We start from the raw sequence: 144,179 nt of genomic DNA, 5'->3' as shown, positions 1-144,179 counted from the left end.
CCGTTAGGGGTTTAGTATCATACCATCATAACATATATGAGAAGAACATAACCCGTGTCATGCCAACAACTGGTTTTTAAATAAATGTGTTTAGTTCCGATGCAAAGACCCTATAAGTGAATCAATATTAACGCCAAAATATGCAATCTTTAATGACCTGACAACAGTATCGTAACTATATCCCTTCTTAATAAGTCTATTTAAAGGTTTTGTTAGCTTCTGAGGTGAATACTGACATTTTTGTGCTTTATAAAGAATATTTCCATAAAAAATTGGATGTGAAATACCTGAACGTATAAGAAGTCTGCATGTTGAGCTAAATTTACGAATGATGTCCTTATACCGATGATAAAATTTAGTAAATGTTTTGACTAGTTTGTGATATCGAAAACCCTGGTGTAATAATTTTTCAGTAATACATAAATTTCTCTCGTTAAAATCTAAAACATTGTTACATACACGAGCGAATCGTACAAGTTGAGATATATAAACACCGTAAGATGGTGACAAGGGAACGTCACCATCTAAAAATGGATAATTAACGATAGGAAATGAAAAATCATCTCTTTTATCATAAATTTTAGTATTAAGCTTTCCGTTAATGATATAGATATCAAGATCGAGGAAAGGGCAGTGGTCATTGTTAATATTAGCTTTATTTAAAGTCAGTTCAACATGATAAATTTCTTTAGTATACATACTGAAGTCGTCATTATTGAGAGCCAAAATATCATCCAAATATCTAAAAGTATTATTAAATTTGTGTATCAGATGTTGTTTCGATGAGTCTTTGCTGATTTTTGTCATAAATTGTAACTCATAGCAATACAAAAACAGGTCCGCAATAAGTGGTGCACAGTTAGTCCCCATTGGAATTCCGATAACCTGACGATATACGGAATCTCCAAAGCGAACAAAAATGTTATCTAGTAAAAATTCAAGGGCAGATATAGTATCAAAGCATGTCCAATTGACATAGTTTTTTTGTTTATTGCTACTAAAAAATTACCTAAAAAAGTTTGAACATATATATTCACATTCTGACTTTTTAAATGCCCATTTAATTATGTGTGTAAATTTTTTCTTAATGAGAATGTGAGGCAATGTGGTATATAGGGTAGAAAAATCAAAACTTTGAACAGATTCAAAATCACCAATATAAGCATGCAATTTGTCAAGTACTTCCAACGAGTTCTTGACGCTCCAAAAGTAATTAATTCCACTATTTTCGAAGGCCTTATTTGAACAATTTATTATCAGGTTTTTGATTGTATCAAGTGTACTGGTAAGAAGAATAGACAATTTAGTAGTTGAACAATGGCTTGAAGACGAAATAAATCTATATTTGTAAGGTGTTTTGTGTAGCTTCGGAAGCCAATACATAGTTGGGACTTTCATTGTATTTGGTTCTGCTTGTAAAGCGGTAGCTAAAAGTTTGTGTTTGTTACAGATGTCGTTTTCTGAAAATGGAGTCAGTTGGAATGTTGGTGAATTGGTGATTTCTTTTTGCAGAATCTCAATGTAAAATTTACGTCAAACAATACTAATATTATTAGCAGCTTTATCGGCCGGGACAAAAACAAATTCCTTGGCTAATTCTTTTAGTTTATGTTTGATACGAGAAATAGGTTTATTATGGTTATTGTTAAGAGTAAAATGTTCTTTAAAATGTTGAATACGTATATCAACTATGTTCATTACTGAATTAAAAAAAAGAGTCCAAAGATTTTTTGTCAGCTTTTTCCCGTTTTATCCATTTCGAACAGTAAGTACGGAGTGAGTCGTGGATGCTACTACGACACTCATTCCAATTGATAATTGACGGGGGACGATATTTAGGTCCTTAACTGAGGAATGATTTTAACTCTCGGTCTTGAACGATGTTAAGATCTCCTGTTATAACATGGGAAATGGGTCCATAAATGTATTCGGAATTACTGCAATTACATGAAGTAGGTGTATTTTCACTGATATTAACATCTTTACACAATTGGCTATAATTAAACACAAATTTCCGGGTAGATTTCTTGTAAATATAACTAAATAAGAGGGAGCTCAGTATTATCAAAATATCCAGGAATTTGTTCTTTAACAGAATGGTCGTTAAAAATACCGGCAATATTTACAAAATCAAAACCTTTATTTACATAATTTATTTTAATGAAATGTTTTTTATGATCTTCAGGGCGATCAATTTTGGGAAACAGTTTAGAACAACGATATGCCATTATAATTTGAACGATTTCATACTTAGGACTGCTATATGAAATTGTGTTTCAATCCTCTAAACTTTATTTAACTTATTAACCGGTAATGAACACAGCTTTGTTAACAGATAATGTCTGCCGTTGTTTTTTGAAATAGAAATTAGGTCCGAAATATTGGTATGATTGGTCCGAAATTTTCTTTGATTGCGATTTTTTCTACGACCATGAGAACGGTTTTTACGAACAGGTTTAGAAACTATATCCAAAATGTTAACAGAATCGGTTCTTGATATATTACCAATTCCCATGATATTATCATTAAGACCGAGAGGGTAGACTGTCTGTAATTTTTTAATCCAATTTAATTCAATTATTTTCCGTGATCGTACAAACTTTGAATGAGATTCACCAGGCTGCTTATCTACAACTTCTAAAGGTTGACCTGCTAAATATTTGATAGGATGATTGTGCTTCTTAAGGTGTTGATAAATGATACTTTTGAATTTATTGGGTCTTTTAAAACGATACAGATGTTCTTGAGTGCGTTTTGATAAATATCGTCCAGTTTCACCTACGTACTGAATACCGCATCCCGGTTTGTTTCATGTGAGTAAATAAATAATACTGTTTGTTTTTCAAGTTATATCAGTTTCAATATTTAAAATACTTTTAAAAGAGGCTAGTTACAACCAAACTTTAATACTATGTATGTATGCAATACATGCATGACATGTATATGCAGTTGGGAATATAGAAGATTTCTTTCTGCAGAGGATGATGATTAATTCTGATTAAATGGTACATAATCACTTGACTATACATGTATTATTTATAATAAACAAATAATTTAAAAATTGTATGTTTTCGAATATCATAAATATAGTTGTGAAAATGAATAATCAGTCCCTTGCTTTAATGAAAATGAAAAATCTTGCTTTAATGAAAATGAAAAATCTTGCTTTAATAGTGCAGAAAATGAATAATCTGTCCTCTCAGTTTACAAAAATAAATAACCGATCATAAACAAATCCTCCTGCTCCCCCCCCCCCCCCCAATAGAATATCAAATGGTCGTCCCCTAACAGGTCGAACAACTTATGTTCTTAAACCCTGCTGACTGCCATTGCCGATTGCCAAATAAATGGATTACAAGATGTAACAAAGACATAAGTGGATCTTTATATACTAGTAAATAATTTAATACAAAATGGAAAACAATAAACTAGCGGCAAAGATGGTAAACCACAAACATGAGGAGCTAAAATTTGTACACCATATCCGGATTTCGACAACTTTTCACAATATGAATACCTGCGTTGATAGATATTTTAGCAGGAGTACAACTATATTTATTGTATGGAATGATTGTAACCTATAATCAAAGCAATGAAGTACTGAACATCGGATGACCGCAAGTTCTTGTGTATGGTCTGACAAGCACTTGTCTCAGAAAAAATATCACATCTCTATACCAGAATGTGAGGTTAATGTACAGATATATTTTTTTTTCTCAGACAAGTATGCGTGTGTATGATAAATTAATGACAGGGAATTCAACCTCACCATAATAACTATTATATTGTAGTGATACAAATCAGTATACTCAGGTTTTATGATTTCTGCGTATTTATCATGTTTATAGATCGGTTAAAAACTCAACACGAAAGTTACGTAATGGAAATCTAGGCGACAGCAATACACTGAAATGCCCTCACGGTCATCCGCTGTAAACATCACTGACTGAGACATTAATTGATCTCTTATCAATACAGAAGAGTTGTCAAATTGTCAATCATACCACGTCTTCTTTTTTGTAAATGGAATGATTGTAAGCTGCATGTATATATGTCTTTCTGGCAGCCAGCATATGATCTTGGCTTCATGTACAATGTTCAAATGTCAGTGTCAAGTTTCCGCAGTTCAGTCTTTTTCCAAGATACTATAAGCAACATGTCAACTTTACTATGTATACATATCTGTCTGGGAGGGTTAATCTCATTTTCAAGGTTGATTGGTCAATGTCGAGTATTCCTGGTTAAGTTTGTTTCTCAGATATTGTAAGCAATATGTTAACTACTTTTGATATATGGAATGACTGTAAGATGTACATTTATGTCAAGCAGATATTTTTTTACCCCGATCCCATCTTCATGCATGGTTCTTGGGCCGAAGTTAAGTTTGCATGGTCTGGTTAGTTTTCCCCCAATACTATAATTTTTTGGGTGTACATAAACTAATCATAGACGTGTACGTCTGAGATATCATTTGACCTTGACCTCATTTACATGGGTCATTGCAAATGTTTAGCGCATATGATTATTGTAGTAAAATCTTTCAACTTGTAACATAAAAACAACCACGACCAGTTAAGCAGGTAAAAGTTTTCAGCCTTTGCGCACTTGTTTTACACTTCATACATGTAGATTTAAAATGTCCATTCATATATATTGTTTACATTCAATCTTTAAAAACAGCTTTATTTACAATTCATTTGTCATAATAAACATTCAAGTGTGTGAATTCTTTTTAACTGTAAGCTATATGTTAACTACATATCTGTCTGGGAGGGTTAATCTGATCGTGACCTTATGTTCAAAGTTTATTGGTCAATGTCGAGTATTGTCAGTATTCCTGGTTAAGTCTGTTTCTCAGATATTGTAAGCAATATGTAAACTACTTTTGATATATCGAATGACTGTAAGATGTACATTTATGTCAAGCAGGTATTTTGTGACCTCGATCTAATGTTCATGCATTGTTCTTTGGCAAAAATTAAGTGTCAATGGTTGGGCTAGTGATTTCCCGATACTATTGTCAATAGGTCAACTACTTTTGATATATGGAATGACTGTAAGTTGTACATTTATGTCAAACAGGTATTTTGTGACCTCGGTCTAATGTTCATGCATTGTTCTTTGGCCAAAGTTAAGTTTAAATGGTTGGGCTAGTGATTTCTCAATATTATTATCAATAGGTCAACTACTTTTGGTATATGGAAAAACTGTAAGATGTACATTTATGTCTAGCAGGTATTTTCTTACCTCGATCTAATGTTCATGTATGGTTCTTTGGCTAAAATTAAGTTTGAATGGTTAGGCTAGTTATTCCCAATACTATTATCAATAGGTCAACTACTTTTGATATATGGTATAACTGTAAGATGTACATTTATGTCTAGCAAGTATTTTGTGACCTCGATCTAATGTTCATGCATTTTTCTTTGGCCAAAGTTAGGTTTCAATGGTTGGGCTAGTGATTTCCTCATACGGTTATCAATAGGTCAACTACTTTTGATATATGGAATGACTGTAAGATGTATATTTATGTCAAGCAGGTATTTTCTGACCTCGGTCTAATGTTCATGCAAGGTTCTTTGGCCAAAGTTCAGTTTGAATGGTTGGGCTAGTGATTTCCCAATACTGTTATCAATAGGTCAACTACTTTTGATATATGGAATGCCTGTAAGATGTTCATTTATGACCAGCAAGTATTTGCTGACTGCGATCTAAGGTTCATGCATGGTACCTTGGCCAAAGATAAGTTTTAATGGTTGGGCCTGTGGTTTCCCAATACTATAAGCAATTGGTCAACTATATAGTTAGGTAGCTATCATTTGATTTTGTAGGGAGGTTAGCTAGGAGGACATATTTTGTCCTGCTTTTTTTTTTAGTTGTTATCTCTGTTCTGCCTTTTTATTTTTTCCTCTATTCGGTCCTGCCTTGTTTACTTGTTTATCCTGACTTTTTTACCCAAATTGTCATCCTGACGTTTTTTTTTACTAAGTTGCTCATCCTGCTTTTGATTTAACTCAAACTCCTGTTCTTCTTTATTTTTCAAAATTCATACTTCAATTTTATTGTATGGAATGATTGTCGGATGGACATATCCGTCTGTAACATTGCTTTTGACCTTGACCTCATTTACATTGGGTCATTGCTAATGTTTAGTGTATGTGATTATTGTAGGTAAACATTTATCTTTCAACTTCCAACATAAAAACAACCATGGTCAATTAACCAGGTAAAAATTGTCAGTCTGTGCACTCTTGTTTTACACTTCAAACATGTAGATTTAAAATTTCCTTTCATATATATTATTTACATTAAATCTTACCATACAGCTTTATTTACATTTAATGTGTAACAACAAACATTCAAGTGTGTGAAAAGTTTTTTTTCTACTGAAAGCAATATGTGTACTACATATCTGTCTGGAAGGATTAATCTGACCTTGACCTCATTTTCAAGGTTTATTGGTCGATGTCGAGTATTCCATTGTTAAGTCTGTTTCTCAGATACTGAAAGCAATATGTTAACTACTTTTGGTATATGCAATGACTGTAAGATGTACATTTATGTCAAGCAGGTATTTTCTGACCTCGATCTAATGTTCATGCATGGTTCTTTGGCCAAAGTTAAGTTTGAATGGTTGGGCTAGTGATTTCCCGATACTATTATCAATAGGTCAACTACTTTTGATATATGGAATGACTATAAGATGTACATTTATGTCTAGCAGGTATTTTCTGACCTCGATCTAATGTTCATGCATGGTTCTTTGGCCAAAGTTAAGTGTCAATGGTTGGGCTAGTGATTTCCCAATACTATTATCAATAGGTCAACTACTTTTGATATATGGAATGACTGTAAAATGTGCATTTATGTCAAGCAGGTATTTTATGACCTCGATCAAATGTTCATGCAAGGTTTTTTGGCCAAATTTAAGTTTAAATGGTTGGACTAGCGGTTTCCAAATTAAATTATCTATAGGTCAACTATTTTTGATATATGGAATGACTGTTAGATGTACATTGTGTCTAGCAGGTATTTTCTGACCACGATCTAATGTTTATGCATAGTTCTTTGGCCAAAGTTAAGTTTGAATGGTTGGGGTAATGATTTCCAAATACTATTATCAATAAATCAACTACTTTTCATATATGGAATGACTGTAAGATGTTCATTGATGACAAGAAAATATTTGCTGACTGCGATCTAAGGTTCATGCATGGTACCTTGGCCAAAGATAAGTTTGAATGGTTGGGTTTGTGGTTTCTCAATACTATAAGCAATTGGTCAACTATATAGTTAGGTAGCTATCATTTGATTTTGTAGGGAGGTTAGCTAGGATGACATATTTGGCCTGCTTTTTTTTTAGTTGTTATCTCTGTTCTGCCTTTTCATCTTTTACTGTATTCGGATTTGCCATTTTTTACTTGTTTATCCTGACTTTTTGTTACCCAAATTGTCATCGTGACTTTTTTTAACAAGTTGCCCATCCTGCTTTTTTTTTACTCAAACTCCTGTTCTGCCTATTTGTTCCAAAATTCATTCTTCAATTTTATTGTATGGAATGATTGTCGGATGGATATGTCCATCTGTAACATTGCTTTTGACCTTGACCTCATTTACATTGGGTCAATGTTAATGTTTAGTGTATGTGATTATTTTAGGTAAGCATTTATCTTTCAACTTCGAACATAAAAACAACCATGGTCAGTTAACTAGGTAAAAATTGTCAGCCTGTGCACTCTTGTTTTACACTTCATACATGTAGATTTAAAATTCCTTTCATATATATTATATACATTAAATCTTTCCATACAGCTTTATTTACAATTCATGTGTAACAATAAACATTCAAGTGTGTGAACAGTTTTTTTTAACTGTAAGCAATATTTTTACTACATATCTGTCTGGGAGGGTTAATCTAACCTTGACCTCATTTTCAAGGTTTAATGCTCAATGTCGAGTATTCCTGGTTAAGTCTGTTTCGCAGATATTGTAAGCAATATGTTGGCTACTTTTGGTATATGGAATGACTGTAAGATGTACATTTATGTCAAGCAGGTATTTTCTGACCTCGATCTAAGATCAGCTAATGTTCATGCATGGTTATTTGGCTAAAGTTAAGTTTGAATGGTTGGGCTAGTGATTTCCCGATACTATTAACAATAGGTCAACTACTTTTGATATATGGAATGACTATAAGATGTACATTTATGTCTAGCAGGTATTTTCTGACCTCGATCTAATGTCTATGCATGGTTCTTTGGCCACAGTTAAGTTTAAATGGTTGGGCTAGTGGTTTCCAAATTACATTATCTATAGGTCAACTATTTTTGATATATGGAATGACTGTAAGATGTACATTATGTCTAGCAGGTATTTTCTGACCACGATCTAATGTTTATGCATAGTTCTTTGGCCAAAGTTAAGTTTGAATGGTTGGGGTAATGATTTCCAAATACTAATATCAATAAATCAACTACTTTTGATATATGGAATGACTGTACATTTATGTCAAGCAGGTATTTTCTGACTCCGATCTCATGTTCATGCATGGTTCTTTAACAAAAGTATAGTTTGAAAATTGGGCTAGCGATTTCCCAATACTATTATCAATAGGTCAACTACTTTTGATATATGGAATTAATATAAGATGCACATGTATGTCAAGCGGGTATTTTCAAACCTCGATCTAATGTTCATGCATGGTACCTTGGCCAAAGATAAGTTTGAATGGTTGGGCTAGTGGTTTCCCAATACTATAAGCAGTTGGTCAACTATATAGTTAGGTAGCTATCATTTGATTTTGTAGGGAGGTTAGCTAGGATGACATATTTGGCCTGCTTTTTTTTTTAGTTGTTATCTCTGTTCTGCCTTTTCATCTTTTACTGTATTCGGTCCTGCCATTTTTTACTTGTTTATCCTGACTTTTTGTTACCCAAATTGTCATCGTGACTTTTTTTAACAAGTTGCCCATCCTGCTTTTTTTTTACTCAAACTCCTGTTCTGCCTATTTTTTCCAAAATTCATTCTTCAATTTTATTGTATGGAATAATTGTCGGATGGATATGTCCGTCTGTAACATTGCTTTTGACCTTGACCTCATTTACATTGGGTCAATGTTAATGTTTAATGTATGTGATTATTTTAGGTAAGCATTTATCTTTCAACTTCGAACATAAAAACAACCATGGTCAGTTAACTAGGTAAAAATTGTCAGCCTGTGCACTCTTGTTTTACACTTCATACATATAGATTTAAAATTCCTTTCATATATATTGTTAACATTAAATCTTTCCATACAGCTTTATTTACAATTCATGTGTAACAATAAACATTCAAGTGTGTGAAAAGTTTTTTTGACTGTAAGCAATATTTTTACTACATATCTGTCTGGGAGGGTTAATCTAACCTTGACCTCATTTTCAAGGTTTAATGCTCAATGTCGAGTATTCTTGGTTAAGTCTGTTTCGCAGATATTGTAAGCAATATGTTGGCTACTTTTGGTATATGGAATGACTGTAAGATGTACATTTATGTCAAGCAGGTATTTTCTGACCTTGATCTAAGATCATCTAATGTTCATGCATGGTTCTTTGGCTAAAGTTAAGTTTGAATGGTTGGGCTAGTGAATTCCCGATACTATTATCAATAGGTCAACTACTTTTGATATATGGAATGACTATAAGATGTACATTTATGTCTAGCAGGTATTTTCTGACCTCGATCTAATGTCCATGCATGGTTCTTTGGCCACAGTTAAGTTTAAATGGTTGGGCTAGTGGTTTCCAAATTACATTATCTATAGGTCAACTGTTTTTGATATATGGAATGACTGTAAGATGTACATTATGTCTAGTAGGTATTTTCTGACCACGATCTAATGTTAATGCATAGTTCTTTGGCCAAAGTTAAGTTTGAATGGTTGGGGTAATGATTTCCAAATACTAATATCAATAAATCAACTACTTTTGATATATGGAATGACTGTACATTTATGTCAAGCAGGTATTTTCTGACTCCGATCTCATGTTCATGCATGGTTCTTTTACCAAAGTATAGTTTGAAAATTGGGCTAGTGATTTCCCAATACTATTATCAATAGGTCAACTACTTTTGATATATGGAATGACTATAAGATGCACATTTATGTCAAGCGGGTATTTTCAGACCTCGATCTAATGTTCATGCATGGTACCTTGGCCAAAGATAAGTTTGAATGGTTGGGCTAGTGGTTTCCCAATACTATAAGCAGTTGGTTAACTATATAGTTAGGGAGCTACTATTTGATTTGTAGGGGCTATCTAGGAATACAAATTTTGTCCTGCTTTTTATTTAGTTGTTATCTCTGTTCTACCTTTTTATTTTTTACTGTATTCGGTCTTGCCATTTTTTACTTGTTTATCCTGACTTTTTTTACATAAATTGTCATCGTGACTTTTTTTAACAAGTTGCCCATCCTGCTTTTTTTTTTACTCAAACTCCTGTTCTGTCTATTTTTTCCAAAATTTATTCTTCAATTTTATTGTATGGAATGATTGTCGGATGGATATGTCCGTCTGTAACATTGCTTTTGACCTTGACCTCATTTACATTGGGTCAATGTTAATGTTTAGTGTATGTGAATATTTTAGGTAAGCATTTATCTTTCAACTTCGAACATAAAAACAACCATGGTCAGTTAACTAGGTAACAATTGTCAGCCTGTGCACTCTTGTTTTACCCTTCATACATGTAGATTTAAAATTCCTTTCATATATATGTTAACATTAAATCTTTCCATACAGCTTTATTTACAAATCATGTGTAACAATTAGGGATGTCAACGATTACTCGAGTACTCGAGTATCGCTCGGTAGTACCGAGTATCGAATACCAAAATGATACTCGACTAATCGGTTTCTGTTAGAATGTTGTTGCTTTCTTATGAAAACTATTTTTATTAAGAGCGCTTCCCGGGAATTTAAATATTAATCAAAATTAATCAAAATAAATAAAAATAAAAATACGTTTCGAATGTTTGCGTTTAATTGTCATTTAAAATTCCCTCGAACAGAGGTAGGCTATGAGCAAGAGCATCTTTCTAAGGCTTACACTTTTAGCTAGTCGCGTCTTAGTCATTCCACCACCTCTTTACCGTCAGAGCAAATATTTTCATCAGCAGAACTGTTAGTTACGTTACAAAGTCGAGAAATCGACTCGTCCCAGAAAAAGTTGAAAAGATAATATTTCTAAATAAGAACAAATTCGTTGCACCCTGTGTCGACCGTTAGAGAATGGTTAAAGCCATCAATAAGTCCTAATCATTACCCCTTTGTTGATCACTAAATGTGTTTTTACACGATTCACAAATATTGTTGTTTGAGTTTACAGTTTTCTATAGATGTTTATTAATTAATTGATTAGATTATTGTCAGTTTAGATAATTAGTGCATGTAGTAAATGAGCTATTAATTATGGTATACAATTCCTCGGACTATTATCTAGTCCTATGTAATCATGTTGAGGGTTTTACGTCCTATATAAGAGAACGAACGACCCACAATAGGTAAAATGGGCATAATTTTGTGTTTCCATTTTGTAGATGTTTTACCGAGCGAGTACTCGAGTATCGCTCGGTAAATCTAACGAGTACTCGATTAGTAAATCTTCACCGAGTTGACATCCCTAGTAACAATAAACATTCAAGTGTGTGAAAAGTTTTTTTGACTGTAAGCAATATTTTAACTACATATCTGTCTGGGAGAGTTAATCTAACCTTGACCTCATTTTCAAGGTTTAATGCTCAATGTCGAGTATTCCTGGTTAAGTCTGTTTCGCAGATATTGTAAGCAATATGTTGGCTACTTTTGGTATATGGAATGACTGTAAGATGTACATTTATGTCAAGCAGGTATATTCTGACATCGATCTAAGATCATCTAATGTTCATGCATGGTTCTTTGATTAAAGTTAAGTTTGAATGGTTGGGCTAGTGATTTCCCGATACTGTTATCAATAGGTCAACTACTTTTGATATATGGAATTAATATAAGATGTACATTTATGTCTAGCAGGTATTTTCTGACCTCGATCTAATGTTCATGCATGGTACCTTGGCCAAAGATAAGTTTGAATGGTTGGGCTAGTGGTTTCCCAATACTATAAGCAGTTGGTCAACTATATAGTTAGGGAGCTACCATTTGATTTGTAGGGGGCTAGCTAGGATGACAAATTTTGTCCTGCTTTTTTTTTAGTTGTAATCTCTGTTCTGCCTTTTTATTTTTTACTGTATTCGGTCCTGCCATTTTTTACTTGTTTATCCTGACTTTTTTTACACAAATTATCATCGTGACTTTTTTTTAACAGGTTGCCCATCCTGCTTTTTTTTTACTCAAACTCCTGTTCTGCATATTTTTTTCCAAAATTCATTCTTCAATTTTAGTGTATGGAATGATTGTCGGATGGATATGTCCGTCTGTAACATTGCTTTTGACCTTGACCTCATTTACATTGGGTCAATGTTAATGTTTAGTGTATGTGATTATTTTAGGTAAACATTTATCTTTCAACTTCCAACATAAAAACAACCATGGTCAATTAACCAGGTGAAAATGGTCAGCCTGTGCGCTCTTGTTTTACATTTCAAACATGTAGATTTAAAATTTCCTTTCATATATATTATTTACATTAAATCTTTCCATACAGCTTTATTAACATTTTATGTGTAACAACAAACATTCAAGTGTGTGAAAAGTTTTATTTTACTGAATGCAATATTTTTGCTACAAATCTGTCTGGGAGGGTTAATCTAACCTTGACCTCATTTTCAAGGTTTATTGGTCGATGTCGAGTATTCTATTGCTGAGTCTGTTTCTCAGATACTGTAAGCAATATGTTAACTACTTTTGGTATATGCAATGATTGTAAGATGTACATTTATGTCAAGCAGGTATTTTCTGACCTCGATCTAATGTTCATGCATGGTTCTTTGGCCAAAGTTAAGTTTGAATGGTTGGGGTAATGATTTCCAAATACTAATATCAATAAATCAACTACTTTTGATATATGGAATGACTGTACATTTATGTCAAGCAGGTATTTTCTGACTCCGATCTCATGTTCATGCATGGTTCTTTAACAAAAGTATAGTTTGAAAATTGGGCTAGCGATTTCCCAATACTATTATCAATAGGTCAACTACTTTTGATATATGGAATAAATATAAGATGCACATGTATGTCAAGCGGGTATTTTCAAACCTCGATCTAATGTTCATGCATGGTACCTTGGCCAAAGATAAGTTTGAATGGTTGGGCTAGTGGTTTCCCAATACTATAAGCAGTTGGTCAACTATATAGTTAGGTAGCTATCATTTGATTTTGTAGGGAGGTTAGCTAGGATGACATATTTGGCCTGCTTTTTTTTTTAGTTGTTATCTCTGTTCTGCCTTTTCATCTTTTACTGTATTCGGATTTGCCATTTTTTACTTGTTTATCCTGACTTTTTGTTACCCAAATTGTCATCGTGACTTTTTTTAACAAGTTGCCCATCCTGCTTTTTTTTTACTCAAACTCCTGTTCTGCCTATTTTTTCAAAAATTCATTCTTCAATTTTATTGTATGGAATGATTGTCGGATGGATATGTTCGTCTGTAACATTGCTTTTGACCTTGACCTCATTTACATTGGGTCAATGTTAATGTTTAATGTATGTGATTATTTTAGGTAAGCATTTATCTTTCAACTTCGAACATAAAAACAACCATGGTCAGTTAACTAGGTAAAAATTGTCAGCCTGTGCACTCTTGTTTTACACTTCATACATATAGATTTAAAATTCCTTTCATATATATTGTTAACATTAAATCTTTCCATACAGCTTTATTTACAATTCATGTGTAACAATAAACATTCAAGTGTGTGAAAAGTTTTTTTGACTGTAAGCAATATTTTTACTACATATCTGTCTGGGAGGGTTAATCTAACCTTGACCTCATTTTCAAGGTTTAATGCTCAATGTCGAGTATTCTTGGTTAAGTCTGTTTCGCAGATATTGTAAGCAATATGTTGGCTACTTTTGTTATATGGAATGACTGTAAGATGTACATTTATGTCAAGCAGGTATTTTCTGACCTCGATCTAAGATCATCTAATGTTCATGCATGGTTCTTTGGCTAAAGTTAAGTTTGAATGGTTGGGCTAGTGAATTCCCGATACTATTATCAATAGGTCAACTACTTTTGATATATGGAATGACTATAAGATGTACATTTATGTCTAGCAGGTATTTTCTGACCTCGATCTAATGTCCATGCATGGTTCTTTGGCCACAGTTAAGTTTAAATGGTTGGGCTAGTGGTTTCCAAATTACATTATCTATAGGTCAACTGTTTTTGATATATGGAATGACTGTAAGATGTACATTATGTCTAGTAGGTATTTTCTGACCACGATCTAATGTTAATGCATAGTTCTTTGGCCAAAGTTAAGTTTGAATGGTTGGGGTAATGATTTCCAAATACTAATATCAATAAATCAACTACTTTTGATATATGGAATGACTGTACATTTATGTCAAGCAGGTATTTTCTGACTCCGATCTCATGTTCATGCATGGTTCTTTAACCAAAGTATAGTTTGAAAATTGGGCTAGTGATTTCCCAATACTATTATCAATAGGTCAACTACTTTTGATATATGGAATGACTATAAGATGCACATTTATGTCAAGCGGGTATTTTCAGACCTCGATCTAATGTTCATGCATGGTACCTTGGCCAAAGATAAGTTTGAATGGTTGGGCTAGTGGTTTCCCAATACTATAAGCAGTTGGTTAACTATATAGTTAGGGAGCTACTATTTGATTTGTAGGGGCTATCTAGGAATACAAATTTTGTCCTGCTTTTTATTTAGTTGTTATCTCTGTTCTACCTTTTTATTTTTTACTGTATTCGGTCTTGCCATTTTTTACTTGTTTATCCTGACTTTTTTTACATAAATTGTCATCGTGACTTTTTTTAACAAGTTGCCCATCCTGCTTTTTTTTTTACTCAAACTCCTGTTCTGTCTATTTTTTCCAAAATTTATTCTTCAATTTTATTGTATGGAATGATTGTCGGATGGATATGTCCGTCTGTAACATTGCTTTTGACCTTGACCTCATTTACATTGGGTCAATGTTAATGTTTAGTGTATGTGAATATTTTAGGTAAGCATTTATCTTTCAACTTCGAACATAAAAACAACCATGGTCAGTTAACTAGGTAACAATTGTCAGCCTGTGCACTCTTGTTTTACCCTTCATACATGTAGATTTAAAATTCCTTTCATATATATGTTAACATTAAATCTTTCCATACAGCTTTATTTACAAATCATGTGTAACAATTAGGGATGTCAACGATTACTCGAGTACTCGAGTATCGCTCGGTAGTACCGAGTATCGAATACCAAAATGATACTCGACTAATCGGTTTCTGTTAGAATGTTGTTGCTTTCTTATGAAAACTATTTTTATTAAGAGCGCTTCCCGGGAATTTAAATATTAATCAAAATTAATCAAAATAAATAAAAATAAAAATACGTTTCGAATGTTTGCGTTTAATTGTCATTTAAAATTCCCTCGAACAGAGGTAGGCTATGAGCAAGAGCATCTTTCTAAGGCTTACACTTTTAGCTAGTCGCGTCTTAGTCATTCCACCACCTCTTTACCGTCAGAGCAAATATTTTCATCAGCAGAACTGTTAGTTACGTTACAAAGTCGAGAAATCGACTCGTCCCAGAAAAAGTTGAAAAGATAATATTTCTAAATAAGAACAAATTCGTTGCACCCTGTGTCGACCGTTAGAGAATGGTTAAAGCCATCAATAAGTCCTAATCATTACCCCTTTGTTGATCACTAAATGTGTTTTTACACGATTCACAAATATTGTTGTTTGAGTTTACAGTTTTCTATAGATGTTTATTAATTAATTGATTAGATTATTGTCAGTTTAGATAATTAGTGCATGTAGTAAATGAGCTATTAATTATGGTATACAATTCCTCGGACTATTATCTAGTCCTATGTAATCATGTTGAGGGTTTTACGTCCTATATAAGAGAACGAACGACCCACAATAGGTAAAATGGGCATAATTTTGTGTTTCCATTTTGTAGATGTTTTACCGAGCGAGTACTCGAGTATCGCTCGGTAAATCTAACGAGTACTCGATTAGTAAATCTTCACCGAGTTGACATCCCTAGTAACAATAAACATTCAAGTGTGTGAAAAGTTTTTTTGACTGTAAGCAATATTTTTACTACATATCTGTCTGGGAGAGTTAATCTAACCTTGACCTCATTTTCAAGGTTTAATGCTCAATGTCGAGTATTCCTGGTTAAGTCTGTTTCGCAGATATTGTAAGCAATATGTTGGCTACTTTTGGTATATGGAATGACTGTAAGATGTACATTTATGTCAAGCAGGTATATTCTGACATCGATCTAAGATCATCTAATGTTCATGCATGGTTCTTTGATTAAAGTTAAGTTTGAATGGTTGGGCTAGTGATTTCCCGATACTGTTATCAATAGGTCAACTACTTTTGATATATGGAATTAATATAAGATGTACATTTATGTCTAGCAGGTATTTTCTGACCTCGATCTAATGTTCATGCATGGTACCTTGGCCAAAGATAAGTTTGAATGGTTGGGCTAGTGGTTTCCCAATACTATAAGCAGTTGGTCAACTATATAGTTAGGGAGCTACCATTTGATTTGTAGGGGGCTAGCTAGGATGACAAATTTTGTCCTGCTTTTTTTTTAGTTGTAATCTCTGTTCTGCCTTTTTATTTTTTACTGTATTCGGTCCTGCCATTTTTTACTTGTTTATCCTGACTTTTTTTACACAAATTATCATCGTGACTTTTTTTTAACAGGTTGCCCATCCTGCTTTTTTTTTACTCAAACTCCTGTTCTGCATATTTTTTTCCAAAATTCATTCTTCAATTTTAGTGTATGGAATGATTGTCGGATGGATATGTCCGTCTGTAACATTGCTTTTGACCTTGACCTCATTTACATTGGGTCAATGTTAATGTTTAGTGTATGTGATTATTTTAGGTAAACATTTATCTTTCAACTTCCAACATAAAAACAACCATGGTCAATTAACCAGGTGAAAATGGTCAGCCTGTGCGCTCTTGTTTTACATTTCAAACATGTAGATTTAAAATTCCTTTCATATATATTGTTAATATTAAATCTTTCCATACAGCTTTATTTATAATTCATGTGTAACAATAAACATTCAAGTGTGTGAAATTTTTTTTTTACTGTAAACAATATTTTTACTACATATCTGTCTGGGAGGGTTAATCTAAACTTGACCTCATTTTCAAGGTTTATTGGTCGATGTCGAGTATTCCATTGCTGAGTCTGTTTCTCAGATGGTGTAAGCAATATGTTAACTACTTTTAGTATATGCAATGACTGTAAGATGTACATTTATGTCAAGCAGGTATTTTCTGACCTCGATCTAATGTTCATGCATGGTTCTTTGACCAAAGTGAAGTTTGAATGGTTGGGCTAGTGATTTCTCGATACTATTATCAATAGGTCAACTACTTTTGATATATGGAATGACTATAAGATGTACATTTATGTCTAGAAGGTATTTTCTGACCTCGATCTAATGTTTATGCATGTTTCTTTGGCCAAAGTTAAGTTTGAATGGTTGGGCTAGTGACATCCCAATACTATTATCAATAGGTCAACTACTTTTGATATATGGAATGACTTTAAGATATACATTTATGTCAAGCAGGTATTTTATGACCTCGATCAAATGTTCATGCAAGGTTCTTTGGCATCCTTAAGTTTAAATGGTTGGACAAGTGGTTTGCACATTATATTATCTATAGGTCAACTATTTTTGATATATGAAATGAGTGTAAGATGTACATTATATTCTAGCAGGTATTTTCTGACCACAATCTAATGTTTATGCATAGTTCTTTGGCCAAAGTTAAGTTTGAATGGTTGGGGTAATGATTTCCAAATACTATTATCAATAAATCAACTACTTTTGATATATGGAATGACTGTAAGATGTTCATTTATGACCAGAAAGTATTTGCTGACTTCGATCTAAGGTTCATGCATGGTACCTTGGCCAAAGATAAGTTTTAATGGTTGGGCTAGTGGTTTCTCAATACAATAAGCAATTGGTCAACTATATAGTTAGGTAGCTATCATTTGATTTTGTAGGGAGGTTAGCTAGGATGACATATTTTGTCCTGCTTTATTTTTTAGTTGTAGTCTCTGTTCTGCCTTTTTATTTTTTACTCTATTCGGTCCTGCCTTTTTTTACTTGTTAATCCTGACTTTTTTACCCAAATTGTCATCCTGACTTTTTTTTACTAAGTTGCTCATCCTGCCTTTTTTTTTTACTCAAACTCCTGTTCTTCTTTATTTTTCAAAATTCATACTTCAATTTTATTGTATGGAATGATTGTCGGATGGACATATCCGTCTGTAACATTGCTTTTGACCTTGACCTCATTTACATTGGGTCATTGCTAATGTTTAGTGTATGTGATTATTGTAGGTAAACATTTATCTTTCAACTTCCAACATAAAAACAACCATGGTCAGTTAACCAGGTAAAAATTGTCAGCCTGTGCGCTCTTGTTTTACATTTCAAACATGTAGATTTAAAATTTCCTTTCATATATATTATTTACATTAAATCTTTCCATACAGCTTTATTAACATTTTATGTGTAACAACAAACATTCAAGTGTGTGAAAAGTTTTATTTTACTGAAAGCAATATTTTTACTACATATCTGTCTGGGAGGGTTAATCTAACCTTGACCTCGTTTTCAAGGTTTATTGGTCGATGTCGAGTATTCTATTGCTGAGTCTGTTTCTCAGATACTGTAAGCAATATGTTAACTACTTTTGGTATATGCAATGATTGTAAGATGTACATTTATGTCAAGCAGGTATTTTCTGACCTCGATCTAATGCTCATGCATGGTTCTTTGGCCAAAGTTAAGTTTGAATGGTTGGGCTAGTGATTTCCCGATACTATTATCAATAGGTCAACTACTTTTGATATATGGAATGACTATAAGATGTACATTTATGTCTAGCAGGTATTTCTTGACCTCGATCTAATGTTCATGCATAGTTCTTTTGCCAAAGTTAAGTTTAAATGGTTGGGCTAGTGATTTCCCAATACTATTATCAATAGGTCAACTACTTTTGATATATGGAATGACTGTAAAATGTACATTTATGTCAAACAGGTATTTTATGACCTCGATCAAATGTTCATGCAAGGTTCTTTGACCAAAGTTAAGTTTAAATGGTTGGACTAGTGGTTTCCAAATTAAATTATCTATAGGTCAACTATTTTTGATATATGGAATGACTGTAAGATGTACATTATATTCTAGCAGGTATTTTCTGACCACGATCTAATGATTATGCATAGTTCTTTGGCCAAAGTTAAGTTTGAATGGTTGGGGTAATGATTTCCAAATACTATTATCAATAGATCAACTACTTTTGATATATGGAATGACTGTAAGATGTTCATTTATGACCAGAAAGTATTTGCTGACTTCGATCCAAGGTTAATGCATGGTACCTTGGCCAAAGATAAGTTTTAATGGTTGGGCTTGTGGTTTCTCAATACTATAAGCAATTGGTCAACTATATAGTTAGGGAGCTACCATTTGATTGGTAGGGGGGATAGCTAGGATGACAAATTTTGTCCTGCTTTTTATTTAGTTGTTATCTCTGTTCTGCCTTTTTAATTTTTTACTGTATTCGGTCCTGCCAATTTTTACTTGTTTATCCTGACTTTTTTTACACAAATTTTCATCGTGACTTTTTTTAACAAGTTGCCTATCCTGCTTTTTTTTTTACTCAAAATCCTGTTCTGCCTATTTTTTCCAAAATTCATTCTTCAATTTTATTGTATGGAATGATTGTCGGATGGATATGTCCGTCTGTAACATTGCTTTTGACCTTGGCCTCATTTACATTGGGTCAATGTTAATGTTAAGTGTATGTGATTATTTTAGGTAAGCATTTAACTTTCAACTTCGAACATAAAAACAACAAGGTCAGTTAACTTGGTAAAAATTGTCAGCCTGTGCACTCTTGTTTTACACTTCATACATGTAGATTTAAAATTCCTTTCATATATATTGTTAATATTAAATCTTTCCATACAGCTTTATTTATAATTCATGTGTAACAATAAACATTCAAGTGTGTGAAATTTTTTTTTTTACTGTAAACAATATTTTTACTACATATCTGTCTGGGAGGGTTAATCTAACCTTGACCTCATTTTCAAGGTTTAATGCTCAATGTCGAATATTCCTGGTTAAGTCTGTTTCGCAGATATTGTAAGCAATATGTTGGCTACTTTTGGTATATGGAATGACTGTAAGATGTACATTTATGTCAAGCAGGTATTTTCTGACCTCGATCTAAGATCATCTAATGTTCATGCATGGTTCTTAGCCAAAGTTAAGTTTGAATGGTTGGGCTAGATATTTCCCGATACTATTATCAATAGGTCAACTACTTTTGATATTTGGAATGACTATAAGATGTACATTTATGTCTAGCAGGTATTTTCCGACCTCGATCTAATGTGCATGCATGGTTCTTTGGCCAAAGTTAAGTTTAAATGGTTGGACAAGTGGTTTTCAAATTAAATTATTTATAGGTCAACTATTTTTGATATATGGAATGACTGTAAGATGTACATTATGTCTAGCAGGTATTTTCTGACCACGATCTAATGTGTATGCATAGTTCTTTGGCCAGAGTTAAGTTTGAAAGGTTGGGGTAATGATTTCCAAATACTATTATCAATAAATCAACTACTTTTGATATATGGAATGACTGTAAGATGTTCATTTATGACCAGAAAGTATTTGCTGACTTCGATCTAAGGTTCATGCATGGTACCTTGGCCAAAGATAAGTTTTAATGGTTGGGCTTGTGGTTTCTCAATACTATAAGCAATTGGTCAACTATATAGTTAGGTAGCTATCATTTGATTTTGTAGGGAGGTTAGCTAGGATGACATATTTTGTCCTGCTTTTTTTTTTAGTTGTAATCTCTGTTCTGCCTTTTTATTTTTTACTGTATTCGGTCCTGCCTTTTTTTACTTGTTTATCCTGACTTTTTTACCCAAATTGTCATCCTGACATTTTTTTACTAAGTTGCTCATCCTGCCTTTTTTTTTACTCAAACTCCTGTTCTTCTTTATTTTTCAAAATAAATACTTCAATTTTATTGTATGGAATGATTGTCGGATGGACATATCCGTCTGTAACATTGCTTTTGACCTTGACCTCATTTACATTTGGTCATTGCTAATGTTTAGTGTATGTGATTATTGTAGGTAAACATTTATCTTTCAACTTCCAACATAAAAACAACCATGGTCAATTAACCAGGTAAAAATTGTCAGCCTGTGCGCTCTTGTTTTACATTTCAAACATGTAGATTTAAAATTTCCTTTCATATATATTATTTACATTAAATCTTTCCATACAGCTTTATTAACATTTTATGTGTAACAACAAACATTCAAGTGTGTGAAAAGTTTTATTTTACTGAAAGCAATATTTTTACTACATATCTGTCTGGGAGGGTTAATCTAACCTTGACCTCATTTTCAAGGTTTATTGGTCGATGTCGAGTATTCCATTGCTGAGTCTGTTTCTCAGATACTGTAAGCAATATGTTAACTACTTTTGGTATATGCAATGACTGTAAGATGTACATTTATGTCAAGCAGGTATTTTCTGACCTCAATCTAATGTTCATGCATGGTTCTTTGGCCAAAGTTAAGTTTGAATGGTTGGACTAGTGATTTCCCAATACTATTATCAATAGGTCAACTACTTTTGATATATGGAATGACTGTAAGATGTACATTTATGTGAAGCAGGTTTTTATGACCTCGATCAAATGTTCATGCAAGGTTCTTTGGCCAAAGTTAAGTTGAAATGGTTGGACTAGTGGTTTCCAAATTAAATTATCTATAGGTCAACTATTTTTGATATATGGAATGACTGTAAGATGTACATTATATTCTAGCAGGTATTTTCTGACCACGATCTAATGTGTATGCATAGTTCTTTGGCCAAAGTTAAGTTTGAATGGTTGGGGTAATGATTTCCAAATACTATTATCAATAGATCAGCTACTTTTGATATATGGAATGACTATAAGATGTACATTTATGTCTAGCAGGTATTTTCTTACCTCGATCTAATGTTCATGCATTGTACCTTGGCCAAAGATAAGTTGGAATGGTTGGGCTAGTGGTTTCCCAATACTATAAGCAGTTGGTCAACTATATAGTTAGGGAGCTACCATTTGATTGGTAGGGGGGATAGCTAGAATGACAAATTTTATCCTGCTTTTTATTTAGTTGTTATCTCTGTTCTGCCTTTTTTATTTTTTACTGTATTCGGTCCTGCCATTTTTTACTTGTTTATCCTGACTTTTTTTACACAAATTTTCATCGTGACTTTTTTTAACAAGTTGCCTATCCTGCTTTTTTTTTTTACTCAAAATCCTGTTCTGCCTATTTTTTCCAAAATTCATTCTTCAATTTTATTGTATGGAATGATTGTCGGATGGATATGTCCGTCTGTAACATTGCTTTTGACCTTGGCCTCATTTACATTGGGTCAATGTTAATGTTAAGTGTATGTGATTATTTTAGGTAAGCATTTAACTTTCAACTTCGAACATAAAAACAACAAGGTCAGTTAACTAATGTTCATGCATGGTTCTTAGCCAAAGTTAAGTTTGAATGGTTGGGCTAGATATTTCCCGATACTATTACCAATAGGTCAACTACTTTTGATATTTGGAATGACTATAAGATGTACATTTATGTCTAGCAGGTGTTTTCTGACCTCGATCTAATGTGCATGCATGGTTCTTTGGCCAAAGTTACGTTTAAATGGTTGTGCTAGTGGTTTCCCAATTAAATTATATATATAGGTCAACCACTTTTCATATATTGAATGACTGTAAGGTGTACATTTATGTCAAGCAGGTATTTTATGACCTCGATATAATGTTCATGCATGGTTCTTTGGCCAAAGTTAAGTTTGAATGTTTGGGCTAGTGATTTCCCAATACTATTTTCTATAGGTAAACTACTTTTGATATTTGGAACGACTGTAAGATGTACATTTATGTCAAGCAGGTATTTTCTTACCTCGATCAAATGTTCATGCAAGGTTCTTTGGCCAAAGTTAAGTTTAAATGGTTGGGCTAGTGGTTTCCCAATACCTATTATATATAGGTCGACCACTTTTCATCTATGGAATGACTGTAAGGTGTACATTTATGTCAAGCAGGTATTTTCTGACCTCGATCTAATGTCCATGCATGGTTCTTTGGGCAAAGTTAAATTTAAATGGTTGGACTAGTGGTTTCTCAATTAAATTATCTATAGGTCAACTACTTTTGATATATGGAATTACTGTAAGGTGTATATTTATGTCAAGCAGGTATTTTCTGACCTCGTTGCAATGTTCATGCATGTTTCTTAGGCCAAAGATTGAATGGTTGGGCTAGTAATTTTCCCATTACTATTATCAATAGGTCAACTCCTTTTGATATTTGGAGCGACTGTAAATAAAGGCAACAATAGTAGTATACCGCTGTTCGAAATTCATAAATCGATAGAGAAAAAACAAATCCGGGCCACAAACTAGAACCGAGGAAAACGTATCAAATATAAGAAAACTACGACACAACAGAAACACAACATTAAAATGTAACACACACAGAAACGAACTATAATATAACAATGGCCATTTTCCTGACTTGGTACAGTGCATTTTAAGAAATAAATGGTGGGTTGAACCTGGTTTTGTAGCATGCCAAACCTCCCGCTTTAATGACAATGTTAATTACAACATTAAAATGACAACATTACATGACAGGACTACAATACAAATAAATGGGAGAAAATATAGGACAGAGAAACAAACGAATAGTAGCCAACAAAAGGTACCAGGTTAAAAATTCAATATGCCAGACGCGCGCCACGTCCACACAAGACTTACCAGCGACGCTCAGATGAAAAAAGTTTGAAAGCCAAAACAAGTACAAAGCTGAAGACCACCGAGGACCAAAAGTTCCAAAAAGTTGTGACCAATACGTCCAGGGTGTACTGTTCATAAATGGTCCCTTGGCAAAATATAAGTTTGAATGGTTGGGCTAGTGCTTTACCAATACTATAAGCAATTGGTAAACTACATAGTTAGGCAGCTACCATTTGATTTTTAGGGGGGCTAGCTAGGATGAAAAATTTGGTCCTGCTTTTTTTAGTTGTTATCTCTGTTCTGCCTTTTTATTTTTTACTCTATTCGGTCCTGCCTTTTTTACTTGTTTATCCTGACTTTTTTTACACAAATTATCATCTTGACTTTTTTTTTTTTACCAAGTTGCTCATCCTGCTTTTTTTAACTCAAACTCGTGTTCTGCCTTTTATTTTTCAAAATTCATCCTTCAATTTTATTGTATGGAATGATTGTCGGATGTACATGTCCGTCTGTAACATTGCTTTTGACCTTGACCTCATTTACACTGAGTCATTGCTAATGTTTAGTGTATATGATTATTGTAGTAAAACCTTTATCTTTCAACTTGTAACATAAAATCAACCATGGTCAGTTAACCAGGTAAAAATTGTCAGCCTGTGCGCTCTTGTTTTACACTTCAAACATGTAGAATTAAAATTTCCTTTCATGTATATTGTTAACATTAAATCTTTCCATACAGTTTTATTTACAATTCATGTGTAACAATAAACATTCAAGTGTGTGAAAAGTTTTTTTTAACTTTTTTACTGTAAGTAATATTTTTACTACTTATCTGTCTGGAAGGGTTAATCTAACCTTGACATCATTTTCAAGGTTTATTGGCCAATGTCGAGTATTTTGAATGGTTGGGCTAGTGCTTTACTAATACTATAAGCAATTGGTCAACTATATAGTTAGGTAGCTATCATTTGATTTTGTAGGGAGGTTAGCTAGGATGACATATTTTGTCCTGCTTTTTTTTTAGTTGTAATCTCTGTTCTGCCTTTTTATTTTTTACTCTATTCGGTCCTGCCTTTTTTTAATTGTTTATCCTGACTTTTTTACCCAAATTGTCATCCTGACTTCAATCTAATCAAAATTAAATTTGTCACTCGCTCATTTTTCTATGCTTGGTTGCTGCGTGCCCAAGCATAAAAAATGAGCGAGTGAGAGATTTAATTTTAATTAGATTGATAGAACCTCGATAGAACCCCCTGATCTCCCTCCCCCAACTCAATCACTGGCTACAGTTGTATATGATATTTTATATATGATTTTACATGAGCGATATATATGTTTATATTTCTAATAACGAAGTAAGTCATAAAGGATAAGTTAACAAAGATCAACAAAGGTTAGATTTTTACATTTCCGGAAATTTTTACACATTGCTCGTTTCGAGAGTTTCATTTTTAGAAAATTAACTTCCGGTAATAATAGTTAGTGCACTATTGGTCAGTCTATTGTTTTTCAAAGTAGAAATTTTGCAAAACAATTAACTCAAGGAGACCTTTATATAAAACAAATAAGTATTATTCTTACGAAAGAGTCGGGAATTGTATTCAAGTGCATGCATGAGAATCTTCGGATCTCCTGTAGTTGGTGATCGCAATACTGGTATACCAGTATTGTCCATAATACTGGTATACAAATTTTGTACCAGTATTGTAACTTTTAAAAAAAAAACCAGCAATACTGGTACATTACTGATATACCAGTATTGTAGTTGTATTGTTCACTATACTTTAAGGTGTATAATGAAAAGATATTGAAGATCAAAGGGAGATTAAATGAACTCAAAAATATCATAGAGGATAATTGTGAAATCAATTAACAACCAGTTAAAAATAATTACTATACTTGTACAAATAAACAAAAGATTATTGTAATTAAATCATCTTATTCAAACAATTGTTAATTATATAAATAATTGCTAAATATTTTATCATATATCTATATTTTATTTAATTCAATTTAGATAAAATAAAATAAAAACTTTATTATCTGAGTTATTATTTAATAAATTCAAGCAAATTATTACACTATAACACTGTAAATTCAGCATTTACATGTACATGTATGCCATCGTATTTTTTACAGATATTTTAATACATGTATACTAAGATTCTAAACATTTGTTTGTCTTTTTGTTCTTATCAATCTTTCACAATAAACATGATAAAAGATATCAATATCCATTAAACATAAAAAGTTGCTTAATAGGGGAACCTGATTATAATCAAATTAACTACTTTTACTAGTTTGTCTACATGAATGTTAAGGGTAGTTAAAGCAGTTGATTCAGAACCATGGGCAATACAATTTGTAGCAGATATATCTACTGGTACAAATACTAATACTAGACAAGCACTCCTACAGTAAGAGAGCCGTACAGGTGCTATCTAAACAAGCTTGTAATCTAGTAAGCGTAAGAGAAAGTCCACAGACTGAATACATAAATATCAATATAGGAATTGAGGATTGCAGAAATGCCATCTGAAGAAGAAATAAACACTACCAATGCTGATGATACAGAAGCTATAACAGCATTAATGTCAATATAAAATTCACTAAAATATACTATTGAGACTTGGAAAGAGAGAGCTGGTAGAAAACATAGAAGAAAGTAAAGAGTTTGTTAAAATGCTGAGACAGTACGGTTCCCTCAAGAAAAAAACATCAGAAGATTTAAAACTTTCTTTGATTACAATCACAGTGTACCATCAATGGCATCATCAGTTAAACATACAATCATTCCATATAAAATTGTCATATCATATGTTAATATCATTATGCATATATATGTGACACCTTTAATAAAAGATTAATTACCTGTATGTATTGTTTATTTTAAAAAAAACACAATTCTGGTACAATACTGGAATACAATACTGGTACAAAATTTTTATACCAGTATTGTGCACAATACTCGTATACCAGTATTGCGATCACCAACTACAGGAGATCCGAATCTTCTATAGCAGAAAAGGATTTCAGTAATTCATTTTAATGGTGAAGGAGGCAGAGTCTGCATGAAGCAATTTGCTGATTTTGGCTAGTACAAATAATTATGACGTCTGGCAAGGCTTGTCACTAGGAAGGCGTCCCAGAAAAAAATTAAAATAGCCTTGTCAGACGTCATAATTATTTGGACTAGATTTTGGCATGCATTGATCTGATACTGCAGAGTGCAGACCCAAAATCCCCCAAAAGAACTTGGTATCAAAATTAAGAGTGTGAATAATTTCATCTTCTATCCAGATGATATTGGTTTATAAAGTTGGTCTGTTTCTAGAAAGAAAAAAAAATTCTTGTCATCACAAAAGAGTCATTTTCTTATCCCAGTAATAGATTACCTAAGCCGTATTTGGCACAACTTTTTGGAATTTGGGTCCTCCATGCTCTTCAACTTTGTACTTGTTTGGCTTTATAACTATTTTGATCTGAGCGTCACTGATGAGTCTTACATGTATGTAGACGAAACTCGGTCTGGCGTATTAAATTATAATCCTGGTACCTTTGATAAGGCCAAATAAAAATATATGTGTGGTTCCAGTTACCCGACCGACCCTAGTCTAAACCCCCCCGACCCTAGAACCTTTTTTTTCATTTCTAAAAAATAAATTTTCAAAACGATCAAATTTTGAGGATTGTGAATTTATATAATTAAATTCATAGATTTCTGTCATCCAGAATGCAACAAAATCAACTAAAACATGACATGACTGTTTATTTTACAACCAGACACATGTAAAAATGATGAACTTCCAGTAGGGGCGTGTATAATACTACAATCAATTTCGGTATACACACAATTCTTTTCCGAAATTTGGAAATCCAAAATAAAAATTGAAAAAAAAAAAAAAATTGTCGCCTTACCGACCCTTTTTTTTTAAAAGTATGTAACTGGAACCACACATATATTTTCACTTGGCCTAACTATTGTAACATGATTTAAATTGTCTCATTTTATTGCCAGTCAATAATTAAAATATCCCCTTGAGCCATCGGTATAAATGAACTAATCCAACATTTCACGAACTTTTATTCCCAATTGCATGGGCCCTGGCCGGGATATGGGCCCCTTCCCCTAAATACTAGGAAAATCACTGATTTTTTTATAAAAACTGGATTCATTATTATTCATTGGACAACAATTTCGTTGGTATATACTGCAGGTAAACCACGAAGTTAACTGATCAATGAAGAAGAAATTTTAAATTGGCATTTATACAGACTTTGTCAAAACAATGAAAACAAATATCAACAAAAATGCAATTTTAGCTCAATTCACGAAAAAATTGATATTCACGAAAATAAATGAATCCACTGTAAATGATCAATGAAAGAAAATAAAATTGCTACCAATAAACAAACATACACACATGATTTTAATGGTTCCTATCTCCTGGCCCAAGACCACAATAAATAACGAATATAGTTCCTTTTAATTAGAGTGTATTTTTTCTTAATTTTTTTTCTTTCCCTTCCTCACTCATTTCTTAGTTTTTTTTTGGTGGAAATAAAAGAAGAGAGGTGAAATAAACTTTTGGATGTTGTATTTTAACTGATTTTGATATGGAAAGAGTGATTAGGCCAGGTGCAAAAAGGTGATATTTACAGTTTTCGGAACATCTCTTGACTTGTCCATAGGGGTATGGATGTGTATTGGCTAAATTTGTAAGAGTGATTGGTTCAATCTTTCTGAATTTTGAATATATTTTTGGACTAGTACTATACATTACACACATAAAAGATTTGACAAAAATGCATGGTGCAATTTTTTTAATGAAACAAAACGTTATAAAGAACTGATAGGGGAATTTAATTGTGGTCTGTGGCCTCCTGGCAGAAAAAAGAGGTAATGGCAGGTAAAATCGTTTTATTTTTTAACACTATATAACATGTACAATTCATAGAGAATTTTGGGACTTAATCATTGTAAATTGTGCTCAAACAATAGAATGTTCATAATATCTGTTAGGGTCAGCATAAAAATTAAGGGAATTAGGGATAGCGAGGCAGATAATATAACTATATTTTGTTCAGGCCTTATCAGGATTTTAACCAGAAATGCAAAATGTATATCTTCTATGACTTGTAATAACTCAAGACTAGATGAATCTGATTTATTTATTAAAGTTATTTTCTACATTTTTAATTGCAGATAGACACAAAAGATAAGCTACAATGTAAATAATGGCTTAAAAGAACGGAATGGAGATGTTGATGTAAATGTTGACAAAGATACTGAAGATAGAGGACAATGGGGCTCCAAATGGGAGTTTATTCTGTCATGCATTAGACTTTCTGTAGGATTAGGAAATGTATGGCGTTTCCCTTACCTGGCCTATGAAAGTGGAGGAGGTATTACTGTTATTCATGTTTATAGCTGTTAAAGCTTACGTTAATTAAATGATAAATAGAACTATACCATTGAATGACACATTAATGCATGATTTAAATTAACATAGTTAAGTGAAATATATCTGAGCGCTTATTTTACAATACTAGTTGATAATCAATGATCTAGATAGTAAGATATTGCATGGCCACTAGGCTGACTAGCCCAATGTTCATTTTTACGAACAAGTTACCACAGTTGACTGAAGGTCAATCAGGGTAAATTGTCATTGTCAATTTGAAGAATCTACTCTTACCTAATAATTACAATCATTTTAACAGCTGAAATGTATGGGAAAAATTAATGAATGCAATAATAGTTTATCACTGCATGTATCTCATATACATGTAAGGACAAATTAAAGGGGTTGAATATTTTAAAGAATAAATGTACTGACAATAACTGGTATAACAGGTTTTGTTTGACTAAATCATTTAAGTTGATTGGTTTTTATGGCGTTGTTTTTTAAAAGACAATCATGTTTTACCCAAATATTTAAAATCTGATCGATCTTTACTGCTTCTTAACTGGGTGTATATTTGTACATTGTATAGTTATGACTCACTGAAAGAAATCTTTGGAAATGATTTGTAAATTGAAATGTAGACAACTTAATGACATGTCTTTCAAGTACATGTGTTACCAATGTGAAAACTGATTGAATTTAAACATGTATTAAAATTATTTCATATGTTATAATGTAAAGATTAATTTTAGTCTGAAATTTAGCATAATATTAAAGGATTTGACAAGAAAACAGTAAGAACATGTAGACTAGATACATGTATGTAAATTATGGTTAACACCTTCACACTGCAGGTTTTTCATTAAATTTCTAGCTTGTAACAGATACATAGACAGAATCAAGTTATTCTAACCAAAAGTCTGACTTCAAAGTTTTTATTGTTCTGAATTAGTAAATTGCAAATTTACATTGTCTGACATAACTCTTTTTAACCCTTTCACAAAGCCAAAATTTATAGAAGAAAAGATTTACTGTTAGTCTGCAGAGATGGGTCAGGGTTCGACATTAACTTTTATACCAACTTGTCCAGTTGGGCAAGTGCCCTATTACTTTTACATGTCCGAAAGTGAAATCTACATGCCCAAACTTTTACATGCCAGGGTTGATTGTTGTGCCATGATGGCAGCAACTAGACTTGACCACTGAGATACTGTGAGGCATATATGAGCCGAGGAGGGAGGGAAAAGATCGAGGAATATACAGGAATCGGATCATTTACATAGAGATACTTATTTCATAATAATTTATCTAAAAAATGCCATTTCAAAAAACCCTTCTTAATAAACTGACAAATTTGTTAAAGTTTAATTTCATTTTCTCTTTCAAGTTTTTATGTTTTCCATCTTCATGATCTGAGGGAAATACACATCTGATGTCAAATTCTAAAGTTAGAACATAAAAAATAGACCTCCGCTTTCCATTGATCAGTGGGAATAACATGTGCGTCGGAAAAGCCAGAGTGGTGTCCCGATTGATAACGATAATGACGAAGCAAAACCGCGGCCACCTGATTGGCCAATATTTTTAAACGTGATCTATTTTTGGTAAAATGGGGAATTCAGTGCGAACAAATGACGAAATATACGCATTGAAGGGGGGTTAAGACCACTTTACTCGACCGTGCGGTGTTATCACTGAGTAATCTATGAACAAAACAACAGACACTATTGATTTTGTGAAATTTTAATCATTTAACAGTTTTTTTTTCACTTGCCCGATCGGACAACCAAGATGATGTTTTTACTGGTCCGAATATGGCATTAACTTGCCCCGGGCAATCAGACAACCGTAAGTGTCGGACCCTGTGGGTCCGTACTTTCAATGTAATTGATTAAATTACAATTACTTTGTCATTTGTACGATTAAATTAAATTAATGATTACATCATTTCTGAAAGTGTCTGATTAAATTAATGATTACATTGGCAAAGTAATCATGATTACATCTGATTACAATGAATTTAAAAAAAAAACATTTTGAATGATGTGAATGAATTACCGTTTAATATATCAAGAGCATTTTAGAAAGGATTTTGTTTGATATATTATAAAATGATAACTTCAAACTTCATCTATTTAATAAACCACAAAAGTTCACTACATACATACATGAATATTGTGTCACTGGTTATGACCCATTACACTTTATCATCATTGATCTCTGAAACATTTTGACTTCAATTGAATATAGCTTTATAAAGAGTGTGCTGTTTACCTTCTGACCTCTTCCAGACTTTATATGTATTTCAAGGTGCTGTTTATGGAAGTTAAAATATGGATGAAATAAAGTTGCCAGATAAAAACTATGTAAAATGTTAATAGAATTGTTAATTCAAATTGTAAACATAAACAAGTACTAAAATCATTGAATTTTACATGTCCAGTCCAAATACATACAAAAATTTGCTTATTTTAAACAAAATATTTGTTCAACTTTTAATTTAGTTTGTGCTAATTAGATAAATTACCACCATGTCCACATGTCTGATTAATCTCTTATCATAATAATAATAAATTTTATTTTATTATTGTGTCACATACTGATTGAACATTATACAATGACATAATAAAAATATACATTAAAACAATCAGTACCCAGCCATAAGATTGGCTTATGCATGTTATGAGACACAGATCTACAAAACATTTCACATTTAAATATATGTAAATACATGTATAACATTTCCTAAAATTTGTTTTTTGTACAATTTCAAAAAGATTTATCATTTAAATAATTACAAATTCAATTAAAAATTCATTTAATAAATTAAATTATAAAGTATATAGATAAAAATTATTATTTATTTCATTTAAATATCACATGACTTTAAAAGTAGTAAAATTTAAAGGTTACTAAAACTATAAAAAAATAAGTATCTCAAACTAAAAATAACTTTCGTCTCATAAAAAAGTTATAAATACTCTTGCTTAAAAATGCTTGAATTTCAGGACAATTCATCATTTCAACTAATTTCTGATCATCGTCTAATATAGCAAAATTTTCAATATAATTTGAACATTCAGAAAATAAAAGCCATCTCAAGTCATCATAAAGAGAACAATCATATATATTGTCCTATAGCTATACTCAATTGGTAATTGCAATAAAAGCAAACCTTAATTGGTTTCCTACCTGTCAATTCAAAGTTGACAAAAATCACAATATTAACAAAAGATTATAATTCAGGGTTAAAGAAAAGTATACTTAAATATAACAGTTATTATCAAATATATATATAACAGCCTATTATTTAAAGTTGGAATTATTATTAATTATGGAATTTTATATAATTCCCAGTGCTGATCTTTTTCAATAAAAAGTATGCATCAAGCCTGTTCGTTACGGCATTATCATAGTTGTTTCATTTTTTTATATGCTTCTCTGACCATTTTAGTTGATCAAGCCAGTATTTTTTTTTCAGGTGGTGTTGTTGCTTATATGAATTGCCCAGCAGATTAATGTATTGTGATAATTCTGTGCTTTGAATAAGTCTTTTTGTTATGGAAAGTGTTGTGCGCAGCACAGAGTATTCCATTGAAAAATACTATTTAAAACAAAGATCATTTTCCAATGGACATTCTATTGACTTTTAAAAAAGATTATATTATTATAGAAAGTGTTGTGCGCGGCACAGAACATTCTATTGAAAAATACTTTTAAAACAAAGATCATTTTCCAATGGAATGTGTTGTGCGCGGCACAGAACATTCTATTGAAAAATACTATTTAAAACAAAGATCATTTTCCAATGGAATGTGTTGTGCGCGGCACAGAACATTCTATTGAAGAAAACAAATTATAATGGGAAGATTTGTGCACTGCATTTATTTGATGAAAAAAAAAAATAGATACTGTGCACTTTCCAAATATATGAATGTAAATGCTGAGTACTGAGTAGAGATGCTGTCGAAGGAAGCTGTTTGGCCATAATCAAGTTGGAAGCCATCAGGGATCAATTTAGGAATGTTGCAGAACATTTAGTTGTGTTTAGTTGATATTTATCAAAGACTTTCATTTGAATCTGCCTAACCTGTGTATTTTGTTTACTTCATCAAACAGGAAGATTCAAATAGAAGTCTTTCTCAATTTTTTTACTTTCATGTGATCTTTTATTAGCATGCTGTGTGTTGCACTAATCTTTGTTGTTAATGCTTTGCTAAATCTTTTGCATCATCACACTATACATTGCCCATGACTCATTAATTTTCCTCTGTTATAATGCTATGGTGTATATAACATAATAACAAGATAGGCAGTAGTTGTATATCTCTTGTGTAGATAGTTTTTTTTATATATTTGCATGCTTTTTCCACTATTTAAACTCATCACTCTTCACACGAGATATCCTGTGCACTATAACTGCTTTGAGTTGAGAAAAATTCAACTGACCTTTATATTTTGAATATGACCATTTTAATTGGAAAACACTTTTGATGCATATCAATGTCAGATGCTAGTGACCTATTTGCATCAGACAAAGATTTAAATAAATTACAAAAGATGCTGATAGGTCTATATGAAAATATGTTGAACTTTTCTCACAGTCATTTTCCATTAGCATGACTGCTTAACCATGCAACCCTAGTGCAAAGGGACATGGGGGCTCACCATAGTAGTGTGTAAAATTTTGAATATTCATATTTTGCATGTACTGTCTATTTATTTAAAAAAATATTCTAAACCTTCCTGAGTGTATGTTATCAGATTGTTAGGCAACTTAGGCAAAATTGAGCTTATTCAAACATTAAAATGACTACAAGACTATTGATTCTGTTTATTATTGTGTTTAATGCAATATCAACATACATAGCATATATATATGAAGTAATTACACATTCTAAAAAGTGAAAAGTTATATTACAATATTCATCTATTTTATAGTTGAGTAGCCCTCATATATTGAATTAAAATAAGTTGTGACTTTTTAAAAATTCAAACTGTATAGAATAAACCTTGCCACTTGAACATGAAAGACACACAATCTACCATAGGTTATTTTTTTTATAGTAGATATAATCAACTTTAACAATCATCAGATACCAGCATAAATTGTTTTTGAAAGGAATGCTAATTTTTGCTAATATTTTCAAATTTGTCAAAGATAAAAATACACTTTGTTCAAATTATGAACCAACATGTATTTACATTAAAAACTATAGTTAATCTGCCCTAAGTAGTCAATTTTTTACTTAAAATCTATCATAGGTTATTTTGGTATAAAGTTGAAGACATAACGCTTTGTCAGATGTACAACAATGAGGAAATGAATTTCTTCCAGCACATTTCTTTAAAAATAAAATGCTTCGCTGGGCGCAGCTTGATACGACCGCAGAGGTCGAACCCTGAACAGTTGGGGCAAGTATGGACACAACATTCAAGCTTGATACAGCTCTGAATTTGGATTGTGATTAAATATTTGACACAGCATAGGTTTCTGACACAGAAAGAATGTGGTCTAAGAACTTCAATTTTTTTAATTTACCTATTATGGTCCAATGTCCAAAATCAAAATACATGGTAAGTTTCAGCATATCAAAGAACCCCATATATTCAATTTTTGTTGAAATCAAACAAAGTTTAATTTTGGACCCCAACTTGGACAAACTTGAAAACTGGTCCCATAATCAAAAATCTAAACACATGTTTAGATTCAGCATATCAAAGTACCCGAAGAATTCAATTTTTGTTAAAATCAAACTAAGTTTAATTTTGGACCCTTTGGACCTTAATGTAGACAAATTTAAAAAACGGGACCCAAAATTAAAAATCTAAAAACACGGTTAGATTTCGCATATCAAAGAACCCCAATAATTCAATTTTTGATGAAATCAAACAAAGTTTAATGTTGGACCCTTTTGACCTCAATATGAACCAATTTGATAGCGGGCCCACAAATAAAAAATCTAAATACATGGTAAGATTCAGCATATCAAAGAACCCCATATATTCAATTTTTGTTGAAATCAAACAAAGTTTAATTTTGGACCCCAATTTGGACCAACTTGAAAACTGGGCCAAAAATCTAAAATCTAAATACATGTTTAGATTCAGCATATCAAAGAACCCCATATATTCAATTTTTGTTGAAATCAAACAAAGTTTAATTTTGGACCCCAACTTGGACCAACTTGAAAACTGGTCCCATAATCAAAAATCTAAACACATGTTTAGATTCAGCATATCAAAGAACCCCAAAAATTCAATTTTGGTTAAAATCAAACTAAGTTTAATTTTGGACCCTTTGGACCTTAATGTAGACCAATTTAAAAAACAGGACCCAAAATTAAAAATCTAAATACACGGTTAGATTTGGCATATCAAAGAACCCCAATAATTCAATTTTTGATGAAATCAAACAAAGTTTAATTGTGGACCCTTTTGACCTCAATATGAACCAATTTGATAGCGGGCCCACAAATAAAAAATCTAAATACATGGTAAGATTCAGCATATCAAAGAACCCCATATATTCATTTTTTGTTGAAATCAAACAAAGTTTAATTTTGGACCCCAATTTGGACCAACTTGAAAACTGGTCCAAAAATCTAAAATCTAAATACATGTTTAGATTCAGCATATCAAAGAACCCCATATATTCAATTTTTGTTGAAATCAAACAAAGTTTAATTTTGGACCCCAACTTGGACCAACTTGAAAACTGGGCCCATAATCAAAAATCTAAACACATGTTTAGATTCAGCATATCAAAGAACCCTAAGAATTCAATTTTTGTTAAAATCAAACTAAGTTTAATTTTGGACCCTTTGGACCTTAATGTAGACCAATTTAAAAAACGGGACCCAAAATTAAAAATCTAAATACACGGTTAGATTCGGCATATCAAAGAACCCCAATAATTCAATTTTTGATGAAATCAAACAAAATTAAATTTTGGACCCTTTGGACCTCAATGTGGACCAATTTAAAAACGGGGCCCAAAATCCAAAAACTTAATACACGGTTAGATTCAGCATATTAAAGAACCCCAAGAATTCAAGAATAAAACCCCATTGAAATTGATCAAGAAATAAGCAATTTATACGAAGTATCTTCTTTTGCACAATACTGTGCAATTGAATATTTCTTGCTATTGCGCAATACTGTACAATTGACAATTTCTTGCTATTGCGCAATATTGTGCTATTGGATATTTCTTGCTATTGCGCAATACTGTAAAATTGAAGATTTCTTGCTATTGCGCAATACTGTGCAATTGAAGATTTCTTGCTATTGTGCAATACTGTGCAATTGAAAATTTCTTGCTATTGCACAATACTTATTATATAATAATTTACACATCCTGTTTGGTGTGTATCTCCTACCATATCATTATTATTTGCTTTTAAATATAAATCAGAAATAACCAACTTAAAATGGAAAATTTTAAAAGAAAAAAAAAAGGAATAAAAAGAAAAAAAAAAAAAAAAAAAATCCCCCCCCCCCCCCCAATTTTTTGAACCCCCTTATGATTCATCACCCCCAAACTCAATCCCAGCCTTCCATTTGTGGTATGGTACCTTGCAGTACAATTTCAGAGAGATCCATACACTTGAGCACAAGTTATTGTCTGGAAACTAGAAAAATGCTTATTTTTGGCCCCTTTTTGGCCCCCAATTCCTAAACGTTTTGGGCAATTACCCCCAAACTCAATTCCAGCTTTCCCTTTGTGATATGGAACCTTGTAGTACAATTTCAGAAATATCCAAACACTTACACACAAGTTATTGTCATGAAACTAGAAAAATGCTTGTTTTTTGCCCCTTTTTTGGCCCCTAATTCCTAAAATTTTGAGGCAATTACCCCCAAAATCAATTACAGCCTTCCCTTTGTGATATGGAACCTTGTGGTACAATGTCAGAGAGATCCATACACTTACACACAAGTTATTGTCTGAAAGTTACAAAAATGCTTATTTTTGGCCCCTTTTTGGCCCCTAATTCCTTAACTGTTGGTACCATAACCCCCAAAATCAATCCCAACCTTCCTTTCGTGGTATTGAACCTTATGGTGAAATTTCATGGAGATCCATTCACTTAAACTAAAGTTAGAGTGCGAAAACCAATGTGTCTTCGGACGACGCCGGACGACGACGACGCCAACGTCATACCAATATACGACCAAAAAATTTTTAATTTTTGCGGTCGTATAAAAAATAAAGAACAGCTTTGAAATGTGGTTGTTGTTAAAACAAATGTTACTGATATTTTAACTTGTTCAATGGACATTCAAACTGAATAAAGTCCAAATTAATTCAGTATTTTAAAATAATAATAATTATAGAACAGCTTAATTAATATTGCTATGAAGATTGAGAATAACAATGGTAACTAACTCCTGCAAATGAAAATAATACTCAGTTATATCATAAGAGCCAATAACAAGCTATAATGATCAACATTATAATGTGAATTTGATAAATGTCATTTCTCTTTATTTCTATTGGACTTTGTCTTATATGTTATTGATATATTCATACATATATGCTGTTATAAGATTTAATGGCATTTTGTTTTAAAATTAATACAAATTGTCTCCCTTTGATATAAATATCCTGTGTAAACTATTTTCCTAATTTGATTTCTAGTCAAATGTATTGAAAAAGAGAATGATATTTTCTAGCACAGCTGCACTGTTTGTTAAAAACAAGGATATATTGTATAATTGCCAATGAGACAACTATATCCACTAGAGCCTAAAGCAAGTAGATTTTGGCATCTATAGGTCACATGTCTAAAGAGCAAAATCCAGACTCCATTGCAAGCGTTTCAACGACATGGAAAATATAAAAACAATTAAATATTGAAAACATTTGACCTGGTATATGTACAAAACAACAATAGAGCAAGAATGTGTCCATAGTACACAGTACACTAATTTGATTCATTCAGGTATAGTCACATGTTAAACTATATTTTCAAAGGTAGATAGAAAACTGCGCTAGAAAAAGTGATATTGCACGTTTATTTTAAGAATATCTAAAAACAGATATACTTTATGGCGTCATCTAATGAATTTCATGATATTGTTAGTAGATTTTAAAAAGTGTATATTTATGATCCATTATTTGAAGAAAAATCTTCAAAAACATCAGATCACAAAAATGAATAGAAAATATCAACTAAATCGTCGTTATTGTCAAAGTGACAGTAATGATATCTACACAATTCCAACAAAATTAAATGATAAAAAAAAGAGATTATAATGCACTGACGATTTAGATTAAAAAAAAATACAGTTGGAAATTGATATTATCGCTATTTTACGAATATTTCCTTTGATCTTGCTGACTGATAATTTCCTTTCTCAGCAGAGTCAACTGATATGAAAACAGAGTTGAATGATATGAAACTTATCACTAGAAACTAAGGGAACATGTGCCTTGGTCAAGGAAATTAACAACATCTTCAGGTAAAATAGTGATAAACAGATTATCATTGGTCATCTCAACTCGATTGTTTTTCTCACTTTCGCAGTACCCGCTCAATCTTGTTGAGATAACCATCGATAATCTATAAATATCACAATTATAATCTTTGTATGAGGTCAATACAGGATATATCGACCCAAAGAAGTATATTGACCTCAGACTTTGTCCTCAGTCAATATACTTCTTTCAGTTCAATATATCCTTGCATTGACCTCATGCAAAGGCTATAGTTATATAATATTATATTATTTTGTCAGAATGAATGCCAGATTATAAGTATGAAGATCCTTAAGTGCTTATCACTGTATAGCCTAACATATTTAGTTATATGTTAAAGTCAATGTTATTACATTTTTTTTACCGACATTTATATAATAAAGCAATATTCAAAAATCTTTTTCAGTTTTAAACTGATAACCTTTTAGCACAAGTTTTTTGGAAGAACAAATGCGTTAACATGGTCCAATCTAAATTTAAGGGCTGTATAGAAAAACACCATCACTTTGAAAATAATTATGCGATATAATGTTTGTAATAAGTTTTTTAAAGGTTCAACCCTTTTAAACCCCATTGTTGTATTTATAAAAGAAATTAGTTAGGGATTCAAATAATTTGTGGTAACTTAGTTCCCAATTTTTCAGCCTCATACATAAAAATTGATATTTTTCTGACATTGACCTAATATTGTATATATATATTAATTCCACCTTATGTAATAATGCTGTATTTTGATTGAATGAGAGACATGGTATTTTTCACCAATTTCTGTGTATTGAGATTTTCTTTTCTCTGCCGGGGTATTTGTCATTAGGGAATTCCATGTGTCGGGGTATTTGCTAGCAAATACCATGGCAGATGGGGAATACCATGTCTAAAAATAACCCAATGAATTATTTTTATTCTTATAGGACAAATTTATGGTCATTCTAAATATACGGTTCCAAATGAAATATTTAGGATAAAAACAACATTACTGAATTTGGTGTGAATGACGTAAAAATTCCATGAACCTGTAATTTTAATGACATCATAAATAAAACTCAACGGAAACGCATTGTCAACCGGTCATAAACATAAACTGGAATCCGCTTGTATTATGTTTCACTCAAACTGATGAACAAAGTATAGTAGTCAGCCGAGAATTAGCTTATCATAAACAGGGAGATATATATATACAGTCAGTGACTGCACATCAAAAATGATCAGAAATGATTATATGGCCAATGCAATTTGACTGCGCAAATAGCACAGCTGCAGTATATACAAAAATTATACATTCAAGTAGAAACTCCATACGATACCTGATTACAATAAGCTTTCTGAGGTCAAGATAGGTACAAAGAACATTCGGTAGAATTAAACAATTATATCATGCTTACAAGGGGTATTTGCCAAAAATACCGGTTTCGAGGTAATCAAATTTCCCTCGCCTAACAGCTCTGGAAATTGTACCTCTCAACCAGTATTTTTGGCAAATACCCCTTGTAAGCATTATATATATTTGTATAATATATATATAACAGATAACAAAATTTGTTAGTTGCTGTATCCTTACTAATTCTTAGATGACAAGAAAATTAATAATAACACTCAGTTCTACCTTCCAGGATTATCAAATGACCAATTTGATAGTGTTATAAAAAATACAAAAAGTAAAAGTACAAATTGTCTCCCTTTAATACAGTTTTCATAATTTGGAAGATTAATTTTAAATTAATGTGATCTATTCCAATGTATTAAATAGATAAAGAAAATAGATGTCATTCATGACAACTATTTACAACAAACTATGGAACAACTCTTATCTGCACATGTATTTGATTTGGTTTTGTATTGTTTCAGTATTTATAATACAAGATTTCTATTTGACAAGTCAAAATAAGTTGATAGTATAAATGTGTGTGTTCATAGCATTATTCCATGAATACAGCTTCAAAAAGGTAGATAGAAAACTGCGGATAGCAAAAGTGATATTGCATGGTTATTTTTTGAAAATCTTTAAACTGATATATTTTGTGACGTCATCTAGTTAATTTCAGGATATTGTTAAAAGTTTTAAAAAAATTATTTAAGATTTTTTTTTTTCAAAAACATGAGATGTACACAAAAAAAATACAACATTAAAAATGATTGAAAATAACAACTGATATGTTGTCGTTGTCAAAGTGACAATATGATATCTATAAAATTCCTACAAATTTAAATGATCAAAAAAAGAGAATTAATGATTTTAATGAAAATATGGTTGGAAATTAATTATATAATATTTTACAGTTTTGGGTTATGTTTTATATACAATTGTAGCCTTTGTATAAGGTCAATACAGGATAATATATCAATTCATCCTGCAATGGGGTGTCTTACTATACAGATATCGCTTTAAAGCTCCGCCCACTGCTGGACTACGTTTGTGTATTGCTCGAGGTGTATTGCTGTTGACGAGTGTTGTATGAACCTGCGTGACCTCAGAACGTATATTGCAGTCGCATTCCAATGACGTATTGTTTGACCTTATGCGAATTAACGATTACTTTTATATGTTCTGTTTGTTTTCAAACATTTCTTTAGAGCAATAAGAATTAAACCAATTTTCTGATAACAGACAAACATGAACAGCAGTATTTTCTACGACAACAATCATCCATTTCAAAACTTGAATGTGTATGATTGTGTAACAAAATAAACCATGTCAATTTCAGCATGCATGTTAAGTGAATGACAAGTTCAGTTCAAAATTCTGAAGCGTAGAACTCGTACACTTCTGTTTCAAATTGGACAATGTTTTGTTATTTGTTTTTACTGTTGAAATTAGTTGTTATGTTAAAATAGATAATTATTCACCTTAAGTGATGTATTATTGTTGACCATTCGAGATTCTTTTTTTGCGAACCCGTCTTCAGCTGAATGTGTGATTTTAATATTACTACGCGGGCCTCAAGGGATTTCAAATCGAAAATAAATGCAAAAAATGTGAGTTTTTGTGTCTTTCAAAGCACAAACAATATACAGAATTAATTGCAGGATAAAGACAATAAGTGTTTAGTGTCTTTAAATATCAGCTGTATTTGTACTCGGCTCGAAACAGGAGTAATAGCTTGCTAAAGCTCGCATTACACCTGTTTCTTAGCCTCGTACAAATACAGCTGATATTTAAAGACACTAACCAGTTATTGTCTATATACTTTTTTAAGGTCAATATACCCTTGTATCGACCTGATACAAAGGCTATAACTGTATAATATACATAACCCAAAACTGTCAAATTTCCTAAAAAATTACTTTTTCTCGACAGTAACACAACAATAAGTTGTCCAATTGGTGTGAAGATCACTTGACAGGAAAAAGTAAACCTGTTTAAAACTTTCACCTAGGTCAATTTTGCTCTTATTGCTTTATTTTGTGAGATGAATGCTAAAATCTTCTTTTGACCCCAATGTTATTTCTAGAAACTTGCCATGTTTTTAAATGGATTGAACCCCAGAATAGAATCTATAAACAAGATACCATAAGGAACATTCAATTAAAGTTTTTTGTATTTGGCCAAGTAGTTTCAGAGAATTTTTTCAAAAAAGTAATTAGATTTTCACTAAAAAAGTAAAAAACACAGTTTAAAGGACAATTACTCTTTAAGGGAATACAATATTAAAGAAAATTACCAAAAACATTTAATAAAAATAAACTTTTTCCAACAGTTACCGCAGAATGGGTTGTCCAACTTGTCTGAAAATTTCATAAAAGATAGACCATGGCTCATTTATCACTTTAACTCCCTTTCACTTTTGCTCCAACTGCTGTTTTTTTTAGATATAAGTCAAAAACTGCTTTTGTTCCCTATGTTCTATTTTTAGCCATGATGGCTATGTTTGTTGATGAATCAAAACTTCAAATATAATTTGTGAACTACATAGCCTTAGTTCCTTAGTTTGTTAAAGTTAATTCAGTTAAAGTTTGGAAGTATTTGGCCGAGTAGTTTCAGAGAAGAAGATTTTTGAAAAAGTAATAAATAGACTTGCATGAATAAATGTAAAAAAAACTCCTGAAGGAGTCCATTGACTATTTTGATCATATCAATTGATCATTTAAAAGAGGAGGAAACTCAAATAATTTTTTAAATTACAAAACTTTTTTTAAAAAAGATCCTCTCATATTTTGTGTAAAATCCTTATAAATAATTTTCATAACATGTAGCTAAAAAACAAGCTTTGTGACCTAGCATTTGTATCTTAATTTGAACATATACATTCTGGTATAGTTTGAAAAAAGTTTTCATTTTATGTTTATACCCCATACAATCTTAATATATATTTTGGCAGTAGTCAAATGCTAAATTTTGAAAGAAAATATTGTATTTTGTTATATGCTTCTATTAACATTTCTATTTACTCTTCAAATTGAATTTTTAATAGAGATTTCAAAATCAATGTTTTATGTAGGTCCAAAATATTTTTTACATTTGCATTTTCAACTACAGATACATCTTTATAGGAAATATTGATATCAATGTTAAAATCTTCTTCAAGGTCTTGCACATTGTCTGGGACAGGAACTTGTTGGGTATCTTGTTCTTGCTCTTCTTGTGGCCCAGTTTCAGTTGCCTCCTTCAGTTTTTGTTGACAAAAATTAATGAGTTCCTCAGGAACAAACTTCCTTTTACTTTTTTTATCTGAAGTAAAAAAAAGAGTATCCTTCAAATCCTTTAAAACTGATTCTTAGTTAGGCAGGAATACTGATGCCATGTTCATTTTATTCAAATATAATGATTGGGATTAAAAAAATTAATTTCACCACATTAGCTTCAAATTGCAGAATAAATATAATGTTTGTACATCGCAGGAAAATATATAGACAATAATAGTGTAATGACTTGACGATATAAGAATGAGGCTTAGAAACAGGGAAATGCGTGGGCCAAATTCATTTCAAAATATCAACAATAAGCATTAAACATAATGATTTATAGGTTTTGAACAAAAAATATTAACATGAGAAATATGTTTTTCCAACAACCGTAAAAGAAATAAGTTTGAGTTGTTCCACGCTTCATTGTTTACATTAGAAACAAAGACATTTTGAAGAGGTCATCATGAATAATTAATTGTTCTGGCAACTTCTATTTAAATATCATGATGAAAAGTGATATCGGGTCAGTGACTGTATATGACATAGAAATACATTGTAACACATTTTGACTGCTCAAATAGAACGAGTGCAGTATAAAGATGTATTTCAAGTTGTAACAGCTAGCCTCATGTTTTTTACAGATTATCGAAAAGTATTAGATTCTGATAAAAATGTTAAAATAAATAAGGAACGTGTCCATGGACACAGATGATGCTCCCACTTGCATATAATTTTAAAAAGGGACATATCTCAAGAACTGTAAAAGTGACGCTACCCAAATTTGTACTTGATCTGAGTTTTGTTTATAATTAAGTCTTGTATTATTTAGTTGAGGCAAACTAAAGTTAGAGAACGGAACCTGAAAATTCAACAATTTTTCCATTTCAAAAGAGCATATCTCTAGAACAGTCAAAGTGACTCCACCAAAACTTGAACTAGATCTGTTTTTTGTGAAAATATGCATTTTGCATGACTTTCATAACATTTGGATGAGGCAAACTGAAGTTTGAGAGCAGAAACAATTCTTTCAGCAATTTTCAGATTTGTAAAGGGACATAACTCTAGTACGGTAAAAGTGAAGCCTCCAAAATTTAAAATTGATCTGTGTTCTGTGGTTATAAGAATTATGCATCAGTTTCGTAAAATTTGGTTGAGGCCAACTAAAGTTAGAGAACAAAAACAAAGAATTCAGCTATTTTTCCATTTGTAAAGGGACACTACCAAAATTAAAACTTGATCTGTGTTTATGGTATTAATCATTGTGGATAACTTATATAATATTTGGTTTAGGCAGACTTAAGTTAGTGAACAGAAACCAATTTTTGGAGGGACAGATGTACAGACGGACAAGTGTTAAACTTAATGCCCCCACCGCTACAGGTATAGAACCACTAATTCAGGCCCGGTAGAAAGAACATACAAGAAAGTAGTACATATTTTAAACAAAATAGTTCCTAGGCATAGCTGTATCTTTGTCATTAGTGGGAATATTTGGCTAGTTTTAGTATCAAATGAAAGCTTGGGGACTTGGGATCACTGTAGAACCCTTGTTGAAAGTTTTATTTGAATAATAAAGAAGTATATGCAATTTTCATAGGAGGGCTCATTTGGCCTGTTGTTCAGATCAGAAGTTCCTGTTTTAGTACTATCAAACTTCCGGGAACCAGTATGCTCTAATATGCAATTAAAGGTACCCGGTATGTTGATTTTTTCAGCACAAGTCAGCATAAGGTACAGTTTTGACATGAAATAACTGCCTCTTTATTTGAACTTAAGACAAAGTAGCCATTTATACTTGAAATTGCAGAATTTATCATAGAAAGCAATGGGGCTATGAATTAGTGGTTTTATACCTATTACTGACAGGCATGTGAAATTCTATTTTTAGAAATCATACCCTTTACAGTGAAAATTGGTCACATTTGTTGTCAGAAATCATGTTACATCATTTTTTTTATGTAACAGTTATGTTAGTGTCAAATTACAGCCCTCAAATTGCTACAATAGGGTATTTTAGCATTTTTTTGTCAATTAGCATGCAAACAGTTAAGATTTTACCTGAAATTTAAATTTTTGGATTATCTAACACTGAAACCAATGAAACTTGTATATTATGACTAGTTTATAGTATATATAGAAAATTGGTGTATACTTATATAGGAATTCCAAAATCTCACTTGAAATGCATTTTATAACCATTTTAGCAAGTTGTCTAGCTTGGAGATACATAAATTGCTCTTGTTGATCCATGTTTATACATAAAAGTATGGTTTTTTTACCAAATCACTCTTCTTTTCCAACATGTAGAAAAAAGGGGGGACAAAATTATCAAATATATTTTATGTTTGGACCACTGTATTTATATTCAAGGAAGAATCTCTGATAAAAATAAGACATATAGGTAAGAACACTGTTATTTGAGTAGATATTAACAAATCAGAACTGGTAAAAATTGAAAAAGTGTCATATCTGTCACTATTTGTATCCATATGTAGTTTTCTTTGTTTAATGCATATGTTACTACCAGTCCAATTTGAGCTTGAATTCAGTGATATAGGGTTTTGACAAAAGCTTTATGTGTTTTTCTATGCTAGAAATAGATCATAGAAGGAAATTAAGTCAAGCAGAAGTCAATATAACAAGTTTGGTGCAGTTATAGGTATAGAACCACTAATTCAGGCCCGGTCGGAGAGAACATACAAGAAAGAAGTACATATTTTAAAAAAATAGTTCCTACGCATAGCTGTATCTTTGTCAATAGTGGGAATATTTGGACAGTTTTAGTATCAAATGAAAGCTTGAGGACTTGGGATCACTGTAGAACCCTTGTTGAAAGTTTTATTTGAATTATAAAGAAGTATATGCAATTTTCATAGGAGGGCTCATTTGGCCTGTTGTTCAGATCAGAAGTTCCTGTTTTAGTACTATCAAACTTCCGGGAACCAGTACACTCTAATATGCTATTAAAGGTATGTTGATTTTTTCAGCACAAGTCAGCATAAGGTACAGTTTTGACATGAAATAACTGCCACTTTATTTGAACTTAAGACAAAGTAGCCATTTATGCTTGAAATTGCAGAATTTAACATAGAAAGCAATGGGGCTATGAATTAGTGGTTTTATACCGCAGGGGCATAAATATAAACAGCTTTTAATTTGACAATTTGTAAATCTAAGAATTAGACATTGCTTGTTTGAGGTATTAGAATTGAAAACTACTGATGATCTCATTTGATTTTAAACATGAAGTACATGCTTTATGGAAAATTTCTTGGTCCTTGCGTAATTTCAAATAAAATTTCATAAAGCAAATTTCATTATTTATAAACAAAATTGTTCCAGGGTTGTTATCATGTTCTTGTTAAAGTTTTCATTTATTTTAGCTTACACAGTGTTGGAGTGTGAACACTGATTGATTGACTAGTGATTGCTTTATGCTGCCATGAATACTGATACTTACGAGAAAACTGTATTGTAATTTGTATTTTTAGCTTAAAGGGGCACTAGCTACGAGATATAAAAAAAATATAAAATATGATTTTTTTTGTTCAATCATTAATGAAAGTGGAATAGTGAAATAATAATTGGCTTTTAGCAGCCAGTATTGTCTAATTTTGTCAAAATAAGCAAATAAATATTGATGATGAATTATTCACTTGCAAGTGAATAGTTCAACCTCATTGAATCCATATTCATGTGAACTTCAATTTAACCCCTTAGATAGAGTTGGATAACGCATGAATTGTGTGCATGTTTGATTATTTAAAGGAAAAGAATGTCAACATATTTTTAATCTATAAATGAACTTAAATAGACCTAGAAGAATCCAATTGCACGAGTTGCGCTATCTATTTATATCTTTATTTATGTTTATATCCCTTATATGGGCATCGATGGTTTTCGGGAGGTCAACTCGACAGTTAATTAGATGGCATTTAGACTAAAATACACACAAAACGAAGCTACATATTATCAACCCTATGCCCTGTAAATTGTTTATTTTAGATTTTTTATAATTTGGATAAATGTTTTACATTGTTATATAACAAATATGAGAATTTGAGTCAAATCGGTGAACATGAATTTGACAGCTAGTGCCCCCTTAATTGGCATTTGTTAAATAGATATAGGAAGATATGGTATGAGTGCCAATGAGACAACTCTCCATCCAAGTTACAATTTATAAAAGTAAACCATTATAGGTCAAGGTACGGCCTTCAACACGGAGCATTGGCTCACACTGAACAGCAAGCTATAAAGGGCCCCAAAAAATTACTAGTGTAAAACCATTCAAACGGAAAAACCAACGGTCTTATCTATATAAAAACCAGAAACGAGAAACACGTATGAACTACATAAACAGGCGCCAACTACTGTAATCAGATTCCTGACTTAGGACAGGTGCAAACATTTGCAGGTTTTTTTGTCCCAAATTGAGTCCACCTTACAATACAAATTGATTACTCAAAACTTTGGATGTGTTCAATTATTATCAAATCTATGATTTTATTCTTACCGACAAATCTTTCCAGCTCTTCCCCTGCATCAGGATATTTCTTTATAATCTCTTCCCAACTAGCAATGGCTAAATTTTGTTGAAACACTTTTTTGATGCTTTCCCTGGCCCTAGCCTTCTCAACATGCATAGCTGTAATTTTCAAACCATCCTCCAATGCTTTGGAGAGGAACTCCAATTTGTTTGATTCACTGCATCCTTGCAACGCCCTGAATAGCTGAAATTGTTAATTATATAAATGATTTTGAAATGTCAATTATCACTCAAAATACATTGCAATATATACATTTCAATGTCAGATTAAAGATTATTGATGGTTTTTCAAGTAATATGAAGTTCCTCGCTACAGTGTCATACCAGAATGGCAGATTGAAGTCTTTTATAACTATAATATATTATTGATTTAAGTCATTGTTGAAGGCTGTTTGGTTTCTTATAGTTACTTGCATACACATGTGTTGGCCTGGTGGATAGTTGTTATATTGGCATTTATACCAAATCTTCAGTTTTGTAAGGTCAAGTCAATAGATTTTAAAAAACATATATAAAAAATTTAAAGTCATGAATGAGAGAGGGGGGCTTTATATTTCCCATGCATGATTAAATCAATAATTTTAATGCACTCATTATATAAATTACACATATAACCAATAGGATGAAAAAGCAGATTGTTACCCAGAGAAAACATTATCAACTGACCATAATTTTATGTTGCAAGTCCTACAGATGATCGAAGGTTTAACTACAAATTACACATAATCTTAACATTTTTAATACAGAGATATGTCTTGCTTTCTTGTAATTTTGATTATGCAAATGTTGAAATTGAAATAACAAATATTTTAAGTCAATAATCCATGACTGAAGGTACATGGCTAAAGAATCTCCATGGAAATGAGATGTGCCAATGCTTATACAACGGCATACCGAACACCATTGACTTATTATAAGTTGTTCCCTTTAAACACACTTAAACACAAGCATTAACTTGTAGACTATGTAAAAGTTTTAAAGTCAATGAACTATGAAGAGGGGGTGGGGCTGTATAATCTCCATGGAAATGATACTTTGCAAATGCCAATAAATTTGCATACCAAATATCATTGACTTGACATTAGCAGTTCATCTTAAACTGATCGAATCACAAAGTAATACATGTAACTGTTAACTAAGCAAAAGTTTCAAAGTCAATAGACCATAACTTAAGGAGCGGGCCAAATATTCTCCATTGAAATGAGATGTGCTATTGCTTATACAACTGAATACCAATTAACATTAGCCTACCATTAATGATTCCTCATGAACTGACCTAATCACAAACTAATACATGAAAACTAAGCAAAAGTTTCAAAGTCAATAGACCATGATTGAGAGGGCAGGGCCAAATAATCTCCATGGAAATGAGATGAGCCAATGCTATTACAACTGCAAACCAAATATCATTGACCTACCCAGGGGTCGAATTTAAGCTTTTTTGTGTACTAGCCAGCCGGACCACTGGACTGAAAAATCTACTGGTCCTGCAAACATGACATTTATTTGACAAACACTAATATAAATGATAGATGTTTACTTTTATCTCAGTAAACCCCTATTTGCATCAGCAGAATGAGCAGGAAGGGAAAGAATGAAATCCATAAGTCTTAGAATGTTCAAAAAGTCAGTGGCACCACCTTGGTTAAAATCAATCCATTTATTCCCATAGATCTTTTGTGCTGTTCTGATTGTTCATGAGCAAGTACAGATCGAATCTAACTTAACATTTGAAGATCCTGTTACAAAAATAAATTTCTTATCTAAGTCTATCACTGCAAATTTTTCACATGTTATACAATTCATTACATTGCGATCGACTATAATCTAAGCATTTGCGACCTTTCTGCCAGGATTATTGATATTTAAGTTTCCTTTTGTCAATTTCATAAACTATATTCCGATCTTCCTTTTGAATGTCACTTATTTTAATTTTTTTAGTCCGGCTCTTTAACACCTTCCCAAAATTTCCACACTTTGTGTTGTTGTGAAGGACCCTTGACCAATTGTAATACTTTGTACCCTCTAGTACCGTGTAATTGATTTCGAAGGTAACAAATTTTGTACACAAACTGAGATTGTGACGCAATCAGTAATTTTCATAAATAAATTTCTACTGGTCCGCCGGACCACCAGCCCGGGGGGTTACTTCCTATATTTTTAGTGGTACGAGTGTGCCGCAAAACAGGGTCACTTTTTCATGCCCTGCTGGTTAGAACAGGGTCCCTTTTTCATGTCCTGCTATTTAGTACAGGGTCGCTTTTTCATGCCCTGCTGGTGAGAACAGGGTCTTTTTTTAAACAAAGTATTTGTCTAGAAGAGGATCGCTTATTTAACTGTTTAAGTAGTCCAAATAATTATGACGTCTTGCAAGGCTATTTTATTTTTTTTCTGTGACGCCTTCCTAAACGTAGGAAGGCGTCACAGAAAAAAAAATAAAATAGCCTTGCAAGACGTCATAATTATTTGGACTACTGTTTAAGATACCGTCTAGAACCCGGTGTCTAGAACTGCATCTATTTTATACGATCTAGAACAGGATCATTCCCGGTGCATATTTCTGAGCGTGTCTAGAACAGGGTATGTTTTCAATATTTCTGTTTAGAACAGGGTACAGGGTATGTTTTTCAATGTTTTCTGATTAGAACAGGGTATGATTTGGCAAATGCTGTCGGCACAGTTATACCCGAAAGGATAGTCAGTAACCCCCCCCCGCTGGGCCACCAGCTGACAAAATCTACTGGTCCAACACAATCTCTACTGGTCTTGGACCACCAGACCAGTGCTAATTTCAACCCCTTGACCTTCCACTTGTGGTTCACCATAAACTAGAAGCCAAGGTCGGATGGTACACGACAGACAGACATGTACACATTACAATCAGTCCATACACCAAATATAGTTGACCTATTGATTATAGTACATGTACTTGAAAAAATGAACAAAAACACAAAACCTTAAAATTGAAAACAACACGTTTAATAATTTCATGCGTCCAAAGTGCTTTTCTGGATTCACCTTCATCAGGAACACTCAAAGCCAAACATTTGAAATCTGAGGGATGTATAAGTACCGAAAAACAGTTGAAGAGGTATATGACAAAAATACCTAAAACAAATAGCAAAATTTATCTAAGGTCAACTTTGCCTGAGGGAGCTGAAACCTTAGTTTCTTTATAATTTCAAAATTTATAAACGGACAATTTTAGAAAGGTTTGTTATAAATCATGTCAGTACCGAAGTACTGACTACTGAGCTGATAATACCCTCGGGGACTGATAGTCCACCAGCAGTGGTATAGAAACAGTGATGTATAAAACACGTTTAATAATTTCATGCGTCCGAAGCACTTTTCTGGATTCACCTTCATCAGGAACTTCATGACCAATGCAAATGAGTTTTAGGTCAGATAACATGTACCCATTACAATCTTTCCATACACCATATGTAGTTGGCCTACTGCTTATTGTATCTGAGAAATTTACTTAACATGTTACTTTATCCTTGATCACTGACCCATGAAATGAGATCGAAGTCAAGTGAACTGTGTCTCACAGACATACAGACATTGCAAGGAACCCATATACCAAACATATTTATCCTATTACTCATAATAAGTGAAAAAATTCACATGGAAAAAAACCTGTAATTTTTTTAAAGCTTTTGCTGAACCATGAAAAGAAAGTCAAGAAAAATGGACAAATAAATGACGGAAACAAAAGGTATCTGCATACAAGGTATGAAGCATCTGGGTCTTCTTCCTCCTGAACTGTAAAGCTTTATACAAATTATTAGGGACTTTCCTTTTTGAATTTTCCTGAGAGTTTAGTATTTTTGTGATTTTACTTTTTACATTGCCAGGATAGTAGTCCCTATCTCTCATACTTGGTGAAACAATAAAATCAAATCAAATACTTTAATACTGAACTAATAAAGATATAGATACCATGACTAAAGTTGATAAATTATTGATTACAGTACTACTTACCCTCTGTGAAATATTTTTATCGCAACCACTTTTCTGTTCATGAATTTTCACCAACTTTTGATATTTTAAGTATACTGTTTCAGTATATGTGGCAACCGATACAATGGTGCTGCAGCTGTCCTCGCTCAATTCCTGGAAAATAGAGATAACATGAAAACAAATTTATTGTAAAATACCTTAAACTGAAACTTGAACAAGTTAATTCATCACATTTTCATGATAACTTAACTTCTAAATCTTGGTCAAAACACTAACTTTGTATGTATTTCATAAGTTCAAATCATGACTTACACAACAAATAATTAAGTACTTAACAGACAAAAAGCAGGGGAGGGTTGGCACCTTCAAACTTGTTAAACCGGGCCACCAAATTGCTGTCCCAAGTCAGGAACCTATGGTTCAGTGGTTGTAATCTGTTTATGTCATGTGGATATTGTCTCACTGACAATCAAAAACCACATCTCCTTATTTTCATATTAGAAAAATTTTGATTAAATATTTACTTAAAATTCAGGTTAGGGGAGGGTTGGCATCTTAAAATGTGTTTAACTCTGCCACATTCTGTATGAGCCTATCTAAAGTCAGGAGCATGAAATTCAGTTGTTGTCAGTTGTTGCTGTGTAACATATTTGTTTTTCATTCATTATTTTATACATAAATTAGGCCATTACTTTGCTCCTTTGAATTGTTTTACATTTGACAATATGGTGCCTTTTAAAGCTGACTATGTGGTATGGGATTTGCTCATTGTTGTAGGCCTATAGTTTTTAATTTCCTTGTCAATTTGGTCTCCTGTGGAGAGTTGTCTCATTGGCAATCATACCCCCATCTTCTTTTTATATTCAAATGATACTTGAAGGGATACATATGAGACAACCTTAAGTAAAACATTAGAAAACAGTCCAAATTTATATAACCAACTGCATTCATTCATTTCCTGTATTTCAGTCACTAGCACTAGTAGGATATTTTGAAAATCAAATCAAGATGCAGGGGTGTTAGTTAAGCTTTGTGGACAGTTCTAGTTACTGCAACTGTGCCATTGACATAGTCGTAATGCAATTACATTATAAAAGTATAAACTTTGTGACATTTTTAATTTTAATTTGTTTTTGAAGAAACTATCACTTTGTGAAAGAAGGCTGGAATTGGGAAAATTGACTGCTTCACTTTAAATTGTAATTTTTTAACTTCTAAGAATTTTTTATTTGGAAATGTTAAATTGTAGAGTTGCAATATGCAGAGAAAATCCCTACGATCTCTCAAAACTAAATTGATTTTTGTGCTATTTTCACATTTCTTGATTGGTGTGAGAGAAATATTTCTATTTACTAGTGAGATATCTGTTCTTGGCAAATGATTGGTTGAATTTAATTATGACGTTGAATTTTCTTAGTTACTTCTGAATTTCCTGTTATGAAGTCATAAAAAAGGTGACCTTGCTTGATGAAGTCATATATAAAGAACACAACTTTCTGCAAATCTTTTAACAGGAAGGATAAACATAATTAAAGAAACACATTCCATCACTAGAACTTGTATATTACAATATTTCCCCACTCTCAACCGTTACATTTTAATTATTTAAAAAGCTTGGCAAGCCTCACGTAGCCCAGTAGTCAGCACTTCCATGTTGACATGAATATCAATTGTGTGTTCATTTTATAAATTTCCTGTTAACAAAAGTATGAATTTTTCAAAATACTAAGGATGTTCTTTTTCCAGGCATAGATTACCTTAGCCGTATTTGGCACAAATTTTTCGAATTTCATTAATGCTCTTCAACTTTGTACTTGTTTGGCTTAATTACTATTTTGATTTGAGCGTCACTGATGAGTCTTATGTAGACGAAACGCGCGTCTGGCGTATATAATCCTAGTACCTTTGATAACTATTCACAGTTAAAACATTAAAATCTAACTGTTGAAAGTGGAGAAATATCGTAACACGCTTGTTGCAGTGTTGTAATCTATATTTATTTAACAGTATAAATGATAAGCAAATCAATAAATTACATGAACTATATTTAGGAACAATGTAAAGAGTTATCATATATAATACCTTTGTCTCTTCTGTTTCTTGTATGATTTTTTTAATTTTTTTTACTAAATCACCCCCAGTTATTCCCTCTTTGTAGAATTTTCTTGTTTGCTCAACTTTTTGCTGTAAAATAAGGAATAAATGTTCATTTATTGTCAAAAAGTACAGTTTATTATCATATATACTTGTATAAAACATTAATTAAATTTTACAGTTCAATAACATTTAAAAACACTTTTTTGCTGACATAATTGGTGTTAACAGTTTATCTCTATCTATAACAAATTTCGATATGATAACCAAAAACAGCAAAATTTCCTGAAAATCATCAATTCAGGGGCAGCAACCAAACTACTAGTTGCCTGATTTGTCTGAATATTTCAGGTCAGATAGATCTTATTCTGATGAACATTTTAATCTCATGTCATATTTGCTGTAATGCTTTACTTTAAGAGAAATAAGTCAAAATCTGCATTTTAATCCTATGTCCTTATTTTAGCCATGTTGGCCATGTTGGTTAGCAGGTTGCGTCATCCAACTTATTTTTTAAACAAGATACCCTAATGATGACTGTGGCCAATTTTGGTTAAATTTGACTTAATAATTTCATGAGAAGATTTTTGTAAAAGATAATAAAAATTCTAAAAAAAATTGTTAAAAATGACTGTAAAGGCCAATAACTCCTTGATGAGTCAATTGACCCTTTTGGTCATGTTGACTTATTTGTGGATCTTACTTAGCTGTACATTATTGCTGTTTACAGTTTATCTCTATCTATAATTATAATATTGAAGATCATAACCAAAAACTGCAAAATTTCTTAAAACTACCAATTCATGGGCAGCAACCCAACAATGGGTTGTTTGATTTGTCTGAAAATTTCAGTACAGATTTGCTATAAATGCTTTTGTTTCAGAGATATTAGCCAAAACTACATTTTATCTCTATAATTATATTCCAGATGCCATCATAACCAAAAACTGCAAAATTTCCTTAAAATTATCAATTCAGGGGCAGCAACCTGATGACATTTTTGGTTGGATTTGTCTCAGTAGTTTCAGAAATATTTCATGCATAAAATATCAAGAAATAAATTGGGAAAGTGTATGAAAAAAATTACAAAATTAATATAAAATTGTTTAAAAAGACTATAAAGGGCAATAACTCCTTAAGGGATCAATTAGGCATGGCAGCCATCTTGGTTGGTGGTCCAGGTCATCAGACACATTTGTTTAAACTAATGATGATTGTGGCCAATTTTTGTTAAATTAAACAACGACCAACAAAGACGATGGATGCAAGGCGATGAGAAAAAGCTCACTTGGCCTTTTCGACCAAGTGAGCTAAAAACTCCCTTAGTGCTTCAACCAAAATGAATTGTAGATGTTTTCATGGTCTCAGGCAATGATGACCTTCAAATAGAGTAGCTCTCATGCATTCAAGTACTTATGTATTCCTGGGTTTCATTTTTTGGATATGAAAATTACTGATGGATGTAATTCCAGGAAATGCTTTAGATACATCCATTTTATAAATGTTAATTTGATTTAAGAAAGTAGACGAGACATATGTTTCTATGAAGCATGTACATGATCATGTTGGCCAGAAATTAACATGTGAGAGTGCTCACAATGCAAATTATTTATTTGACTAATATTAACCAGGGGAGTAAGCTCTTAGTAAATGTGAGTACTCTGAGATCTGTACTTTGTATTATTTTTTTGTAAGGGATATTAACCCTGCCACGTCCTGTCAGTGTTTTTGTTTGATGTTTTTCTTTGTATGGATCTGATGAGTTAAGCCCTTGTCAACTGTCAGATTTTTATAGTTTGTTTCATTTGGTGTGCTGTAACACTACTATGCCAGGTTAACATGTTTAACCTCGCCACATCTTAATGTGCCTGTTACAAGTCAGGAGCCTGTAGATCATTGGATATTGTTGGTTCATGTTTGTCATACTTGTTTTTCTTTAATTGTTTTGTGATGAATTATGCTGTTACATTGTTCGTCTTCTCATTTAAATTGTTTCATATTTTTCATGTCAGGCCTTTTATAGCCAACTTTATGGTATGGGTTTTTCTCATTGATGAAGAATGTACACTTGCCTATAATTGCTTACATCCACTTTATTTGAACTTTGGTGGATAGTTGACTCATTGGCAATCATACCACATCTCCTTAGTCATATATTGTTGAAGAAGTACTTACTTGAAAAGTTACTGGCAAAGTTGTCATCATAAAATTGTGTCTATTCCCAACACTTCTAGCCTCCTCAGGGGTTAGACCAGCATACAAATTAACGTTAATCTCACTGTAAAATTTGAAAGTAGTAATAACTTATTTAGTATTAAGATTTAAAGGCTATGTTTAATGAATACAGATGACTGTTTTACTTCTTTAATCTTCTTTTTCTTGCTTCAAGGTTTTTTTATAGCTTCCATGTGATTCATTTTTTAGGAAGATCTTGCAATGACCTCAGACATCTTGTAATTTTTTCTTAATGACTGCCCTAAATTGCCAACAGACTGAATTCAGACAAAATGTCCAGTTTCAGATTTAATATCAATAAATTGCATTGCTGAGTGCAGCTGGATACGATCGCTGAGGTCCAACCATGAACAGTTGGGGCAAAAATGGACACAATATTCGCGAAATCAATCCCAACCTTCCTTTTGTGGTTATAAACCTTGTGTTTAAATTTCATAGATTTGTAATTTATATTTACTAAATTAAGTTATTGTCCGGAAAGCAAATGTCTTTGGACAACACAGACAACAACAACGTGATACCAATATATGACAGCAGTCGTATAAAAATGCATCATTAAAACCATATAAAAAAAAGTATTATGTATCTTCTTAAAACCTTTAATTTTGCAATAAATAACAGCACATACCTTGAAATATTGATCCCTTCATCTTTAAGCTCTTTCATTGCCTGTATTAGGTGATTACCACCTAATAAGAACAGTTTATAGTCCCCTAATTGTGTGTCAGAGTTTTTAAATTCATCTGGAGACTTACACTGCAATATATTTCATGAATAGTTATGAGCATGGTTAGTTAGTCAAATAAGTTTCAAAACTGTAAGTCTTAGAAAAATAAATGAAAGTGTTTTAAAAGATAAAAAAAGTAGAAAGCCTAAATTATCATCTGCCTTGTGACATCAGTTTTAACATGCATCTTTTTTTATAAAGGAAATGTTCATTATTCAAAATATATTTTCAGTCCAGTCACAACAACTGCCTTTCTAGTGCCTAAGAATTACTTATGAGTATCTCAAAGAATTCAATGGTGATTCAAACAAGGGAGAGTTTCACGCCTACAATATCCTTTAGTTTGAAAAACCAAATTGTTAATCTGTTTATCTGTATTTTTATAGGCAAAGTTAATGACGTAGGCTTTTGAAGTCAACAATTCTGTTTCTCCCTGACTCAAAAAGTCCAATATCACTAGAGTATAATGAAACTAAAAAAGAAACCAAAAACAAATCAAATAAAAATTTGAGAGAATAGTGATATCAAATATTATTTTTCTTTTTTTTTGCAAAAATCTTATATCCTTTACAAAACTTTCTTGTTATAGTCCTTATTGGATATCATTGTCTAGTAAATATAACACAAACACCACACGTTTCTTAAACAGTATTTTGTTTAAAGACAATACATTTACTTGTAATGCAAATTCTTTGTTGAAGATTTTTGAATAGATGATGTCATTTAATATTCTTAAATGATAAAATCCAGAAATGTATATGCCTGTAAACCATCCTTTACTGATTTGAATTGATCATTTTGCAGTTTTTAAAAATAATTTGGTTGTTAAAAAGAGCAACAGTTACAATGTACCAAAGGTAATATCAAGTTTCAATGACAAAAGCAGTGGGATATCCAGTGAACGAAAACAAAAGAAAATTCACTCTTCTTATGATAGAGTGAAAAAAAGACAATAATAAAACAATGTCGGTGTCCATACTGATCAAAAGTTATTTCCAAATAATGATGGTGCATTTTGAAGAAATTATTTGTTAAACTGTGTTATTAGAAATATACATGCATTGAAGACCCATTGGTGGCCTTCGGCTGTTGTGTCTGCTCTTTATTGTCTCTTTGACATATTCCCCATTTCCATTCTCAATTTTAAATATACAATTTTTTATGTTCAGTATTTATCGAGATAATTGCTTTAGAAGCTTGAAAAACTGAAATTTAAAAACTGCTAATCTTTGCTGCATATTAATAAAAAAAAAATGAAAAAAATCATGTTCATACACAATCAAAGATCCTTTGAGTCACCAATTTTCTGTGTGTTCCAAAAAGTCATTAGCGTGTTACAATTTCCCAAAGTATGCTTATTTTTTACACCTTAGCTGTCGAGCACACCGGTCTACTTTTGTAACATGTACATTCAATAGGGAACTATTGATTGTCTTTTCATGAATATAAGCATTTCAAAGTCTGTATGTGCAGGTTAAAAACATAAAGATAACTAGTTTTATAAAGTATTATCTTCCTACTATTCTGTATGCAATTTTAAGCAAAGGTCGTCTTGAGTTTTGTAAAGGTATTTGCTGTCTTCTCGATCTATTCACATTCAATGTTAACATCAAGATAAGGTCTGTTTGATTTTGCTTAGTAACTTAATTTAAAAAGTGCCAATCTTTGCTGCATATCAATCGATTCCTTTGAATTTTTTCCCTGATTTTCTATGATCTAGCTGTATATATATATACGAAAAATTAGCACAGTAAAAAAATAAATTGAAGTTGGTACTCCAGGAATTCATTCGCATGGCAACATTTTAAACCAATTCTACACCAAGCTTCTATAGCCTGCTGTACTTTTTATTTTCTACTTAAGGAGGAAAATGAAAACATTGAGTGGAAGTTTTGTTTTTATTCAAATTTATTTCTATTTTACTATTTACCAGAATGTTTTTCGGTGAATCCATAATTGATAGCGTCCTTGTTAAGATGGGACAAATATTGAGAAGATTTAGTTTTGAATATTTACAGGGGAGGTAATATTTTGTCACTAGATTTCCCACTGAAAAGATAACCTGTTTGTTGATATCTTCCTTTGAGAATGTCTATTTTGTCTAATTTGTCACTTATAAAAAATTGATACTTCTGTGATTTAAAATACAAGCAAATAACTATATATTCAAATTACCTTAGTTGGGTCCATGAGAACAGGCAGGGTCAAACCTGATGGTGGAGATCTGCTTTGTCGAAGCCTCTTCTTTAGTGCTATGACCCACTCCTGACGAATGGTCCTGCATTCATATTGTTGTGGTGCCTGCTCCATATCATCAAGGTTCATTACATATTCTCCTGGATTATGAATATATAAAATTTAAATCAGAAGAGTTGTAATGACCAACTAATTTGCAGTAGTATATTCAAAATTCTACTTTCAACAGGGCATAACATTTAGAACAAAAATAAATCATAATTTCCTGTCAATATGCACATGATGATATAAAATATAAATAATTTATGATATTTTATTATTTATCATCCACTGTCAATCATATCCAATTTTTAAAGGGAAATAACTATAAAATTTTACAAGATTTACAATAATATATTTCATGGTATCTGTGAGGTGTTTGTATTATTGCTTGTTGACAAAAGCTCAATCCTACCTTACATTTATGTCCCATGACCAAAATATTTTCTTTAGACATAACAAATTCTGTCCAAGTTATAGTGCCTAGAAATCCTATCATGCTCAAGTCAATAACAAACAACACCATTAACTCTTAGATAAGAAATTTAAGTATAGCTTCATTAAGGTATATGTGGATTCCTATACTAAAAAGAAGGCATTCTGAAATTAAAGAAACGACTAACTTACCAACTAACTTCTCATTTTCTTGAGGTTCTATAGCTTTCTCTTGTGGCACTTCAAAAACCTCTGGCATCTGTTTGCGAACTTTACTCTGTCCCCCCTTTTTTGCTGCTTTAGATTCAATCTTATATTTTTTCACATCTTTCATTTGACCAGTGAATTGATTTTTTAACAATTTTACCCCCTTTTTCATTCCATCAAAATAAATCTGAAAAGCAGAAACAAACGGTATTTAGAAAGTTGAAATATAAGATCATCAAATTATTTTTAAACTTTTTTTTTACTATCTTATCTTTCTTACTTTTAGTGATACATGTAATACTAAATAAAATACTTGATGTTAACATAAAAAGTTGATACAATTTGCTAAATATGACAGACAGAATGTACTTGGTTGTTTTAAATGACATTATATGTTATTCAGGTCACATAGTGACGGGTGTTATGACGACGTTTTTGAGATAAAAATGTCAAATATACCCCAGCAGTTTCCTGCCTATATGCTGACATCTCTGTGTTATTATCCAATCACAAAACTCAACACATTTGTAACATGTAATATTGGGTAATATTTGGCCTGGTCTTTAGTTTTGTTCATGTATTAAAATTATACAAGGGAAATAAAAAAATTAGTATGCATTCTATAACGTTAATGTTTGTTTAATGCGTTGAAACTGCAAGTCAAAATTTAGCTAATCAAGTCAATACTTTTGACATGTAATCATGGATATTTATTGAAATTTGTCGTTTTTTTGTTCAGAAAAACATTTTTTTTTAAAGAAAACTTTCTGAATATTATATTATTTTACAGATACTGTACAAAGGAAAGTAACCATAAATTTTCCATAGATATAAAGATTTGGTTTTGAAGTTTGGTTGTACCTGTAGAAAACTTATTTTTCTCTGACTGTTTATGACATCTTTACACTAAATCCATTGGATGTTGGATGTGTACAGATTGATAATTTAGTCTTAGATGCATGATTTTTTTATTAGTTGTTAGTGGCTTTGAACTAGCTGTCAGTAACTGCGAGTACTCTCAGATCTGTACCTAATGTCTTTTTGTTGTTGGGATGTACAAGTACCGGCCACGTCCACGTCCACTTGTGTTTGTAGTATTTGTATTTTTATCCATCTTATGAGTTAAGCCTTTTTCATCTGATTTTTACAGTTCGTTCTTATGTTGTACTGTTATACCACTGTCCCAGGTTAGAGGAGGGTTGGGATCCCACTAACATGTTTAACCCCACCATATTCTGTTTGTATGTGCCTGTCCCAAGTCAGGAGCCTGTAATTTAGTGGTTGTTGTTTGTTTATGTGTTACATATTTGTTTTTCCTTCATTTTTAACTGGATTTTCGAAGGAAATATCGGTTATTAAAATGGGGATGTACGGCGGGCGACTGGGCAGGCGGACGGGCAGCTGCCAAACAGTGTCTCCACAATAACATGAAAACGCTTTAACAAATAATTTTTTTCAAATTTAAATATGTTGTTTCCTGGGACTTAATGCAGGTCTAGTTAATTTTTCAAGATTTTAGTATTTCTCCTTTTTGAGTTATCGCCATTTTTAATATCCAAAAGTGGAATTTTTAAATATTTATCTCTTGTTATCATGTTATGAATTGTCTTATCTCACAATAAAAATTGGAGTGACAGATTTATTTGAAAATTTTCTATTTCCTAAGTGGTGATGATTATAAGCTATATTATTAGACATTTTGAAGTTAATTACATTATTAATTATTAATTAGATTTGGGTTATATCTTAGCATATGATAATCATTGGAGTGACAGATTTATTTGAAAATTTTCTGTTCTGATAAGATCTGTAGGACTGTATATATAAAGTTTGAAATTTACTAGTAGGACTGTATAAATGATGTTTGAAATTTACTGTTCATTATTAGACATTTTGTAGATAATTAAGTCTCCCTAAACCATATATATTCTTACCCCCACCCTCCTTCAATTTGAGAATGTGCTTTTATCTTGTAAACGGTTGAGATCCCCACCCCTAAACCATATATATTCTTTTATGGGACTATAAAACAATCAAATGAAATATTGGGGGAGTTCACCCCCACCCCCTTCTTTTTGAAAACTTGTAAACTGTCAAGATCCCCACCCTGAAACCATATATATTCTTGTATGGGACAATAAAACAAATCAAATGAAATATAAGGCGAGTCCCCTGGGGTCACCCCCCACCCGTCTCCTGTTTGATAACTTGTAAACGGTCGAGATCCCCGCCCCTAAACCATATATATTCTTGTATGGGACAATAACACAAAAAAAATGAAATATAGGGGAAGTCCAGGGGGGTCACCCTCAACCCCCTTCTTTTTGAAAACTTGTAAATGGTCAAGATCCCCACCCGGAAACCATATATATTCTTGTATGGGACAATAAACAAATCAAATGAAATAAAAGGCGAGTCCCCTGGGGTCACCCCCACCCCCTCCTGTTTGAGAACATGTAAATGGTCGAGATCCCCACCCCTAAACCATTTATATTCTTGTATGGGACAATAAAACAAATCAAATGAAATATAGGGGAAGTCCATTGGGGTAACCCCACCCCCCTTCTTTTTGATAACTTGTAAATGGTCAAGATCCCCACCCGGAAACCATATATATTCTTGTATGGGACAATAAAACAAATCAAATGAAATATAGGGCGAGTCCCCTAGGGTCACCCTCACCCCCCTCCTGTTTAAGAACTTGGAAACAGTTGGGCTTTTCATTATTAATAAGATAATACCACATTGAGGTCCAAAGGGTCCTAAATTAAACTTTTGTTTAATTTCATAAAAAATTGAATTCTTTGGTTCTTTGATATGCTGATTCTAACAATGTTTGAGTGTTAAATCATATTTAATTTTAGAGAACTTAGTCATCACTGGTTGTTGCATCATATCTTATATTAGAGAACTATTTATCCAGTTTGAGTTATTTCCTTTTACACAGAAAATATTATGGAAAAATTAACCTGTGTTTCATTTCAACATAAATTAAATATATATAGGGTTCTTTCAAATGCTGAATCAAAACCTGTATTCAAATATTAGATTTTTGGGCCCAGTTTTCAAGTTGGTCCAAATCAGGGCCCAAAATTAAACTTTGTTTGATTCAACAAAAATTGAATTTATGGGGTTCTTTGAAATGCTGAATCTAATCATGTATTGAGAGATTTTGGATTGTGGGCTCCTTTATGAATTTGGTCCACATTGAGGTCCAAAGGGTCCTAAATTAAACTTTTGTCTGATTTCATCAAAAATTGAATTCTTGGGGTTCTTCGATATGCTGATTCTAATATGTACTTAGATTTTGGATATTGGACCATAATAGGTATTTAAATGTCCAATTTCAAATATTTCAGTTCTTGAACCACATATTCATTTTGTGTCACAAACCTATGCGGTGTCAAATATTCAATCACAATCCAAATTCAGAGCTGTTTTAAGCTTAAATGTAGTGTCCATACTTGCTCAACTGTTCAGGGTTCGACCTCCGCAGAAAAATCCGGTTTGCTGTCACTCTGACAGCCTCTTGTTTGTACATAAATTAGGCCGTTAGTTTTCTCGTATGAATTGTTTTACATTGTCATTTCAGGGCCTTTTATAGCAGACTATGTGGTATGGGCTTTGCTCATTGTTGAAGGCCGTAAGGTGACCTATAGTTGTTTATTTCTGTGTCATTTTATCTCTTGTGGAGAGTTGTCTCATTGGCAATCATACCACATCTTCTTTTTTTATACTTATAATATTAGATTATCATCTCCCCCATCAATATCATCTTACTCTTTGAAAGTGCCTCTATTGACTGTCTGTACATTATCTTAATCAGTTATATTTGATTTATTATCATTTTGTCTTAATACACCATTCTTTGATATTTAAAACCTGCAACAATGATTGGTTTATAAAGATTGCTGTATTACTCCCAACCCCCTGGTCTCCCATATGCTCAAACCTATAAATTTGCAGTTATTTAGATTAAAACATATGGTGATTTCACCAGACACCACTTCATTCCCCTCCAAAAATTCAATTAAACAAAAAATAGCACACGGAAATCTTTTGTTAAGTCAGGCATACAGTTGCAAGTATTTACGGGTACCATGCATGTTAGTCCAAATAATTATGATGACTTGCAAGGCTATTTTATTAGAAAGCGTCACAGAAAAATAAATAAATAACCTTGCAAGACGTCATAATTATTCAGACTACATGCATGTAGAATCGGGTGCTCATTTTTGCCATAATTTTCCATGTTTTCTGCAGTTTATGTTCAGGTCTTTATGTTTTTGAAGTATACTGATATTTTTATATGAAAATAATGTCAAAAGCAAAATATTCTTAGCTTGAAATCATGTTTCTTTGAAAAAATTCACCTGAAAAGTTAGATTAAAGGCTATTTGAAATTTCCTGATGTTTTGTCAAAGGGGGACACATATTCACCGTTTTTAAACATCTATTTAAACCAAATATCTGCAGCTTTAAACAACATTTATCAAATCAATCTCATTGAGGTGGGGTAGGACCTTTATCAGGACTCCGGGATCAGGTGTTTTTAAGCTCGGGATTTATGGATTGATCCTTTCGGGATCCGGGAATTCTTTTTTTGAAATGATGTCAGGATTTAAATTTTTTTTAAATTCAGGACCTCGGGATTCCATGTTTTTAAGCCCGGGATTTCGGGATCAGGACCCCTCCTACCCCCCCCCCCCCTCATTAAAGATGAATATCAGACATTTCAAAGGTGTAAAGAAGTGAAATTTAGGGCAATCAGTCAAAGAATTACTAAGAAATACTTCTTTGAAATCGTGTTTTTCATTCAGGAAATTGGCCGAAAATCGTTGTCCGTTTTTCGGTCCTTTGCGGTAAGTTCCGAAATTTTGTCTAAGTTTAAAAATAATTATATTTGTTATAAAAATATAATTTACCGGCATATTTCTTCCATTTCAGCCATCCTTTGAAGTGTTTACACCTCAAAATCATAAAACGGCGAAATTGTGTCCCCGGCAAATATATATATATATATATGCGCCCCGCTCTATCATTATTGTCATTAAATATTAACGCGGATGCTCAGTTGAGGGTTGCATATTCTACGCGTACGTAGAAAAGGTGTAGTTTATGGTTGTTTCCCTTAAAATCAAAAATTAAGTCTAGACTCGCTAAGAATCGATTACGATTAATTTTTATCAAGATGTGGTATTTCTCAAAAAATATTTAAATTTAGAATAGTTTTAGGGGAAAACCCTGGGTTATACTAATGACTGGATCAATGACAGGACTGACATGACCAAATGAATAATGCAAAATATATTTTTTTATTATTTCTCAAAGAATAATCTCAAATTTAAAACACAATAAGATAATTGTAAGGGGGAAACAATTAAAACATAAATCAAAAGCTTGCGAAAACATGACTTGACCAACGTTGCTCTGTCATCGGTCCAGTCATTAGTATAACCCGAAAACTCTTTGATAACCTACTTTCATTTTGTCTGAATCTTACCATATAAATAGATTTGTTTTCTTTTATCGATTTTATCTTTGGATATAATTTCTTTGTCTCTGCATTGATAGCTCTCTTGTCTTGAATAAATAAGCAGCCGTTTTTAATCTTCCAAGACATTTTTCTTTTCTGCAGACGACACATGGAACCGATTTGCAATTTGTCAACAACGGTGATTTACGCAAAATAGTACGTTCTCGCCCGTTAAATAAAGAACTTTTTTATTAGTAATTGGTCGGTATTTCATCTTATTATTGAGTAAAAATATAAAATATGAATATAACACTAGAATACTGTTCATCTTAAATGATATATTAAAGAAATTGTGATATTGTAAGCGTATTAATCGTAAACGGAGACAGAAGACAGTTAGCAACCACCGCAGAAGACAGTTAGCAACCACCGCAGAAGATCAGAGAAGATAAAAGAAAAATGGATTTTATGTGTAAGAAAATAAAACAGACATGCAAATATTCAAAAAAAAACATACTGATTTTTTTAAATGGTAGTGATTAACAAATATTTAAGTTGGCCGAAATTAAAACAACCTGAAAAAAGAGGACTCTGACCCGCAAGTTACTGTCAGTTGTAGAAAAACAAATTATACCACAGTTGACCCAATATTTTTTTTATTTAAAAAAAAGAATTTTGCTTAACTATCAATAAGGCTCAATTTGTTAGTCTAGCGGTAGAATTTTCCTTATAAGATAAATGAAAAAAACGGCACCGGCAAAATAGAAAATACGCTATTTTGCCGGCTCTGATAAAATATCTTAATTCAAGCCTTAGCCAGCAAAATAGTATATTTCTGTAGAAAATGGTGTTTTACCGGCGTTGGAAAAATAGAAAATGTGCTGGCTCTAGATAAACGTTAGCCAACTTAAAAACTATTTTGTTTACACATACGCATTTCAAATAAATGACTGTCCACCGCGTTTCAACGCGTTGCCGGGGAAATGGAAATACCGGGCGTCCGTGTGTCCGGGACATGGGGATACCGGGCGGCCGTCCGTCCGTCTGTGCGTCCCAGACATGGCAATACCGGCCGTCCTTCCGTCCGTCGGTTCGTCCGTCTGTTCGTCCGGTCTTGCTAGCTCAATTCTTGCCAGATTTTTTTATAAAACTTATACTATAGTTTTATATCAGCAAAATTTCAGGCAAGTTCTATAATGGTGGACGTTTTTTAAAACAGTTATCAGTGGCGGATACAGAACTTTTCAAAAAAGAGGGGGGGGGGGGGGGGGGGTTTCCTGCTCCAGTCATGCTTCAGTGATTCCCTATTTAATCAACCAAATTTTTTTCCACGAAAAGGGGGGTGGGGGTGCAGGTCCCCCAGCCCCCCTGGATCTGTCTATGGTTATACCCCTTGGAAATACTAAATTTATGGTAAATGGCCCAATGGGTGCTCTCACAGGATTATGCCCCTTGGAAATATTTATTTCATGGAAAATGGCCTGCTGGTAAGGGCTCTCATGGATACAATTCCTGCCAGATTTTTATGAAAAATTATACTAGAAGGTTAATATCAGCAATATCTCAAACAAGTTCTATAATCTGACTAGGATAGAAATGTTAAATAGATCAAGATCTATCAGCCCTCAAATTTTCCTAAGAAACGAACAACCAATTGTTGGGTTGCTGCCACTCAATTTGTAATTTTAAGGAAATTTGCAGTTTTTGGTTTTTATCTTGAATATTATTATAGATCGAGATAAACTGTAAACAGCAATAATGTTCAGCAAAGTAAGATCTACAAAAAAAGTTTTTGTACCCAAAACTGCCAATTGACTCCTTAAGGTGGCTGGGGCGTCTTATTTAAAATTGATAGAATTTTTTAATAATTTGTCATAATGAAGTTTTTATCATGCTTTTTCAAAATTATAATAAAAATTATGGGTCACCAGACTTTTTTTTACGCTACAGGTTGTGCAAAATTGTCAGATTTTGTATAGATTATGCATGGAAAATCAAATTGTGTGTGATAAAAAGAAAACTACATGATAGAATTTTAAGATAAAATGTGAGAAGATAGCTCTTATAACATGCTTTCAGATAAGTAAAAGAAAAAATGGGTCACCGAACTTGTTTTCTTGCTACAGATTAAAATAAGTAAATTCACAACACTTTCTATTATAAAAATTACTTTATCTGAGCTATCTCCCCTTATTTGGCAAAGTTGAAGAAAAAATAATCAAACACAAATAAGGTATTTTTTAGAAATTACAGCCTTAATTATGATAAAACACACATTTTCTATATTTACATCAAAAGTCTTACACATAAATTACATACTAATCTCAAATTTGCACATTTTATCAAAGATCTAGACCAACGGTATCTGCTATTTCAAAATCCAAAATGGAGGAAGACTCCCGAGCCACCTTAAGGAGTTATTGCCTTTTTAACACAATTTTACACAATTTGTTCATCCTATTTGCTAACATTTAAAGATATTCTCCTCTGAAACTACTGGGCCTAATACTTGTTAATCTAAACTGAATGTTACTTAAGAACTTAGAAGGTATCTAGTTTATAGATTGAGTCTGAAGTTTTGATCCACCAACAAACATGGCTGCCATGGCTAAAATTAGAACATAAGGGTCAAATGCAGATTTTGGCTTATATTTCAAAAACTAAAGCATTTAGAGCAAATCTGACATGGGTTGCAAATGTTCAATAGGTCAAGATCTATCAGCCCTGAAATTTTCAGACGAACCCAACAACCCATTATTGGGTTGCTGCCACTGAATTGGTAATTTTGAGGAAATTTTGCATTTTTCAGTGATTATCTTGAATATTATTGAAGATAAAGGTAAACCGTTAACAGCAAAAATGTTCAGCAAGAAAGATCTACAAAACAGCTTATATGACCAAAATTGTTAATTGAGATATTGGCCTTTAAAGACAATTTTTCACACTTTGTTCATCTAGATTGCTTGCCTTACTTTAAAAAATCTTCTGCTTTTAAACTGCTGATTTTTTTTTTAGCTAATCTTGGGTTGAAAGAGTTACAGAGTATCTAGTATAAATTTTGTATTTTATTTCCTTGCACCTCAAGAAACATAGCCACTATGGCTCTAATGGAACATAGGGGTAAATTGCATTTGTTTGCTGTTGAAGAAAATATGACAGATTCAAAGAACATTTAAATGTCATTTTTATACGCCTGTTTACGGGACGTATTATGGTATACCGTTGACTGTCTGTCCGTCTGTCTGTCTGTCCGTCCGTCGTCAACATGTCGGACATTAACTCAAAAACGCTTTAACCAATATGCATGAAACTTTAGTGAAATGTTTATATCTATTGACGTGAGCTCCCTTTCATTTTTTATAAATTTTAGACCATACGTTTCTGAATTATGGGGTTTTATTCATTACAAAAAGGGGGATTTTCCAGTTTTCGGACAATAACTCAAAAATCAGCATTTTTTATGAAACTTTGGTGAATTGTTTATATCTATTGTTATAAGCTCCCTTTTGATTTTTATGAATTTAAGATTTTACGTTTCCAAGTTATAAGATTTTATTCATAAAAAAAGGGTTGATTTTCAAGTTTTTGGACAATATCCTAAAAGTGCTTAGAGCAGTTTTCATTAAACTTTGATGACTGATTTATATCTATTAAGATAACCTCCCTTTAGTTTTTTTATAAATTTCTGATATAACATTGAGAAGTTATTGTTTGTTTATAGTCTGACAACAGATTTTCTAAGTATTGTGCAACAGCACAGTGTATTGCACAACAGCAAGAAATCTTTTAATTGAATATAAATTCAATTCACATAACCAATTTCAAGTTCTTTGACTACATTTATTCAGAAACCTATAATATGTCAAATATTTAATTACAATCCAAATTCAGACCTGTATCAAGCTTGAATATTGTGTCCATTTTTGCCCCAACTTTTCAGGGTTGGACCTCTGAGGGCGTATCCATCTGTGCTCAGCGAAGCAGTTTATTAAGCCATCTGTTAATAAATATTAAAAAGCAAAAATAATCATTGAAGAAAGATTTTCAGCAAAAAGTCTCTTGTTAAAAAGGGTTATGCCCCTTGGAAATATCAAATATGTGTAAAAAGGGGGACATTGGAACACTGTTCTTTTATTAATAGAGAAATGCCCCTTTGAAATATAAAATCTATGGAAATTGGCCTCATTAGTGCTCTCACAGGAGCAATTCTTGCCATATTTTCATAAAACTTACACTATAGTTTGATATTAGCAAGATCTCATTAGCTCTCGCACAGGTACAGTTCATGCCATATTTTTATAAAACTTATACTATAGGCTGCTGAATTTTTAAAGACAAGTTATGCCCCTTGGAAATATTAAATTTATTGAAAATAGTCATGTAAACACTCTTACGGGTACAATTCTTTCCAGATTTTAATAAAAATTATACTTTAGGAAAGTATCAGCAATATCTCATTAGTGGTATCAAAGGTAAATTTCTTGCCAGATTTTTATCAAACTTATACTATATAGGTTAATATCAGCAATATCTCGGAGAGGTTTTAATATGGTGAAAGATCCACTTTTTTTAAAAAGAGTTTTACCCCTTAAATATAATATTTATGCAAAATGGCCTTGTGAGCGCTCTTACAGGTACAATTCTTGTCAGATGTTTATAAAACTTATACTGATTTGAAATCTGTTTTTTTATAAATAGAGTTATGCCCCTTGGATATATTTCTATATATTAGCAATATCATGGAGAAGTTTTATATTGATGGAGGACAGATTTTTAAAAAAAAAATTATGTCCCCTCGGAAATATCAATTTTATGGGAAATGGCCTCGTAAGCACTCTCACAGGTACAATTCCAGCAAGATTTTTATAAAACATGTACTACAGGTTTATATCAGCAATATCTCGGACATGGTGGATGATTAACTTTTTTTTTAAAGAATTATGACCTTGGAAATTTTTAATTTATGGAAAATGGCCTTATTAGTGCTCTTACTGGTACAGTTCCTGCCAGATATTTATAAAATTTATACTATAGGCTAATATCAGCAATATCTAAGACAAGTTCTTTAATGGTGGACCATCAACTTTTTTAAAAAGAATTAAGCCCCTTGGAAATATCAAATATGTGCAACACAGGGGACATTGAAACACTGTTCTTTTATTAAAAGAGTTACAGGTAAATGTCCAATTTCAAATTTTTAATGTTTTAGACCTAATTCATTCTGTTTCAGAAACCTATGTCTATGGTGACAGATGTGCCAATTGTTCAGGGTTCAACCTGCAACCTGTTGAGCATTTTATTGAAAGAGTTATACCCTTTAAAATTGTATGAAACTTCAAATTAAAAAAGTTGAACTTGATTTAAGAGTTATTCCCCTTTGAAATTTTAAACATATCAGCAATTGCATTGCAGTTGCTCTCAAGCATTCATTTTTCTTAGATATTTATAAAGATTTGAATTTGCAAAAGTGTTTTTTTTTCATGTTATTGCCAGTGGACAGGTATAATATGTGTGTAGGTGTAATACCACCATTGCTTATGAAATTTTCCCCTATTAGTTTGTTAAATTTGCATTTTTCAAAAAATTGTGCAGAATTTATCTTTGGTTCAAACAAAGAAATACTTGGCATGAGTAAAGTTTTATCCTGTCCAGTACTACAGACAAAATTTCACATAACATTTCATTTTATTATACTTCACGTAAAAAATGCCATATTGTGATTGGCTAATACGAGGGTGTTAATTTACTCTATCACATGGCTGAGCGGGTGACAATTTTTTTGAATGTCACACTCTCGTCCAGACCAATCAAAAATCGACAATTCAAAGGACAATGAATTGAATTTACATCAAGAAATTGAAGACAATACTTAAGTTCTACCTTTTGGCTCAGATTTTATTATTTGACTGTCAAAATAAAAAAAATAAATCATTTTGCTTCCCTTCTGTTTTCTAATTGGTTGACAATGTTTTCTAGGGGTAACAATCTGCTATATCACTCTCTCAGCTATGTGTTATTTATATAGTATATATACTACAACTGTCAAATTCAATGGAATTTGGACCCTTTTTTGTATGCAACCAGATGTGACATACTATGATGAGTTGGCATTTCATCTAAAGAAGATTTTTTTGTTATATAAACTGAATGTGATTTTTTATTCTCTGTTATACTGGTTATATTTCAAGCATTAGTGTCAAGTTTTGTCATAATCAGTTCAATAGTTTGAGAAATATCTAGTATAATGTACTCGTCATCTATTTTAACATATAGATCAGTATAACGAAGAACTCTCAACTGTTTTTTTTGAAAATCGACATTAAAATTGATTTACATAATTTCTTTTGCTGGATTAAAAAAAAATATGGTAAAAATAAAATTCTACTGCCAGAAATTTTCTTGCTTAATATAAGAATTGAAACAAGAGATAACTTTCATTTGTGATGTTCAAGAGTTAGCAGCGGTGACTTTCAGGTTTTCAGGTTGAAAGTATTTTTTGGCATATCACTGCACTCACTCCATTATGATTACAAAAATAAGAAGTTGTGGTATGATTACCATCTACCCGATACCAAATGAAGTAAAAGTTAACAAATATAGCATAAGTAACCAAACAGTCATCAACACATCCTTAACGCTTATCAAAATTTATATATTTGTATTGTCCACATTCCTTCAACATGTTCAACCCCTCTGGTTTTAAATATTCATTTCTTTAATAATTAAAAAAAAAAGCTTTGAAACTTCTGTCTGCACAATAAATGAAGTTCACATGTTCTTTTTATTAATTTTTATTCTAGATTTGGCAGAAAAAATCTCTGATGAAAATGATCTAGAGAAGAACCATATCCATAGCAGCTTAGAAGGTGAAGTAGCACAAACACAATTGTTTTTCATTGATATGCCAAAAGAAAACAAAAACTGAAGAACAATTTCACTTTATCCCTTGAACTTTTAGGAAATATGTACAAGGTTGATGGACAAAATGAAGATCATACATGTACTAGACCAAATTACCATTTATACAGTAATGATATGTTTAAATTTCCTTGAGGACTAATATGAAGGTTATTTACTCATCTTATTGTTATACTGATTACAAAATGCAAATGTGGCAATTAAAAAAGTAAAATTGTAATATATAAACTTTTAATGCAAATTATTCAAAGTCAATGAATTAAATTATATAAGATAATTAAACCTAACAATCATTCAATACATATATTGCCATATTAAAATGAGTCATCTTTGTTGAAAATTCATAGTTATTTTTTATAGTTAATGATGTAGAGTCTAACTCTGAAGATGATGAAAATTTAAGAAAGGAAGATCTTTGGAATGAAGGTATAAAAACTTATATTTATATTCTATGGATTGAAAACTCAAACAGATTTAAAATGACCAGGCCTTCAACAATGAGCAAAACCCATACACATATTTCCATTCTCAATATTATATAACCTGTAATGAGTTGTATCACCACGTCAAGATAGAATTTGAAAGTTTTGCTTAATAAAAATAGTTCAAGATGAAAAACATAAACTTTTCGCATCACTTGGTGTTGTCCGTCATTGTCTGTTAACTTGTACAATAAATCTTCTCTGAAACTAATGGATAACTTATTATCGAAAGTAATAAGCGACTCAGCTGAGAAAGGAAATTATCAGTCAGCAAGATCAAAGGAAAATTTCATAAAATAGGGATAAGTGTATTGAGAAGCATTGTTTCTTATTAAAAAAACATGCACTGATAAAATGTTATTCTGAAAAAAAATGACATTAATGCTACAGTGGTTAATTATAATTGCAGTAGAGGAATCAGGTGATGAAGTAACTTTTATGGAGGAAGACATGTGGCATACAGGTACTGGTATGTTTTTTTTATTTATTGACTACAACATCAATTGTTGTGCATGTTATACCGTAGCAAAATAGGAAAGTACTACCAAATGAGTTCAAGAAATGGGGGCTACTCAGGCAGATTCTACTTTCCAAAAATTGCTTCCATTCCTAGTCCAAATAATTATGACGTCTTGAAAGGTTATTATATTTTTTTTCTTTGACGCCTTACAACGATGTAAGGCGTCAAAGAAAAAAAATATAATAGCCTTTCAAGACGTCATAATTATTTGGACTATTCCATTCCATATTATTTTTTACCCACCATATGAATAAGAAAAAAAATACTGGTAAGAAGTGCATATATATATTCTTTTTCAGCAACTGAATTATTAGGAAGTTTATTTAAACACAACCTCACTGTCATGACTACTCATTTCATTTGGCCATATATGTTTAACCAGAATAATGTAGTCCCTGTGTCCGTGATCACCTCTGAGAATGATTAATTTATATTTATTGACAAATGGATATATGTAATCGTATTCTTTTGTTTATTGTAGAATTTGGAGGTGTATTAAGTTTTGTTGAGGAGTTGGAAAATTCTCAAGATAATGTTGTTGATGATGAACAGATATTTAATACAGGTGAAGAATTTAGATAAAATAATTTGTTCAGGAATTGTACACAATATTTGTATAGGTTATTGATGTGTTAACCTGATGTATATATAACTCACAAACAAATTGATCAAATGACGCAGAAATGAACAACTGCAGGTCACCGTAAGGTCTTCAACAATGAGTCAAACCCATACCGCATAGTCAGCTGGTAAAGCCCCAGAAATGACAAATGTAAAACAATTCAAACAAGAAAACTAAAGGCCTTCTTTATGTACCATAAAATGAACGAAAACCAAATATCATATACAGAAGCAAATGACAACCACTGAATTACAGGATCCTGACTTGAGTATACTTTTAATAAAAGTTGCACAAAAGTATTTGGAACCAATTAAGTCATACATTGCGAATAAAAGGCATTATTTACTCGTATTTCTAAGACCCAATAAGGCTCCATCATCGAATTTGTTATTTGGTAGCAGAGTTTTAATGAAATCTTTTTAATAGATGATGTATTAGAATTTATTTTATTAAAGAATATGGAAAATTATAATCTCGTGACATCAAAGCAAATTTAGTTTTTATTATGATTCTTATTGCAGAGCTTGAAGAGGAATGTTATTCAGCAGAGGATTCAGAATTTTCCGAAGATGAGTTAGTTGAAGAAACATCAAATAGAGGTATACTGAACAATTCTTTAAACTTTTATATGTTATTCAGGTTTCAGACAAGGAATAAACCCTATGTCACCACATCCGAAATCTGAAGTACACCTAGATGAGATTACTCTTTCTAAATATATTTTCCAGTACTAGGTCTGTGTTTAACATTTACCATGCATGCATTTATATAGATATTCAATATATGCTTCTGTATATGTTATGTATCTTAATTAAATGTGTTGTTTTCATTTTGACAAATAGATTTTTTTTATGTTAAATATGTTTTTTCAATAAAGTATTAATATTTATACATGTAACCAAATCACAACTACTTAAAAAACAGCAATTTAAATGATGATGATAGATGTTTGTTTAAATTTTGAGTATCTATTCCAAAAAAGAAGTGCATTACACTATATGACATGCTAATTTCAGAGAAAATTTTTGTTATATTTGTATGTTACAGGTAAAAGAGGCAGGCCAGTTGGATCAACTAAACCTTATGAAAATTTACACCCTGGAGATGAAACTGATGAACTTCCAAGGAAGAAAAGTATGAGTGAAATAACATTACTATTGTGGTTATTATGGGTGATAGATTAGCTATTCTATAAAAATTCAAGCTTTTGGGGGTTTTTAATTGTAAAGTATGATTATAGTTTAAATAATTTGAAACATTATATGATACATGTAAATTATTGAGTCTTTATTGGATGTTTTATTTTTAGTTCTATACTGTGAACATGGTGAACGTATTTTATTCAAACAAATGTGATAATTATGAGGCAACTATGTTGTGTCTATGTTAATTAGGCATCAGTTCTTTTGCATCAGCATTATTATTTTTCAAAGTATCAATTGTGCCAATTTATACAATTCAATCAGACCAATGAACGTGTGCATTTATGTGTTTACAATACATAATAATCCTTAATAAGTTGTTGTTAAAAGAAAACATCTATTTAAAAAAGGGACTATTTGAACTGCAAAGATTGATAAGACCTAAAGATGTGAAGAGCTAGTAAGTAGCCTGCATGATCAAAAGTGATCTAAATCAGCCAAGTTTCACACACACTTAAATGAAGGTTTACTTTATCCAATCTGGCTTAAAAAAAGTTTTTGTATAAATCCCTAAGTTCAATAAAGAAGAAATTAATTCTGTTCATATTTACTTAAACCTTTTGTTTCAGAGAAATCAAATCTTGTAACCATGTGTAATCTTACATATACAATCTGCTGCACAATGTTATGTCTTTCGGGTATAGACTACATGACCTTAGAAACTGCCAGGAATAACTATCAAAGTCTAAGTCAAGCAGAGAAAAGTCAGTTTCTTTTAGACTGGCTTAACAGTCATTCAAGGTACTATATTATAAGATCACTGTTGATAAGAAATATTCTTGTCCTTTTTTGGCTAATTCTGCAAATAACATGAAACTTGATCAGACTACTGCAAGCAGTTGTCACTGAATCACTCATTCCTTAACTTCAGAGATAATGATAAAATAAGAAGATGTGGTCTGATTGCCGTTGAGACAACTGTCCACAAGAACCAAATGACACAGAAAATGAACAACTGCAGGTCCCTGTAAGGCCTTCAACAATGAGTCAAACCCATACTGCATAGTCAGCTGGTAAAGGCCCAGAAATGACAAATGTAAAACAATTCAAACGAGAAAATTAAAGGCTTTCTTTGTGCACCAAAAAATGAACGAAAACCAAATATAATATACAGCAAAAAACAACAACCACTGAATGACAGGATCCTGACTTGAGTATACTTTTAATAAAAGTTGCACAAAAATATTTGGAACCACTTAAGTCATACATTGCGAATAAAAGGCATTATTTACTTGTATTTCTAAGACCCAATAAGGCTCCATCAACGTAAAAAAAAATATTCAAATCTCTGTAAAAGCCTTTAAAAGAAGATATCATACACAAGTATGACTCAGAGAAAAAGTTATTATCTAAAATTGTTTACCATACAAGGTTATTTCCCTTATGGCTCATACAACTTCTCTAAGGGCCACACCTTTTGTATTAAACCAAACTAACAGTTGAGGGCCTTTTGAACCATTGAAAAAAAACTTGCATTAGTCATGAATGTCAAATCATGTTTATAGAAAAATAAGAATTTATCATTTATATTAGGGATGTAAACTCGGTGAACAATTACTAATCGAGTACTCGTTGGTTTTTTCCAGCAATACTCGAGCACTCGCTCGGGAATATATCTACAACACGGAAACACAAAAATATGTATTTTACAATCTGTGGTTTGTTGTTAAACGGACGAAAAACCATCTACATAAGTATCTGGGACAAGGAATATCACACCATAATTAATAGGTCATTATCTAAAAGTACTAATTTAGTAAACAAAAAAAAAAACAATACTGTAAATTCAGAAATTATTGCGATGTTTTTATTATTGCGATAAATGCGACAGGGTTATAATCGCAATAATTTAAACTCGCATTTTGAAATTTTTTATATGAATTAAACATGATTTTTCTCAATATCACAAAATTTAAGATCGCATTTTAGTCTAAAATGACAAAATCGCAATAATAAATGCACGCAATAATTTCTGAATTTACAGTAATCTAATCAATATAATTTAATGAACACCTATCTAAAAATTATAACAAGGAAAAACCATATCAAACAATAGTATTTGGTAATCACTAAGAAAACACATAAGGCGTAAGGATTAGAAGTTTGATTATTTACTGAGGGTCACCAGAGGATGCAACGAATTAATTTTATTTGGAAACATTTTCTTGTCAACTATTATTAGGGACAGTCAGTTTTGCAACTTTGTAAATTACAGTCTTGCAGACGAAAATATTTGCTCTGACGGTTCCGATGTGACGGAATGGCTAAGACATGTTTAGTTTAGAGTGTTAGCCTAGGTACAGCCCACATATTTTCTGAGGCATTTGAAATGGAAATTTAGCACACACATTCGAAACAAAATGTATTTCATTTACTAGTATGATTAATCAGTGATGCCTATTTAATTTTCCTAAAGAGGTTCTCAAGAAGATCAATTTTATATTAAGAAGGCAGCAATATTCTAACAGGAAACCGATTAGTTGAGTATCATTTTGGTATTCGATACTCAGTACTACCGAGCAATACTCGAATACTAGAGTACTCGTTGACATCCCTAATTTATACACCAGAGCAAGTCTCTTTCTGTTAAATATTTAATTGTAGTTTTACTTTTCAGAAAGATTTTTTCATCAATATTCTTCATGTCATTACAATGTATAACAAATATTTTACCTTGTATTTACATACTTTTATTATATATTTAGTAGTAAATACAGTAGTTTTGAATATTTGATTGCCTGCTGTTTAATCGCTATCACTCAACTTTGATGCAGACCCTTTATTACACCCCTTTATCGCATGTCTAACCTTTATCTCACCCCTACTCACATTCTTAATGTCCATGTTTTGATTAATTGAAGATTCTCATCCTTTCTGTATATAATTTAAATAAAATATTGACGATCAAATAATGAAATATTTTTCTTCAATGGGTCTCAAATGAAAAGGTCATTATGGCCTGACGTCATTTATGGATTGACAAAAAAATGACGCCATTGTTTGGCATGTGATGTCACAGATGTCAAGCTTTCATATTTTCTGGCACATGAAATGCAACCATAAAAAACTACCAGCAGCAATAGGGTTAAACTTTAAATTTTAATATTTCAAAAGTGCACATTTAATGTTGGTTTATTGTTACCCTTTTTTTTTTTTTAACAAGGAAAAAATAAATCTGAAGATTGCTTTGGATTAGTAAACAGTTCATATATACTCTCCTGTTATATATATGATTATTTTAGCGTATATGTCGTATCACCCTCGACTAATATCATCCCTCAAGCCTAAAGGTCCTCAGGCTGATATTGGTATCTTGGAATGATACGGTATGTGATATGGATTTTGCCATGTACTATTTTCTGTGTATTATATAATTAAAGCCTGAATGAATAAATTGCAGAATAAATGAAGAAACTGGAAAATTTGAATTTAGATTCGTGATTGGAACAGCTACAGTCTGCCTTTCTGCATTCCTTATGGTTCTTGGGATACCATCTTCAACCTACTATAATATAAGGAAAAGGTTTTATGGTAATGTATAGATTTGATTTGATTGAAAATTATTATGTATGAGGTGCTGTAAAAGCCACACAGGGCAGGGGTGGATCCAGCCATTATCAAAAAGGGGGTTCCCAACCCAGGATAAAGGGGGGGGGGGGTCCAACTAAATGTCCCATTTCAAATGCATTGATTCCCCCTGGATCCGCCACTGCAGTACACATGTTTGACATTTCAATTGAAATGTAAATGGCAGCAATATATTAAAGGGGCACTAGCTGTCAAATTCATGTTCACCAATTTGACACAAATTCTCATATTTGATTTATAACAATGTAAAACATTTATCCAAATTATAAAAAGTCTAAAAGATACAATTTACAGGGCATGGGGTTGATAAAATACAGCTTTGTTTCGTGTGATTTTTAGTCTAGAGGCCATCTAATTAACTATTGAGTTGACCTCCAATGGCCATATAAGTGATATGAACATAAATAAAGATGTATAGACAATAACTGTTAAGTGTCTTTAAATATCAGCTGTATTTGTACGAGGCTGAGAAATAGGTGTAATGTGAGCTTTAGCGAGAATAAGAATGATTTTTTGTGGATCGAAACAGTCAATCGAATGATTTACCTTTGTTTCACTTTCAATGTTGACATTCTTTTCCTTTAAATAACTGAACACGGACAGTGCATGTGTTATTTTTTTCTAGTGAAGTTAAATCAAAGTTCATATGAATATGGATTCAATGAGGTCGAATAATTCACTTGCAAGTGAAAAATTCATCATCAATGTTTCATATCTTATTTTAACAAAATTGAACCATACCAGCTGCTAAAAGCAAATGATTATTTCACTATTTTACTTTCATTGATTGAACCAAAAAAAAATCGTATTTTAGATTTTTTCTATATCTCGTAACTAATTATAATTGCTCTTACATTTAGATGGTGCATGTGTGATAGGTAATTCTGGAAATTGTATAGGAAGGATGAAAGCTGAAAGCCAAGTAGCAATCACTTGGCTACATATGTATGCCATTCAATTTGGAGAAAAATTGCCTGATCAACCCAAGATACATCTGCCTCCATGTATGACAAAATTTTCTGTTTACGAAGACCTATCTGAAAGCCTAAAGAACCAAGAGGAAGAAGTTATTTCATTATCACATTTTTATTACTTATGGCGGACATGTATGTGTCACATTGCAATACCAAAGGTAAATTGTTATCTATTTAGACTTTTTTACATTCAGTCTTATAAAAAAAAAGGTTTAAATTTTTGCCTGGGAGCATTGAAAATTTAAAAATAAATTGTGAAATGTGTCCATGGGACACAGATGATGCCCCCGCTTGCATATCATATAAAGTTATAAAGCGGCATACCTTAAGAACGATAAAAATGACGGTACCCAAGTTTGTACTTGATCTGTGTTTTGTGGTAAATTAGTATTGTGTACAAGTTTCATAACATTTGGTTGTGGCAAACATATATAAGTAAGAAAACAGATATGAAAAATTCAGCAATTTTTCTATTTATAAAGGGACATAACTCTAAAAGAGTAAGAGTGATGCCACCAAAATTCAAACTTTATCTGTGTTTTGTGAAAATAAGCATTGTGTATAAGTTTCATAATTTGGTTGAGGCAAACTAAAGTTGGAGAACGGAAACTAAAATTTAATCCATTTTTTTAATTTATAAAGGGGCATAACTCTATAACGATTAAAGTGACACCACCAAAATTCAAACTTGATCTGTGTTTCATGGTATTTAACATTGTGTATATGAGAACAGAAACTATTCAACTTTAATTAATTTTTCCATCCATAAAGGGGTATAACTCTAGAACGATTAAAGTGACAACACCAAAATTCTAATTTGTTCTGTGTTTTATGGTAATCTTGACTGTGTATAAGTTTTATAACATATGGTTGAGGCAAACTGAAGTTAGAGAACAGAAACTAAAAATTTAGCAATTTTTCCATTTATTAAGGGGTTTAACTCTAATACGGTTAAAGTGACGCCACCAAAATTCAAACTTGATCTGTGGTTTTGTGGTAATAAGTTTCATAGCAATTAGTTGAGGCAATTAAAAGTAGGGAAAGGAATCCAAATTTGGGACATACGACGATACGTATGTATGTACGTCTCAAAGTTGGTTTCCTTTTTATTACTTTAGTTTGCCTCAACTAAATGGACATACATATGTACAGACGGACAAGGATAAAACTTAATGCCCCCTCAGCTACAGTTGGGGCATAAAAATTGTCTAATATTTGGTCAGATATTCCGAAATACTTTCCAGACTGAACCAAATTTTGTCTTAATTGACTTACCCCATTATATATTAAAATGGATTAAAAAAAAAAAACATGCACATAAGTTGCCACATTTAAAAATTAGAAGATGTTATATAATTGCCAATGAGACAATTTATCCATGAGAGACCAAATTTATAAGTAAACAACAATATACCATTGTTCCTCCTTCGACAATGAGCAAAACCCATGCTGCATAGTGAGCTATAAAAGGCCCAAAAATAACAAATGTTAAACAATCAAACAAGGAATCTAACTGGCTGTTTAATGTGAATATAAATATAGTATACAGCAACAAACAGCAACCACTGAATTGAACATAAGAACAAAGTACAAATATTTTGTTCAAAAGTTGGAAAGTAAGACAAAGGGACCTAATTTATTCATGAACTACTATTAAAAGGATTTTCTTAGAAACTAGGTCCAAAATGCACAACTTTAAGAAATCAGGAAATTAAGTAGGTAAAATAGCAAAAAACAAAATACACTTCATATATCATAATTAACCGAAGAGGGTCTTGTTGAGGACTTATTGATATGCTTAACATACAAGTATGCAAGGCTTTACCTATGTAGTATATTCATTTCTTGTATCTTTAAACTAATTTTTTAGGCATCCCGATTTTCCAAGTGTAACAAGTGTACACATATAAAAACAAAATTAGCAGAAACAAGAAATAAAGTCGAAAGAGAAAAATTACTGAAGAAACGTGAAAAACATTTGAAACAGCAGAAGTAAGTAATTCTTTCCTGAATTGTAAGAATATAGATATAGCATTTATGAGTACCAGCAAAGTAAACTAATTTGACATTTGATGCATGAAAAATTAATAATGAAAATCCTGTCAATGTTGTTTACACTGAAATAAATGATTTGCTGTTTGAGAATACCAAATTTTAGCATATCGAGAAAATTGATAAATAAATTGATGTTTCCAAAAGTGTTATTTATTTTTTTAATAAAGGATTATCTTTATTGTCTTAATGTTTTCAGAAACATAATAAAAATGATAGGTTGCCAAGCTTGTTTTCAAGCTACAGTCATAATATGAGTAGAAGGTAAACTGAATGTTAGAATTCTGAAATATCATATCAGATGATAGCTCTTCAAAAACTACTCTAATAATATCAAAATAATAAATCAGATCTCTGTACATTTTTTTGATGTTATAACATAAAATATAAAAACAATTCTGAAGATTCCTTTATTAATAATACTTTTCCTGAGTAACCTCCTCTTAATATATGATAAGTTTGAAGAAAAACTTAATTCAACTAGAATTAGTCTTGGTTCGTAATTTAATAAGTGATTATAACCTTAGATCGCATTTATTTGTTCATTTAAAAGCAGTCTTTATTAGTAAGTTGCATTTCTGTCATGAAACTTGCTGACCTATATAGATTAATGGCATTTTGGTTTTTGATACTAACTTTATCAGCAAGAATATCAAGCAAGCCAAAAGTATATGCATCTTAACTGTATATTATTTGGATTGAGAATATGAAGTGAAATGAAATAGTTAGTAAAACTACTTAAGTGCCTATAAAACCTTGGGATAGTTGTTCGGTCATATGAATGAAGTTGCATGCATTTCATAGATAGAATGATGCGCACAGACTTGAGTATGTGATGTTGCTACACTGATATGGATGACATTATTGCCTAATATTTTCAAGTATCAAGTATGTCCATGATTCTAATAATATAGATTATCGTTGGTTATCTCAACGAGATTGATTTTCTCGCTTGAGACGGTACGGCGAAAGTGAGAAAAGCAATCAAGTTGAGGTAACCAATGATAATCTGTTTATTGCTATTTTACCTATGAAGACTTTGTTAATTTCCTTGACAACGGCACGAGTTCCCTTTGTTTCTAGCAAGAATTTTCATATCACTCGACTTCGTTTTCATATCACTGGACTCCACTGAGAAAGGATCAGAAAAGAAATTATCAGTCAGCAAGATCAAAAGGGAAAATGTTCAAATTGCCGATAAAATTAAAAATCTCCTCTAGACCTATTGTGTTCTGCTATTTTACAATCCAAAATGGAAGAAGAAACCCATACCTCCTTAATGTTCATACTCATCTGGCTAAAATGTATAATACTAGATGTATTTCTTTCTTTTTTTAGCGCAGAACGTAGAAAATACTACAAGCATGCACAGAAGGCAAAGAAAAGTCCAGATGCATATCTATCAATCATCATAGATGCGATGGACCAATCCAAAACCCAACTGCCACATTTCCTATATGCCAGCAAATTTACTAGTGCAATGTGGAAATTGAAGGTCCACTTGGTGGGATTGATAGTTCACGGTATAGGAATATATGGTTTTTTTGATGTTTTTGAATACCCTCATTCTGCCAATCTGACAATTTCCACATTGATCAACATTCTTGCCATGACAGAAGATCTACCCCCAACATTGTATCTTCAAATGGACAACTGTTACAGAGAAAACAAAAACAGGTAAGTTAACTAACCAAACCTTTTAACATTCAAATAAATATTAAAACGAATAACAGGAATCACCAGAAATATTAGACAATACAACAATGAACAAAACATCTTGACACTGTGAATTGGTGATATTTCATTATATAAAATCTACAAATTAATTCCTTTAAAACCTTTAATGTTCCCTATTACAGTCATAAATAACATATGGTCCTAAAATCAGATACAAAACAATTTTCTTTGAAATAATAAAAATGAAGACGTTGTTAATTTCTGCACGTGCGCCCTTAGTTTCTAGCGATAATTTCTCATATCACCAACGATAATCTATAATTATTACTGGCTTAAAAATGTTTCCCTATATAAAAAAATTTATGAGTTCATGATATTTGTCACAGGGCTTTAGCCCGAGGGGGCAAATTTTTGAAAAACAGGTATCACTTTAGTTACTTATATTTGGTTGTGTGTATTATTATTTACATAGTGTGCTAGTGACCTAAATAGGATATAAATGGGGTCAGTAAATTCATATGGGGTGAGAGCAAAGCTGGAATCCCAATATTGAATTTACTGACCCCATATATATCGTATTAGGTCACTAGCACACAATGTAATGAATTTAACTTACCAACTATCTTAACAGGTGTTATTTAGACTAGTGACCATTCCAAGTATTTAAGTCTACACTACCATTAGAAAAAAGAACCTACTTCCATTGGTCTATACAAAAACAAATGCCAATGGTAACAACTTGTTAGCTTTAAATGTGTTTTTATACGACCGCAAAAAAATTTTGCGGTCATATATTGGTACACAAATGTATTACTTTGGCGTCGTCGTCCGAAGACACATTGGTTTTCACACAATAACTTTAGTTTAAGTGAATGGATCTCTATGAAATTTTACCATAAGGTTAAATACCACAAAAGGAAGGTTGGGATTGATTTTGGGGGTTATGGTACCATCAGTTAAGGAAAAAGGGGCCAAAAATAAGCATTTTTGTAACTTCCAGACAATAACTTGTGTTTAAGTGTATGGATCTCTCTGAAATTATACCACAAGTTTCCATAACTCAAAGGGATGGTTAGGATTGGCTTTGGGGGTTATGGCTCAAACCGTTTAGGAATTAGGGGCAAAAAAGGGAAAAAAACAAGGGTTTCCTGGTTAATGGACAATTTAAAAGCAGTGTAAGGGAGGTAATCCAAAAACAAAATTGTACAATGTTGTACAATGTTGGATTACCTCCCTTATACTGCTTTTAAATTATCTATTAAGATTGGACCCCTGCGGTCGTTTCCAGCTGCCCTCAGCAAAGCATTTTATTTATGAATTTATTTCTATCATTCATCATCAATTTTTCTGTTTAAACCTTTAAGATATTTCCTCAACACTGCATTGTTTTTATAAAGGGACGTAACACCACTACTAACCGTGTATTGAAATAAGCCCCACCTAAAAACCTCAGGGGCCAGATTTGGAATATACACTGTCTCCAAGTGGTTGCTTTTAACCGATCATATTCCTAGAAATGTATGAGAGTTAAGATAATAGTGTTTATACCTACATCAAATATAAGCGAACAAGTGATGTTATCCTGAAATTGTTCAAATACATAAAGCTTGATTGTTGATACTTTAAACTTTTAATTTATTTGCAGATTTGTTCTTGGATTTATTACCCTGCTGGTTGAACTTGGTATTTTTACTAAAGTAAAGATGTCCTTCTTAATGGTTGGCCACACCCATGAAGATATTGACCAAGTATTCTCAAGGTACAAAAAATTATTTCTGTAGTTGCTTCTCTTTTAAGTACTTTAAACATAAGCAAAATTGAGAGGAAGACTTTTTATCCTTACCAAACACATTATTTTTACTCCAATCATCTCAGTAATAATTACTCTTATTTTAAATGCTAAGATGAAGAGCAAAAAAGTTTACAATACCAAATTTCAAGTTTTCACTTTGACTTAACCAAAAATCATACTCAACAGCTTATCACCATTGAGGCAAGCACTCTTGGTGTAATACAACTAAATCACAGTATGTCACATCCGGTTGCATACAAAAAACAGTAAAAAAAAGTATTTCCTTGAATTTGACAGTTGTAGGAAATTTATCCTACATTTCATAGCAGTAAAAAAATATTTGTCATAGACATATACCGTAGATGTTTCAAATCACCATTTTTTTTTATTTGGTGATTCTATAGAATATTTTGGAAACTTGAGGTCACATGATTACTAAAGCTTGTACACAGGAAGAAAAAGGGTGAAAATTTGATTGGCTAACTTCCAATGATGGTTATTTTCTTATATGCAATGAAACATTATGTGAATTTTTTTCAAAAGTAGATGAATGGATAAATCTTTACTCATGTCAAGTATTTCTTTATTTGAAACAAAGATAAATTTTCTACAATTTCTTGAAAAGTGCAAATTTAACAAAGACTAATAGGGGGAAATTAATGATGGTATTGCACCTCTTTTCACAAAGCAAACCAGGCTATTATTTGATTAAAGTATTTTTTAATTATTTTTGTATTCCTTAATTTTGTTTAAATTTGACAGTCCAGTCATAGTATTTAGTTACATTTTTTTAACAGATTTTCCTCCTGGTTGGGACGTAAAGCAATTCTCACACTTCCAAAACTAATGACTGGTTTTGAATGCTGCACAACACCATCACCAACTTCAGTGAGGACCTCACATGTATGGGATGTGGCAGGGTGGATAGGAAAATCCTTAAATAAGATTAGCAACCATTCTTATCCACATGTCTTCAAAGTAGAAAAGAGAGATGGACAGACCAAATTATTCTATAAAAAGTGGTCAACAGATAAAGTAAATTCTTAAGCAATCTCTATGTAACATTTTTTTGCATTGTCTAAAGATTTAAGTTACGTTTTAAAAACTGCAGTTGCAACTGTCCAATCCATCAAATGATAGCTACAACTCTTCCATTATAGTACTGATATCCCTTTAATATACATTCAGTATATAAGTTTGTGTTATAAACTCTTGAGTATATTAGCTTGTCTATTAATACAATCCAGAAATTACTATGTTACTCCAGCCATGCATAATATAACACTACATGCTTGGTATGTAAGTTACTATTTTTGGCTGTCATACAATTTTTGAAATATGTATGTTACTGTAACAGAGGTGATGGAATGACTAAGACATGATTAGCTAAAAGTGGAAGTCTTCCAAAAGGTGCTCTTATTCATAGCCTACTTCTTATCAGAGAAATGTTGAATGACAATTAATCACAAAGATTAGAAATGTATTTTGCTTTTGATTATCTTTATTAATATTTTTATTTCCCAGAAGGTGCTCTTTAATAATAATGCTTTTTTTTCTTAAGAAGGCAACAAAATTCTAATAGGAAACAGTTAGTTGAGTATCAGTTTGGTATTCCATACTCGGTGATACCTATAGCTAGTGATACTCAAGTAATCATTGACATCCCTTATTTAATATGAAATATGAAAACTTAATTGGTAATCTGGTCATAATTTTTTTTTTTGTCTCATTGACAATCATATCACATCTTCTTATTTATATACTAGACAGATGGACAGCCTTTGAGATGTTCCCTTGGTATCTTCTACCCCTTGTTTAGCACATAAGTATTTTTTCTTGGTTTAATATATAATTTTAAGGTCTATATATCAGACTTAAATTTTAATCAATAAATTTTTTTCAAGGTATGGCTTGAAACAACAGAACAACTTTTAATGAATATACCTACAGATGCACCACAGCCTGTTGTTCCAATTTTGACCAAACTAGATTTGAACAAGTTAAAGAATGACATACGCACATCCTTCTCCTATTTCAAACGAGACGAAGACAAGAAATGGTGGGAAGAATTTTTTGAAGAACTTAACAGTTTTGGTAAGTTATTTGGTAAATGTTGATTTTTTTTTAGTTTGTTCTTATGTTGATGCCTTTAAAACCAAATACATTTGTACAAATAGCAAACATGATGAACAAATTGTGTAAAATTGTCTTTAAAGGGCAATTACTCCTTAAGGGATCGATTGACAATTTTGGTCTTTTTAATAGACTATTTTCATATTACCAACTTTTGACTCGGGATTATATAATTTGTTGACTGGTTACCTTGTACATCATGGTACCAAGTCAGGTAAGAGCAAGCTAAAGAAGTAAAACCAAGCGATTAATCGGTACAATTTTGGGGGAAAACTACCTGCTTAACATTTTTTTTTCACTACAAAATCATCTGAAAACAATAAGCTTTCCCCTCAAATTACACCTATTATATGTTTGATTTTACTTATTTTGGTTGCTCTTACTTTACCGAGTACCATGATGTCCAAGGTAACCAGTCGACAAATTATATAATCCAGAGTCAAAAGTCGGTAATATGAAAATAGTCTATTCTTTTATTGATCTCGCTTTGCTGAACATTATTGCTGTTTACAGTTTATCTCTGTCTTTAATAATATTGAAGATAATTACCAAAAACTACAAAAGTTCCTCAATTACAAATTTAGAGGCAGCAATCCAACAGTTGGTTGTTTTTTTTGTCTGAAAATTTCAGGGTTGATCGAACTTAACCTATTGAACGTTTTAACAATTGTCTGATTTGCTCTAAATGCTTCAGTTTTTTAGATATTAGCCAAAATCTGCGTTTGATCCCAATGTTCTGTTTAACCATGTTGGCCATGTTTATCAATTGATCAAAACTTCGGATACAATTTATAAACTAGATACCATAAGGATCAATCAGTTAAAGTTTGGGTGAGGGGTCCAAGAAATGATTTTTCCAGAAATATGAACATCCCATATCAATTTTTTTTGTGTGAAATTTCTTAGATATGTATTTTTTCAATCATTAATAACAAAGAAGTAAATAATATGCTTTTTGTTCTAAAAAAAAAAGAGAATAAAAAGCTGTGCCATGAGCGCATGATACGCCCGTCAGGTTTTCATATCAGAAATATATAAAAATTGAAAGGGAGCTTACATCAAAAGATATAAACAATTCACCAAAGTTTCATGAGAACTGCTGAAAGCATTTTTGAGTTATTGTCCAAAAAAAGGAAAATTCCCCTTTATTCTAATAAATAAAACCCCATAACTCAGAAACGTAAATCTAAAATTTATAAAGAATGAAAGGGAGTTCACATCAATAGATATAAACAATTCACCAAAGTTTTATGCAAATACCATATAAGTTTTCTTCACCAATTTTATTTTTTTACAGTCATATAAATAAAAAAAAATCAGGTTGAGAAAAATTTTAATATATATTTGACATATTGCATATTGTATCTAAAAAACTATAAACTTAACGGTAACCATGAAAACTTAAGATTGAGCAATGATCCATAAAAATTAGGTATTAATCAGATGATAATTGCCAGACAGACATATATACCTTACAATCATTCTATACATTGATAAACAGCTACACCATGAGTGCATGATATGCCCATATCTATTTTAAAGAATAAAGTTCAATAACTTCTCAATGTGATATCAGAAATTTATGAAAAACTAAAGGGAAATTATCTTAATAGATATAAAGCAGTCACCAAAGATATTTTCTGAAAACTGGAAAACCACCCCTTTTTATGAATAAAATCCCATAATGTGGAAATGTTAAATTAAAAATTTATAAAAATCGAAAGGAAGTTTATGTCTGTTGTGACTGTGACTTTGTCTTCATGTACGTGATACGCAAAACAGTGTTTACGTTGTTTCCCGTATTTTGACGTTGTGTGATAGTGACGTGAGAGGAGATAGATGTGTTGTCGAATGAAGATGATAGCTCAAATGTTTTTAAACTGTAGGAGATTATGTCGTGTGTTTTTCTATTTCATGTAACGTCTGTCTAATACATACAGTGAATAAATTGTGTTATTTTCATCAAAACTGCTGAAAGCATTTTTCAGTAATTGTCCGAAAACTGAAAAAAATCCCCTGTTTGTTAAAAAAATAAAACTTCATAACTCGGAAACTTTAAATCTAAAATTTATAAAAATCAAAAGGGGGCTCATTTCAATAGATATACACAATTCACCAAAGTTTCTTGCAAATTGGGGAAAGTGTTTTTGAGTTTTTGTCAGAAAACTGGAAAATAACCCTTTTTAATGAATAAACCCTTATAACTGGGAAACTCAAATTCTAAAATGATATAAAAAAAAAAGGGAGCTGAGACACTTCAATAAATATAAACAATTCACCGAAGTTTCATGCAGATTGGTAAAAGCTTTCTGTAACAGAAGTGGCAGGCTTGACAAAAAATTGTGAAAAAAAAACAAATAAAAGATAAAAATCAAAATTAAACAATTCCATTTAGAACATTATAATAGTTACAGTATCCCTGTTCCATAGTAAAAAAAAGCTGGACCAAACCCACCTGCAAAATTTTTAATAATTTGTCAATCAAAATATAATATAAAGTATGGGTCACTGGACTTTTTTTCTCGCTACAGGTTGTGCTAAATGTCAGATTTTGTATATATTATTCATAGAAAATCCAATTTGTGTGATCCAATGAAAACTACACCATAGAATATTAAGATAAATGTGAGAAGATAGCTCTAATAACAATGCTTTCATATAAGAAAAAGAAAAAAAGTGGGCCACCAGACTTGTTATCTTGTTACATCTTAAAATAGGTAAAATCACAACACTTTCCATTATAAAAAATACTTTATCTAAGTTATCTCCCCTTATGTGGCAAAGTTGAAAAAAATGGATCAAACAAAAATATTGTGTTTTTCAGAAAATACAGCAGTAAACATGATTAAACACACAATTTGCTTTATTAACATGAAAAGTCTAACATATGAATTACATACTACTCTAAAAACTAGCACATTTCTTTAAAGACCTAGACCAAAATCCAAGATGAAGGAAACACCCCAGCCACATTAAGGATGTATTCTTCTGACGTTTCAGTCTCGTTGAAATCTTGTTCTGGAATTATTTCCAAAACATGTGATACAAGAGGAAAATATCAATGAATTTTAAAAATATTATAATCAAACATAACTGATTTTAAATTTTACGACCAATCAAGTTAGTCTTTTTAGCCAAAATTTTGAGAAAATGGGTGAGGGGTACAAAAAATGATTTTTACAAGAATCATGTACATCCCATATCATTTTTGTCTTCAAATTTCTTAGATATGTATTTTTTCAATCATTTATAACAAAGAAGTTAAAATGATATGCATTTTGTTCTTAAAACTGAGAAAAATCACAAATTTCCAAAATTGACAGCATGGTAAATTTGACACAAAAAAGCATCAAAATATGATAAAACTTTCTTATATTAACACCTACCTATAGTTTTTTTTAAGTTAAATTTATTCAGATTGGTCCAATCAATCTTTATTGAAAGTATGAAAAAAAGTTTAATTGTGGAACTGTGATTTTTTTCACGATAATAGCCCAAAAATAGGTAAAAATTGATGAAAAATGGGAAAATCATCAAAATTGGGTATTTTCAAAGGGCCGTAGCAAAAAAAGAATTGCACCACCATATGATTTTTTTCTTCACCAATTATTTTTTTACAGTCATATAAACCAAAAAATCAGGTTAAGAAAAAAAGTTTAATTCTAGAAATTTTGGGCTCCTCAGAGGTGTACATCCTTAATATGGGAAATTACACTAAATTTTATTGTATCCATGACATCATGAATTCGATGACAAATTGCTTGTGTACTTTGAAAAAAAACTATCACTGACTGTATATTTCTTTTGTTTTATTGTAATTTTGATACATGTAGAATAATTTCCTTATTTTGAAGGCCTCAAATGAATAAAAGAAAAAGAAAAGAATTGTTAACAATGTTTGCTTTCCTTTTTTTCTGTTTCTTTTTTGTCATTTAATGATATATCCTTTCTTTTCAATTCAATTTGCAACCATAAAATTTATGCTTATGCTTAGGCCTAGCTTTAAATATAACACAATAATAGTTAATAATTATTAAATCTTTATCTTTACAGAGTCAACATCAGAAACTTCAGAAACTCCTTGGCCACTTCAACAGTTGATCACAAATGCAAAGAAAAGAGACCATGAAATCATCATAGAACAACAACAACAAGATGACGACAACGAAGTGACAGATTTATCAGATGAAGATGAACCTATACCTCCAGTAAATAATAATTTTATCAGTTAGAATGAAAAATGAAATGTCACTGTATGAAGCAATCCTTTTGTAAAATGTGTCTAATGCATTTTTTATGAAATAATTTTTTATCATTGGCTTACATTTAAGGTATTATAGTGATCTTCAATATTGACTTGGCTTGGTGAATTAAAAAAATGTTCCAATTATCAGAATATAATCTAAAACAAATCAATGTTTACCTCAAAACATTATTAATTTTTAATGTTGAATTGAGAATTTAAGGCATTCATAAGTAAGCAAATAATCTTCTGTTGTAAAGTTTTCATATGTATAATAAGGTTTTTCCTTTATGTTTCTGTGCTAAAAAAATTGATAAACTTTCACTTTGTACATTTTTTAAAGCTTTATACTGTTGTATAATTTTCAAAGTAATGCATTACAAAATGATTATATTAACTGTTCTTTAGTGGAAGAGTTGCAACTGTCAATTGGGGAATTAACTTTTGCTAGTATCTGTTTTACTGGCCTCACTTCAAATTAACAATTATATTGCATTTGAAACCATCAATTACACAATTGACAGTCATGTGGTAACTCTTTTTCCAACTACAGAACTGTTTTTCCTTAACCGAACATTCATGTTATAGTCAAAATGTCACAATGTTGGTGTAAAAGGAGTTCCTTTGAGAAATCACATGATCAACTATACACGAGTGCATCTTTAATGCTATAAAAATATGCTTGTTTATTCACTATCTGTCTATTACATATCTTTAAAATAAAATGTGTTCTAGGTCAGTGAAAATGGATGTCACACTAAACTCCAAAACATATAAATGAACTAAAATTAAAAAAAAAGACTTACAAAAGCCAGAGGCTCCAGACAGGGGTAAAAATACAGCTTATAGAAAGAGGTACCTACTTTAAAACAGAGTTAACTCTCTGTGTTGAAGATGGTACTTTGACCTATAATGGTTTTCTTTTACAAATTGTGACTTGGATGGAGATTTGTCTCATTGGCACTCATACCACATCTAATCTTATATCTATTAACTCTTGCATATCTTTGTTATCATAAATAGCTTATAATACAGTTAATTTAAAATGAGATTGGCCATCATTTTATTGGTTAGGAAAGTATATTGTTTATTTCTTTATTTCAGATCATTGTTGGAACTAAGAAAACCAGTACCTTGAAAAGTAATGGTTCTGTGACTGTTGGGGAAATGGTTCTGCTGAATTTACAAGAATTTTGCAATGAATGGCCACAGGTTGCACAAGTGGTGGAGATTGAGGAAGCAAACAGTACTTGCACTATCCACTGGTATAAGGTGCAAAATCAACCAACTGGAAGCCATGTTCTAAGCCTGTAAGAGGGAAAAAAGGGAAGAGAGAACCGTGGATAGTGCAAGTGGATATTACTTCAATTATTTATGGAAATTTTGAGCTAACTAAAGGAGGATATTTACCTAAACACATAAAGGAATTTTGTACATCTTTTGAAAATTAAATTTAAGGCTGTTCGCTGATCTTGGTTTTTTTTTGTCAGATATTCTGAATCCTCTGCTTTTATCCATGTAGTCTATAAAAAAAATGGCCAATAACTTCTACTTTTCTTTTCATAATCTTATTACACATAGTTTGAAAGCCACTTATGAAAATCTTATATAATCCATGTCATTTTTATCATACTTTTGAGAGAAATAAGGTGCATATGTTAAATGTATAAAAAGGTGAAGAGAGAATTGTCTCATTTTTCCTGCATTTTTAATTCTGAAATTAATGCACTAGCATTTTATAAGTCTTTTAAAAAACTTGTCATTTTGAAACAGATTGGTGAACATCCTTATGAATGAAATTCAATAAACCACAGCCTCATTATAGCCATATTTTAAAATGTTTTATCAAATGAATTAGACTTACTGGTATAATTTTTTTTCTCTCAATTTTTGCATAATGGTATAAATATCTTAAGAAAATGTTTCTTCACAAATCCATGCAGCTATTCACCTAACCATAACTGGTATTTTATCTAAGGGTCATTTATTTTGTTTTTGAAAATACTTTCTTTGAAAGAAATAAAACCACTTTGGAACAAATCATTGAAAATTTGTAAGCTTTTTGAAGTTCCAATAACCTGGAATATGAAGTCTAACCAAATTTTAAAGCAGTTGATAGAATTTGCAAAAAATATGTCTTAAAAGGTTTCACTAAAAAAAATTAAAAAGGAGAGATAATAAAGTTACATTGATCGATTGTTGTTTGCTTTACATAACTAAGTTACTTACCTATGAATTACGATAGTATGTTGAAAAATCACATGGGGAGTTAGTTAATTTATAAATAGCCTGGGATTTTGGCTCATTGCTTGACGGGCGGAATACAACGACAGGGTTTCCTCAATTTGATGTTAGAATAGGATAGCATCATTTCTTGACCAGTGGAGAGATATATTTATATTGCCACGCATTTATGGAAAATTATTTTTATTTTCATATGAAATGCATATTTTGAATAATTTAGTAAATCAAGTTATTGATTAAAATCGTGAATCACCATTTTATTAACAATGTGATCATATATTTGTTGTTCATAGAACATGCACATGCGCAGTAATTCAGTCCTGTTCAGCACAGATAGTTGGTCACATAGATTGTATTACACCTGACCCTAACTAGATTGGGTAGAATGCCAGGCTATAAATATTACTAGCGGCAGTTAAAGAATTTTTTTTTTAAACCAAGAAAGTTGACAAAATCAATTGTTTTGTAGCCACTCATAACTGGATTTTAACCATATTTAACACTGGATGTTACAAATTTGTTTCCAACATAAATCTGAGTGTTTCCTTGGGTCTAGAAATAATGGCAGTTAACTAGAAGTAACATCATAAAAAGTAAATACATAATTTCTGTTTTAGACAATATCTGTCTTTTTCTTTATACTGCAACTAAAAACTGTTTAAAAGAAGACATCAACATTCTGCAAAAGCCTTATAGATAAAAAAAAAGTTAAAAATCAAACAAGGCTTTATACAGTAAATATTAATATGCTCAATGCAATCTGACTATACAAATTAAACTGTTGCAATATAAATCGAAATAAAGATTACAGGCAATTAATTTGTTTTTAATAATCAGGTTGGTAAAATAGTGTCATTCCAGGAATGTTTGTGAATATTGTTCAGAGTACATTTTTATATTTTAATAAGCTCTCATATTGTATAGTATTAGCTTGAAAGATAGTGTAGAATATAATTTGTCACTTATTACATGTATAATTTGCACAAGTGCAAAATAATTGAATATTGCTTGCTAACTTTTTCTTTACATTCAGTGGAAAATATTTTGTTGCTATACAATAATCTTTAATCCTAATAGGGAAGTCTGTCAATTTTCTAAGTTTGTTATCATTGTTAATCAGTAGTTACATGACAACTAATATTTAAATAGCTGTTCCATAAGTTGTATATATATCAAATATGTATTAAGGAATCAGGTGAATGCTTTGCTTGAAATATGTCTATTTTATTTATATTTACTGCCTTCAATTTGATATAATTACATAAGATGTATGTTTCATTATAGTACGTAATTCTGATTGGCTTACAGCAATCTCTCATCCACCTTCATTTCAAAATTAATTGTCACATTCATGATGACACATGCTTTTACAATAAAGTGCACAGGTAAATAAAAGAAAAACTTGATAGTAATTGTGTTTTCATGATCGAAGCGAAAAAATGTCATTTAAACAATTGAGTGCTTCTTTTGGTGATTTCATGGGGTTGTAAAAGCATTGACCGTGCACACATTTTTAGAATACAATATATCAACGCTTTTACATCCCAAAGAATTTACTAAAAGAAGCATTCAATTCTTAATAATTACATTACATGTTTGTTTCATTATATTACGTTATTTTGATTTACTAACAGCAATCTTGTGTCCTTCTGAAATTGACATTCATTACACAATGATATTTAACATTCAAGATGACACGGAAAATGAAATAAAAACTTGATAGAAATCGTGTTTTCATGATCCTTGCTAAAAAATGTAATTATAAGTATTGAATGCTTCTTTTTGTAATTTTATAGGGTTGTAATAGCGTTGACCGTGTGCACATTTTTAGAATGAAGCGCTTCCGTGATTCATACAAAATGTACTTTGGTCAATACTTTTACACCCCAATGAATTTACAAAAAGAAGCATTTAATTTTTAAATGCAAATAACATTTTTTTAAATGGAATACTTGACTACAGAAGGTGGACAACTCTTTTTTAATAACACCTTTGAAGTAGATTCCTTGTACTTCATTCAAATGATCAAGTTGAAGTACTCAAATAGCAGACATTGCATGATTAATGAAACTCTATCCTTGCTTCTAGGAAAAGGCTTTTTATGAATAGACTTTTACACAGAATGTGTCAGGTTAAGGGGAGATAATGAGCAACAACAAGAAAATGTAATTGTTAATGTTATTATTGGCAATTTTTCAATATTGCAAGTCTGTATTTTCAATGCACATTAATCATTTAAAGAGATGTAGCAAAAAAATATATTAATCAACATTGTAAAAATATTTGTTTGAATACATTCATTGTCATTTCTTTTTCATGTTCTTATTATTTTAAAACTGAATCAGCATGTAATTTAGAAAAAACTATTATAAGCAATTTATGGGTAAAAAATTGAAAAAGAAAGTTGTTTTCTAATGCTCTATTATGTCAAATTGAATTTATATATGAATAGATTTAAAAGGTGTAATTTTGAAGCAAAACACATTTTCAAATTTATTCCATAAATATGTTTAACAAATTATGTGGTATTTCTCTCATTTTTTAAAGTATACAGATTCAGAAATTTTATAATTCATAGTTTAATTTCATTTTATTAGTGCAACAAATTGCTGGGTTTCAATTCCATAATTAAGGATCTGAGACAGTGTGTTATAAAAGCATCATTTGATATAAAGTGTAATTTTTATACGACCGCAAAAAATTTTTGCGGTCGTATATTGGTATCACTTCGGCGGCGTCATCGTCCGTAGACACCTAGTTTTCGCACAATAACTTTAGTTTAAGTGAATGGATCTCTATGAAATTTAAATACAAGGTTTGAAACCATAAAAGGAAGGTTGGGATTGATTTTGTGGGTTATGGTCCCAACAGATATTAGGAATTAGGGGTCTAAAAAGGGGTCCAAATAAGCATTTTTCTAGTTTCCAGACAATAACTTGTGTGTAAGTGTATGGATCTTTCTGAAATTGTACCACAAGGTTCCATATCAAAAAAGGAAAGTTGGGATTGATTTTGGGGGTTATGGCCCTAACTCTTTAGGAATTAGGGGCCAAAAAGGGGCCAAAAACAATACTTTTCTAATACTTTGTATAAATTGCTTATTTGTTGACCAATTTCAATGGGGTTTTATTCTTGAATTCTTCGGGTTCTTTAATATGCTGAAAATGACCATGTATTAAGTTTTTGGATTTTGGGCCCCGTTTTTAAATTGGTCCACATTGAGGTCCAAAGGGTCCAAAATTAAACTTTGTTTGATTTCATCAAAAATTGAATTATAGGGGTTCTTTGATATGCCGAATCTAACCTTAAATTTAGATTTTTAATTTTTGGTCCCGTTTTCAAATTGGTCTACATTAAGGTCCAAAGGGTCCAAAATGAAACTTAGTTTGATTTTAACAAAAATTGAATTCTTTGGGTTCTTTGATATGCTGAATCTAAACATGATTTTAGATTTTTGACTATGGGCCCAGTTTTCAAGTTGGTCCAAATCAGGGTCCAAAATTAAACTTTGTTTGATTTCAACAAAAATTGAATATATGGGGTTCTTTGATATGCTGAATCTAACCATGTATTAAGTTTTTGGATTTTGGGCCCCATTTTTAAATTGGTCCACATTGAGGTCCAAAGGGTCCAAAATTAAACTTTGTTTGATTTCATCAAAAATTGAGTTATTGGGGTTCTTTGATATGCCGAATCTAACCTTAAATTTAGATTTTTAATTTTTGGTCCCGTTTTTCAAATTGGTCTACATTAAGGTCCAAAGGGTCCAATATTAAACTTAGTTTGATTTTAACAAAAAATGAATTCTTGGGGTTCTTTGATATGCTGAATCTAAACATGTATTTAGATTTTTTATTATGGGCCCAGTTTTCAATTTGGTCCAAATCGGGGTCCAAAATTAAATTTTATTTTGATTTCAACAAAAATTGAATATATGGGGTTGTTTGATATGCTGAATCTAACCATGTATTTAGTTTTTATATAAACAATTCACCAAAGTTTCATGAGAACTGTTGAAAGCATTTATGAGTTATTGTCAGAAAACTGGGAAATCCCCCTTTTTTTATGAATAAAACCCCATAACTCGGAAACTATGTTTCTTAAATTTATAAAAAACAAAAGGGAGCTCACATCAATAGATGTAGACAATTCACTAAAGTTTTATGCAAATTGGTTAAAGCGTTTTTGAGTTTATATCCGACATGTTGACGACAGATGGACAGACGGATGGACAACAGTATACCATAATACTTCCCGTACACTGGAGTATAAAAATGCATATGACATGGAATTACTTTAATGAAATGATGAATAAGGGATAAAAACTACATATTATGTTGGTTTTTTTTAATTTAAAAAGAAATTGCCTAGTTCACTAAGTGCTTTACCATTATGAATTTATAACAACTGTATAAGTTTTAAAGTTGATGGATTTGGCCATTCATATTTTGAAATGTATTGTTTTCTTCAATTACATTGGTTTTGCATATAGTAAATAACCTATTTCCTTTGTCTACATTGCAATGTCTGCCTGTTTCTATATTGATACTGTGAACAGAATTTGATTTAACATATGTAAATAAGTATTAACATCAATTATAACAGTATAAGTAATTTTATCAACTGTATTCTTACAAGTTAGTGTGTTAATCATTTGAAACAGTTGTTAATTGAAAAAAATGTTGAATGGAATTAGATATGCCAATTTTATTAATGGTATTACTTTTAATATAAAATGAAATCTTCAAAAGTGTTGTTTTCCATCATTTCTGTTATATATAATTTAATATGTAGCCAGCAAAATATTCAATTTATTCTTGATTTGGAGAATATTTGGATAAACAATATGATACTTACTATAGAAATAAGGTAATTATAAGCATTTTACACTGTTATTAACAGATTAAATTAAATTTAAAAAAATCTTTGACCAAAAAAAATTGATAATGGAAATGGGGAATATGTCAAAGAGACAACAATCCGACCAAAGAGCAGACAACAGCCGAAGGCCACAAATGGGTCTTCAACGCAGAGAGAAAATCCCGCACCCGGAGACAGTTTTATAATGACAAATGATTCTGTGATCATTTGTATAAATAGAAATGATTGTTACTATCATTCAAAATCCTTGCAGCTACAAGGTGTATGAAATTTTACACACTACTATGGTGAGCCCCCATGTCCCTTTGCACTAGGGTTGCATGGTTAAGCAGTCATGCTAATGGAAAATGACTGTGAGAAAAGTTCAACATATTTTCATATAGACCTATCAGCATCTTTTGTAATTTATTTAAATCTTTGTCTGATGCAAATAGGTCACTAGCATCTGACATTGATATGCATCAAAAGTGTTTTCCAATTAAAATGGTCATATTCAAAATATAAAGGTCAGTTGAATTTTTCTCAACTCAAAGCAGTTATAGTGCACAGGATATCTCGTGTGAAGAGTGATGAGTTTAAATAGTGGAAAAAGCATGCAAATATATAAAAAAAACTATCTACACAAGAGATATACAACTACTGCCTATCTTGTTATTATGTTATATACACCATAGCATTATAACAGAGGAAAATTAATGAGTCATGGGCAATGTATAGTGTGATGATGCAAAAGATTTAGCAAAGCATTAACAACAAAGATTAGTGCAACACACAGCATGCTAATAAAAGATCACATGAAAGTAAAAAAATTGAGAAAGACTTCTATTTGAATCTTCCTGTTTGATGAAGTAAACAAAATACACAGGTTAGGCAGATTCAAATGAAAGTCTTTGATAAATATCAACTAAACACAACTAAATGTTCTGCAACATTCCTAAATTGATCCCTGATGGCTTCCAACTTGATTATGGCCAAACAGCTTCCTTCGACAGCATCTCTACTCAGTACTCAGCATTTACATTCATATATTTGGAAAGTGCACAGTATCTATTTTTTTTTTTCATCAAATAAATGCAGTGCACAAATCTTCCCATTATAATTTGTTTTCTTCAATAGAATGTTCTGTGCCGCGCACAACACATTCCATTGGAAAATGATCTTTGTTTTAAATAGTATTTTTCAATAGAATGTTCTGTGCCGCGCACAACACATTCCATTGGAAAATGATCTTTGTTTTAAAAGTATTTTTCAATAGAATGTTCTGTGCCGCGCACAACACTTTCTATAATAATATAATCTTTTTTAAAAGTCAATAGAATGTCCATTGGAAAATGATCTTTGTTTTAAATAGTATTTTTCAATGGAATACTCTGTGCTGCGCACAACACTTTCCATAACAAAAAGACTTATTCAAAGCACAGAATTATCACAATACATTAATCTGCTGGGCAATTCATATAAGCACCAACATCACCTGAAAAAAAAATACTGGCTTGATCAACTAAAATGGTCAGAGAAGCATATAAAAAAATGAAACAACTATGATAATGCAGAACGAACAGGCTTGATGCATACTTTTTATTGAAAAAGATCAGCACTGGGAATTATATAAAATTCCATAATTAATAATAATTCCAACTTTATATAATAGGCTGTTATATGTACATCTTTAAATTGTGAATATATGTACAATATCTTTTACTAAGGCCAGAGACATATACTTGTATTATATGTCTGTTCTTAGGCTTATGATGACTTTTCAATACTGTAACAGTTTATTTTTTACTGAAGTATAATAATCAATTATTGCAAACCAAATGAAAGTTTTCCACAGTGCCATCTCTATCTTAACCAGGTATTTAAACTTTTGCAAGTTCACCTGTCCTATTGAATAAATACAATAGCTATTGTTCTTTGTGTAGTTTATTCTCTGGGACCTTTAAAGTTCTTCTAAGAGAAATCTATCATTCATTGATTAAATTACCTGAGTAAAAAAATGATCTTATATGTAGACAAAAATACTTTTTTTATACTCATTAACTGCGTGTGATGATGTAGTTATTCAATATTAATAATATATTTTCATTCAGTTTAATATAAACATTGATTCAATCATAAAAAGTTGATTTCTGACAAAACTTTCAACATTGTTCCTTTTAAAAAAAAGATTGTTTGACATGAATAAGAACTTGAAAATAATGATGTTTCAAATTAAGATCTTCTTAAATGTATTCTATAACTAAACAAAAAAATATCAAATTTCAATAGGAACATTAATAAAACTTTTGTTAGAAATTAACTTTTTATGATTGAATCAATGTTTATATTAAACTGAATGAAAATATATTATTAATATTGAATAACTACATCATCACATGCAATTAATGAGTATAAAAAAAGTATTTTTGTCTATATATAAGATTTTTTTTTTACTCAGGTAATTTAATCAATGAATGATAGATTTCTCTTAGAAGAAATTTAAAGGTCCCAGAGAATAAACTACACAAAGAACAATAGCTATTGTATTTATTCAATAGGACAGGTGAACTTGCAAAAGTTTAAATACCTGGTTAAGATAGAGATGGCACTGTGGAAAACTTTCATTGGGTTCGCAATAACATGATTTATAAAGTAAACCAAACTGTTTAAACGTATTAAATATTTATTAAATAAGAATAACAAAAAGGTTCATTTATTGACCATTAACACAGTTTAAGATTTTTTTCATTGTAATCAGAATGTAATCAAAAAGTAATCAGGATTACAGGGTATTTTGAAAAGTAATTGAATAAATTAAATTACATGTAATCAGATTTTTGGCTGAATAATGATTACAATGATTACTTGAAAAATTGTAATCAATTACAGCTGATTAACGATTACAATTACAATTACCCCAAGTCTGTTAGTCTGTAAGGAAACTAAACGTGTTAAATGATTAAAGTGTCATTAGCTGCCAGATTCATGCTAATAAAATAGAGATTTATACTCTAAAATTTTTATTTCTTGAGTATTTTAAGTTTTTTCTATAGGCAACAATGTATAATGCATGGAATCATTATAAAGTATCAGCATCTCCTGTTTATCATGGTATTGTATGCCATTCACATATTAAATGTCTAATTAACCATCATCACAAGTTGCATCACACCTAAATATTTCTAATGAGAATGTGACACAAATATAAATAGAGACAAGTTCTAGTTTTGGATTTCATATCATAGATAAAACTATATTGTAAATTGTTTTATTGTTTTATAAGTAAAAAGATTTTGGTGGAAGAACTCAATCAGTCAATGAAAAAATCTTCCAACTGCTTTAACTGTTGCAGATGACAATCTTTTCAATATTTGATCTGTGTACAAAGGGTCCACAACTGTGGCAGCAGGGTCCACAACTGTGGCAGCAAGATGGGTTACTTGCATACAAATTTTCAGTCCAATAAACCAACAAACAAGCATATATCTTAATATTTGAGAATTTTATTCACATTTTTTTTCTTAATTTCAGCTGCCTTCCTGATTGCTTATTTAGTCCTACAGTTCCTGATAGGAAAGCCCATGTACTTCATGGAGTTAGTAATGGGTCAATTCTCTGGTTTAGGACCAACAGGGGTTTGGAAAATGAACCCAAGTGCTAAAGGTAATAGTGTTTTTGTAGTAGTATTTGTTAATTGATATTTCATGGTTTGAAGAAAAAAATCATTGGTTTATTATTTGTTTAATTTATAATTAGTGTTTCAATCTTTGAAGTTTGAGATGATGATGGAGAGACATTTTTAAGATATGTGATGTTTGAAAGAAATAAAAATAGGGTTTTAATCCACCTACAAAAAACGTTTCATTGTGGAATTTGGCAACCTAGAATTTTTTTTTTTATTTTGATCTTATTTTGCCTAATGGTATTAAACACTTATATTGTTTTTCCACATCTGATGAGAAAAGTTTGCTGGTACATGTAATATTGAAGTATATCTGAAATACATTTACAACTTTGAGAAAACTATAGGTGTAGAATTTTATACAAAATAATTTTATGCAGGTTTAATGTATTGTAAATGATGAATTTTGTACAAAGATTTATTACATAATACAAAATATTTTTAATTTCTTCATGTTATAAAATAATTTATTTCGTATTAAATATAAATAACACAAATGTATTAACTTTGCAGGTATTGGTATATCTATGGCTCTAATATCGTTAGTAGTCGCAATCTACTACCACGTGATCATGGCCTACATGTATACACTGAATATAAATCTTATACAAATGTATTAACTTTGCAGGTATTGGTATATCTATGGCTCTAATATCCTTAGTAGTTGCAATCTACTATAATGTGATCATGGCCTATACACTGATCTACTTCTTCTCCTCCATGCAGAAAACTCTACCCTGGACTGTTTGTGAAGATGTAAGTATGGTCTAGACTAGGGATTTGGAACAATTTCAAGATGGACATTATAAAAATGAGGAAACAGTTATTATTCAAAATTTTGCTCAATTTTCCATATACTGTGGATTCATTATTATTTGTTGGATACCAATTTTCGTGGGTTTTGTGGGTACAGGTGAACCACGAATATAAATGTACAACGAATTACACATTTTCTATAGGCTTTGTAAGCAGAGGTTTGCAAAATCACGAAATCAAATATCAACAAAAATGCAAGTTTCCCTCAATCCACCCTAATTGATACCCAAGAAAATAAATGAATCCACAGATTGAAATGAATTGTGGTATGATGATTGCCAATGAGACATAAAAGCTTTTTTGTCATTATGGGAATTTTCGAGAAGTAACTAAACTTGACTAAAATTCAGTTAGTTTCAAGTATATACATGATATATGCACTCGAGTCTCATAAAACATAATGGCCTTTTTCTGAACATTTGACTAAAATGAATGCCTGAAGCTGACCTAAAGCTGCCATTTTGAGCATTTATACAAAACACTGCTTACTAGGGACATACTAATCAATTCATTTTGGTTATTGATGGTATGAAAAATATTACAACATGTGAATTTGCAATATTGTGTAACTGTATATAGCAGGCATGTTTTGCGCTAAAATGTCAAAACCTTATTTAGTTATTTTTTCTAAGATATATTTAAAAAAACTGTTCAGATCCCATTGCCAGAACCATATATGTTCTAAACTGCCATGATAAGTCCACCATAAATTTTGACAGGGATTGTTAAACCACTTGGCTCAAAGAGTTTCAGCCAAGTACTCATATAAAAATAAGTAGATGAAGTATGATTGCCAATGAGACAACTATCCACCATATAAATAAGTATAATGTGGATATATGCAATTAAAGGTCACCCGACAGTCTTAAAAAATGAGAAAAAAATACTTTATAGTCGACTATGAAATCACCATGAAACATTTTATAAAACAATTAAATGAGAACTAAAACCGGGTTTATAGATATCAATTCATATACATTGGTGTCTTCTTCTAAATAAAAGTTATTCATGTAATATTTGCCACTGGATGTTTAATTATTATCACAATTGTCTTTTAATATATAGCCATTCTTGTAACAAGACCTAGATGTAGTTAACCTTCCAATGTTTGTATTGTAGGAATGGTTACCATTAGGATGTGTGGAGCAGTCGACACAGAGATTAGACTATTGATCTATGAACATTACACAATTATTGACTGATAACAAAGCGTGTAGATGTTTTTTGAACGGTACAGATTCTATATTGTCTGACCAGGGATTTAACGGTACTAATGTCACATACCAAGGAGATGTCCCAGTACCTGTAGCACAGCTGTATTTTAAGTAGGTCATAGTATTCAAGGTCATAAATTTTATGGAAGGATGTTTGTTAAGTTTATAAATTTTACAGTAGTATATATAAAATCTGCTTTTTAAAAATGAAATCAGGTTAAAAAATTGACACGTCTTTCGGCCTGAAACTTTATTTTTGTAAAGAAAGATATAATTATATACTGTGGATTCTTTAATTTTCGTGGGTACCAATAGTCCATTTGCCAATTACCGATTTGATTCTGTTATTACACACTTTTTAAACAAATTACTTCCCTTTGTTAATCGTCGACTGGTTCCATACCGGACAAAATTGGCATTTACCAATGCAAAGCATGATGAATTGAAAGTGATGTATCGTCGGTTTAACTAATTTTTTTTTTTTTTATAATTTTTATTATTTTCAAGAATTACAACAAATACAACACATCAAACATACATACAGTAATATTAGCAATACATTTGAATATCTATTTATTTATAACAATAAACATTGTTGAAAATTCAGTTTTATATTTATATGAAAAGAGAACATAAATACGGAAGAAAAGATAATTTTAGTTAAATATTTATGTACCACTATGTGGCACATGAGAAGGCTAAAGTATTTTATGAAAAAGGAAGAAGTTAAAATATCCTGTAAGATTTTCAGTACATAATAAGTTGTGCTATTAGATACAATAATATATTATGTTTGTTTTGACAATAATTGTCTGTAAATAATAAGTGACAAATTGAATTATAAAAATAATTCTTTAAATGCATTCCACATGGTATCAAAGTGCTCTTGTCTCTTATTTTTGACTGCCATTATTTTTTCTAAATTGTACATATATTTTAGCTTTTCTTTAATGGCACTGAGTGAAAGATCTTTTGAAAAACATCTACTGTTGTATATATATTGTTTCATGTATAGAAAAATCAAATTATATGGGTCACCTTTTCGAACTTTTGATATATCTCCAAAAATAAAATTTAACTTATTCAACGGCAGGCTTACCCCACCAGATAAAAACCAATAATCAATATCTTGTAAAAAATTTTGGATAATCTCACAATTCCACAGAATATGTTCAACAGTTTCATCTTCTAATTTACAAAAAGTACATAAAGGGTTATCAATAAGTTTGATTTTACATAAAAATTTATTTGTGGCAAGAATTCTGTGGTTGATTCTGTACTGAAGCCACTGTAGTTTAGTATTGACAGTGACTGTAAAAGGTAGTTTGAATATATGTTTCCAAATGAGATCTTCACCTAATATTTCACCCCACTTCAGTTGTCCTGTTGGGGTCACATTGTTACTAATGAGTATTTTGTACATATCTTTAGAACCTTTCTACTTTTAAAAAAGACTTGTAGGCAAGCTGGAATAAATGGACAACATAACTTATATGAATCTTTTTTGTAATTATTTGCTGCTTTTTTGATAGCTGAAATAACACTCATGTAATTCAAAAAATTTACATTGATATCATAACATTGCTGTAACAATTCTAATGAAATAAAAAATCCATTTTCATCTATTACATCATTTACATATTGTAAACCATGATTAAACCAATGTTGGTAAAAAACAGGTTTATTACAAACTCTAATCATATTGTTAAACCAAATAGGACTTGATAAAAAATATTCATAGTCCATATTCCTTTCTTTATCAATTATCATTTCCCATGCTCTGAATACATCTTTCCAAAAACTGTTTTTGATATATAAACTAACTTGTTTGATATACTGAACACCACAGTTAAAAAGTTTATTTTTATCAATATCAGACATCAGAATACTTTGCCACTTATTATCTCTCTGAAAAATCCTTCTTATCCATGATGATTTGAGTGCCATAGTAAAACTATAAAGATCTATCATTTTTAATCCTCCCTCCAAATATTCTTTAATCAATATGTCCTTCTTCACTCTATGTATAGGAGAGTTCCATACAAATGTATAAAAAATGTTATTAATTTTTTGGAATACACTGTCTGAAGGATTAGGCAAAGAAATAATAAGGTGGTTTAAAATAGGTAAAACAAGAGTTTTTATCACAGTTATTCTACCTATTATTGTAAGGTTTCTTTTTGACCACTGTTTTATTATATTCTTAATCTGTATAATTTTATCATTATAGTTGATATTGACAATATTTTCTAAGTCCACATCAAAATTTATACCAAGTAGTTTAAAAGTTGTCTCCCCCCATGAAAGGTTAACATCAGGACATAAAATTTCCTTGCTATACTTTTTACTTCCAAACCAAATTACTTGTGTTTTTGCAAAATTTATATTTAAACCAGATATTTTTGCAAACCAGTCCAATTCAGATAAAGATTCATATAAAGATTTTTCACTACCATCTAAAATCAATGAAGTGTCATCGGCAAACTGTGACAACTTATGCTCAACTTGAGTAACTTCAATACCACAAATTTCCTTATTTCCTCTTATCTTGAGTGCAAGAATCTCAGCACATAGGATGAAAAGATAAGGTGAAAGCGGATCGCCTTGTCGGCAGCCCCGACCTATGTTAAAAAATTCAGAAAGGTTACCCCCTTGTATAACTGCAGACTTTATATTATTATAAAACACTTTTATCCAGTTGATAATTGATTCCCCAAAATTAAAGAACTTTAAAACATTTAGCAAGAAATCCCAAGAAATAGAATCAAAAGCCTTTTCGAAATCAATTAACAACAAGAGCCCAGGTATTTCATGGTCTTCTGTGTATTGCATGATATCATATAAAAGCCTTATATTTTCTCCTATATACCTCCCACTAATAAAACCAGTCTGATCTAAATTAATAAGTTTGTCAAGGACACTCTTAAATCTGTTTGCAATTACTGCTGACCCAATTTTATAGGCAGTGTTTAAAAGTGAAATAGGACGCCACTTTTTCAAAAAATGACGAGGTTTATTTCCTTTTGGAAGACAAGTAATAATTCCTTGCTTTTGTGTTACTGACAATTCTCCCTGTTCTGAACCATAATTTAAAGATTCAACCACAAAAAACTGCAGATCTTTCCAAAAAAATTTGAAAAATTCAGTTGAAAATCCATCAGAGCCAGGAGTTTTATTATTTTTCATATTTTTTAATGCCTGTCCAGCCTCTTTGACTGTGATTCTACCCTCCAAGCTCTCCTTCTCATCACTAGAAAGTATTGGAACATTTACATTTTTAAGATCTTCTTGACAAAATTGGCATTTACCAATGCAAAGCATGATGAATTGAAAGTGATGTATCGTCGGTTTAACTAATTTTTCATTAAAAAAAAATTCTGATGTCAAAAGTATTTAGCTGAACAACAAATTAATGTAATCATAAGATTTTAAAAACCTTAAAGATTACTCACATTACGCACAGGTAAATTTGCTCTTTCTGCTGGCTCTCCATTGTAAATAAAAATTAATGTCCCTCATAAGGGAGACAACTAAAAAAGGGATCTTTAATTACAGGGTCAATTACGGGAATTGGCAAGTAGCCTATTTACGTGGGTATTTTATTTCATGATTTTACCAATGTCTGTGTTCAAGGCAATAGAACATTTGTACATGTAATCGTTAAGCATTTAATTTCCTGGTTCACCTATTCCAACAAAACGCAGAAAATTAATATCTTACAAATAAAAAGGAATCTACAGTAACAGTTGTCTTTTGTACAACTGCAACAATCCAAATAGTTTAAATATGAAATGGATGTTATCTGTAAGATAAATACCACCCCTATTCTAAGAACAATTTCTTTTTCAGTAAAACTGTAATAAACAAGGCTGATGATTTCTACCCAGACACAGGAAATCCACAATGGAAGTTAGCACTCTGTCTGCTGTTGTCGTGGATTGTTGTTGTTCTCTGTTTAGTAAGGGGAATTAAGTCATCTGGAAAAGTAAGTTTTATGATATATATGTATGCAAGTCAATGTCTAATAATATAGAGCACATTCATTTATATTTTGTGTGTTTAAGACAATATAAGTCTTCTTTCCAATAAATACATTTAAACTCAACTATTTAAAGAAAAACACAACACAAACTTATGTTTGTTGACTAGCTCGTGTACTGCATAGAGCAACAAAGATAGAAAAATATGAAGCTAGATAAACTACAAGCCCAAAGTCTTTGATACGGCTAACCTACTTTCTACGGAGTAGGCTACATAGCCGTCTTTGCTTGAGTCGCTCTTCCATCTGCCATGGCGCTTCCAGCACCTTTCTTTGACACCTGAATTTGCCGCCATAGTGGCACCACCAGACCTAAGCGAATGCAACCCAAGATTCAATTCAGGTGCAACTAGTTTTAATCTCTTAATAACGCACTCCCTAGCAGTAGTGTAACTAATAGGTTTGTTGATACTTATTAAAGCACATTTTTTCTTACTTCTGTATAATGGTCGAAATAAAAACATATCACTATCCAAAGCTAATTCCGCTAAACTAACATATCTAAAAAACATAGCATAAGGACAAGCCAAAGTATTCCCTTTGCAAATTAAAATCTCGTCACCTGATCTGTATTGATCAGTCTTACTCCTCCTAATTTTAATAACTAAATGATCATCTTTTACAATAATATCATTACATCTTAGCTGACTTCACTCGTTAAAACGTAAAAAAACCACTGAAACCTAGCAAAGTCATCAAAAGATCCCTAACCACCAGTAAATCTGTAGAAAATTGAAACATAGAACATAACCGAATTAAGATATCAGTAGTGACTGGATCTTTCTTATTTACAACAGGTTTAGCAATTCTTTTAGCTGATTCAACTAAATTTTCAACAAAGGAATTATTTGTAGGGTCAATTTGACCACACATTTCATGTGCCCACTTAATTGAGTAAACAGCAGACGATACTGTACTGTAAGTAGATCTGGAATCTAACAAATTAGACAAGTACAAAGCAACATGTATAGGCGAGGCAGGCATTGAAATTAAGCAATGTTTGGTAACAAATTTTTCCCACTTTAAAAAACCATAGTAATATTTTTTCACAGTACTGTCACTTCTTGATTCCAATAAATGTGTAGATAAGCTGGCAACCAAATTGTATAAAGGATGAGTTTCGTCAATTCCACTGTGTACCACGGCATCACGTACAAACTGTTCTTGCTTTATTCCTATGCAAAAGAAATGCTACAATCAAAATCTGATTTTAAAAGCAATCAGTGCAAAATTCAAAGGATATACTCCGAAAATACCATTATTGCCTCTCCCTCTTACAATTAAATGTTCATTTGTTAAACGCACCTTGTCCTCAACAAAAGTACAATTCGAATTGTGTAATAATGCCCAAAATGGAGCTGATTTCCAAAATGGAACAACAAGATTACTGTCAGCGCTATCTGCGCATACTTTTCTAATGACCTTGGATATCAAATTTGGTGGTGGTACCAGCCAGTTATTTTCCCCTTGCCAATTTTGCGTGAAAGCATCAATAGCTTCAGTACCTTTGCACCAACATTTTGAATTAAACCTAAAACATTTACTGTTATAATCAGTAGCAAATCTATCCATAGAATGTTTTCCCCAAATCTCATCAAGCATGGCAAACACTTCAAAATGAATTCCCCAATCATCACAATCTGAATATCTACTTAAATTATCAGCTATTTTGTTTTGTTCCCGAGGAACCCATTGTGTCTTAATACCTATATTATTTTCTGTGCACAATTCATTTAAATCGCAAGCAATCTCTTGCAGCTCAAACTTTCTACTACCGTTCTTTATTATGCTTGTAACGTTTTTATTATCAGTATTCAGTTGAACTGTGTGATTTTTTAGCATCGTAACAGAACTTTTTACTACCCTACTTACTGCTTCAAGCTCTCTCCATGTAGAGCTTTTAACACTTTCAGATACCGACCAGTTACTAGTCACAGTTATCAAACTGTTATTGGGAACTTCTAGACCACAATCAGTTATTTTCATAATACAATCAGAGACACAGACAGACTATGTATCAGCTGGGACTACATATCCCCCAAAGCCGACATCTGAAGCGTCAGTATACGCCATAAAATCACAAAAATCTGACTCATGCAGATTTAAACCCTTTCTATTGAACTTTCGTAAGTTCTCAAACCAAAAATATAGCTCTTCAATAGCAAAAGAATTCAATACTACAAGTGAGTTCCAACTTGCTCTCATTATAAGACAATTGTAAAGTTCTCTAGTTCTAAGTCTACAAACATTTCCCATTACAGTCATCATTGATATTATTTGTCCAACAATACCAGCCACAAATCTAGCATTGTACAAAAGCTTGCCTTTACCTATATTTTTCAATGTTTTGTCAATAACCGAAAGAAGTCTTTCGACTCTCTCCTCGGTAATACTCAATTTTCCAAATTGCATTTCCCAAAATAACCCTATCCAAGTAATATTCTGTACAGGCAACCATATACATTTCTCTTCTGCTATTAAAAAACCAAACTCTGTCAAACTTTGTCTTATAAAAGTGCTAACACGTTGTGCGCATTCGAAATTACTGTCTCCACCCAAACCATCATCTAAATACATTATGATTCTCAAACCTTGACTCCTCCAATACTTAACAACTTCTTTTGTAAGTTTAGTGAATATATGACCAGCACTAGCAATTCCAAAAGGAAGAACATTAAATACAAAATATCTGGTTGTCCCTTCAAAATGCCAACTAAAACCTTAATACTTTCTGTGATCTGGAAATATTTCTATATGATGATAGGCGCTTTTTAAATCAAAACGAAACAGATAATTTCCTTTATTAAATAGTTGCTTTGCAACTGACCCATCCTCAAACTTAAATTTAAACTGATGTATGCACTCATTGATGTGTCTGCAATCAAGAACCAATCTAGGTTTTGCTGATCTGTTATATGCCACCGTTAGTGGATTTACTACATACGGTACTTCTTGTACTTCTGAAATACACTTCTTTTCTAATAATTTAGAAATTTCAGCATTTACAAAAACAGAATTATCTAAAGATGATTTATGATTTCTGAGAACACAGCTATCTGGAAGAGTTTTAAACAGTATACCATAACCTTTCTCGATTACTTTTAAAATGTACTCACTTGTACCCGACTCCTTCCATTTGTGTATTGCTTTATTTAATTTACCTACTGGTGTCAAAACATTCACCTGTAAATTTAAATGACCAGACGTCTGGTCATTAGTACCCTCGTCATACCTGACTGAACAGTTAACACAATTGACCATTGTTTCGTTTACCTCTGTGAACAGAATTCATTAAACGACTCCCCCCTTCTAAATCAAAATTTGATTTGTAGCTTAAATCCCAAGCTAAATTACAACAGTTATCAAAAATTTTACTTAACTTTGGACGTTTCTTTTCAGGACACTCATTCTGCCAATGACCAGGCTTGTAACAATTGTAACACACACCAGGCTTGTAACAATTGTAACACACACCAGGCTTCCTTGGTACCGTCTGTCGATCTCTACTTCCACTGGAACTCGCTTGTTTTACATAAGGGTCAGCACGGGATCTTCTCTTCACTCTGTCTGCTTTGATCTTCCTTTCAGCTCTGTTTTGTGCCCGAAATATCTTTCTGTCGTCCTCGGAATCATCAGGATTTGCAGTATACTCCTGCACCAATTTCCACCCACATTCTGAAGAATCTGCCATCTTAACCAATTTTTGCCGATAATTCAAAAGTTCAATATCTTCAGATATCTTCTGTTTAGCCCTCGCGGAAAATGGATCTTGTGGCTCTATAACAGCTTCTGCTTCTTTCAAAGCAATGGACACTTTCTGGTTAAACTTATACTGATCTTCACAACTCTTCCTTTGGAATTTATAACTGTCTGTTGATAAAAGATCATTATGAATACGGTTGAATTGTGCGTCTGAATGTTCTTTCTGTTGTTGATCATATACTTGAAATTTAGAAGTAAATAAACTGTCCAACTTTGATAAAAATTCATTCTGCGATCTATTTACTTCTTCGCTAACGATACGCTTAACATTATTTTCTAAGTCATCCATAGCGTGAACGGCACTCACAAAATATGATGTTCACAGTACGAAGTACAGGCTAGAATTAACTATATAAAACCCTCGCTTTACAACCTAATTTTTTGGTGCCAAAAATTCCTACGCCTACACTTACATGTATTACACATGCGCAAGAAGACAATCAATTCCCGTTATACTTATGTGCCTCGGGAATTTTTTTATTTGATAGAGCACCTTTGAAATGGAAGTGTGTGTGATCTTATTTATATTTGTTTGATTAACCATAGTTTGCCTTGCAAATTTATACATCATATGTTTTGAAATGAATAGATTTTTAATCGGCAGTGATTTGCTCATTCCTAAGCTAACAAGATTTGTTTATTTTTGCCAGACAAACTTAGGTTTTACTTTACCAAGACAGATTGAGTAATTGTTCTGTTATTACCATTGATACTGTCAATATAGCCTTTGAAATTGTAACACTTGGAGATAAAAGTTCTGTTAGAAGCTATTGACACATTTTTAAAGTTTGTGCAGGATGCCATTAAGTCCATTTTACAAATATTCAATTTGGATGCATTCCGTAAAGGGGGATTGTTTTCGATGAACTTAGGTGGCTTTTGATATAACTTAGCATTTTAATATATGAATTTATTTGTAGGTTTTCAAACCATAAATCTTTTTTTATTTTTTGCTGGACTGGAACTTTTACTTTTTATCTTTTCAGGTTGTATATTTCACAGCCACATTCCCATATGTTATCTTGTTGATTTTGTTGATCCGAGGAGCTACACTAGATGGTGCTATTGATGGAGTAAAATATTTTTTGATACCTGAATGGTCCAAACTAGCAGATCTAAAGGTATATATATGAGTCATGATTGTAAGATATACTTACAGAAGTAGTGGTCATTATCATCATAGACAATTGTTTTGAATTTTGTTTTAAATTCAATTCCCTGTGTTTGTCAATTAATTATAGTGTTTTTTTTATACCATGGGTACCTAAAATTTGAGAAGTCCTATATTTGATTTGTAACTCTTTCAAGTTGGTACCTAGCACTACAGGGAGATAACTCTGTAAAAATCAGCTGAGTGTTTTAATAATGTTGTATTATGTTAAGGAAATATTAGGTTCTCAATGATCAGAATTAGTGTTTGTCCAACTGCTATATATCCAATGAAATTTTATAATCAAGGTGTTTGGTACCACCTTAAGATTAATTTGTAAATATTTTTAAATTAAAATACAAATGATTGCCGATTGTTTATTTATTTCTATTGAAAGTAATGAAAAAGCCAGAGAATTACGAACGCTGGTTATTCCAGGTCAATATATCCGAAAGCGGGAGAGGACCGGCAAGCGGGAGATTTCCGGAATTTCGTCGTTTGCGCGGGAGACTCCCGCTCAAAACGGGAGGGCTGGCAGGTTTGCTTCTATGCTGGGGGCAATTTATATTTCAGCTTGTGAGTTTCAATGATACCTTATGAGGGGAAACTAAGGAGGTTGATATTCCTGACTGCAGACTATTTACTATGAGATATATTGTTAAAAGTTCCTTTACCAATGTCTGTCTAGTACCACAATATGTTTTAGGGCCTTCCATTGCTTTAATAGCCCTGAAAAAATTATAAAGGAAAAAGTTTTACTTTAATTTGAAGGACATATTTATTTTATCTTTAAAATTATGTATTACAACATATATATGTAAGACTCAGATCGACGTCCGTTCCTCAAATCAACGTCCAAAGCTGACATCACAATAAAATAAGATTCCAAATCGTCCGTTTTAATGGACCTATGGAAAGATGCAAACGCCGAGACATTTTTGGCCAGCATGCCGTATTATACGGAAATATATCTAAAACAAATGAACAAAACTGCGGAAATGGGGACAAGCAAAGTTTATAACAGAACTGAAATGTGGATTGTCCGAGAAGAATAAATATAAAAAAAGTAGTAAAGACAGTTCTAGGTCAATATTTTTACAACCAAAACATAGGTTATGTGACAAATAAAATATATTAAAAAATCTATTTTTTTAAATGTATTTCCAATGTTAACAGGTTGTGATATCAATTTTTATGTAATTTAAGAGCTTATTAAAAACAATGAGATGTGGTGAGATTGCTAATCGGACAACTATACACCAGAGTTCAAATGAAGTGAATGTAAGCAATTATATAGCCCTTTACCTTTATAGCTTGCTGTTCTGTGTGAGCTAAGGCTCCGTGTTTAAGACTGTATTTTGACCTATAATGTTTTTCTTTTATAAACTGGGACTTGGATGGAGAGTTGTCTTTTTGGCACTCATACCACATCTTCTTATATCTATACAGTACGTCCTTCAACAATGAATCATGGAATGATAAAGTCGGCAATTAAAGGTCACGACATGAAACATTTAAAACAATTATTATAGAACTAAAAACTAACCTATAACAAAAAAAATTCTGAACAACAAATATGCAAGACATAAACCAACGACAACCACTAGACTACAGGCACATAAAATATTTGGCAGGGTTTAACATGTTTGTGAGCACTTAAGCCTCCCCTAACCTGAAACAGTGGTGTAACAGCACAACATAAAAACATAATGCCAATTTATTTTGTATATTTTTCACTCCAGGTGTAAAACAAATGAATTTGTTGAAAAAATTCTTACAGAGTCCAAATTATAATACTCTAACAGTTGGCATTTACTTCTTTATTTTGTCCATTGTTGAAGACTGAGTGTTGCCCTATATATATGTTGTTTTGTTTTCTTTGTCGTTGGGTTCTTATTTAAGTATACGCATATGCCATTTATTAATATGCATGTACATGTATAAGTGTAAGTGCAGCAATTTCTTTTTTTATTATTCATTGATATTGAACATCGATAAGAGAAGACTACAATAAATCGGACATCGTTTTGGCAATACATGACGGCACATTGGACGTTGATTAGAGGATCAAACAATTGGACGTCGATTTGAGAATGTGACGTCCGAATTGGACGTCGATTTGAGGAAAGGACGTCGATTAGAGACCGGACGTCGATCTGAGTCTAACATATATATAATTTATTTATTATAGGTATGGGTTACTGCAGCAGGACAGATGTTTTTCTCTCTCAGTGTATCGTTTGGTGGAATTATAATGTTTGGAAGTTACAACAAATTCAGCAACAATGTATATGGGTAAGATTAATTTTCCTTGACAGAAAATTTAAGTCTTTATTTATATTTATATGATCAAATATGATGGGATGTAATGTTATTAACATGGTTAGTTATTTTTTGGTAATTATTTTTATTATAGTTAACTATTACCTTCTGTCTGTCCAATTTTGTTTCTGCACTCTTAACTCTAAAGCTTGCCTCATCCAATTTTAATGAAACTCATACACAGTGCTACAAACTAATGAAATTCATACGCAATGCTTACAGACAGTTTGAATTTGGGTAGTGATTCATTTACCGTTCTAGAAATAGATCCCTTTTAACTCGAAAATTGCAAAGCTTGAGCATGGCATTTGTGTGACAAATTCTTTTATTTCTAGCTTCATCTGTAGGGCCTTTATAGTCATGTTTTATTATTTAAACACTGGTTTATATTTATAGTGATGCCTTGTTAATCGCTGTAATGGATCTGGTTACCAGTATAATAGCAGGTTTTGCAATCTTTACAACATTTGGAGGATTAGCTAAGAAAACAGGACTTCAAGTCTCAAAAGTTGCCAGGGGAGGTAAGCAAGGATGTTTTCCATTTTTAATCAAACCTTACTTTTCAATACATTGTAGATCTAGATTATGGAATAGATTTAGATGAAGAAATAGTTTGCCATAAATTACTTTGTAATTTTCTTGTAGCATGCCTTAGGTCTTTATTTGTAAAGCTATTTTAAAATTTAAATTCTAATATGACAACCTGTTATCGTCAACCAGTATAATCATAGTATATCTACTTTTAGCGCAAGCACATGACTACATAAAACTAGCTGTTCCGTGTTACGCCAAACTTAATTATACTACCAGGTATTCTCAAATTTTGACATTAAAACCCACAGATTATAGTCTAAGATTCAGATACCATTTAGTTATATCTATTCTAATGCAAAATAAACATATCAGTCCATTTCAATTTATTTTTTTCGTGCTGAAATTTCATCAAAGGAAAATTTCATGAAATATTATCGTCTTTGCATGGCAATGAAACAAGGTGACATCATATGTTTGTTTTCGTAATCAAAAAATCAAATGTAAACACTCAGTGTTATAAAGCTTCTATACATCTCAGAATGCAATAAAATTACATTAGAAGAACATATGTAGGTGAAAAATACGATTTAAATTTTTTTTTTTTATTAAATTATATAATATTATCATATGGGGGTAAAATGGAACAGCCAAAACAGTATCTTGCGTATAGGGCTATCACAGTTAACAAAATTACTGAATTTGTCCCATTAGAATCCAAATAATTCATGGCAGCTGTAGATTTGTGGCTGCCATGAATTATTTGGATTCTAATGGGACAAATTCAGTAATTTTGTTAACTGTGATAGCCCTATACGCAAGATACTGTTTTGGCTGTTCCATTTTACCCCCATATGATAATATTATATAATTTAATAAAAAAAAAAAATTTAAATCGTATTATTTCTTAATTCATATTTTCCTTTAAGATTTTAATCAAAGATGATATTTGATATTGAATTTGATACCACTGAGACTATCACAACAATTCAGAAATGATCCTCTGTTCAGAATCTGTTAAAACAAACAAAAAAATCTCTAGTAGAAAATACAATTCATTAATTATATTTTTTTCTGTTACAGGTTATGCATTAGCCTTTGTAGCCTACCCTGAGGCATTGTCTAACCTACCTCTACCTCAATTATGGTCTGTTTTGTTTTTCTTCATGTTGTTTACACTTGGACTTGACAGTGAGGTAAGACAGATAGTTGTACATTTTATTTAAAGGAAAAGGATTATCTCCCCTTTGCACCTATAAATCGTGTTTAATGGTAATATAAACTACAGGAGTACTTTTCTAATAAATTTTGTAAAAGACCAGGACTTTTTTCTAATTTTTGACTGGAAATAACCCATCTATTACATTAGTATGATAATTTCGTCTTATACTCTTAACAAAACTTGAATATTATTCCCAACATTTTTTTTTTAATTTGTGCAATGATAATAATACTGTGGATTCTTTTATTTTTAATGGATTTAGGAATAATTATATTGTTGTGGACTATTTCTATGCAAACCTATAGGCAAGTTTTATTTTATAAAGCATTGGTTCCCTGTGAAATACCAACAAGTCCAGTTTGTAAGATAGTCATAGATTAGTATGAAACAGAATCAACTGTTACAGCCGATTCCATTGAGTGTGTAGGCAAAGGTAATATCTTTGGTTAGCTTGCTTGCTAGCTGAACCATGAAGTCATTATAAGGTAAGGTATACTACCCTCCTTTCAAAGTAGCTTAGTCCTACAAACAGGTAATCTATCGGACTAGTCTACTCTTAAAAGGAGGATAGTTTACCTAACCTAGTCTTCACGGTTCAGCTAGCAAGCAAGCTAACCAATACTATTACCTTTGCTTACACACTCATTGAAATCGGCTGTAATTCTTTGAGTTTTGTGATATGTAATGCCTATTTTTATTTTGCAGTTTGCTTTATTGGAGACAGTTTTGACATGTATACAGGATGAGTTCCCAAAACTTAGAAAATATAAGAGTCACATGTGTATTGGATTGGGAGTGATATGTTTCTTTATGGCTTTACCATGTATAACACCAGTAAGTATAAAAGTCATATGTGTATTGTTGAATTGTGTGTTTCTTGGCTTTGAGGTGTGTTATGCAAGTGAGTATTATAGTCGTGCTCATATGTATGTTTTGGTGCACATGGTGGGTTTCTTCTTGGCCTTGACATGTTACACCAGTAGCTTTAAAGTCTCATGTGTATTTTATTCTTCTTGAACAGTAATTATTTTATTTTCTGCTCTTTAACAAAATGTCTATTTTATCTAAATTGATATTAAATGTATCATTGAAAATTCTAAAAAAAAATTGTTACAATATAAGGGAAATAACTCTGGTACTTTTTTGTTTATACTATACAAAACAGACTCTACTTTTATAAGCAATTGTGAATAAAATAATGTAAAGAAGATTTAAACAAATTGTAACGAAATTGATATTGTTTTGAAGGACAATGCAAGATGTTTTTTTACTGTGGCAAAGGGTAGAGGAGTACAAAATGTTTCTTGATAAAATTTAAAAAGATACAGTGAACACCAAAATGACAATCGCTATTTTAGTTTAATAAGAATACTTAAATGGCTAAGAGTGCATAGTATGAGGTAAAATAACAAAGAATTTGACAAAGTTTAAAGTCCTTATAATATTTTTATATAGTTGTTAAAATATATTGAAGTATTTGTGCAGAGTTTTAGATATTAAGATATTGTTTAGTTCCAAAATTGGAGACTGATGCAAATTGACTTGAGATTATCTCTAAAGAATTTACCGTAGTCTAATTAGATGAAGTGGTTTGCATGCATTGAACTCCGTCTTGTTTGTAAATGATGTTTTATTATTTTTACAGACAGGAGATTATATAGTAGGATTGATGGACAGTTATGGCGCTGAATGTGTATCCGTACTATGGGTTTATGGAAAGTCATTTCTCTGTATTGTGTGTAGCCACTTGTGAATATGTATCCGTACTATGGGTTTATGGTGAGTGATTTCTCTGTACTGTGTGTAGCCACTTGTGAAAGTGTATCCGTACTATGGGTTTATGGTGAGTGATTTCTCTGTATTGTGTGTAGCCACTTGTGAAAGTGTATCCGTACTATGGGTTTATGGTGAGTGATTTCTCTGTACTGTGTGTAGCCACTTGTGAAAGTGTATCCGTACTATGGGTTTATGGTGAGTGATTTCTCTGTATTGTGTGTAGCCACTTGTGAAAGTGTATCCGTACTATGGGTTTATGGTGAGTGATTTCTCTGTACTGTGTGTAGCCACTTGTGAAAGTGTATCCGTACTATAGGTTTATGGTGAGTGATTTCTCTGTATTGTGTGTAGCCACATGTGAATGTGTATCCGTACTATGGGTTTATGGTAAGTCAGTCGTATTTTCTGTGAACAAGGAAGTTAAAAGGGTTTTAAATGAAGATGAACATCATGTTTCTTTATGAACATATGAATGAACCCTAAACTTTAAATCAACAAAAATATTCATGGCCAAATGAATTTAAGATGATTTTTTTTTTTAACAATTTTCATGATTTATCATAAATCAAGCAGCTTAACATGAAGATCAAGAAATAAGATTTGGTATGAGTGCCAATGAGACAACTCTCCATCCAAGTCACAATTTGTAAACCATTATAGGCCAAAGTACAGCCTTCAGCACAAAGTCTTGGCTCACACCGAACAGCAAGCTATAAATGAGCAGTGCAAAACCATTCAGACATGATTGTCTAGTCGAAGTAGGAATGTTCAGTCCATGGCACAATTTAGAGAATGCCATGCTGTTACACGACAACACACTTGATGTATACAAAGCTATCCGGTTCTAACTCAAAAATTCTTCCCTAACGTATATTATTTGTTTTAAAATTTCAGTTTGAGTTATCTGCCCTTTATTCTTATCAACCAACTTTTTCATCAGATACTTTAAATTAATTATTATTCATACCAAAAAAAATTGTTCTTTTTACTTTTTTTCACAGATGAGTGACAAGATTTATAAAGATATTGAATTTATGTTGGGTAAAACCCCAGCACCAACAACATATTGGTTGTTTTGTTGGTTGTCAGCTTCACCACTTCTTATTGGGGTAAGTAATATACTGTTCAGAAATTATTGCGAGGACTGGGTGCGATTGCAATAATTACATGCATTATGACACCTGATGCATATATATTTATGCGGATTAGACTTAATTACAATAAATTTCAAATTTTTATCCACTTTTAAAAAATCGCAATAATAAATGCATGCAAAAATTTATGAATATACAGAATTTCAGGTTTAATCATCTTTACTCTATGTATAAAACTTTTAGATATTTTTAAAATAATCTGTATATCAGGAAATATAAAAAAGTTGTGGTATGATTGCCAATGAGACAACTCTTCACAAGAGACAAAAATGACACAGAAATTAACAACTATAAGTCACTGTACGACCTTCAACAATGAGCAAAGCCCATACCGCATAGTCAGCTATAAAAAGCCCCGAAAATAACAATGTAAAACAATTCAAAAATGTTTTTATGAGTATTTGAAATCTTTTCAAATATACTCTTCTTAACATTTTTATACTTCCTATTTAATTGTATTGTGCATAGCTATAGGTAGTGCACAACAGAGATCAAAATGCTCAATTGTCTAAGGGCCTATATTGTGATAAAAATCAGCACAAAATTCCACAACATGCTGTGATCAGTACAAAATACCACAACAACCAACAACATCCCACTTCTCTGGAAAAAAAGAAAGGTTCAAGCAAAAGTAAACAAAAACATATAGTTAACTATTACTAAATTAAATACCATGCATCTAGGAATAAAAGAAAAGAGGAGGTCTTATATAGTGTAAAATAATATTTTAAGACTATTCTATATTTCATTCATTACTTGTTTTCGCTGCTCATACTGAATAAATTTTACAGATTTTTGACAATTTATGTTGTTGAGGAAAAGCTACATGGTCTGTTTGTATACTATGAGATTGACTATGTACCTAAATTAAAGTAATATTTTAACCATTGCTTATGTATCATGTTGACTTTACATTACAGGGTCTGTTTGCATACCGTCTAATCGAGTATGTACCACCTAAACTAAAAGATGGAGTATTTTTCCCAGAATTCGCCCAGATTATTGGATGGTGTGTGACTGCCGTAGTGTTATGTCCTATACCTTTGTACTTTGTTTATAAATTCATCATCACTCCTGGGAAAGTCACTGAAGTGAGTATACACTGAAATCTTCAATTATTTAATTAATTGTTTTTTGGCAGTGTTGCTTTATAAATAGCACAGTGTTGGATTTAAAAATTAAGAATTTTATTCAATGAAACATTGGGTACATGTGCTAAAGATTGCAATTGAATTTGCAAGGTAACTAAGTTGTATTTTGAAACAGGACAGAGACAGAGACCAAAAAGGTCTTCTTTGTGAGAGTTGCTCACTGTGAAATGCATTATTGTTTTCAAAGAATTTTTGGTTCAACTATCTATACAAAACTCATGAAAATTAGTACTCCATGAATTATAATTGATTCACAGTAATCTACATTTTTGATAACCACCGTAGATAACATTGCACCAAACGTCAACTTAACCACATATTATTGCACCAAACATCAACTTGACCACATATTATTGCACCAAACGTCAACTGGACCACATATTTGCACCCCAAACGTCAACTTGACCACATATTATTGCACCAAACATCAACTTAACCACATATTATTGCACCAAACGTCAACTGGACCACATGTTATTGCAGCAAACGTCAACTTAACCACATATTATTGCACCAAACGTCAACATAACCACACATTATTGCACCAAAATGTCAACTTAACCACATATTATCGCACCAAATGTCAACTTAACCACACATTATTGCACAAAACAAACGTCAACTTAACCACATATTGCACCAAACGTCACCTTAACCACATATTATTGCACCAAACGTCAAAATAACCACATATTGCACCAAACGTCAACTTAACCACATATTATTGCATCAAACATCAACTTAACCACATATTATTTATATTTACAGAGACTTGGAATAGTAACAACGCCAACAGCTGACTGGGGACCTAATACCAAGGAAAAATTATACAATGCTGACTCACAGTTAACAGACATTGGAAAAGCAGCTTACGCTTATGACATGCAATCCAGCTTCACAATTATAAACTATAGCAATATTAGAATCATAAAGATTGTGTCTCTTTAAAGTATATTTCAAAATGAATTTATCACACATAGTTTCAGGGTACTTGTATAACAAAGAAATGCAGAGCTATTTTTAATTTTTAGTCAGTAGTGGAGAATTTTGTGAATATGACAGAAAACCATCACAAATATATTGTAAATAGGTCTCCCTGACTTTTTTCAGTATTTTAATCAATTCCAACATAATTTTAGTGCTGAATTTTGAAATGTACATAGTTTTACATCTTTTTACTATATAAATGCAAGATTTATAAAATGTTTTTAAAGTGAATTTATGGATTCAGTTTGAAAAATTACATTTCTTTGATTCTATATGACATTATTTTTTAACTTAAAACTCCTTCATTTTTTATAAGTGATTTTTTTAAAAGGGATGAATTGAGAAATTTTATGATTTTAAATTTTGTTTTGGTTAAAGACTGCTTTTTTTTAAAGATGAATATTAAAGATAGAATTGTTATAAAACTAAATACAAAAATCTGCCTTTCTGAAAGTAGAATGAAGTTATAAAGTAAAATAATGATTTTGCTAATATTTCAAATGTTGCATACAATAGATACCTCATTTGTGTTATAATTATTTTTAGGAACCAATTCATTGAAATGTTGTAATTAAAGTTTTGTCTTCTCTTGATTGTACTTCAATACAGAATAAACTGTGTTTTCAATGCAGGTTAACTTTGCATCTCAAACTTTAGTTACACAAATTATTAATCATCCAGATTTACCTTAATTGAGAAATTTTAAATTTTGGAAGCAACGAAACAATATTTTCTTTTTTAGTTTGAATCATCAAAAAGATTTTTTTACAAAATCAATGAAATTTATACCAGAAACAAGGGAGTATTTAATAATCATGTCTGCATTAGTTTGATATAAAGATGTTCACACTTTCATGACATTCCTTTAAATTATGACCTTTTTATATGTATATAATTTCCCTTCTACAATTTTATAGTTGTTAAACATATCAAACAAGATTTTTTTACAAATTATATATATCTACATTTGTACATATCATGTATATCATTTCATAACGAGGAAAGATCTATGTTTTGCTGATTAATACATATTAGGTCTGAATCTGTCTAGTATTATTATATAGATTGGGCAACGCATTCGTGTGGTAATTTTCTTGTATCCGTGTTTCCAAATATTACATTAACTATTAAAAGTAGATTGAAACTAAAATTCCTATTAGTCTATATATTTAACTTTGTTTGGTATGACTTTACATGTTACAAAATCATTCTTTTACTGATAACTGTCCATAGTAATTACACTAAACAAGTAACTTAAAAAAGATGTAACAAAGCAGAATTTAATTGATAAAGTATTTTATTTTTTACTTGAGACAGAAATTGTTGTATTTTTTAAACAGAAATATTTTTAAGATAGTTTCCGTATTTTAATTATCATCGACATGTGATTTGTTGGTGATATTTTATTGTTATTGATATTGTTGACATCCATGAATCGATTGTTTGTACAGTTATCTCATTCAAAATAAATAGATACAAACATTTGTACATTTTTTGTTTGAGTTTGCTGTTTCATAGATATATACACCCATTATCTCTATTCAATTGTATACAAACTAGACGTAATTATTGTCCTTTAAGTATCGCCTGCATCTGATTTGGTAGAATGTTGGACATAAGATGCTTAAAGGTTTGAAATTTCCATGTGGCATAGATAGTTTTACATCATTATAAAACAATACCTGCATAAAAATGACAATTTTTTTAATTTTGTAATTTTTCAAATTATTAGAACATATTAACTTTATTTGGAGTATAGAATCATTGCAATGTATAAATTGGACATGATTTTAACCTGGCCTGGCCAAAAGGCCTTGTGAGCCTTCAATGCCACCACTTTGCCTCCATTGTCTGACCAACAGGTTATTGTTTGTTGTCTTTGAAATTTTGTTTAAAACCTAATGCCTGACACTAGTATGTGGATTGAAGTAAAGTTTTCTGCTTCATTTATAGGATGTCTTTGAAGTTTTTAGACTCATCAACAAACATGGCCAATATGGCTTAAAATAGAATATAATGGTGAAACTGAAATATAGATAACTAGAGAAGGGAGAGAAAAAATTAACAAGGTAAAACTGTTCATTACACAAACTGTTCAAACCTGGATATATATTAGAAAAACATGTTGATTTGTTTGGAATTATTGCCCCTGAAATTAACTTTGGGGGAAAAACAAGACAAGGGCATGCTGTTTCCGGAGTTGGCGGGAGCAGTGGCATCAACAATGTTATTTTTGTGATTAGCTTACTTGATGAAGAACCTGCGTTATAGGTATGAACTATGGCACATCTCATTTCCATGGAGGTTCTTTGGCCACATTCCCCTCAGTGAGTCTTTAGGTTTGCACTCCGTCTGTCTGTCCATCTGTCAGTCCACAAATCAATTTCCCACCATTTTTTTTCTTTGTGCTTGAAGATATTGGTCAAGTCTATATATCAGATACTATAAGAAGTAGGTTTACTATATTTGGTATATGGAATGATTGTAAGATGTACACGACTAAGGGAGCTACCATTTGATTTTTAGGGGGGGGGGGGGGCTAGGATGAAATTTGAAAAAAATAGGCAGGACAGGAGTTTTGAGTAAGAAAAAAGGCAGGATGAGACACTTGCAAAAAAAAAAAGTCAGGATGACAATTAAGGTAAAAAAAAGTCAGGATAAACTTTAAAAAAAAAGGCAGGACCGAATAGAGTGAACAATAAAAAGGCAGGACAGAGATTACAACTAAAAAAAATGCAGGACAAAACTTTTCATCCTAGCCCCCTCATAAAAATCAAATGGTAGCTCCTTAACTGGTAAGGGTCATCCGACCTTGAACTCATTTTCATGGTTCAGTGGTCAAAGTTCAGTTTTTGAGTTTTGGTCAACTATATTTTATGATGTACATGTCAGTCTCAAATGTTTTATTTGACCTTGACCTCATTTTCACGGTTCATCTCTCAGTGTTGAGTTTTTTGTGTTTTGGTCTGTTTTTCTTTAACTATAAGCAATAGATCACCTATATTTGTTAGATGGAAGGATTTTAACGTGTATGTGTCTGTCTGGCATATATCATCTGACCTTGACCTCATTTTCATGGTTCATTAGTCAATTTTTAGTTTTCCTGGTTAAGTTTGTTTCTAAAAAACTTTAAGCAATAAGTTAGCTATATTTAGTGTATTGAATGATTGTAAGTTGTAAATGTATTTCATGCTTGGTATATATGACCTTGACCTCATTTTCTTGGATCATATTAAAGGGATACTAGCTGTCAAATTCATGTTCACCGTTTTTAATCAAATTCTAATATTTGATTTATAACAATGTAAAACATTTATCCAAACTATTAAAAGTCTAAAATAAACGATTAACAGGGCACGGGTATGAAAATACGTAGCTTCGTTTCGTGTGTTTTTAGTCTAGACCGCCATCTAATTAATTATCGAGTTGACCTCTAAAGTCATCATGACTATAAGGGGACGACCATTTGATATTCTGGGGGGGGCCAGGAGGATTTTGAAAATAAATAACTCAGCCTTGATAATCACAAAAATAAATGGTTTGTTCAGTGGTAGTTTGAAAATAAATTACCTGACTTGCAATGTATTGAAAATAAATAACTCAGCAGGTCTAATCAAAAGTATGAGATGGCACCAGATTCTTCATAAATTCATCTTTTTTCCAAAAAAAAAATCGGGAAACACTTCCCATATCTTTTAATAATAAAAGTATAAATATTATTTAAATATACTTGAAATGTCAGAAAATTGGTTTCATTTAACTTGAGGTTAATTGTCTCAGGAACACTTACCTCACTTTTATTAAATCAGGGCCGTAACTACATTGAGACAAATGCCTCATGTAGGAAATTTCAAAACCAAACGCTTGTCTCCATATCAAATTGTGTTCACTGTGAGTGCCTTGCAAGAAGCAAGTTCTGTTCTCCCTCAGATGTAGCCCCTGATTTTTCGGGATCAATGTTTCTTATTTATTTGTCTTTTGTTCATTGATTGCCCTTCTGTATTCTGTTAGTGTTGCATTCATTTTGTAATTTAGTAATTTTATTATTAACTTGATCATGAGTTTAAAAAAACACAGCAGCCACAGACTTAACTATGTGAATTACATTTTTGCTTTATCATGCATATTTGTCTTTTGATGTTGTTCCTAGAAACTTAAGTCTTACACTGAATCTATAACGTGATTTTGCTTTGAGACCAAAATATTGTCATAAAATTATTAAAACAGAACTTGCATTTTCAGTTTAAGAAAGGGTCTGGGGAACACCCAGAAGGCATGATTTTGCATCATTTGTTCTATAGCTTCTTGGGCCTTCAGCGGTTCAAAAACCCTTTAAAAAAAATTTTGCCTCGCTCCGCTCGGCAAAACATGTTTGCCAATACTTTTAAAAGAGCCTTAGTTACAACCAAACTTTAATACTGTGTATGTATGCAATACATGTATATGCATTGGGGAATATAGAAGATTCATTTCTGCAGAGGTTAATAATTAATTCTGATTAAATGGTACATAATGACTTGACTATACATGAATTATTTATAATAAACAAATTATTTAAAAATTGTATGTTTTCGAATATTATAAATATAGTTGTGAAAATAAATAATCAGTCCCTTGCTTTAATGAAAATGAAAAATCTTGCTTCAATAGTGCAGAAAATAGATAATCTGTCCTCTTAGTTTACAAAAATAAATAACCGATCCAAAACAAATCCTCCTGGCCCCCCCCAGAATATCAAATGGTCGTCCCCTAAGCGATGTAAACATAAATATAGATATAAATAGATTAAGCAAACTCGTGCTCTTGGATTATTCAATGTCTATTTGATTTCATATTATAGATGAAAAATAAGTGTTTATCATCGTTTTTACCTGTGTAAGAATGATTTTCTGTGGATTGAATCAGTCAATCAAATCTTAATGATTTACCTTTGTTTAACTTTCAATGTTGACATTCTTTTCCTTGAAATAACTTTACACATACAATTCACGTGTTATCCATCTCAAGCTAAGGGGTTAAATTGAAGTTCACATGAATACGGATTCAATGAGGTCGAATAATTCACTTGCAAGTGAATAATTCATAATCAATGTATTTTAGCTTATTTTGACAAAATTGAACCATACTGGCTGCTAAAAGCGAAATATTATTTCACAATTTGCATTTCATTAATGATTGAGCAAACAAAATAATATATTAGATTTTTTATATATCTCGTAGCTAGTGCCCCTTTAAGTCTATGTAATAGTTGTAGTAAAGCTTTCTATTTAGGACTATCAACATAATATCAATGGTAAGTAAAGAAGGCGAGACATTTCAGCGTGTGCACTCTTGTTAGGACAAGTTACAAATCAAGTTCGAATTTTGGTCCAGTATAATGATTTAGTGTATAGTTATGCTCCTATGACCTAAAAAATTTACTCCATTAATCAATTTTCGACATTTTTAATCATCATGCTTGAAGATATTGAAAGGATATTTGTTATATAGTTTACACCATGACAAGGTATAGCATTTTGCTCTTGTACAATGATTTTTTAACGGGTAAGGGACTATGTGTTTTCAGGGCGTGCAATACTCACAGAATGCTTGTTAATATGTAATTGTATAAGAACGGGATCATCTGATTTCTTACTATACAAATCCTTGTTATAACCCTGTCACATTTTTCGCAATAATAAAAACATCGCAATAATTTCTGAATTTACAGTAGTAAAAGGTAAAAATCACAAAAATACTGAACTCCGAGGAAAATTCAAAACGAAAAGTCCCCCTTTTTTTTTTTGGCAAAATCAAAAGCTCAATCACATCAAACGAATGGACAACAACTGTCATATTCCTGACTTAGTACAGGCATTTTCTTATGTAGAAAATAGTGGATTGAACCTGATTTTATAGCTAGCTTAAGCTCTCACTTGTATGACAGTCGCATCAAATTCCAATATGCACATCCCATTTCCATGGCGATTACAGGTATATGGTTCAGCCTCCACGTTATTGTTCATTTAAACTTTCACATAGTTTGTGTTCAGGTATATTTAAAGGTAACATTGCCATGTGTTATTTCCCGAAGTAATTTTGCCCTACAACTTTAGTTATAGTACATGAGCCTTGACTGGTTTGCATAGTTTCCTTGTTAAAGCAACAATTTATTAACCTATCTTTATTAAAACCAAAGCAACCTAGATTAAAAGTGAAGATTGCATTAATGATCCACATGACCAGATATATCTACTCAGAAACAGGGAAAAAAATAATCAACTTGTTTTGGAGTTATTGCCCCTGAAAAATCTATTTTGATCGACACACCCCAGTTTTGAAAGTTGTCATGAATCAATGTTGTAGGACTTAATAGTAAAAGTTTGTTTTAGGAAAACAATATGTATCTAATTTGAGAGTTTCAGAAAAAATCAGTTAATCTGTTGAAGTTATTGTCCCTGAAATACCAATTTTCCAATTTTCATTTTTTTGTGTGCTCAGGATAGGGGCTCTTTTAAACTAGGGGCTCATTTAAACGAGTAAAAAGCTGAATTTATCTTCTTTAAAAATTGCATAAATTTGTCCAACTGTTTTGGAGTTGCTGCCCCTAAGATGTAAATTTTAACAGTTTTTTTGTGGTTATCTCGTAAACTTAAGGATCTGGTTTGAGAGTTTCAGAAAAAATCAGTTAACCTGTTGAAATTATTATCCCTGAAATACCTATTTTCCAATTTTGTGTGCTTTTTTTCTAGAAAGGATTAGGGTTCATTTAAACGAGTAAAAAGCTGAATACTGTTTTGGAGTTGCAGCCCCTGAAATGTAAATTTTAACAGTTTTTTTGTGGTTATCTCGTAAACTTAAGGAACTAGGTTGAGTGTGAACAGCAAAAGATAAGTACATGTAATATGTGTTACACAGTAATTAGAGGTTTTATTTCCATTTTTCTCCAGGTAGGCATGATCTCGTTTGTACTTTTCAACAATAGCGGATGAATAAATCTAGACTTAATTAATACTTCATACTGTATTTTGTTTTAGTAATTTGACTTTTGGTTTGACTAAGTCCGCACTTTTTTCTGTTAGCAAAATGATGCCTGATATATCTCTGCCAAACAGGGCTCACTTCCTATATACTGGGTTCATTTTTCCTTGTACACTGTACATTTTTAACTAGGATCTTACCTGGACTTCAGTTTCATGGCTTAATCTTTTTATGAGGCCAGTTTTTCAAAAACTGTAGATAATTGATCATCTATATTTGGTTTATAGAATTATTATACGGTATACTAGTCCGTCTTATAGGGTTCATCTGACCTTGATCCACTAGTAAATATTAAGTATGAAAATAAGGAGATGAGGCGTGATTACCAATGAGACAACTATCCAAAAAAGTCAAAGAAGAGAGATGATTACCAATGAGACAACTATCTAAAAAAGTCAAAGAAGAGAGATGATTACCAATGAGACAACTATCCAAAATGGTCAAAGAAGAGAGATGATTACCAATGAGACAACTATTCAAAATGGTCAAAGAAGAGAGATGATTACCAATGAGACAACTATCCAAAATGGTCAAAGAAGAGAGATGTGAACAAATACAGGTCAATTTACCATCTCCACCAAAACCACACCGTATGCGAGTTATAAAAGGCTCAGGTATGCAAAATATCAATTGTTCCAAAACTAAACCATCTGCCTGATTATATTACAACAATGTACACCAAACAAATACGTCTGATAGCCACGAAACACAACCACTGGATTGCAGGTTTCTGAGTTGGGACAGGCACGTATAGAATGCTACGGGGTTCATGTTGATGAGCACTCAACCCTCCTTTAGCCTACTAGGGCAATGGTGTATCAACACAAGTACAAACTGTAAATATCTGTTTGACAGAGCTTGCTTTTTCATTAGATTTGTGCTAACTTACTAAGCCAACAAGCAGATCACAAAAATACAAGATTCAAAGCTTTGGCCAACTGTCACGGTACTTGGTTACTAAGAAGTAGTTCAAAGCCAAATTTCAACTACTAGTAATAGATACACCATATATATAAGAATAACAATCTAATTAAAATTAAACCTCCTCACTCGCTCATTTTTTATGCTTGGTAGCTGCGTGGGAGCGACCAAGCATAAAAAAATAAGCGAGTGAGGAGATTTAATTTTAATTAAATTGTAAGAATAAGAAGATGTGATATGATTGTCAATGAGACAACTATCCATCGCAGTTCAAATGAAGGGGATGTAAGTAATTACAGGCAACCGTAAAGCCTTCAACAATGAGAAAAACCCATACCGTATAAAACTCATATGTAGTAAATATAAGACCATACACTATAAGCATGAGGACACATTCTACAGCATTCATACAGCACGAACAACAGACTCTGCAATCAACATGTTCACCCAGACTAAAAAGTCTATTCGTAAATTTGGTACAAACCAATCGGATATATTTAACTTGAAATGACAGGAAAACCATTAGCTTTTGCAATGCCAAAGCTATGTATAAACAAGACGTATGACTAGATACAAAACATAATTACATTGTGTAGTTTTAACTATAAAAACCCTAAAACTGATGAAGAAAAAAAACAAAGATCTTTAACTTTCAGCATATTCGCTAGCCAACAGTCCCTTCCTCATAATCCTTGGCCATGCAGCGAAGATGACTTTCACAAAATAGATAGTATAGAGAAAATAAACTCTCCTGGCCAGTGCTAAATAATTCAACACTGCTTTTTAGTGTTTACCGACATAATCCAAAATTATATGTTATTCTATCTTTTATCAGATTTCAACAAGTACAGCCACACTTCCTACATCTTTGTAACTATTAAAGTGATTTGGGACAAGAAAAATCCCTTACTTGTATCTGTTAAACTAGTATTCAAAATCTAAAATGTCACTACAAGACTTTGGGAAACATTAGTTTTGCTTGACACTTTCAGAATTTTGCCTCCTACTCCACACACCTTTTAGTCTTCATGTATGCCTCTGCAGGAGTAACGTCCTTCGGTTTCACCGAACTGATCCTTTTGTGGTGACATGGAATCGTTTGATATCGCCAATCATTTAAATTTATGGTCAACATTCTTTTATTCTTATGGTGTAAACAAGTATCACTCCACTGCGGTGGAATTGATTTTATTAGATTAACAATTTATTTGATACTGACGCAGAAGTATAGATAGATAGATAGATAGATATATAACGATAAAAAAGGACTGGTTTCACCTTTAAAATTCAGTTGCTGGTTAAACCCAAATAGAGAGCTTCTACTCCGAGGTTGTGTCTGGTGGAGGAGAGTAAATTCCGACTCAACGATAAAAACGTCGGATACGGATGTTCGTGATAACGACATATTCCTAGAATAGCCTACAACAGACATCAGGGGCGAATTAAGGATTTTTGAAAGAGTTCGTAATTCCATAAAACGGATATTTACCGCCGATCGAATCGATACGAAAAATCTTGGACGATTTAAGCTAAAACATCATATAAATCGTAAAAGACATTATGAAATGACTTTTCGGTGATCGAAGAGGGGGTGTACGCCCTTTACGCCACTGATTATTAGCGTCGAGCGCACCTGGCACTGCATGCTGATTTCGAACTCGCAACCTTAGTGATGCCCATACCTTAAGAAATCCTTTATACTCTACGCCCATTCCAGGATTGCTAACTGTATACAAAAGGTTCCCAACGATTAGGGATAACAGATCATTGAAACGACAAAATTAGATAATAATCTCCTGAAATGCCTTCGCAAAAGACAGATTAAACTATAACAAACAATATTGAGCCAGATCTGTATATACCGAAGCAATCAGTACCACTTCAATCTCATCTGTTTAAATACACGTCTATAAAATTAAGGAGAAAATCAAATCCAGCGGTTTTAGCCAAGAGTAAAGACAAAACATATGATTCTGATCTTAATTGCTTGATTTTAATTTGTATGATACTGATGTAAAACAAGTGGAATCGTTAAACGAAGCACAAGAGTAATTCTTGAAAGTGTTATTTGTCACTTTGTGTGCCTGAGAAAGTCTATTAAAAATAACAATACACTTTGACCTAACATGACGTTGATGTTGAAGGTCAAATATTTTTAATATAACTAGATGATAATTAAGGCTTTTTGATAAGGACACTACTGCCGGTTACATCAACCAGAGATGTATAATACAATGTGTATGTCTCTGCATCAACCGACCAGATAACATAGTCCAATTGTACTTGCAGTTTGTGTTCATATAATTCAAATTAAGTATCACCTGAGATCTCCTCGAGTGTTTTTGTATGGTTCATGTTGCTCAGTGTCTTGTTTTTTGTGGGCTGTTGTTTGACTTTTGGTCGTTTTTCCTATTTGCAATGGCGATTTTATCTTTTGTTTGAAACTTCGATTCTCTTGTTGCAAGATGGATACCTCCGCGCACAAAATGCTAGGATGAAATTTGAAAAAAAAGGCAGGATTAGACACTTGCAAAAAAAAAAGTCAGGATGACAATTTAGGTAAAAAAAAGTCAGGATAAACTTAAAAAAAAGGCAGGACCGAATAGAGTGAAAAATAAAAAGGCAGGACAGAGATTACAACTAAAAAAAAAATGCAGGACAAAATTTTCATCCTAGCCCCCCCCCCCATAAAAATCAAATGGTAGCTCCCTAAGTTAGTTTTGTTGTTTTTTTTTTGGGGGGGGGTCCTTCCTGATGTTCTGCTCTTTACTATACTGATTAGATTATGATTATCGTTCTTGCATCTTTCAAGCATTTAAAAAAGAAAAAAGAAATAAGAGTCAGTCAATTTCTTATGGTTACTCCGATCCTTTTAAAGCAGGGAACTAGAAAATCGGAGTATATGCAGTTTCTGAGTTATCAAACAAAGTTCAAGGTCAATTGCGATTGAGGCAACCCATTTCTTTTAAGTTGTTTGCAAACAGATTGAAATTAACATTTTTATTAGTATTTCTATTTATCATGATTGTTTGTTGATTTTTTTAGTGGAATTTGAACTCTGTTAATTGCGTATATTGTTAAGTATACACTTTACGGTCCAAAACTGAATGTTTTAGTCATGTGATCTCGTGGTATAAAAGAGATTTCGCGCCCGGAAATCATTGCAGATTAAAATAGGTTAGTTGAAGTGGTCAGATGTTCATTTTTTTGTTGTTGATTTTATGCTTGCGATTTCGTAAAACTGATGTAGATGCAAAAATGAACATTAATATGGTTGATGTGTACATGTGTTGTAAAGAGATGAAACTACAGAGATGTGGACATCTTCATGATTTTAGACTGCTGACTACTTGATCCATTTCATGAGTATAGCTCTATATTGTTTTAAATGCCATACAGAGGAGGGTTTTTTGTGTGTTAAAATCAATAAATGGAAAAATATAATACACATGAAAAAGGAAAAGGAAAAGCAAATTATGCAGTTCTAATATTTCTGATGCTTAATAGTACTTTGGCACAAATTTGCTAAAATTTGATCTCAAGCAACACTTTTTCATCTTAATGTTGCTTAATTAAAGAAATATTTTAATTATAAACACAGAACAGTTCTTTGTCAGTAATAACGAAAATTATTTTACTCTTAAGACCCGTCTTTTTGTTTCCCTTCTCTGTGGTATTTAAAATTTCATTGAGACTTGTGAAACTTATTTTTGTGCAATTTTTTATTATTAATTTTCAAATTTTAATGAACAGTTAGTTTACTTTTAATTTGTTTTGTGCAATTTGGACATAAATATTTTTCTTTAATTTCTGGCTTCACAACCCTCAACAATGATTAAAAATATATTATTTGACAAGTTTTTCTCTAAGACTGATCAAATATTGAGCATATTCAGATTTTGTACACAAAATTCATAAAAAAAATGAAATGTACATATGTAATGTTGTTGAGAGATATATATGAGATAACTGTTATCGTAAAACATAAAAAGGTTGAAGGTAAATGGAGAATTAAAACTCAACAAGTCAAAGAGGAACGGACAAAATAATGTAAAATCACCGACCACTAGCCGAAGAGAGACTTGACAAATTAATATACACACAAGCAAAATACTTCTATTTTACTGTGTTTAATATATTTATTTTTCGCTGTCTTTATAATTTTTTGTATAATGCATATTAGCAGAATAACATGTACATGTACAACTACCACTGGCTGGAGATGTTTCCAGCTGTTGTAGAAAGTTTGGAGACCACTGACAAGCTATGTGAATGGTAGCTGCTGTCCATGGCCTACATATTCATCAAAGAACTATTGCATCAGTTTTAGGAGGAGGAATATCTCATTTAAAAACTTCTTTTATAAATAATTTAGTATCATTTAAATCCTTTATTTTATGCTTGAAAATAAAAACAGAAATTGTAAAAATTAAATCTATAGGAAAATTGATAATTTTGATATTTATAACAATCTGCAATTGTTTTCAAAAACAATGAATTCTTAATTTTCTAATTTTGTGGTCATTGAATTGGTAATAAAATAGTTTCTAAATTTTATTTAACAATTGTTTCAGTAAATATGTAGACTTTGGTCAATAGAATTATTGGAAGACATATTTTTATTGGTATCTTTTTTTTGAGAAAATTACATTTTTTTTTGGTGTAAACAGAATTCCTCTCCTCCTTAATTCTTCAGTTACTGTGGTTTTGGGTAACAAAACAGGATGGACTGCCATATGATTGGTTGAATGCAGTGGTCAGGTGGTCAAATCTTTAGAAACAATCCTTGAATTTAAATCATTTTTTGTTTCTTTTCAGTTTTGCTCTTGTCACATTTATTTTTTTAATATCTAATATTTTATTTTGGTTGGGAAGATTAATTAATTATCTTTTTGGGTTTGAGAAAATTAGTATTTTTATCAATTTTTAAGGGTGGTGAATGGTGGGAAAATTATTTTTTAGTTGGGACGAACAGTCAATAAATTGGTTATAAAAAAGTAAAAACTTAACAATAAGTGGTTACATTTAAGGATTGTTTCATATTTTTTTAAGATTGTATTTTTTCGTAAACAAATTTTCACCATTGGTTTCAATTTTTGTTTTCAGCCCACATAGAGAATACAAAGCGAATAACATAAAGACATGGCAATCAACGCATTAGACGTAGTAGCAGTAGGTCAGGTAAACCGCCTACCTCCAGTTGCTCCACGGTAAGTTATATTATTTTACAATCTCTTTTCATAGAAACATAGAAAAATGTCTCAATGAATTAGTAAACTAGTAAGAAGTGGTACTGACCAATAGATTATTGCACATTTATTATGACAAGCTGAAATGAGTGCCGCATTGTATGTAAGGTCTCTTGATACATAGTTCAAGGGTGCAAAATAACCTCCCTAGAGGAACACACAAAATATATACAGTGTAACCTGACTTATCCCACACCTGAGTATTACTACATCCTGCTTTAACTGACACATTGTCTTGGTCCAAATCATGCCGATCCTAGCAGAAAAAAACGGAGTATTCCAACACACTACTTAATCTGACATTTTTTTCTGGTCCCCCAGTTTGTCAGATAAACACAGGTTACCCTGTACTGGAAGTTTGGACCATGGTCATTCTCAGGTTAAGTTCTACAAGAAAAAGAGACCTTTGTATTTCGTTTATTGTTGTATTTTGCCAGAAAAAAAAATAGCTTCACATGTTCCTGGACAAAAAAGTTATCCATATATACATGTAACAGTCTCAAACTTGTTCATTTCCCTGCAGTGTGTCCACAAAATGGTATCTAGACCAAACATGTACAATTTCTTTTCCCCAAATGTGTCCTACAATTATCTTCAATCAACTTCGTCAGATTTTTTCTTTGCCCAAACCAGTCGAATAATTGTTTTCTGCAAAAGCATGTCCACTTTTAAGATGCCGGATCGTCCAAAAAATGTTGTCATGTGTAATTTGACATCAGTAATTTCTATAGCAAATTCATGATCTGTAACTTGTCATAGTAGACTCGCATACTAAAAATCAGATCAATATGTGAAAGCATTTAGAATGAAAAAAATGTCTAATTGTTCATTTGGGGAATAACAGTATGACAGATGAGGATAACTCTATGTGGCCCTAACCTAAGTCAGTGGGGCCTGAGGTCCAAAAAGTGAATTGAAGCTATTTCAAATTGTCAACTTTGTCATAATTTGATAAACAAAAGAATAATCAATATTTGTGGTGTGAGCCTAGCTGTGGAAAGCATATGGTGGCCTATAATTGATTTACATATCCACTTCATTTAAACTCTGGTGAATAGTTATCTGATGAGCACTCATACCACTTCTCCTTATTAATATATTGGTAAAACTGAGATGAAAAAAAAAATTAATCATGTGAACTTTGTAATACAGTGTTATATGTCTTGGCAGTGCCCACACTTTTTATTTGACCTATTTTGCTTCAAATTCAAAAAATCCCTTAAAAAGCTACTGTCCTTAATTCTGCCCCCTTTTTACAAAAAGAAATGCCACTACATGGCAGCACTCGCATCCGCAAAGTGGAAAGGGATTAATATAAGCTGCAACAACTTGTTTCCCAATCCACTCTAATTAAATATGTTTAAACTAAACTTATAAAAGAGCACCTTTTGAAATAACACAAAAAAAGAACATTAGATAACCTAATCCAAAAAATATTTCGTTTTGTTCACTTTGAGTCTTGACTGGCATGTCCTGTGGTTTAATCTCTAATGAATTGGATTTCTAAAAACTGTTATAACCAACACTTTTAAATTAAGGAAGACACTCTTGGATGTTTTTTAAATATGTACATGATTAGGCATTCATGAAAAAACCCCACCTCAAAACAGAGACAAAATTTACAAATCTATTTTACCACCGTTAAGACTTCTGAACTTATTTGACAAATCCACCCAGCCTCACCAAAAAAAGCATTTATTACTAATGTGTAGGCAGTATTGAGTGAGAGAAAAAAGTTTTGACATGTTTTCACTATTAAACTTTTTCTTTGGTGTAGATATTTAATTTAAGAAGCAATATAGGTTACAATTCGACAGTAAAAGTTGAAAAAAAATCAAATGTTTAACAAAATGTTTTAAAAGATTTAAAGGAATTTCAGACATAAATATGTTATTTTGCTAGGACTAGAAAATAAGGGGACTTAATTTGTAAGTTTCATTTGTTGTCTCCCCTTTAAACAAAATATTGCTTTAACAAGTCATTTAATTTTAAACAAAATATATTTGACCTAAATAAAAAAGTTGCCAGTATGGACTTATTCAAGTCGATAATTTAGCAGCATTGGCTAATTTGATGAATTGTGAACCAATATAAAAGTTTGAATGTTTCATGGGTTGTCTTCCTAATAACTTGTCAATTAATGTTGAACAAAAAATATTTGACATGGAAATATTGACTTAATCCAGTCAATAATTAGTTTCCAAAATTACCTGACTTTATGATCCAATTGTATGGTATATAAAAAGCTAAAGAACTGCATAAAATTGTGACGACTTTTGTCTTCTAAAAAGGAATCTGAAAATATACAAAAATGGACTGTCAGTATTCTACTTAGTCAAAATTATCTCCCCATTATGCCAGCTAATTTTTACAATCGACAAAACGGAAGCCATTGTAGGAATAAATTAGGGATGCTAATTTAGCTCCTGAAAACCCATAAATTTATCCACATAGCACCATTATGATCCTAATATATGCCAGTAATATTTTATGCTGCATAATCACACGTAATTCAAATTCGATTCGCTGTAACTAATTTGAATTAGTATAATTCGCATTGGAAATGTTTTACTTCCAAACGAAAATTCTGATTTAAATTGCAATGGATATCAAACTCGCTTTACTGTCAAATGACGTTAATTCGTATGAACAAAACCGCATTTCTACTGCGAATTGGTTAATGTAATTTAGCCAATTCGAATCAATTCGAATTAAAGAAAAAGAGTGTGAACCAGATTAGCGAATTATATTCGCATTCAATTTGAAATCAATTCAAATTAAATGTACGTGTGAACGAGGCATCAAAAGACAAATGTATCTATTAGCATCATTTAATGTACTCTTCTGCAATTAGTCAATAAAGACTTGTCTTATCGGTTGTTAGGTGGAATTTTAGAAAGTTCAAAATCATTAATTTTTTTTTTTAAATATTTGGTGAAAAGGCAGACTGTATAATTTCAGAGGTTGAACACTAATATCCCTAGATAACACACAAGAAATAGAAGTGTTTTTGATGTTATGTATTTTTAAGATCCAATTGTATGTTTGTCATCTAGTACTTTTAGTAAAAATTGTTTATACTAACACACCTACTCTGTAACGTTATGACTCATTAGAAAGGTATTTCACATGACCCTTAGTTGACCCATATCTTTCAGTTTTTAGTACTGGGGAATTTTTAATATTATTAAATCAACCTGTAGTCTAAATATGTAAAAATAAAGGAATCTGAAGCAAGATGATGTATCAAATATTTTTGCTTTATACATTTTCATTACAGAAGAGTCAACTCAAACACTCCCGAACATAAACAGGTGCACTTGACTTTCTCTTTTCTATGAAATAACATTTTTAGGATTTTTTCCTAAAAAAAAATGTCGCCGGGTCTAAGATGCAAAATTAATTTCTTAAAAAGATCAATTGCAATCTATTATCTTTCTGTGAAATTGTTTTTGGTGGAATTTATGTTTCTGCACAAAAAAAGATTTGTATTTGCACCCACAACAATTGACTGTTTTATGAAAATTTTAGATAATATAAAAGGTTACAAAATATCTGGAAGCTCCATACTATGATTTAAGTAAAAACATGTATATGCAATTCATAACATCCTAACCTCCTAAATTATGCACCTTTATTAAACTTTTAAAGCCCATAGAAACAGATGTAAACAATTCAAAATATACTAGGTTTTTTTTTTATACACCTGTCAAAATTTTGAAAGGATGTATAATGGTATATAAATAAATGTCCGGCTTCAGTCTGTCTGTCAGTCTGTCTGTCTGTCCAGGGTGGACATGTGGCAGCACCCTAACTTGATAACCACTTACCCAAATTTCATGAAACATTGTTGTTTCTTATGATGATTCAAAATTTTATTTTAGAGTTATTGAGTGTTTTGTTATAAAAGGGTGGGGGGGAGGGGGGTTCACATGTCGCGGCGTATCTCAAAAACGATTCATGATTATTGCTTAAAACTTTACACACTTCTTAGTTATATTATTCTTAAGATTTGTATACTTTTTTGTGATGATTCAAAATTTTATTTTAGAGTTATTGAGTTTTTTGTAAAAAAAAAAGGGGGGTTTTCACATGTCTTGCAGTATCTCAGAAATTATTTATGATTATTGAATAAAACTTTACACACAAGACACCGGGGGTATCATGCACTCGTGGCGCAGCTGTTTATTAATCTCTCTTACAAAGAGTTCCATTTCTATTTTTTGCCCTATTTAGGAGAATTATGTTTTCTGGTCTGTGTGTCCATTTGTTTGTGACTGTCCGTTCATTCCTCTCTTCACCCATCTGTCTGTCTCGCTTAATGTTTTTGGTCAAGGTAGTTTTTGATGAAGGTGGAGTCCAATCAACTTGAAACGTAGTACACATGTTTTCTATGATATGATCTTTCTTATAGTAATGCCAAATTGGAGTTTTTACCCAAATTTCACAGTCCTCTGAACATAGAATTTAATGATCGTGCAAGTGGGGCATCTGTGTACTATCGACTCATTCTTGTTTAATTTCAACTGGGTATCCGCCTGTGGAGACAATTTTCATTCACTTTCTAATGCAACAATTTATAAACACTCACAATGATAAAAACTTAATGGTGAGAAAAAAAAATGTTCATCATATTTTAATTTCAAATTGTTCATGTCCTTGTTTATTCGAAGATTTTGTTGTTGTCATAAGTGATGTACATTAGCCTGTTTTATTGAAACATGAATTGACTTTACAACAAATCTTTAACTTGTCACTTTTTGTCAAGCCTGCAACTTTTATGTCATGAGAGCATCCATAGATTCTTTTGTGAGAAGGGTCAACACTTAGGTTTCGATCAGCCTGTGGTTAAGGGCATCCGATACAGTTTCAAGGGAGTTAACTCTTGGCGCGACGTTATGCGTTTGAATTCCCGCAAAACGTCACTTTTTGCGGGACGTAATGCGTGTAATTTTCTGTAATAAGAAACGTAATGTGGATTTTCGATGCTTCAATTTCTGTTTCTCCCGCATGCTAACTTCTAAACCATTAATATTAGTGCATTTGATTCTAACAGGATAACAGTCTAATAAAATCAGAAGAAATAAAACATATTACTGTTTCTGTGAGATCTTCAACAAAGTATCGTATAGAGAGCAATCTCAAGACGACTGACCCTTTTGGTGTTACTAATATAATGCATGTCAATTATCATTTTTATTATCATTCATCATCCATGATTTGGTCCGAATCCGATTTTCTGACATTTTATTACAGCACAGAAAATCAATGATATTTTAAAACTAATACCGAAAATTTAGGTACACGAAGAAGTAAATTTACTAACTGAACAATTTACTAAAATAAATAATGGTATGCCGCTAATATTAAAAATGATACAACAAAGTTCCTATTTCTTCCACGTTGCACGTATTTTATCTAACAAAAGGCAAAAGTCAACAATATTAACGCCCGAAAAATTTTGACGGAACGTAATAATGGTATACAAATGTCCGGCGTCTGTCTGTCCGTCTTTAACATAGTACAGCACAAATATCCAAATTTCATTAAACTTAACATAGTTGTTTTTTATGATGGTCAAACAATAAGTATACTTTTTGGTGAACGTTTTGAGTTACAGGACTTTGTAACTAAAACAGAGGTGTTTTTTTCACAGTTCGTGCCGTATCTCAAAAACGAATTATGATTATTGCTTAAAACTGTACACACTTCTTAGTTATATCAATCTCACTGGACCTCAGAAGATATGTGTACTTTTTGGGGATGATTCAAAATTTTATTTTACAGTTATTGAGTTTATGAAAAAAGAGGGGGTTTTCACATGTCACGCCATATCTCAGAAACTATTTATAATTATTGCATAAAACTTCACATACTTGTTACTTAAATTAATCTAAAGACCTGTATACTTTTTCGTGATGATTCTTTAATTCATTTTTGAGTTCTTGAATTTTTATTGAGCTTCAATTTGATATCATAGAACACATGATGTGATATATAAACTTCCTATTGAGAAAGAATAAGGAAGGAGTCGGGATATACTTAGCATGAATTCCTGTACAACCCCCGTGTTATTTTAAAAACATTTATTATGGGTTTTTTTCATAAGACGATGGGCGTATCATGCGCTCGTAGCGCAGCTGTTTATTTTGTTCTTTATTTTTTTTTTACAAATATATTAGAGAAATGACAGATTGACATCAAATACAATGCAATTTCCAATATAATTAATATTTCCAAATGGCATAACTCTTTTAAAGAACAGTTGATATGCACTGATTTTCGAACGTGTCCATACGATATTAGTTTTATAAAAATTTGGCAAGAATTGTACACTTGAAAAATCTATTAACCAGAAGGACATAAAGGACAGACAGAGGAATGGGCGTGTGATATTTTATGTACCCCGCAATGCGTCGCACTGTGGTGAAAAAATATATATAGTTATTTACCAATAAAATTACGCTATGAGAGAAGTACTAGTATTTGGATTTTAATCGCAACTTGCTACCCTCTCCCACTCTCTCCCCTCTTCCCCCTAAAAAAACAGCATTAAAAACTGAAGAGAAAGTATATAATAGTACAAGATTATAAAAGTGACGTGCAGAGGCGTATTCAGGGGGGAGGCTCAGGCCCCCTTTTTGAGGAAAAATTTTGGTTGGTTATATAGAGAATCACTGAAGCGTGACGAGAGTGGGCCCCCTCTTATGCAGTCAGTGGGCCCCTACTTATGAAAATTTCTGGATCCGCCACTGACTTGATTTGCAATCGTACTTTAAGTGGGTATAGTGTGGAAAGTTGGGAGAGGAACAGAAACAAAACCAAAGCTGGGAGTGGGTGGGGGAATAGGTAATATGTCCAGTCCTTTCGCTATTAATTCAATCGTATTGCCAAATCAAAAATTTCAAAATTATGGTTTAGTTTCTCTGTCTGGACAAAAGCATCCTTTGGCAAATTGAAGATTCTCCTTTATAAGATTTTGTTTTTGTTTTCTGACAACATAAAAAAAGAAGATGTGGTGTAATTGCCGATAAGACAACTCTCCACAAGAGACAAACATGACACAGAAATTAACAACTATAGGTCATCGTACGGTCTTGAACAATGAGCAAAGCCCATACCGCATAGTCAACTATAGAAGGCCCCGAAATGACACTGTAAAACAATTCAGACGAGAAAACTAGCGGTCTAATTTATGTACAAAAAAGAAGTTCCGTTTGCAGGAAAAGACCTCATGTAAGTAACCTTTGTGCTGTGATCCAGTGGAGATAATTTTATCAAGTGAACTTTAAAACTATTCAGAAGCCTATAAATTTTATTCAATTGCAATCATTGACCGTAATAAAAGTTTTATTTTATGAATAAATGTGAAATTCTAAAAAATGATTAAAACGTGAATAAAAGGATTTTAAGGAGTATTGTAATGAAACAGCAGCCCACCAAACAAAACAAAACAAAAAACAACATCTAGAGGTCAACATATTGTAAAAAATAATACACTAGTGTGTACAGTACATGTACCTGTATGTCAAGTTCTAAATTGCCGAGTCTTTAATTCTAAAAGCCGTAAAATTATCAACAGTCCGTAATAACTTTTCTTGCGATGTTTCTCACTTAGACCACAAACAGAGACAGGTATTTATGATTCACATGATTTTATTTCCGAAAACAATTTGACCAATTTATAGGTAGCTGTTTACAAGCAATATTTATACATCTAAAAAATGTCGCCGGTAACTTGCAGAGATAACGTCGAAATTGTCTGCCAGCGACGTCGTGCATTTTAGCGCAAAAGTTGAGGTTCCAAAGGGGGGGACTCAATTTTTAGGATAACTCGCGTTTATCATGGAACCCAGCACGGTGACATATATTTTTTATTTGAGATTTGGAGAAAGCATGACAAAATGCAGTTTATGTAGAAAAATGATAAAAATGACATTTTCAGAAACACTTTATTTCCCTATTTTTAGTTTAAAAAAAATACCACTTTGAGCATCTGGTCCGCAATGTCAAGCAAGGTTTGCATAATTGTATAGTCATTCGTGTAGGGATTTATTTTTTTCCTTATTGTGTCTTACCACAGCTTCAAATTGAACCCGATCTTAATAATTTACGACGAAGAATATCTGCTCCAAAAATTTTTTAACATTGCCTAACTTTTTTACAAAATTGCACAAATCCTCAATTTTCTCGAAAACAAGCATGGTGACCTATGTTTTATTTTGTGTTTTATTTAATAACTCGCCAAGGCCTACAACATATTTCAAAATTATAAAAATGACATTATATCGAGAATCTGTATCGGATGCCCTTAAAAGTTTTTTTCAACATCAATAAGTCATTGCTTCATGAAATTTTTGAAATATGG

General features: G+C 31.6%; 4 protein-coding genes and 1 long non-coding RNA gene across 5 annotated transcripts; 4 read left to right on the top strand and 1 right to left on the bottom strand.

Annotated features, from left to right (window-relative positions):
* Positions 1-48,044: 48,044 nt before the first annotated feature.
* LOC127731798 (uncharacterized) lies at positions 48,045-60,289 on the bottom strand. Its single transcript, XM_052240639.1, has 7 exons — positions 60,018-60,289; positions 59,331-59,491; positions 57,057-57,184; positions 56,369-56,471; positions 54,182-54,283; positions 52,121-52,252; positions 48,045-48,317 (listed from the first exon to the last, which is right to left on the bottom strand). The coding sequence occupies exons 1-7, from the start codon at positions 60,202-60,204 to the stop codon at positions 48,045-48,047; spliced, it is 1,086 nt and encodes a 361-aa protein (XP_052096599.1). The 5' UTR covers positions 60,205-60,289.
* Positions 60,290-75,827: 15,538 nt separating this feature from the next.
* Positions 75,828-79,967, top strand: LOC127731679 (uncharacterized). Its single transcript, XR_007995683.1, has 3 exons — positions 75,828-75,993; positions 78,653-78,783; positions 79,701-79,967. It is a non-coding gene; the product is annotated as an uncharacterized LOC127731679 (long non-coding RNA).
* Positions 79,968-81,688: 1,721 nt separating this feature from the next.
* Positions 81,689-96,352, top strand: LOC127731678 (uncharacterized). The gene is made up of 7 exons (XM_052240459.1): positions 81,689-81,806; positions 83,205-83,543; positions 85,189-85,302; positions 86,133-86,370; positions 87,240-87,429; positions 91,522-91,676; positions 92,816-96,352. Exons 2-7 carry the CDS (start codon positions 83,287-83,289, stop codon positions 93,023-93,025), a joined length of 1,164 nt encoding a protein of 387 aa, XP_052096419.1. The 5' UTR covers positions 81,689-81,806; positions 83,205-83,286; the 3' UTR covers positions 93,026-96,352.
* Positions 96,353-115,404: 19,052 nt separating this feature from the next.
* On the top strand, positions 115,405-119,321 carry LOC127731797 (sodium- and chloride-dependent neutral and basic amino acid transporter B(0+)-like). Its single transcript, XM_052240638.1, has 6 exons — positions 115,405-115,410; positions 115,670-115,773; positions 116,197-116,321; positions 117,415-117,527; positions 118,259-118,387; positions 119,199-119,321. Exons 1-6 carry the CDS (start codon positions 115,405-115,407, stop codon positions 119,304-119,306), a joined length of 585 nt encoding a protein of 194 aa, XP_052096598.1. The 3' UTR covers positions 119,307-119,321.
* Positions 119,322-120,330: 1,009 nt separating this feature from the next.
* Positions 120,331-122,582, top strand: LOC127731796 (sodium- and chloride-dependent glycine transporter 2-like). Its single transcript, XM_052240637.1, has 3 exons — positions 120,331-120,438; positions 121,404-121,574; positions 122,403-122,582. The coding sequence occupies exons 1-3, from the start codon at positions 120,331-120,333 to the stop codon at positions 122,580-122,582; spliced, it is 459 nt and encodes a 152-aa protein (XP_052096597.1).
* Positions 122,583-144,179: the final 21,597 nt, after the last annotated feature.

Source organism: Mytilus californianus, unplaced genomic scaffold (assembly GCF_021869535.1).
Source record: "Mytilus californianus isolate M0D057914Y unplaced genomic scaffold, xbMytCali1.0.p SCAF_20, whole genome shotgun sequence".
In the NCBI taxonomy this organism is placed as follows: domain Eukaryota; kingdom Metazoa; phylum Mollusca; class Bivalvia; order Mytilida; family Mytilidae; genus Mytilus; species Mytilus californianus.
Note: the sequence above shows the minus strand (reverse complement) of the source record. Positions and strands in the feature narration are given on the sequence as shown.

Bases quoted from the DNA above. Each gene is read 5' to 3' on its own strand.
- LOC127731678 (XM_052240459.1), top strand. From the start codon at position 83,287: ATGGACCAATCCAAAACCCAACTGCCACATTTCCTATATGCCAGCAAA. The intron at 85,303-86,132 runs GTACAAAAAATT...TTTTTTTAACAG, and splicing joins ATTGACCAAGTATTCTCAAG to ATTTTCCTCCTGGTTGGGAC. The intron at 87,430-91,521 runs GTAAGTTATTTG...TTATCTTTACAG, and splicing joins TGAAGAACTTAACAGTTTTG to AGTCAACATCAGAAACTTCA.
- LOC127731798 (XM_052240639.1), bottom strand. From the start codon at position 60,204: ATGAAAAAGGGGGTAAAATTGTTAAAAAATCAATTCACTGGTCAAATG. The intron at 57,185-59,330 runs GTAATTTGAATA...AATATATTGCAG, and splicing joins TTCTCATGGACCCAACTAAG to TGTAAGTCTCCAGATGAATT. The intron at 54,284-56,368 runs GTAAGTACTTCT...CTTATTTTACAG, and splicing joins CTTTGCCAGTAACTTTTCAA to CAAAAAGTTGAGCAAACAAG.
- LOC127731797 (XM_052240638.1), top strand. The intron at 115,774-116,196 runs GTAAGATTAATT...TTATATTTATAG, and splicing joins TTCAGCAACAATGTATATGG to TGATGCCTTGTTAATCGCTG. The intron at 116,322-117,414 runs GTAAGCAAGGAT...TTTCTGTTACAG, and splicing joins CTCAAAAGTTGCCAGGGGAG to GTTATGCATTAGCCTTTGTA.
- LOC127731796 (XM_052240637.1), top strand. From the start codon at position 120,331: ATGAGTGACAAGATTTATAAAGATATTGAATTTATGTTGGGTAAAACC. The intron at 120,439-121,403 runs GTAAGTAATATA...TTTACATTACAG, and splicing joins CTTCACCACTTCTTATTGGG to GGTCTGTTTGCATACCGTCT. The intron at 121,575-122,402 runs GTGAGTATACAC...TTATATTTACAG, and splicing joins CTCCTGGGAAAGTCACTGAA to AGACTTGGAATAGTAACAAC.